Source organism: Chamaea fasciata, unplaced genomic scaffold (genome assembly GCF_029207755.1).
Source record: "Chamaea fasciata isolate MVZ Bird 193981 ecotype frontalis unplaced genomic scaffold, bChaFas1.0.hap1 SCAF_3, whole genome shotgun sequence".
Classification (NCBI taxonomy): Eukaryota; Metazoa; Chordata; class Aves; order Passeriformes; family Sylviidae; genus Chamaea; species Chamaea fasciata.
In genome coordinates, this window is record NW_027094088.1 from 17,547,853 (window position 1) to 17,692,031 (window position 144,179).

The 144,179-nt window shown below is 42.1% G+C and overlaps 2 protein-coding genes across 5 annotated transcripts; both read left to right on the top strand.

The window, feature by feature from the left end:
• Nucleotides 1-31,276: 31,276 nt before the first annotated feature.
• Nucleotides 31,277-103,319, top strand: SUSD4 (sushi domain containing 4). 4 transcript variants are annotated; one of them, XM_066178208.1, is made up of 10 exons: nucleotides 31,277-31,324; nucleotides 31,439-31,495; nucleotides 32,170-32,325; nucleotides 73,023-73,235; nucleotides 80,489-80,668; nucleotides 84,027-84,215; nucleotides 98,139-98,330; nucleotides 99,311-99,455; nucleotides 100,670-101,052; nucleotides 102,238-103,319. In XM_066178208.1, the coding sequence occupies exons 3-10, from the start codon at nucleotides 32,205-32,207 to the stop codon at nucleotides 102,435-102,437; spliced, it is 1,623 nt and encodes a 540-aa protein (XP_066034305.1). In that variant the 5' UTR covers nucleotides 31,277-31,324; nucleotides 31,439-31,495; nucleotides 32,170-32,204; the 3' UTR covers nucleotides 102,438-103,319. The 4 variants fall into 4 exon arrangements, with proteins under 4 accessions (XP_066034305.1, XP_066034307.1, XP_066034309.1 ...); XM_066178210.1 differs by having other exon boundaries at nucleotides 31,279-31,495; nucleotides 102,236-102,349; XM_066178209.1 differs by lacking the exons at nucleotides 31,277-31,324; nucleotides 31,439-31,495 and adding an exon at nucleotides 31,957-31,980.
• A 19,933-nt stretch (nucleotides 103,320-123,252) lies between these two features.
• Nucleotides 123,253-136,902, top strand: TLR5 (toll like receptor 5). The gene is made up of 3 exons (XM_066180383.1): nucleotides 123,253-123,332; nucleotides 127,531-127,638; nucleotides 132,110-136,902. Exon 3 carries the CDS (start codon nucleotides 132,114-132,116, stop codon nucleotides 134,697-134,699), a length of 2,586 nt encoding a protein of 861 aa, XP_066036480.1. The 5' UTR covers nucleotides 123,253-123,332; nucleotides 127,531-127,638; nucleotides 132,110-132,113; the 3' UTR covers nucleotides 134,700-136,902.
• The last annotated feature ends 7,277 nt before the right edge of the window (nucleotides 136,903-144,179 follow it).

The following is a 144,179-nucleotide window of genomic DNA, read 5'->3' on the forward strand; positions in this document are numbered from 1 at the left end:
GAGCCAGAGGAAGCCATTGGCAGTGCACATCCACAGTTTCCTTGGTCCTACAATATCCAGGAGCTACGCTATGTGTTCTTCAGTACCATCTAATTTGGGGAACAACTAGGTCTTTATCAGTAGATGGCATGCTCGTGAAATAAGGAGCCCAATCACCTCCAAATGACCTGACAGACAGAAGGAACCTCCACCTCCAGACACCTCCATTTATCCCACCCTTGTAACTGGAATCCACAGGGGTGTAGGCTGGCATGCAATAAAACCATGCAAGAGTAATTACAACCAGCAGTAAAAACCCAACACATCCCAGTGCTGCCAAATCCATCTGCCAGGTAGTGGTGCACTTGCCCTTTCACTCATACTGAAGTTAAATACCTGAAGTGTATTCAAGTGTATTCCACATCTTTCAGTGGCACCAGTGTGCTTTCACACAGCATGAGTGCATCTGGGTTTCCATCACTCCTGGCAAGTAGCTGGAGTCTGGATCCTTTTGGCGCTATCCCCATATTTTGCTGAATCCAGCCAAAATTTCATAGTAATGTTTGGTAGATTTTGTATCTCTTTTCTTCCTTTGTTTTCAAATTTTGTAGAACCTAACTTCTTAGCCAATGGGTTTGCCAGGAGCTCTCTCAAGAAAACATCTGCTGTACTCCAGGAGAAGAAAATGTTCAATTTAACATCAAAGTAACACACTTAGATCTAATCGAAGGAAATAGATTTTACAAATTCTAACTAAAATGCAAAACTTGTTGTAACTGGATGGTTTTGGTCTACAGTATTTGCCAAGATGAAAAAAGGGATCAGACATTTGTATGGACAAAAGGTTAATCAGTTGTTTTGTTTTAATCTTTATCGCTAAACCACCTTCTGAAAAATTACAAAACATAATTTCAGGCTTTGAGCTGACCACTAATATTAGAGATTGAGAGCAAACCTGCTGTGAAGTTCCAAATAACCCTCCATCTGTGTGGCTACACTGAAACACTTGATCTTGAACACTTTGAGACAGGTTGGTCCACTGGATTGACCAGAGATCCCTTCCAGGAGACCAGTGCTTGCACCCCACTGCCTCAAATAGACTTGTCCCCATCTGCTGTGCAGGAACCACCAGTGCTTTGAATTTCACTCCTCTGGGTTGCCAGGAGCCTCCTGTCAGCTTCTGCTTTGCTGAGCAGAGAGGAGCTGACATGCCACAGGGCAGAAGAAACTTGTGCCCTCTCAGAAGGATTTCACTTTTCCTCTTCCTCCTTCCTTTGCTGCTTTTATTGTGTCCTAAATAATTGCTGCAGAGTGATGTCATATGTTTATTCTTTATTTATAGATTTTTCAGGCAATGAAACTGTGAAAGGTATTTGCAAAGCCCAGTTCTGGCCATATTATTGAATTGGCTGAACTATTTTTGATTAGTAACAATTACTCTAAAGCAGAAGACAACCTAGAAAAGCATATTTTTTTTTAAATAAAAATAACTTATAATGTGTGGGCTTGGGGGCACTAAGACACGTATTAAAATTATTTCATATAATCCTGGTCTCTGCCAGTTGGGAAAAACCTCCCTGGGTCTCTAGGGCTCCCTCAGGGAACACAGCTTGGGGTCAACCCATGGCTCTGATTTTCAGATCTGATGATAATGGTGACTATAGACCCCAGATCACCTGAAAGCATCCCTTCCTAACCCCTGTTTTCTAACAGCTCTAGAAAATTACTTGTGGGATGGAATAAAAAACCCCAGTAGTATTTAGAAAGCTATCCAGACAGGGAACAGTCCCCAGAGGAGAAGCATCTGGGTGCCCAAAGGGACAAATTTATCTGTCTGCAAACAGGTTCTTAGTGATGATGATATCCAAGCTGTAATGCTTCCTTTTCATTTAGCCCTTTTAACTCACTCTCAGCAACACAAGGCTTTGGCCTGAGATTTTCCCTGCCATCCATTCCCACAACCAAGATCTGAGAGACAGATCTGCTTTCAAATTGGATCAGATGTGCACCAGGTGCCGCTTCCATGAACGCTGCACAAACAGTGAAATCCAAAAATTGCCTTTCTGCACAGCCTGATTAAAACCAGTATAAAACAGCAGCAAAGTCTGCCTGAGCCTCCAGACCCATCTTATTGCTTTGGGCTCTCTCTTGATATGTGACAGTCTGCTCTGCTAGAACTGCAACACCATGCATCTTGGTGTTGAGTTTTAGAAGAGAGTCCTCTTTCAAAAAGGAAAAGTTCTTCTGCATGCAGGCTGGCAGAGCCCTGTGTCTTCTGTCACCCGCAATATCCATTTAAATTTATATGCTCAGTTCTCAAGTGAAAAAGTTCTTAACTGTGTCAGTGCCACCCAGCAGCCTGGGCAGATGTCCCAGACCATTGTGTTGAATACAGGTTCCACCAAACAAAATAGGCCCTGATGCCTTTTTCCAGCCTGGACCCTGAGTGGTATCTTTGCTTCAAGTGAATTTGCAGTGTATAAATGTTTGGGAGCTCAGTACATGATTTGCCTGGTGATAAAGAAGGGAAATAAAATCTGGACCATGCTTTTCAGGGTTTATAGGAGTAACAGGAATAAAAGACAATAAAACATGAGTTATCACTGAAGTCACAAGCTTGACTCTAATACAAGCAAAGGTCAGATCAGATAATAAAACAGTTCATTCTTTCCAGTTCAGATTAGGAGGGTGCTCTAATCCTCAAAACAACCTTGTTGAATACACTCACATATGTCAGTGCCAGTGGCTAGCTCTAAAAATAATAAATATGATTAATTTTAGTTTTGGACATAAATTTTTGACTATGAGGATCATGACTCAATACACAGGGAAGAGTCAAGGGGATATCACCAGTTCCTACTCAGAGGAAGGAGTCAGTATCACTTGTTTTCAAAAGCATTTTCAAGTCTGGAACTGTTTAACTGCAGAGACCCAGTGAGTACTTGTGCGTGGCAGGTCTAGTGAAATGATAACATGCCAGTTCCTTTTGGCAGGGCCTGGGTATTTTTTAGCAGAGCTTTTCTGGAAGTTTTCTTTCCAGCTCAGTTGCTCCCAAGCAGAGGAAAGCTCCAGCTCCCCTCGGGCTCTGCCAGAATTGATCCTGTCTGGCTGGGGCGTGGTGCTGCTGGAGAGATGTGACTGTTCAGAACAAGCTCTATCAGAGGAAAATAGAGGGGGAAGATCCTCACAGGGATGTACATTCCATTTTAAAGGTCCTCTACTGAGAAACCTGGTTAAGAAACATGGCCAGAATGAGCCAGAGATGTATAAATGATGGAGAGGAGTTGGAAGCATCTCCTCTCCCAGAGAGGCTTGAGTGACACAGTCTGATCTATCCTTGCTGTAATGGTCTCACTTTGATTGCTGAAATTCCAGTTAACACATTTTTTTAAACGGGTAGAATTTGTTATGCCCATTTCTATCCTGTATGTAGCACCTTCTGTCTTTAAAGAAACATGGACAGATTGCAAAAACTCCTAGGTATTGATTTTGTTGACACTCAACTTTAAATTTGAGCTGATTTCTGAGCAGGTATAAAGAATGTTGTGAATTGGTTGTAAAAAGGACACTAAAATCGGTAGGAACCATTTAAAATGTAACATAAGCCTTATTTGGATTTTATAGAAATACATATCCTTTTCTCTTTAATAAAAATTGGAATGTGACAGAGGGCTCCATGATGCCTGAAAAGTCAAATAGAATAAAGCATTGGCCCTGGCTTTCCAGGTGGCTGCATCCTTTATTTCCAGCTAGGAAGGGATGCCCCTGACTTTATATTCAATACAGTCATGCTGCCAGTGACTTCCACCAGTGCTGGAGTTGCCTTACAGAGAAGAGTGCAGAATCAAACTGTCAGCACAGGATGGATCCCAAGCATGAGCCAAATCCCGACTCACAACAACTGCTTTGATGCAAACCTCTGCTCAGGAACAAGCTTTGGGTGAGCCCTGGCATGGGGGAGAGGAATCAAGGACTGATTTTTTGTGTCCTCTCATGTAATCACAGAATTTTTTTTCTTGTTTGTTAAACATTTTGTGAATGTGACCTGAACATTGTAAGATAAGGCTCAGTTGGGTAATTTTAATGAAATCTTGGAGTCTGGGAGAGAAAATTCAGGAGGTGTTTAAAGAAAGTGCTTCTATTTCACACTGTGTTGCAGCAGCTGAAATTAAATTCTGATTAATATTGTTCAAAAGCAGTAGTAAGTGACTGTACTGACCTTAGATTGTCAGTGTTTTTTAATACATGCTGGAGGTCAAGACCAAGGAGATATGGCCAGGGGGCATGAAGGGGAGAAAAAAGGGAAGGGGTACTAATGTAATATGTGTGGCATGTACATGCCTGCTATTTAACTACAATTCCTGCCTGCTTCATACCCTCAGGCAGCCTGAAGCTAACTAATAACCCTGTCATCTGGAGAGAAAACACAACACTGATCATCACAGTTTCACAAATAAGTAATTTTAAATTAATTATATCACATCCTAATAAGACCAGCTCTGATTGTCTCCTATCTTATCTTGGATTACTTTATCAGCCCTGAATATATTAATTTTGCAGATAAACCTGGGAGTGCTTGAGCAGCAGCTGACACTGTCTCTCTGTGTTACTGCCTGCGCCTCCTTGACCTCCTGAAGTCCTGATGAGCAAGGCTCACCATGCAGGGAAAGCCAGGGAGCTCTTCCCTTTTCATTTAGCATTGCCTGATGCCATCCCACAGCTGCACACCTCCCCCACTGAGGTTATTACAGTCACCTCAGCTATTCCAGATTATCTCCAGGTTCAACCCAAATGCAAAGCTGGAGTTTGTGACTCAGCTCTCCTATAAGCAGCTATGCTCCAAAGCAGCTCCCTCAACCATTTTGCAAAGCCCAGAGTCTGCTGGATGACAGAGCAGCCTCTTATTTTGATATTCCAATGATATGAATGGCACTGACAAGTTGGAGAGAGGAGAATTGTAGTAATGGTGAAGTACCAGAGTGGGCAGAGGGAGATCTTGGAAAGCTCTCAGCCTGCCTCTGTAACAGCTAACTGAGAAATGATCCTTCAAAATGCTCTTTTTGTCAGAAAGTGCCTCTGTGTTGAAACAAATCAGGCTTACTGCATTTTCAGACTCAGAAGAGAGCTGCAGCAGAATGGGAATATCAATGAATTGATGTAATTTCTTCTTCCTCAAAATTTTAATTTACAGGAAAGGTGTTTGAAATCAAAACATTGACACGATTTTAATATAATCTTCAAGCAAAAAAACACTCACGGTTTTAAGCAATAAGGAGAACTTTTAAACAATAAAGGAGAAGCAAGGATATTAAAAGTAGTGGTAACTCTCTTAGGCCAGCAAAATATTCCCCACCTGGCCTGGCATGCTACAAACTGCACACAAATTTCAATTTTGGAACAAATGGGAGCAAGTAACTGCTATCACAAACTGTGTAGGAGACACTACATTACAGCAATCCTTCAGGTCACTCTTTGAGCTCATGCAAGAAGGATTTTCTCCCTTCAAACCATTAATCACTCTGCTGATGAGCTCCAAGAGAAGCACAAGGTTAACTAATGTTCCCCCCTTTTGCAGATATTTTACTTTGAAGAGAGAGAGAGTGGCAAAGCTCAAGAGGCAGGAGTTCAGAAGGAGCTGAAAGAATCAGACCAATTGGTATCCTCCCAGCAGTCATATTTTCACCCTAGGAAAATGAAACATTGTCCAATTAGCAATATTTTATCACTTGTAATATAAGAGATCTCTTCCTTCAACAACTGTTTATGGTTTTTCCAGTAAAAGTTACCTCTATTAACGATCACTGGGCCTAATGACTTAATTGGCAAATGCTATTACGTGTTTTCAAAAAGTTTGATCTGAATTCAAGGTTGGTGGGGGCAGGAGAGAATTATAGATTCGAGGCTCTAGTCAAAGTAAATAGCTTCTAGTGAGTGCTCAGAAGGGCAGCTGCAGCAGGATGCTCTGGAGTGGGGGGAAAACAACTCCAACAACAGCCTGTTTGAAAAGCTATAAGCAGTGAAGGGAGAAGGGGACTGGAACGCTGCTTTTGGTGTTGAATGATGCTGAAAACAGCCTGACTCATCATTCCCAAAGATAAACATCCTGATAGTGACTTGAAGATGTGGCAGGCTTGATAAAGTACCTGATATAAAGGGACAAGCAAGTGATACTGCTGATAACTTATCTAAACATGCTGAGCTGACACAGCTAGCCTGGAGACATGTGATGGACAGAAAATCACTTTATATATAAAAACCCAGTCCCACTTTTTAACAGCAGGGTCATCATAGAATCATAGGATGGTTTGGGTAGAAGGGACCTTAAAGATCATCTAGTTCCAACCCTCCTGCCATGGGCAGGGACACCTTCCACTAGGCCAGGCTGTTCAGAGCCCCATCCAACCTGGCCTTGAACACTTCCAGAGATGGGGCATCCACAGCTTCTCTGGGCAACCTGTGCCAGGGCTCACACCTTCTAACATACTCCTCGGTGTGTGTTTGGAGATTCCTCCCCGGAGTGGGGACACCCCTCAAGGTTACTCCTTGTGAGTGAAAGATTTGCCTGCAGTTGTTGGCATGGGTGAGTAACATCAATCTCTGCTTAATAATGGGTTATGCTTGCTGCAATATAATTGCTTCAATATTGCTTCAAAATAGTGTACAATAGTAATTGTTATAGCTTCCTCTACTGTGTAGTAAATAATTTTGATTAAGATCTTTTGGTCTAGTCATTATAATTATGTATCTTTATACAAATGCATTTGGTTCACCATCCTTTACCTCGTGGGCCAAAGTTGCATAAAAGTTCAATTTCACCTATGTAATCCTTTAGCCATAAATCACTGACAAATCTGAGGCTAAGATTAGATTCAGCAGCACCTGGACTCCTCTCTAGGAAGGAGTTTAGAAAACAAGAGAGTTCTTTCTGTCCCTCATGACTCGACAGAAGGGATTCTCTAATAAACTTCAGCTGGAGTTTATTAGAGAATTCTGCCCATGACAGCAGTATAACCAAAGCCAAAATTATGTAGATCAATGAACTCTCCACACTGGTATCACATTGATTTTTTAGTTCATGGGAGGCCTGGACAGCCCAAACTGGGAGCCAAAATGGTGCTGGGAGCTGCACTAAATTGTGTTCCAACTCATGTGATCCTGCTGCCTTCCTGCATCAGGGATAGAACTGAAAGAGGGAGATGTTGTGACCCTCATCTCTCACTCCTCTCTAGCTGCTGTCACACGTTAGGGACAACTTGACAAATGGCACCTCTTCAGAGTGTGCTGAGGAACCACAGGGTCCAGGCAGATGCTTTAAGTCCTGTGCAGTAAGACTGAACAAGAGCCATACTTATGCCAGGGGACTAATTTAAAACGTATGCTTTTACTCATCCGCTCCACACAGGCACAGTGGTCTTGTCTGTAGCATCACAGAGGGTCTTTCTCATTATTCTCCTCCCTGGACCACATAGTTTTCATGTGCTTTAATCTTTTTTTTTCCAGCATAGGATTCTTGTCATATCATTTGTGGCTGAGACAGATCTACCCAAGGAAGCAGAGAGAGTTTTATTCTTGCAGCTTGAATCTGGACTCTCTATTCAAAACCCTGTGATCTTCTGAAGAGTCTGAGGGGAAGATGTGCACCACTGCTGCTCTGGACTGTCACTGGTGGCATAATATGGTGCTTCTCAGGAGGACTCTGAGCACATCACAGTTGATGCCTGTGTCTCTGGTTCTTTCCACCAAAATGGGTTTTCTTTCCCCACTGGGTTATCAGACTGCTCACTGCAACGGTGTTGGCTGGCCCCAGGTGCTCCTGGGGAAGTCATGTTCAGCTGGAGGGATCTGTGATGTGTCACCTTGTGTCTTGGAGGTTGACTGACTTCATCCTACCCCCAAGCCAAACAACAGGCAGCTCTCTTCTAATGGTTTTCTACAAAATGCTGCATGCAATCCCTTAGTTCATGAACTTCCCTGAAAATAGTGACTGTATTTGGATCTCCTTGTAATAGCAGGAGGCTTTTGTGGCGAGACTAAGGAAGAGGCCTGCACTTAAGCCTCGGTGGAAAATACTCTGGGAGGATTGCTCACAGGAGTTGTCCTGGCAGCTCAGACGTGGGTAGTGTCATAAACAAATGACAGTTGATTTGAGAAGGGAAAAGAAAAGATGAGAAAGTGTAAGGAATAATAATCAGAAGTTTAAAAATCCCTAAGGAAAATATCAAGTCAATGTTTAAGGTCGGATTAATTCTATATTTCAAGCCAAATCATTGCCTTTATTAAAAAAAAAAAAAGAAGTGATAATGTAAATGTCTTGATACTGTGTTTTTATTTCAGGCTTGGTGTAAACGTGTATAAATCACTGTCATTCAAGTCCTCCTGTATAAACCAGACCCATCTTTTCCACATTGTTTCTGGGCTTTTTCCATTTCTATCACATCAGCCCATTCTGACCTTGAGCAAGTCTCCCCCTGTACCTCTGTTCCTTTTCTGTAAAATATGGGTGATAGTACAGCAAACCTGCAAGGAAAAAATGCCCTGGAAGTACAATTTCATTGTGGGTGCTGTGAACACAGCTCAAGGAAATAAGCTCTCAAGTACAAGGTGAATTCAGGTTTCAAAACAGCTTTGATGACAAGTTGATCTAAAATTTCTGTTCCACTTGCCCTTGGCTTTTTGGGGTGTTTTAAAATCATATTCCAGTGAAGGACCCTGGGGCAATAGGCAATGCAATGTGGCTGAGGGCTCTCAGGTGCTGGTTCACGTGGGGCTGCCTGCCAGTAAAGGCTCCCCTCTTGCAAGCTCAAATTAACTTCATGTCGTTCAGCAATGCCTGCTCTGCATGCATCTGCTGCTTCACCTCTCATGTTTAGACTAATGAGGACAGAGCCCACACATCTTGTTAAATGTTTGCTGTAGTCTTCACTGTCACATTCTTGGAGGGACTTGAAAAAAAAAATAAACATAAAAAATTAAGGCCAAGATCACCAGGTACCCTGAACTTATTATTGTATTTGGTAAGAAAAGGGGATCCTATGTTTATGGAGATACTGGGAATACCACAGTACATCCTGGAGACGGGAAGGAGATGAAGGTTATTGGAACTAGGAGCCAGCATGAATACAGCAAAGGAAACTTATCCTGCTTGCCAATCCTGATGATCATCTGTGGTGAAATGACTGGACTGGGACATGAGGGGAGTACAGTGGCCATTGTCCACTTCAGGAGGACTGTCTGCCAGAATAGCCTCAAAACTGGGTTCTTCATGGAGAAGCTGAAGAGGTGTGGGCAGGCTGAGCAGAATGGGAGGTGGTTTGAAAACTGGATGAGTGGCTGGGCCCAAAGCCTGGTGGCCCAAAGTGGCACCAAGTTTATCAGAGATCAGGACCAGCAGTGAAGCACAAAGCAAGGGGAGGGGAAGACCAGCAGGTGGAGGGAGGTGATTCTTCCCCTCAGCTGTGTCCTGGTTCCTCCCTTGTGTGTCTGCCATCCGTAACATCTCTTGAGAAAGAGATGAGCTGTGTGTCCCTCTGGTCTGAGGTCTGCCCCGAGAACTCTGGGTGCTGAGTGGTGGAAAGAAAATAGTGGGGAGGAAGAAGAAGGGGAGGATAGCAGCAGCGAGGGTGCCTTTCAGCTGCCTCTGGCTGTGCAGAGGTGATGTGTGGCCCATGGGGTGAGCCAGGAAGGAGGGAGAGACAGTCCAGCTGTGCCCCTCAGGGAACATAGATGGAAAGCCATGAGGAACACCAGAACAGCCTTGGTGGTGGTGCTGGGAGGAAAGCTGACATGTGGGTCAGAGGGTCCCAGCTCTGCCATGCTCAGGCTGCTGGTGCTGCGGGGCAGCTCCCCAGAGACCCTTTCTGCTGTGGGGCTGCTCTGTGAGCACAACCTGCTTTCTGCAGTATGATTCCAAGCAAAGGGCACTGACTGCCCTGTCTGAAAATGTTGGGACTCTTCCTGCTCTTTGAATTTTAGAGAAAAAGGTAGGGTGGGTCTTTTCTCCTGAACCTACACATGTGCAGAACTGAGGTCGGTGCTGCTGCCCTTCACCCAGAGGAAGTCAGTGCCCATCATCCTGCAGCAGGAGAGAAATCCTTGAGATGTTTCAAAGACGTTGAGCGCTCCAGGTGCTGCCTGATTCAGCTCTGTCCTCAGAACTGGACAGATGGGTCCCTGCTCCCCAGCTGAACCTGGGAGGAGCTGTGTTCACTTGTCCACTGAGCGTTGTCATGCAAGGCTGGACACACGGAGAACATCTGGAAGAGTGAGAGCATCTGCAGGACATGGTTCTGTGGGGGCACACAGCTTGGAGGAGGGTAGGCAAGGGCTGGACCAGGCTGTCCTGGTCATGTGCCAGCTCTCAGGAGCCTCCAGGCCACATCCATGGTCCCAGCTGCTGGCTTCCCACCCATCCTGCTGCCTGGTGCAGCCCTGGGCAGGGCAGAGCTGGGAGCACTGCCTCCTTGTCCCCACTGACGGGATCTTGCTCTCCTTTCTTTTGCAGCGGGAGGGATCAGCAGCAGGAGGAGGAGGAAGGGGCTGCCCTGGCCCTTTGCTCTGTGGTGGAGTCCAGGCACTGCCCAGGCTGCCAGAGATAAACTTCCACATGGGATGGGTTAAAATATTCCCCTCAAATGATGCACCCGCTATTGATCACACAGAACTGCAACTGGAAAATTTCATTCAGTTTGCACAGAATGGCTCAACTAAATGGTCTGCTGTCTGCAGAAATATAATTTTAGAGAGGAGCTTAAAGCACCTGAGCTCTTGTGAACTGTGCTGGGTTCTTTGCCCTTGATGAGAATTGTAATGCTCCACACTTGAAATGAACCATTGTCAGGGTGCACTGACTTGTTAATATTCCCAGACACTGGCAATGAGAAGAGGAGCACTGTGAATATCACTTTTTCCTGCCTTTGTGACTCCAATTCAGACAGGCCAGAAGGGGATAAAGTCTTTAACAGAAGCAGAGATATGAGGGTGATGAGAGCTGGGGACCTCAAAACTCCAGGCTTGTGTTTTTGTGCAGTCACTCAAGCCAGGGCTGGAGGAATACAAAATGCAGATGCTCTGATTTTCTGTCATTTCTTACCCCTTGTGCATTTTATATGAGGGGCTTTGAAAACAAGAAGTGAGGGAGAGAGACTCTGGCATGAAGGTGGAGAATGGATGTGTGGATATGGCTTTCCCTTTAAAAAGGAAAAATGACTATTGCCCATGGCAGGGAATCAGGAAGATGCATCTGGTACAGTATTAGGAGACAGGAACACTGGATAAATTGAGGCAGGATATCTGTGAGACTTTAAATAAGGTGCAGAAGCCAATGATGGGTGGGGCAGTTGTAGAGGGAGACCTTCATAGGAGCATTTTGCACAAGATCACTTGTGGAGATGAGGGGAAAAGAGAAACAGGATTGTTTTTCTTTTAGATCCAAGGTTTCTGGGTTCCTTTTGGTCTTCCCATCTGGGGGCCTACTGAAACCTCTGTGTCTGAACATGGAGAGATTTTCACTGAAATGCTGCACCTTTTAAGCCGCCTTATACTTACAGGTCTGCTACAAAGTACAGACATAACAGACTTTGAGAATGGCCATAGAAACCACACAAGATACAAAGAGTTTTTAAATCCCAGTAGCCCAGTGGATAATAATGCTGGAGGCAGGTTCATGCTGTAATTTGTGTTCAAAGACTGAGCATTAAAGACAGATCATTTCTAGCACCTGAAATTCAGAACAGTTCCGCTATTCACAGCTGGAAGTTAACAAATAGGTGTGATCTCTTATCAGTTTAATATTTGAAATGAGACCCTTGGAGGTTTAATTTTCTCCAAATAATACAAAGCAATCTATGGGAGGAAGACCAAATTGCAAAAATGAGTAAGAAAAGATTATTCACTCTTTATTATAACTCAGGAATTAGTAACAAACACATGAAATTATTAATCACAATAAATGAAATGAACAACATCTGCACACAACATATAATTGAACTGTACACCTCCTTGCCACAGGATGTTTTTGGATAGAAGCAAGAATGGGCAGAAGTAATTAGACAGAATCAGTAAGAAAGGTCTCTCATGGGCCATTAAGCTCTGGGAAGCAGAAACAGCCTCCAGAAGACTGGACTAGTGACTGTCAGCGGATAGAGAGCACACCCGGGGAAAGAGCACGCTATCCTTATCCCATTTCTCATGCTTTTTTCCTACACACCTTTCAGTGTTCAGCCTCAGAGACAGGATGCTGAGCTGAATGAATCTTTGGTGTGACCCCGTGTGGCTATTCTCATGAATTATCCAAGGCACAGTTTATAAATGCTCGGGATGCCATTCACATTCACGCAGAGCACCAGCTCATGGCTCTGCAAATTCTGCTGGGTATTTACAGGGAGAATTTAAGCAGAACCTAAGTGGCTGAGTTCATGCATTCATGTGATCCCATTTCGCCCTATCTGAAACGGCACACTGCCTCTTCTGTGGCTGCTTTTTGGCTTGGGTGCAATTTTATATGCAATTAGTCAAACATCCTCTCCTGCCATATCTGCCCTGTTGTGAACAATTAGCGCTGCATAAGGGAATACATTCCAAAGCTCGGATCCCGGGGATTCCTGTCAATTTACATTGACAGTATGCTTGCAAGGAAGGAGCTGACAGTCCAGCTGGAATTAAGTGCTAGCAGCCACAGAGGCAGCCACACACCAGCCCACAGATGGTCCAATTCTTACTCACATTTCCAGCTTTGCTCGCCTTGAGCATCCTTTTGTTTTTATAGATGTTACACAAGATACTGAATAGGTTTGAATATACAGAAATGCATTTCTTCATGTTTCAGCCACAAACAGAGTTAGTGGATATTCTAATGGGCAACCCATGGGAAGAAAATAATCAGGTCATTAGTTACATACAGGACATTTTCTTCTTGCCAGAGAAGAGGGGACCAGCTGCTGGGAGGCTGACCTGATGCAGTTCCCAGGGTGGCCAAATTGTCTGAGTGCCAACTCCACTTAAAGAAGGGACAACTTGACTCAGCAAGAGAGATCAATTTGCTCTTAACAGTGGCCCTCCAAAAAAGCCATGCTTTGTGATGATGAGTTTTTATGCACATTAAAGCCTGCTCATGAGTAGCTGGGTATCTAACAAACCATTGTAGAAGTTACTTAGGAGGAAAAAAAAAAAAAAAAGGCAGCAAATTGTCTCCCAAGTCTGCTGTCATCCAGAACTAAATTTTCCGGAGGAGGGCAAGAAGAGGTCGGTTTTTTAGTGATCAGAGCTCATGTGTTGGAAAAGCTATCAGATGCTGTCTTTTTTTAGCTTTGTAAAGCCATTTAGCTCTGTTCTGGAAGTAATTGGCTTTTAGTACTCTGGCTAATCAGATCCCTTCTTAGTTTATCCTGGACTAATTAACTCTCATCTCTTCAAATTATTCCCAGTGCAGCTGATCACCTAAAGACCTCCCATCCCCATGCAGCAGCTGCTGTCCATCGCTGATAAGGTGAGACATTCTTCATCACGAGCTGTCTTCTCCAAGCAAAAATAGAACTAAATGCTAAGCAGTGCCAGAATAATGTACCAAATAGCAGCCTTTTCTCTAGCTGCAAATTTTTCCTCTCTGGGGAACGCTGCCTACAGTTCTGGATGCTGTTTTTCTATTATATGGATTGTAACATGTTACCAGGAAACAAGACTCTGTGCACAGGGGACCGCTCAGCTTGATCAAACGCTTTTGCCCTTATGTGGCTGATGATCTGTGTGTGGTAAAAGACTTCAGCCCTACATGGGTTATAGGGTGAGGTGTGCAACACCATTTTTCAAGCATGAACAGCATTCCTGGGTTACATATCACTGTGCTCCTCTGCACCTCTTAGACAAGGGCGTGGATGTAAAATGGGTAAATTAGTTGGGGCTGTAAGAGGAGGACAAAGCCACACACCAATATTAAAGTTCAGGATTTGTTGCTTTGGAGACTTTTACAAATGCCAGGCACAAGAAAACATCAGTTATTTAACACTAAAAGATAGAATGAAGTGGGATGCTCTTTGGAAAAGAGAGAGCTGAGACCGTTGAAAGAGTTTGGGTCAAACATGCTTAGGAATGCCATCCCAGGGGGTTTGTATTTCCAGTGCCATAGCTGTGAGTCTACCACCAGAAATTCCCCCAAACCACTCAAAAGTCACAGAGAAGCTATGAAAGTCCACTGTTCAGGACGCTTTTGCTAATCTTTCTCTCTCTGGTGCCAAAAGAGAAGATGTAACCTGTCTGTGTTATTAGTTGCCCCTGAATTCCAGCCCTGAGGCTTAGTGTCATGTAAGGGAAGGTGGCATCAAAACTGGCTGAAGCTGTTTGCTTGTCAAAGCAGTCCCAGGTGGTGGCTCAGTTGCTCTCTCCACACAGATAGCCACAGAGAATCCCTTGTTATCTTTTCACATGACCCTTTCTGATTATTTACATGCCCAACACTCGAGTAGTCAACATTGGCATCTCCAGCACTGGAATGGAACCCTGTGAAAGCCTCGACACTGAACCCAAACTTTCAGAAGGGCCCTTCCTATGCAAACCACCCAAAATGCAGTTCTGAACAGCTGCTGCAATCAGTGGTGTCTGAAATCCATCTTTGAATCCGAGCATTGCAGCACGGCCTGCAAATCTGTGCATCATCATTAACCTTGCAGATGGTGAGCTGAGGAGACATCCTTGAAAGATGGGTGTAACAGTGAAGCTTTAATTAATGATCAATGACCTTTAGGAGTGAGACATAGTGGTCTATGTGCTATGCAAGACATCATAGATATCCTAGGAAACTGCTGAAAGGATGAAAAAATACGTCGGTTTTGTTTGTTTGTTTGTGGTTTGTTTGGGGTTTGTTTTTTTTTTTTTTTTAAATTTTGTTTTGTTTTGGTTTGGGTTTTTTTTGAGGTGAGACATTTTTCTAACAAGATTTCAGCAGACTAATTCAGATTGGAAATTGTTATCTGCTTTTCTCTCAAGGATTTTAACACCTTCTCAGACCTTCAGCAGACCACAACAAGATGATTGGATGGTCCCCCAATGTAGATTTATCAGTATCCAAACCATATTCTAGCTTTAATTGTCCCAGGACACCCATGAGGAGTTAATCCACTGTGTGTGTGTTTCCTTGAGGTTCAGGAGGTGATTTGCTTCATTCTATTCCCTCCCGCTATTCAAACGTGCCTCTTATTCCATGTCCTCCATATGCATCAGCCACAGGATCTGAAGTTTCTCGAGGTCAGTGATCCTTTTTCTTAAGGTTTTGCCACAGAAGTGTTGAGACCACCAGGAAAGCACTGGGAGTGCGTCAGTGTTACTCCAAGTGCTGAGTTGCACGCCGGGTTTGGTGATCAAAATCGAAGGGGGAGGAGAGGATTTCTGCAGAGGAGCCTGAGCCCACCTGCTGGACAGCCACAAAGAGGCAGGAGCACTCTGAAGTGTTGGGTATGGAGGCAACTGCCCCACTGGTGCAACCTGCCTTGCCTCTTTGCTACACCTCCCTTGAAGGGTCAGCCACACGACATTGATAGTATCAGGTACGTGATTCCTCTTGGCTGCAGTTTTTCTGGATAAAGCAGACAGAATTTGCCATCTAAAAAGGATGCGGATTTATCTGTATGTTCAGATTACATCTAGCTACTTTGAAATTGCAGGAGGCAGTGTGAAAACTGGAGTTTGGGACTGTTACTTGATCCCTAGTGCAATAACTAGCTTGAAGAAGCTGAATGGATAAGATTTCCACTGTCATTTAGTCATACTCACCAACCTTTGCCCAGAGAGACTTGATCTGTGGTGAGGGTTGGGGGATAATTAGATTTATGTCTGCTCAACTTCTGAATTGTTATGACTCAGCATGACCAGTTCAGCTGAACAGTTCCCCTGATGTTAAGGGATTCAACTAAAGAAAACTCAAGCTCATTTTAGAAAGGCGAAGCAAAATACATTATCACTAGATTTTTCTACAATGAAAAGGAATTAATAACTTGCAAGCTCATACAGTTATCTTTCTATTGCAATGGTTGCAGCAAACAACATTCCTGTTATAAAAAGAAATTAATTTCATCATACCACTGTGGCATTCCCTGTTTGCTCTATTTAAATATAAAGGACTTGTTTTGTGTCATATAATTCAGCCATACAGATTTTGAAAGTCAATAAGTGGTCTGAGTACTGAGGTACCCGAATTCCTACAACACAGAAAACCATTTATGTTTACAGAGGGTATCCTCACATCAGTGGGAGCAGTGATACACTCTACAAGAAACTGGTTGTTTCACTTATCTCTCTATCCAGCAAATCTGCAGGGCATTGTTTGGAAGACCAAAATCTTGGCACTAGGGAATATGAGAACTTCACCATTTAATGCAAACAGAATACTAAGGATGAAGAGGGAAAATGTTAAAATTTTTCATAATGCCTAATGACCCTCTCTGGATTTAAAATTTGGATATCCTGTCCAAGATGCCTAGAAAACACCTTATTCCTTTCAAGCGCAACTAGATGAGATTGTTGAGATGTATATGAAGTAATCTTTTTACTCTTTGTTCTGTGATTAACAGTAGAATATGGGGCAGTGTTTTCAGAAGTTATTTAAATAAGGCTTGGTGAACTGCACATGGAGAGCAGCATCCTTTTGTACCTGGATGTGAGTTATGATTGCTTTTTAATGTGTTTTCTGCTTCAGGCTTTTTAGTGCTGCTGGATACAAAGGCTTGCAAGGTTTCAAACAAATGCTTATTTAAATCAAATGTAGAACTACATCTGTGTTTTGTTTAGTGCAGGGGCTTGGGTTGGGGTTTTTTGCTATTTTATGTTTTAGCCAGTGAGGAGAGAGTAAAGAGAGAAAACCAGCAGCTTGCTGGCTTCTCTCTCAAAATGACTACTTCGTAGAGGGTGATATATCCACTTTGCTGTCATAGATCAGATTCTTCAGTGACTCTACCCTAAACAAAACACAAACCCAAATATTACCACAAAAGGATGTTTTTTCCATAGCTTTTGAGATTTCAGTATGAAACTTATCATTTCACAACCAACTATGTTCATTTTTGTCTAATAGTCTAGAGAACTTTCAGATTCATCTCAAGACTTGGGTATTTGTAGAAGAAAACAAGTGTGACAACGTGACGTCAGAGCTGGTATCTTTCAAGCATATTTCTCTGTTGTTTTCTTCAGAAACTGGTGGATCATTTCTATGAAAATAAGCACATAATCATTCCTAACACAGCTTTCCTTCTCATCAGAGTCAAACTTTATAGAGAGCAAGAAATTTATGCAAGACATAAGCATAAACACTATAATGTGGTTTGGTTTTAACAGATTTCCTCCTTTTGCAGTTGGAATGGAATTGAAGATTGTTTTTCCTACAAAGACTGTAGGCTGGTCAAGTATTTCTTCTGTTGTGCATAAAAACCTTTTATTTTACTGGTGTCAGTGCACAGCCTTCAGCTTTCCAATCTGTAATTCTAGGCAATTGAGCATGGTGTGAAGCACTTTACATGGAAATGCTCACTCGGGGATTCTCTGAGCAGGCAGCAGACTCTCAGACTTCCTTGGTGCCTGCAATGGCAATTCCCACCATGGTTGTGCTTTTCACAGCTGGAGTCTTCTCTCAGATCCTTGAAAATGTTCATCCATCATCATAGGAAAGTAATAGGAAATTAATTATTGCAGTCTCTGATAAACAAAGCTGGCAGTAAACTTTTGTGGAGCTACCAGGGCCAGTCTAAACACCAAGAGAATTCAGCCAGAGGAGTCTCAGTTTCAGGGCATTAAGCAGTTTAGCTTCTCAGAGTGCAGGAACTCTTCTATTTTAGAATTATTGACAACAATTGCACCTGAACACCAAGTAATAAGAGCTTGAAATGACTCCAGAATGATTATCACAGACGGATATGTAATGTAACAGCCAGAGGTGATAAAGATATTGCAGAGGCTGAAAAGAAAGTGGCTCAGATCAGAAGTCCTAAGATGCTCATTTGCTCTGCTACTGGAGAGAGCAGAAGCCACTTTGTTTTCTCATTTCCCAAAGCCATCCAAGATGTTGCTTGACCAGAGCTGAAGTGAAGGTAGTGCTGATACGAGTTAGAATCACTTTGGACAAAGGTTAGGAAAAATGTTAGGGCAATGATCACCTTCTTTTCCCACAAGAATGGAAGCAGAAGCCCAATTCAGCAGCAACTAAAACCTCGTTGTGGTACAGTTGGAATTACAGATCTGTGGGCAATGTTAAATGAAGGTATCATTCCTCAATGGTTTTAACAGTGTAGTGCAAGCATGACAATGATGAGATAAGAGGCAGATATGGGTGACAGTCTAGGAACTAAATCTGCTCTAATCTACTTGAGTGTAAATCCACTTACTTCAGCTCCATAGCTCCTGGGAGTGATTCCAGGGTGAGAAAACAGAATTTCACCCCACTGTACTCTTTTGTTGTTGTGTCTTTTTCTTTGTCATTTTTACCCTTGTAGTCATAGTAGATAAGGTGAAACTGTAAATTGTATATTCTCAGAATTGTATATTCCCAAGGACTTTTCTGTTTGTAAAGCTGGAATGTGATCAAGCATAGGAGGTACAGTTGAGATAACCTGTGCTAGTGCAAACAGGAGCAAACAGAGTGCTGAAAGATTTCAATAATGATCCTCTAACTGCTGGGGACAAAGGCAAATCCCCATGAATTACAAAGGACTTGTGATCTCGGTTTCCAGCAGGTGCCTAAAGCTGTTGTGGCAATCCTGCCTTTGCTTGGGTAGCAGTGAGGATAAACAGACTTGTGAAGGGACCAGGAAAAGAAAGCCTCTTTCTACCAGGATTATTAAACAGTTCTTCCTTCTATTGTGCACGTTGGTTTTAGGTGTAGAATCAACACACTGCAGGTTTTGTCTGGCCCCAGAAGCAATGGCTGGGATGTTTGCAGCTCTGCCCCAGCCACAGCCAAGGGCTGCTGGAGGAAGCAGAGAGCTGGGATGCCTGGCATGGGAAGAGGACGAGGAGGCAACATCAGTCCCACTCCTCACAGAAGAATTTGTCAGATAATTGTAATCATGCTTCGGGATATATTCTGAATAGCCCGTAAATTCTTATGAATCAAATTGCCTTAGTCAGCGCTGCAGCTTGTTAGCATTAAATTACCATGGGTATATAATCCAGAAGGTAAAACCTCTAAATCTTTACAAAGGTTTGTTCTTCTGACTAGTAATTTAGCAATCTTGTAAGAAGCCGAGATATAAGAGCTTTCTGGCAGACAAATAGAGAAGAGGCAATGAAAAAAGTGTCATGTACTCATCTGAATCAATTGTAGTGTTCTAACTTACATTTCTAATGAATTATGAAAGGTGAGATGATTTCTTTCATTTTCCTTTAAACTAACCCGGGATCAGACATTGTGATTAAATCTGTATTGAGCCTTGCGCTTTTTTTTTTTTTTTTTCAGGATAAAATATATATAACATCGGGATTTTAACGTATTGCATGTGCTTTGTTGCATTTGTTTTCTGTGTCCTGTCCATGCTTATGGAGATGTCAGAATGATTATCAGTATTTGATGAATGTCTTTATTACATGCCTCTTGGGCTTCGCTCTGTTTGGGTTTCCCACTGTTTTTGCAAACCATAACCTAAAAGCTTGACACAAAGCCCAAAGAAATAAATAAGTGTATTTCTTTGGCCTTGAATGACTGAAGAAGTAGACAACATGCTAACTCAGTACAGGGGCTGGGTCAGGCAGCTTTTAGTTTTGCTTTTCCTATGCTGATATTTTTCCTCTGGGAATTCTGTAAATGTTGCCTAGAAACACCTGTGCCTCAGAAACATCTGAAGCACAGCAAAATAGCCATAGAATCAGGTATGTGGAAAAGCCCATCTGTTCCCACCAAACTAAATTTAAGGAGACAATTCCCATGTATTTGTACTAATCAAAACGCTGTTTGACCATTTTTTTCCTCAAAGGTGTTTAACTATGCCTTGCATCACCCCTAAATTTACCAGTCAACCTTAAAAATTTAATAAGTGCAGTGCATTAATATAATATTCTGCTCGCTCCTGAATAGGTATAAGTAAAGGTTTTAATTACCAAAATTATGCAGTTACAAAAATGATTTAATGAAACTATTCTTCCCATTTGCATTCAGGGACTGTCTGTATGATGAGGCGTGGTAAATAGCACTGAACTGTGGTGGAATAATTCCCGGTGCTGTAACTCTGCTTGAGGACTGAGCACCTCCATGGTTTCTGCTCCCAGCAAAATCAAGCCATGGGGAAGAGCTCTGAGTGCATTGTAAGAAGGGCTAAACATAATGTATGGCTTTTGAAATCACTCCCAGTTTTATTGTTGGCCTTAAGATCTTGGCATGGATAAAATGACTTCACGGTCATAATCTGAAGGGAAATGTTTCTGCTTTCAGTGAAGTCGTTTCTGTAACACCTTTAGCCATGACTGGTGCAGAACGCCTGCCTTGCAGGAGAAGGGTTCTGGATGATGCCTTAATTTAATGTGCATCCTCTCTAATCTGCAATGATGTCTGTTTATTTGAAAAGTAATTACTTCATTATGCTTTCCTCTGCTAAAAAGTCTTTGGTGCCTGAATGAGACTGCAAACTCTTTGGGGCAAAGACCACATATAATGAGATAACGTTATGTTTGCTAAATAATGTAAAAAGAAGGAGGCTTGTGAATAAAATATATGCTGAAGTTTTGTAACTCTGGTTATAGGTAAAATTTCACCATTTATCCTGCATTTGCAGTCATAAATAATCCTTTTCCTCAGATTTATAAATAAATCATCAACTGAAATACAACCTCCTACCCAAACAGTCTCAAATGTTAGAAAAATAATTTCTGACTTGACTATGATGGACTGAACAAGAACTCCTGGATTCAAATCAGTTACAAAAAAAATTCACAGTCCCCCTTTTCTTCATAATCTTTGTGTAAAAAAAGACCTGCAATACCCTTCAAGACTATTCCAAAGGCATTTTTTTCTTCTAAAAGTTACAAGTGTAACTTTCTAATCTTGAACACCCATCCCCAAAAAATCTGGTCTGGACCCTTCTGTTACAGGTAAAGCTAGGTGGCCAGCCATAGAATGGTAATCACTGCTTGCCAGTATTTACAGTGGGCAAAAAGAAAACAGACTTTGATTCATTTTTAGTGTTTCAGAAGGACTAGTTTCCCACAGATGAAGAGGGTGATAGTGAGAAAAAAACCTCAGAAGGAACAAATGTGATGGAGAACTGTGAGCTCTTTCAAGAAGAGCTCATTAAGCAGCCAAAAAGCTGTGATTCCAATGCCAAGAAAGATGACAGTATTGCCTGAAAACCAGATTCTGGAAAAAAATTAAAGCAGTAATTAGGGATAAACAGTGATATACAATCAATAAATAAGGGCAACATATAACAATCAATTATAGATGAGAATTTATGAAGTGTGGGGAATGGAGGGGGGACAAAAAGACATGACAGCAAAAACTTTCAGTTCCTTTCAGGCTGGGCACAAGGCAGTTTGGGCTTTTCTTTAGGGGCAGGACAGCCCAGTGCTGGGGCTGGTGGCTGCCCTCATTAGCATGGAGAAATCCCTTTGAAAAAGGGGCTACTATGAACTTCTCAACAGTGAAACCAAGCCTGAAGTTTGTAGCTCCAAAGAAGAGAAAGAATCACCTCTTAAGAGAGGAATGTCAGTTTCTTCCTGCCCTTTCCTGTCAGGACTGAGCAAAGAATTTTCCACCCCAGCACAGGCTTCTCCCTCCCTGCACAGGAGCTCAGCAGAGCCCAGATGCTGGTAGTGGCTGGCAAAGGTGGGGACTCAAAACCCACCTCTCCTTGCTGCTCACAATGCAGGAGCAAGCTCAGCCTAGGCCTGCTTTGCCCAGCAATGCTTTCCCTTTAGTGTCGCAGCAGTGGTGAGCACAGAGGTGGCTTGGACAGGTCCAGATCACATGGGCCACCAGCTCAGGCACACCCCTGTCACAGGATAGAACTGTAGAATGATCATCTAGACCATCGGGGGTCCTGCAGCTGCTCAGCCTTCTCCATATCAGGTGTCCCTGGAGCTGCTCAAACCAAGCTCCTTTTTAATGCTCTCAGTGTGAGAAATTTGAAGACCTCACTCTTACCTTGAAGAATCTTGTGAAGTTCTTCAAATGTGCTGTTGAAGTATTTTCATGCGGAAAAGTACAGTTATGAAGGGACTCCAGATGAGGGTAAGGGGAAATCCAAGGGGAAAAAAACCTCTGAGAAATCATTGTTTGTGAGCTGAAGTTGACAAATTCAATTTGGATAGTTGGAAATCTTATTTTCACATGGAAAGTAATCGAGTGTTTGAACAAACGAACACAAGTAAACTGGATGACCTGGAAACTTCAGTTTAACCAGACACTAATGAGCTTCAGCATACAAAATATATTGGGGCAGCTGAGAGAAATAGAGGTCAGGGACGCACAGAGGTTCTGAGCCGATGAAGATGTAATTAGCATTAGATTTTGAAAGCCTGTCATGTGAAGTTCTTGCCATCTCACCACCACACATTGTCCATCCATGTATTTAATACCTGATGCTTTATTGCACCAAAACTGTATTTGCATTGCTATACCAAAAAAAGCTAGTTTATGTTTCAGTTTGTGTTTTACACTTTAAACAAACCAATCACATATAATTAATATAGCCTTAACACCTAAGAACAAAGAAGGGCAAAGCTTTAAATGGCACTAAACTTCATAAAAAGGAGTAATTAATATTATGGCAATTAATCTATTGAGGAAGACTAAACCTGGCTGGATTTGCTTTTCATTAGGAAGCGTGAAGAATTAGATGACTCCCATAGGGATCTAAATATCTGAAAGTCATCTTATGCGTGACAAAAAAAGGCAGACTTTCTTTCTCTGTGCAGCCAGGCTGGGTTCCAGCCATTGCTCTGGGGAGCTGCTGTCCCTAGGGGATGCAGTAGACCTTGTGCAGAAAAAGCAGGGACGTGAAGAAAAGAGGAAAGCAGCACCATTTCAGAGATCTTTCCAATCCAGGCTGTTGCCACTTGCACCAAAGTGTCCCTGGCAGGCTGCTGCCCTCTCCTTCTCCAAACTGTGCAGGGTTTTCTCTCACTCCCATGTTTTCTGTTCCCAAACAGATTATCACAGGGTAACTCACCCCAATTCCAACAATTTCCTTTTTCCTCACCCTTTTCTCCCACCTTCTGTTGCTCTCCACCCACAGCTTCACCTCTATGGACCAGAGAGGGCAGGGACAGCCACCAAAGTCACAACCCAATCCATAACCTTCAGGGCTGGCTGGACTTTTCCTGACCTTCTTGCACCCCTCCTTTTAGGAACTGCTGAGATATATATATATATATATATATATATATATATATATATATATATTTGTTTGTTTGGGGTTTTGTTTTGTTTAGAGTTTCTTTTGCTAAAGAGAATAGCTAATCGAACCAAATCTTGTTTAGTTTTCAATTCAAACTAATCCTCTTGTTGCTATGAATTTCAGGGTGGCAACAGCAAGCAGGAATGGTGATCATGTATTTTCCAGACAGCTTTAGATTTGTTATTATCTCACCTGATAAGAGCTGACAGATATTAAACTACAAAAATGCATCAGCAAAAAGGAAGAAAAGGATCACATGCAGGGAGAAACCTGAACAAACCTGAACTGTTGCCTGTACTGAGAGCCAGGTGAACAGCTGATACAATTGGCACAACTCAGTGGTAATGTGGCTACAGCAGAAGAGAGTTATTTTTGTGTCTGTGTGAAAAAGGTAGAAAATAAACATGGAAATCAAAGATGAGAACAGCTCAAATCCATATCTCTGCATCTTCAGGGTCTGCTCATACTGAATTCTGTCTAGGACCTTTCTTTCTGATCCCTTTCTTCTGACTGCACTAATTCACACTGCATGGCTGTTGCCTCACATTGTGGACTTTTGGAACAGTTTTAGAGTCCGATACTGGTGGTTTTTAGTGTGTGCATCAGAACAGATGCCAAAGGAAGTTACAAAAATTCTAGTGTAACACTTACAGAATGATCCTCTTGCAGCTTTTCTGTGCTTTTGCTAGGAAATGAAGTTAATGCAAATTGCTGTATGCCTACCAAGGAACATAAAAAATGTGTAGACATGGAATACATAAGATGCATGTAAATTAATTCTTAATTCTCTGAATTCATATTTGACCATATGTTATGAAGCTATGATTTTGCATGGCATTTAGCTAGGACTCAATATAAAAAATCTCAACGTCTTAGGAAGTCATTATGCAGCGCTATAAAATTGTGACATTTTAACTTTTTCTGTTATTCTACCTTTAGGATTGTAAAGGTACAGATATTTGCACTGGAAGGGTTCTCAAGCAGCTGCTCTATTTTTGTCACAGCTTTTCAAAGAATATGTTTGAACACATCTGCTTCAGCCCTCTCATTCTCTTCTCTCATGGGGACTCTGCTGCAATTCCTTATTCTTCTTTCCTTGTGTCCTCAAGGAATACATAAAGCTGCTCTCCATGCAAGGGAAAAGGTAGTGCACAATTCTTTACTTTTCTACATGGCTTAGGTAAATGCTTCTGGGCAAACACATTCTGTCAGCCCCAACTCTGCAGAGACCTGAGAAGCAAGGGCCAGAATCCAAGGGCCGTGTGGAGGCCGATTTCTTCTGCACCTGAGTGGAAAGTTCAGCTTCTTTGTTTGAACAAAGGAAGGCACATCCCTTCTGGTTTGACATTTTGCTTATCAGAAGCATTGTGAAAGCTGCTGTGAATCCAGCACACAGAGGTACAACCCTACCAAACAAGGCAGAAGATCCCTGCTGCCAGGGCTGAGCCCACAGCCTGAAACACAGCCACAAACTCCTGAGGATTTTTTGCTAAGAGATAGTGAAGTACCTTGGACTTAAACTGCAGCTGAGCTGGGGTCTGGAGGCTGCAATTTTGAATGTAGGTGCCTTTTGGGGGAGCTGAAACTGAAGACCTAGCTTGTAGCTGTAAGTTCAGGCAGTGGTGGGAAAGAATTTGTGTCCTGCTGTCCCTGTGCAGTTGCCTGCACCAGAGACTGTGCTGCCCACCCCAAAGGCACCCTGGCACTCAGGTCTGCTTCTGCCAAACTGATGAAAAGGTCAGAAAGTGGGATTTGGGAATTTTCCAGAGGGTAAATGGATGGGGATGAGTACCTTAATTTAAACAGACCTGTGAGTAATGAACTTGTAAGCTGGAGGTGAAAGACACTGGGGTCCTCTTATGCAGAAGTTTGGGTATCATAATGCAAAGGAAATGAACTGTGCCAAGAGTGCTGTGGGCATAGGGAAATTAATCATGAGTTTATACTTAAGGGTGATGAATACCATTCAGGGCTTAGAATGGTGTTACAAATCAAATACTACATATTGCATTTTGTATTTTCGAGCCTCTTCTGGTTTGGGGGGATGAAATGAAAAGCACTCATAACCGATTTAAATTGTTTCAGCTCCTGGAATTGTTTCGTTTTATATTCTTCTGCTGGAAATTACTGTTTACTGGAAAGCAAGGGCCAAATGTAGTCACAGGACTAGTGGCAAGTTCAATTTGGCTGAAATCAGAAAAGTACAAAAGTCCCCATGTGTTCAGCTGAAGAATTGGCCCCCCAGTAAGTGTGATTTGGTCCAGTTCTTCAGTTAGCCAGGTATCATTTATTTTTGTGATGTCCTCTAAACTATGTTGATGGAAATAAAAATAAAGCGTGGTTTTCTGTTAAATAAAACTTTTCATTACTTATGTAGGTCAGTAGGAAACAAAAAAGTAGTTCAAACTCCATCCTCCCTACACTGCCAGTTTTTCTAATGAAATGTAATTAGCACTAATTGGTAAAACTACACTGATGGCTGGTTATTAATGTTTGTGTATTGGTCCCAGATGTGAGTTTATGGCTGTCCGTACTAAAGGCTCAGTGAAGGAAAAAGAATTCTCCTTTCATATTCCTGTCATCTTCTTCAGGGTGCCCCCTGCTCCCTTCAAACAAGAGTGATTATGTTTAGGGAAGAGAAAGGTTCTTCTTAAATCCTCACTTTGTGAGAAAATGAATGCCTACAGCTCTCCTTTGAATTTGCTAGGATTTTAAAGGAGCCAGCACTATTTAGCATCTGCAGAATCAGGACTCTACAATTTTAGGGCTGCTTTTCTCGAGCCATCGTAACTGTTAGTGGTTCAGAATTCATCAAAATAATTATCCTCCTAATGGCTTACCTGTTTTTGAGAGCACATTTATGAGGGAAAGCCTCTCTTATAAGCAATCACCTTAAAGTATCCTGTTTAGAATAATTGCTTTCCTGCAATGCCTGCAATTGCTGCGTGTCCAGCAATCACCCTCTTCAGGCTGAGGTAGGTGAGAGAGCTGGTCTTTTTAGACATGGATGGAGGGAAAGGATGAAATCAAGGTTTCCTGTGCAAGCCTACCCAGAGACATGTAGGGGGTCAGTCTCCTGCAGAATCAAGCAAAGACAATGTCATGGTGAAGAGGAGGGTCTCCAGGAGTACCCTTTTGGGGACCAGAGCACGCTTGGGAATAGATTGGAATGCACTCAGGGACTCGTTAATTCCTGAATATTGACAGTAAGACATCACCACTAACATCTAAGTAGATAAAACCTTTATTTGCAAAGCATCTATTTATTTTTACGTGGTTTAATACCGGGCACCTCCCCAGGTCACCCATGCACACCTTATTTTTGTGCAATATCAGCTCATTAATATTTCTAAGTTCAAAGGGAAATATTGTGTACTCCAGGTATGAAGGAAGTGGCTGAATGCCTTATCTGATATATAAGGGAGTTCAACAAATGAGTTTCTATTTGAAAATGCTTGAAAGCTTGAGCCTGTTAAGAATACAAGTAATACAGCATATCTCAGCCTATTATCTTTCATAAGGACACAACAACGTCATTATGAATCTTAGCCCTGAATAGTTTTGTGCCTTCCAAGGCATTCAGAACTCCCTTTAGCAACTCCCTGCATTTTGTTAGATGACGCTTGAGCTCTTTTTCTTAATTTTGTGTGCAGAATTGTGTTTACACCAATAAATACCTGTGAGCTCAAGGCAACAGCTCTTCCTTGTGGTCGATGAAATAGGAAGCTGGTCTGTGGCCGGGGGGTCTGGAGGATGTTTTGCAACAATATGTATTTACAGTCTGGATTGATGTTCTGCAGCCAAATCTCAATGCCAGTCATTGCCATTTTATATTTTAAAATAATTAATTGCAGACTTCTGTGTTAAGCAGTTCTTTTCCCCACAGACTGACCATCCCTTTATTCATTCAACTGCCACTAACATGCCCTGGAGACTTTTTTTTGCAGTTCCACGCTGCCACAGATAAATTCTCTCTTCACCCTCAGCTACAATCCTCACCACTCCCTTTTCACACTTTCTGGAGTCCAATTTAAGGATGAAACTTATCTACCCAACAGCCACATCACCAGGACAATTCCTTCTGGTCTTGTTTTTGAGCAGGTAAAACATGGAGAAGGAATATATTAATGTGATGATTAAAACCCCCAAACACTTAATCCAATACCCAGTATTTTGGGTTACATTTTGCTAGCAAATAAAAGATGTGCCTGACCACTCATGCATGCACTGAGACCAACCAGAGTGTTAGGTACCCAAGAATTTGGACCTCAAAGCCTCCTTTCCAGCTGACTCTTACCACAGTGTCCTGGTTTTGGCTGGGATAGAGCTGATTTTCTTCTTAGTGGGTGGTAAGTGCTGCGTTTTGGGTTCAGTATGAGAACAGTGTTGACAATACACTGATGTTTTAGTTGTTGCTGAGTAGTGTTTACTCTAAACCAAGACTTTTCTGTTTCCCATACTCTGCCAGCGAGGAGCTGCACAAGAGGCCATGAGGGAGCAGAGCCAGGACAGCTGACCTGGACTGGCCAGAGGGATACTGCACACCATAGAGTCATGCTCAGGACATCAACTGGGGGAAATCGGCCAGGAGGGACCAGTCATTGCTGGGCACCAGTCAGAGGGTGGTGAGCAACTGTGTTGTACATCACTTGTTTCTCTTGGGGCTTATTCCTCTCTCTCTCTCTCTCTCTCTGTGTCTCTCTGTCCACCTCTTTCATTCTAATTATTATTATCATTTGTATTCTTACTATATTTTACTTTGTTTCAATTATTAAACTGTTCTTATCTCAATTATTAAATTGTTCTGATCTCAACCCACGACTTTCTTCTCTTTTTCCCCAGTTTTCTTTCCCTTCCTGTCAGGATGGTGGAGGACTGGGTGAGCTCATTCATTCCCTAGCTTTTTTTTTTTTTTTTTTTTTTTTTTTTTTTTTTTTTTTTTTTTTTTGAGTGAATTAATTTGTTCCGTTTGAAACAAAACCTGTTGGCAGTTCTGGAAATAATTTAGTCCAGACATCTTCCCAATGAGCAGTGTGAATGAGCCTACAGCAGATTTGGCTGGTCCTGTCCCACTTTTGTCCTGGTTTTAGAGCATTCTTGAACACTTTCATGTGCCATGGCAGCCGCTGTGCAACACAGGTTCACCTTGCAAGGGCACCTCTTGGATTGGTGATTCCACAGACTCCTACACTGCCTTGGATGCTTTGAAAGAGAGTACCTCCTGCTTGACACAGAGAGAAAATTATTACATTGTATCCAGGACTCTGGGCCAAATGCTGCGTAGGGTGGGCACGGCCTTCATATTCCTAGTCCTGGGCAGAGCCAATGTTGCTGATCTTGTCACTTGGCTTGGAGTGAGGGGCCACTTCCTGGGTTGGATGCATTTAACTGAATTTTCCAATCTTGCCTTTTATCCAGTACAGACCTCAGAATAAGATAATCAACTAAAAGAGGGCACGTGAGAGGATAAAAATAAGAGAGTGAAGCAGATTAATGTGTATGGCAAGACAAAACCAAAATCCTGGAACTACAGGAGTTCTACACAATTGTTTATTCATGAAGGCGATTACAAAACCCCAGGAGAAGATGAGCTGTAAGCTCACAGCCAGCCAGAATCTGGCTGGGATGCCCACCCTGCACTTGCTAGAAGCAGCCAGGAGCTGACTGTGTGCACCAGCTGGAGCAGAGCTGAAGCCTCTCCCTCCAAGGAGAGCGAAGCTGGCCAGGAACGCCTCTCACCACATGGCAGCACCCACAATGAGCCACGAGGAAGACGTGCTCTCCCCCCACCACCACCTCGATGTTCTGGGCCCAAACAACAGGAACCTCAGTCTGGAGGGTGCAGATGAGCACTGGCACTTTTCACCCTCATTCCGAGGGGTGGCATTTTTAGCTGCAGAAGCAGTGCAGGGAGATGGAAGCAGCTTTGTGAGTACAAATGAACAAAAAAAAAAAAAGTCACATAATCTCTCAAATTTGTTTCCAGCCCGTCTGCACCAGCGCTAGGGAGAGTTTATCCCCACCAGAGGCAATTCAGAGTTAGTCCCCATAGGTTTGAGGCTCATCTGTAACTTGCTTTAAAAAAAATAGAGGAGGGGCAGGCAAGAGTAGGAAGGCACAGAAATCACAACATCTGTGTGGCATAACCAGGGGACAAATCCTCCTGTATTTTACAGTCTGTGCTATGTAACAGCAGTTCAGAGCTTCGGGTCCAGCCTGCTGATCACTGCTCTGGCCCCAGTGCAGCTCAGGAGGATGCACTAAAATTGATTACAGATGTCAGATTTGGTCACAGAGCAGTTGTAGCCCTTCAGGCAATCCATCCATCCCTTCCAGAAACAAAGTCCAACCCAAAGGGAAGCAGCTCCTTCCCCTCTGCCTCTCTGTGGTCGGGGTTGCCTCAGGCTTCATCCTCCTCCACCTTTTGCTGCTCCTCGCTCAGTCTGGGCTTTCCTGGGCTCCAGGAGCCCTTCCTTGCCCTTGGCTGACACAAATTCCTGATAAACTCCTTCAGCCGCTGGGGGGCCCAGCCCCCCCCCAGCCCCTTCAGCCACTGCCCCCACCTTGCACATACCTGCCCTGCTCAGCAAGATGTGAATTTTTACAGTTCATTAAGACTCCGAAGAAGAGATGCTGCACAAGAAAACCTTGATTTCCTTGTGCTGTTTGAAGCAGTGGTGCTTCACAGTCACGTGGGGTGACTGACAGGTGCCTGGAGCACTCAGTTGTCCTTCCTCAGGCTGAATGGTGTCAGAGGTGCAGATGAAGTCGTGGGGATAGGAGTAAATGGCAGAAACAAGGGTTAAGTCGTAGCTATCAACACCGACAGACATTAGTTCATCTGCCTCTTCCTCCTCAGAAGTATCTGGGTGCTCCAGCCACACTGAAGGGAGACATTGCATCCAGCACTTCACATTTTAATTGACGGAGAACACGAATAGCATCAGATTGCTCGGGACCTTATCTTTTGCTATTTTGATTTCAAAAATGAAAGCCACCAAACCAGTAACATAAAGAGCCTCTTACTGCAGGTAATAAGAATTGCTGCACTATTGCTCTGCCCTGCCACTTGTAGTAGTCAACAGCTTATTTCCTCTGAGGAACACCCGTATCATGTAACTGTGCCCGTGCTGTGTTTGCACGGCTTATAAGGGCTGCTACTGATCTGAACTCCCTCTTTGGGCCGGCTGGGGACATGAAAACCGACCTGATCAGGAAATGATGCTTGGTCAAAATGCTCTATAGTTTCCAAATTTTCCTGTTTAAAAGGAGAAGCAAAGGTATTTCAGAGATAATACATTCTCTTAGCTGAAAATTTGCCACATACTTCCCCGTTCTTAGCAGAATACCTGCATTTCACCGTGAGCTGCCCATTTTCTCCAGGGGAGATAAAGAACTATGCTTCATACGCTGGCCTTTGAACTGATACACGATTTGAACTAAAATCTCTCCTGAAGAGCCTTAAGTTTTAACTTGGAAGAGACAGCATCAGGTAGCTGAGACACTTGAAAAGGACTTCAACTTTACCAGTATTTACTATTAACTTTGAAGCATCAGGATGTGCTCTGTCCACATGCGTTAATATTATCCCACGTACCTTTAGGTTTGTATTTGTCATGAGCATAGGTATGTTTCATTATGAATGTGTCTTCCCTTGTCCCTGGTTTTCTTCCCCTTACAAACATCTCAATCTGCTTAGCAGAGCCCTCTTCAGCTGGAGGACACACTCCGCTCTGAGTAAGGGAAGAGATGCAATGCCCAGCTGTGGGCAAAGGGGCAATACCCCTAACAGCACACTGGAATGGCGCCAGGAAACACAGAGCTAGCACAGCTGCTGGGGCCACGAGACCGTGTCTCTGATTCAGTGATTCGTGGCTGTGAATTTCACAGATTCACTACATACAGCTGGATGCTGATTTCTAACAGCAAACTGCTCCAGCCGGCAGGCCCAGGCGTCCTGTCTTTTCCCCAATGGCAGCTGATGGGTGAGAGTGCTCGGGAATACACGTTCCCACTCCTCAAAACTGTGAAAGATGCAGCACTGCCATCAGCGCTGCTAAACCGTGCCTCGTATCTAACGTTCTGCCTACGTGACGAAGCACAGGGCATTCCAAAGATGCTCCGTCAGAGCTGCGCACCGCGAAACCCCGTTTGAGGTGAAAACGAGCGGAAACTACCGGGAGCGAAGCCTTAACTTCGCCTTCCCCTACCCTCGGCAGTGTGGGGGCGCCCCCCGGCGCGAGGCAGGGGGTGCCCCTCCGGGCCGGGCTGCCCCGGGGTGCCCGGGGGGGACAGCGCGGAGCGGCGGCGCGGCCGTGCCCGCGGCTGCCATGCGTGCTCGGCGCGCCGGGGCTGCCCGCGCTCCCGCCGCGCACGGCTCCCCGCGCCTCCGCTCCGCGCCGGCCGGGCGGGCGGGCCGGGCAGGTGCGCGCTGCGGCTGCCGCTGCCCCGCTCCCAGGTAGGGCCGGCCGGCGGCGGGGTGCGCGTCCCTGTGTGCGTGTGCGGCGTGTGAGCGAGTGTGTGTGTGCGAGTGTGTGCGTGTGCGCTCCGCCCGGCCCCGGCAGGCTGCCGAGCCGCAGCGGCGGAGGCGGCGGCAGCAGCCGCGGAGGTACCGCCGGCTCTGGCGGGGGGGCCCCCGCAGGTAGCGGCGGCGGGGGGGGCACGGCCGGGGGAGCCGCGGGGCCGGGAGGGCGGCGGGGCGGGCGGGAGCGCGTCCCGGGGCTGGCGGGGGGCGGCGCGGGGGCAGCGGCGCCACGGGCGGCGGGGGCGACCCGCGGAGCCGGCGCGGAGCCCCGGGCAGCGGCGAGGCGGAGCGGCTCTCTCGTTGCAGGTGGCGGCGAACCGGATGCCTTTGGCGGGCAGAAGATGTGTCATGGGAAGCAGGCGAGCGGCGGCGGTGCCCTCCCGGCGGCGCGGCGGCGGGCGCTGGCCGCGGCGCTGTGGCTGCAGCTGGCGCTGAGCCTCGGCCCGGGGCTGGCGGCGGGCGGTGAGTGAGTCAGGGGCCCCGGCCCCGTCCCCCGTCCCCTCCTCCGCCCGGTCCCGGCCCGCGCCACCCCGTCCCCGGCCGCCCCCTCAGCCCCGGCCCGGGGGGAGCGGGGAAAGTTTCCCCCCCTGCGCCCCCCACCCCCTCCCGCGCCCGCCGCGGGGGCGCGCAGCCTTTGACACCCTGCGGGGGGACCCCCGGCAGGAGGGAGCCTCGCCCCAGCCCCGGCTAGGGAGCACTGGCTCTCTGTAAGTACGGCTTCATTTGGAAACAGCGTAATTTTTTGAATTTAAAGAAAAAGAAGAAGAAAAGGAAAAAAAAAAAAAGCCTTGCCCCGCCGCGGTCCGCTCAGACATCTCTTGGATGACTCTTAGTGCGAAATCCCCGTGCAGCTGGGGGAAGCAGGAATTTGGGGAGGAAGCTGGCGATTCGGGTTTGCAAATGCGACGTCCTTCAGCACTCTCCTAGTGGAGGAGCGACCCAGCCTCATTTGGCCTTTTTAATTTTAATTACCTTTTTAACACTATCATTTAAATTATTGAGCCTGTGAGATATTTTCAGCAGGTACTTTTAATTACAAAATTGTTTTAAATTGATTCCATAATTAGACTTGGATTACTGGAAAAGTCTTAAAGTAAACTGCTTTGCTGTAAAATGAACTTAGCTGTGATAATGAGAGCAGCTTCACATTCCTACTCCGGCATGGTATTATATATTTGTGTTGGGGGAATAAGCCATTTTATGATTGAATCGCATCACTGATGGCAGACAGAGCCCAATATAAAAATTGCTTGGGCTTCTTCTTATGCCAAAGACTTATGCCAAAATTTTCTAACTTAAATGCCTAAGCCCCAACAGCTCCAGTCCAGATGTGTTTTCTGTCAATGAATATGGACTTACAGAAATATGGCTGAAGAGGATTTCAAAAGGTCATCTTGTCCATCCTCCTGATGTGATTCAGTCCTAGTTTTCTCTCTGGAGACGATAATGCCATTTTCCAATAGAAATCCCGTGACTGCAAATGTGATTCCAGCTAAAAAAGCTTTTAAACTGTTGCAGTGACTACATATCCCTCTTTAGAAATCAATGGCGCTTTTTTTTAAAAATTATTTTATCGCAACTAGGTAACCCTTGATTTCCTGGGCAGCTCATGTTTCAGTGTGGGGGTGCTCTTCAGCCTGTCCTGTGCCTTTCTCAGGACTGGAGTTGTGCATGCTCCTGTCCTTCTCTAACCTCTTTCTTATGGCTCCATTCATAAAAATGAAGCTGTTCCAAGGCCCCCTCCTCCCTGAGGCTCTGTATATCCCACAGTTTGATTGTCAGCACTTTAGTGGATTAGTGCAAGAGGTTCTTCAAAATATGGTTTATATCTCCCTGGAATAGAACAGTTTCCATCACAGCCTGCAATAAATTGCCGTGCGACGCTGATCGTTATTAACACTGCTGCCTTTCACCTCAGTAGTGTAACTAATTCTGTATTGAATTTCATTTGTAAATCATTTTAGCATCTTTCAATAATTTGGGGGATTTTTTTTGGTCCAAAGTCTAGGAAAAGGCAATGCACTGAACGATTGTGCATGGGCATAATCACCAGTGAAAAACATTCATTGCTGTTCTGATTACTGCTGTTATTTTCCAGTGTGGTTGTGCTCAGAAGGTAGGCACTGTGTAAATCCCAGCAAATGTACAGTCCTTTCGTGTGGTAATATACACGGTTGTTGGGTTTCTTTCACCCTGAGTCATTCGAGTGGTAAAAATAATGAGCTTTGTAATTAGAACAGAGGACTGTGAATTAGCATCTCTCCTATTTTAGGCTCTGTTGTATCTGTGAGCAAGCTCACTGTGCTTACGTAGCTTGCTGTGTTTGCTGTGAGGGCTCAGCTTTTGGCTCCCCAGCCTGTGACCCAGAGTTTGGGAACTTGTAAGCAGCTGTTGACCAAAGTTGTGGTTTCCTGGGACCCTTGAAAATTTTGTTTCTGTAGGTCTCTCATTTTGTGGATTTGTGTATTTCGACACAAGGCACGCGGCATTACTGACTGGTTTGGGAAATGTAGCTCCAGTCTCTTTCTATCTTCTCATTATCTGTTAAATAAGGATAATCATACTTCTCTCGGAGATTTGAAAAGAGCTTTGATGACATTTAATGAAAATACTATGGAGGTGGAAAGAATTTGTTTCAAAAGCTTTAGAAAAACAGCACTGACAATATGCTGAAATAAAAACTACCTCACATATTAAAACATTAAAATGAATAATTTAGGGTTATTTTTTTCTAGAAAACAATCTACAGCTTATATTTTGGATCCCATTTACAGCTTCTTCCCTTCCTTGGCTGATACCAGGATTTGTCTCCTGTAATAATCCTGTCATGGCTTGTGTGACTCCTTCTATTTTATATCCAACTAAGCTCTATTGATTGTCACGTTCTACCATTTCACCCCAAATCAATACTACTTATAACTCTTTTTTTTCTTGTCAATAACCCTACAGAGAATAACTTTGTTTATTACACTTTGACTTTCGCAAAAGTGAATCTAGCGAAAAAATTTGCTGTAGAAGTGAACTCAAGTGAGCAAACCTTTCAGCTATCAATATCCCTCATTCGTCCCTGATGTATTTAAAACTCTGCTGATGCTGAGGATAAAGTGTATCTCTCATACTTCAGCCTGTGGCTTTCATCTAATCATTTTTATTTACAGAATCACAGAATCGTTTAGGTTGGAAAAGACCTTTTAAGATCATCGAGCCCAAGTGTTAACCCAGCTCTGCCAAGCCCACCACTAAACCGTGGCCCCAAGTGCCACATCCACACATCTTTTAAATACACCAGGGGTGGCTGACTCAACCACCTCCCTGGGCAGCCTGTTCCAATGCTTGACCACCCTTTTGGTGAAGAAATTTTTTCTAATTTCCAATCTAAACATCTTTTGGTGCAACTTGAGGCCTTTTCCTCCTGTCCTGGTGCTCATTACCTGGGAGAGGAGGCCATCCCCCACCCAGCTACACCCTCCTTTCCTTAGGTGCTTGTAGAGAGTGATAAGGTCCCCCCTCAGCCTCCTTTTCTCTAGGCTGAGCCTCCCCAGCTCCCTCAGCTGCTCCTCATTAGGAGGGACAAAAAAAGGAGACAAAGCAGGAGCAGGCTGGGAAGGCTGGTATGAGGAGAAATGAAATGCATAGTGGATGGAACTGATGACAACTTCCTCTGGAGTTTTAAGGCATTGTACTGAGTTCACTGTGAAAACTGTAGTATGGGGATAACAGCTGTAACAATAGATTTTTAAATATATTTCAAATACCTGCAACTGTATTAAGGTAGTGAAGGATGACAAAATCTAAAAGGAGAGGGAGAAAAAAAGCTCAATAAGCTTCTGTTTTTGAGGTTTGTTATGTGGTCTTGTACCCAGATGTGACTTGGGCATGTGTCTGCTTTGTTGTCATGGATCAGTTGGGTGAACTCTGCTCTTCTGCAGTGTCTTTTGCAGGGCTCAGTGTGGATTCTCAGGGCTGCAGCTCACATCACCAGAGGCTTGGAGAGGGCCATGACCTTGTCTTGCCTCCTGGGCTTGAGCAGGGTCAACATTCTGGCTGTCTTTCATGGTCTGTTTCATCTCTTTGATGTTCTACTGCAGAAATGCACACTCCAGTTCCTCCAAAGGCTGATGGCTCCAGTTTCTCTGAACTTTTCTAAAGTTTTTGTCATACTTTCTGGGTTGCTGGTCATTCAGACCATGAGCTTGCTCTCATGGAACCACTTCCCTGTGGAATGTGCCTCACTGGCACTGAACAGAGCTGAGGAATGTCCTGTGCCTTGGAGCTCTGCTCCTGCTCTGACATCCCCAGGTTCCTTTGTTGTCATTATAGGATGATGCTGGGTTGTATTCAGCTTCTGGTTCCCCGTAGCTCCCAGGGCAAAAAAGGCTTTTTATTGGCATTATAATCAATTTGTGGTGTTTCCCTGGTTGCATGTTCTGCCAGTAACATCCCTGCACATCAGTAGTGCTTTGAAGCTGAGAAGTACATCATGCATGATGGCAAAAAAATCTGGCATGTTGTGGAACCATCAAATATACTGAATTTTAGTGATTCCATGAAGAATAGTGGTAAGTTTCTTTCTCTAGACCAAGGCTGAATTGTTACTGCTCTGCGATTGTATTGCATTTGGTTGAAATTTTGTTTTTGCTGTGGTTATGGTAACCAACCATTGACTTTGGATGTAGTGGTGGTCAAAAACACATCCCTCAGGTTTCTGAGGGTGGTGGACTTGTTTCCCTGGGGTAATACAAGTTTTTGATGTGTGCTGATGGTGCAGGCCTGTGATAAGGCTGACTTTTTGGTAACCTGCAGTTGTTTCTGGCAAGAAAAGCCAGCCAGAGATTTGCCCTAACTGCCTTGCATGTGATTTTGGGATTATAAAGAAGGTTTTCTGAAAACTTTGAGTCTTTTCTGATATCCTCTCACTGAGTCTGTAGTTAATGTATTTTACTGTCTCCCTCTCAGTGTGTCTGCTTTGCTTGACAAGCAAAATAGAAATTTCAGTCTTGAGTTCCCTGTACATTTGATGAAATCATCAGTTAATTTGCAGCGTTGTTTTTAACCTCTGGCTTATTGGAGAAGCTCAATGTTTTGGAAGGAAAAGATTTTTCCCGCCGTGACAGGATCTCAGTCCCAGATGTGCCTCATGCAACCTCTGTTCTCAGCAGTTAAGTACCATTCCAGTGCTGTTCTGATTGCAAGTGGCAAGGCCGGTGACATCAGAGGATGGCAGTTCATCATTTGTCTTAGTGGCACATCCATCTGCCTACAGCCTTGAGAGAGGTGGGCATATTTGATAGATTAATCTTAAATCAGTTCCTTAGCACTCTGCAAGAAGGAGCTTTATCACTGCTGTGCTGTGTCATTTGGAGGCTGAGGTTAACTTTTGCTTCTCTGCTTTGCCCTCTTACTCCCAGGATTGCAATAGATTATCTTTGATCTCTGTATCAGGGATGATTACTACTTTTGGAGAATTAATTAATTATGCTTTGCTTGATTTTCTCCTCTGTAAAGTAGATAAGCGATGTATTTTGTGGGCGTGTTATGAGGGAGTTCGAGAACCTCCCAAAGAAAATGTTACCGGAATACGAAATAGGAATTTTAGCTAAGTATAAACAGAGCTTTATCAAAGTAGAAGATTCTTTACTATTCATGATTTTTGTTGTTGGTATTTGTGGGGTTTAATAATTAAATATTCTTACCAGAATTAGGAAAATGCTATCTTTTTTAACTTTTACAGATTCTTATAGATTTTTTTCTACAGCATTGATCATGTACTCAACTTTTTATTTCAAATATTGTCTAACTCTGATTGCAATTCATTTATTTTTATAAAAAATACACATTATTAGAAGGAGGAAACCTTGCACTTGTGCTGTGCATTTTCATGGGGTTTTAGGCCGGAAAAGAGCAACAGCGTGGCCTGAATTAATGTTTGCTGTGTGCTGGTGCAAATGTGAATGAAGGCTGGGCTACACTTACTGGTGAGCGTTGCTTAGTCAGAAAATGAGCTCGAGGGATAAAGTGGTGTAGTGTGTACAATTTGATTCACTAAGTGGAAAAATTTGCTTTGCTAACATATTAAAGGACTGAACGTACAAGGATCCTACCAAATTCAGTAATTTAACTGTGAAACTGGCATCTCCTCACTTGGTTTTACATCTCCTCAGCTACTTCCTTGGAGGTGGCACAAGCAGAGCCCTATGAAACCAATTGTGGGCTGTACATCTATTAATTTTCAAAGTGGCGTGGTTTATAACAGCAGTTTTTGCTGTCCACACTCACCTTCTGCCTGACTGTGTTACCCCATGGCTTCTGTTGACACCAAATTTGGCCTCCTGCTTTTCAGAGGGGGCTCCCAATGGCTTTTCCTGAACAGCTGGGCTGCTGATGGGATTTATGTGAGTCGGGATGTTTCTTTCTCCTCGTACTGTAAACAGTGGGAGCGGTTGGTGGTGCCATCTGTTCTCACTGAGATCCTGTGGGGCAAATGTGTTTCCATGTTTGTGACCCTTGAATCTTGTAAATCGAGCAGTGTCCATCCTGGGTTCCTCCTCTGCTTGTTTTTAAGGGATTGTACCAAGCTTTTTTTAGCTAGAGAGATTCCAGAATTTATCAGGAACATTTCTGTGCTAATTGATTTTGTCAGTGTGACCAGCTTCAGAAAGGAGTATAGGGGCTTTTCTGCCAGCACCCCTACTTACTTTTGATAAACATACCTTATTAAACCCACAATTTGACAAATATTCTTGCTTGTGGTAGCTTAATAGTAACAACAGTAATAAAAATGTGACTTTTTTTTTCATATAGCTCTTCTCATCCATGGAGTTTAAACCACTTTATAAAGGAACATAAGTTTTATTATGCTCCTTTGTAGACGGAGAAATGACTACAGAAAGATATTATGTCTTGAAGACACATTTCACATAAGAAACTGATGTTGCCATATACAGGGAGGAGATCCTTTGGATCTTCATCCGGTTCTTTCTTCTGTAAAGAGAATTTCGGGAAATCCTTAATCCACATTTTTATAATATGGTCTCTATAATAGGATTTTTTGGCTGTGACTGTCTTCTAATTGAGATGAGCAGCAGATTTCCTATTCACTTAAATTGCTACTTCAGCAAATCAGAGAGTTTTTCCAGTGTGGTTTATTTTCTTGACTCTTTTATATCTGAGATAGCACATGGCATTTTTCCAGACACCAAAACCATCTTCAGAATAACAACCAAAAGAAGTGTCATGAGATAGGGTAGAACCCTGAAAAATGGTATTATGCAGGTTTCTCACGGTGTAAAGCCCATGTTAGCAGGAAGGGTATTTCTGCCTTGCTCAGTCATGTGGTTCATGATCACAGTCTACACGAAAGGGCAACATTAGAGGAGTACTGCATCTGTTTTAAATTAATTGTAACATACTTGAACAGTTGGAGAGGAGATGATCATTGCATGACAGGCAGCTCCATGCGGGCTGTGGCATGAGTGCCATTGCCTTGTACTGCCTGTCCCACTTTGGAAATCAGTGGATGTGTGATGTGCTCCCATAAAAATATGGGTTCAGCTTACTAAAGTTTGCTCATGCAAACACAAGATGTAATGCAGAGGACACAGGAGGATGAAACAGGTCTGGTCCCTTGATCCTTTCTGCACATGGTGAAGCACGGCTAAGGGTGCAGCAGTGTTTCTGTGTAAAGCCAAATTCTGCAACTAGAAAAATTTACAAAATCGGGAAAAAAAATCTGGAAACTGAAAAGAGGAAACAGCTTACAATAGCCTGAGGAAGAAAATAGGTTATGTTACCAAGGGTTAGATTATGTAGGAGTTGGGTTATCAAGTGTATCATGAGATAATATCCTAAAAATACACTCTCTTGTACACTGCTAAAGAAAAAAATGGGATATGGCATGCACATGAGTCAGAGGAATCATTGTATCACTGGACTCCCAATCTGGAGACCGAGAGAACACACTAAAAAGAAGAGGTTGTCTTTGAAAATGCAAAGCCTTCTGATCTTTTTTGGCACTGCAGAAAGGCAGCAGAACTCATAGATGTTTATCTGTTAGGAGGCTGGAGAACACCATACAGGTTCAAGAGAAAAGTTGCCATCCATGCTGGGAGGGAGGAGAAGATGCTCAGAAAAAGAAGCCTGTAAACATGGGGTCCTGTTCTCACTTCTGTCATTAGCACCAGCGAGTGTGTACAGTAAAAAAAACTATGGAACAGAAATTTCATTTTCATCTTTCAGGACATGGGACAACACACTTGAGAGCAGAGTCACAGAAATAGGACTGGAAAAGAGCTCAGAAATACCTGTAGTTTATCTTCCTGCCCAGAACACATTTACCTCAGGCATGTTACCATTTGAGACTTTAGGCCGGAAACTCTACCACCTATCCAAATTTACTTTTGTAAATGTTTTTGTCAAGTCTAACTCAAATTGTCAGTGCTGTAACATAGGACTCTCAGGATTTCCACCTCTAGTGTGAGATTCCCAAGTGTTACTTCCTCCACTGTGCTGCTTGTCAGTGCAAATCCATCAGTGCTGTGTCTTGGGCCATACTGACTGCTGCTGTCACTCTCCTGGGTCAGGCTGGAAGAATGCAGACTGTCCCAGCATAGAGTCTTTCAAAAGGTATGGATTTATTAACAGCCTGGGAGCTGAAGTTTAGCTGTAGCTGCCCAATGTTCATGTGTTGCTGCCAGTGCAGAAGGAGTTGCTGTGGTTCTCAATGGTGGAACTTCCATTTTTCTGGTTTTGTGAAGGTCACAGCTAAGTTTGTGCTTAACACAAGATCACATATTTTACCAGCAGCTATCAAAAAGGTCAGCTTTACCTTCCTCATTCTGAAGGGCTTGCTAGGATTTTCCAAAGTCACAATTGGAAAGCATCAGGAATAAATCTCAGAGCCCTCCCATAAAAGATGCTTATTTACACAGTCTGTTCTCCTTGGGGATATTAGACCAACTCTTTGTACTTGATCATGATGTAAACAGTATGGTTATTGCCACAGTAAATTGCACCCAAGTGAATTTGTATTTTACTTCTGCAGACTGAGTGAAGTTGTATATACGGAACAGCCCTGTGGTAATAGATTAGATCCACACAAAAGCCAGTCAATAGCTTAAGACTTCCATGTGTGTTTGCAAATAAACAATTTTAACTGGAATTTTGATATGCAGCTGCTTAACAGCTGTCACCCCCAGTGCCTGAGTTCCCCTTTCCAGTGAAATGGTTTCTAATTGTGGGTATCCAGAAAGACTGTGTCATTCAGGAATGGCAGGGGGAGAGGTGGGGGATGGTGGAGAGTGCGTGGGGAAGAGTTGCTTGGTTAGGCTAGAATGGAAGTTGGATTTAGAGCAGCACTAAGAGCTGAATTAGCAAGAGGAGACCTGCGATGGTGTGAGGACTGAAGTCAACAGCACTGCGTGCTTGGGTAAACCTTTTAGCTGTAAGAACTTCATAGCATACAGTGAGGTTTTTTAATGTGTTTCTAATACTCTGTGGAAGCCTGCCACGCTATTGCTGTGTTTGTGCAAGAATGATTTGTATTCTGAAAGCAATGGGTACTTATGAGACAGAGAGGCATTTTTCTGTATCTCTCCACTTAGTTGACATTTTTAGGGATATTTTGTACACATCATCTTACTCAGAGAAAACACAAATGATCCACTTAGAACTGAAAATAAATAATAAATAATTTGGTCTCCTGTAAATTGGACTTATAAAATAGCTTGATTGCAATTACCAGCTTTGCAGTAATCTTGAAGGAATTAAGATAAAATGGTGTTATCATGAGCAATAGTAAAAATGAAAATACACAGACATTTGTCTTGATCTTGTAAAAGTGCAGAACATTCTTCTCTCCTCTGAAGAGGGACCATGACCCCCAAAAGTACAGTCATAACCATTCTTGGGGAGCACCAAGCTGCTGCAACCAGAATCCTGGGTCCTGTTCTATCCCTCCTTGGGTTCAGAGATGATCATCATCCTGGGCAGTTCTTTCCATTGCTGACTCATAACATCACATGCTCATTTCTCTGCACTCCTTGTTCTCTTTTCAAAGCCTTGAGGTTCTTCTGTGGGGCCAGGGAAGAAGTATGGTGGATTCAGTCTCTTTTCTTTAGACATAACTCCGGGTTAATACCATATGGAATTACATGGGTGAGCTGAAGGGTGTGACATGGTTGTGACAGCACAGTATGCACATTTTAAAACTCCCCCTCACTCTGTGTGGTGGCATTCCTGTCCCAACAAGTGAGGCTGTAGTTTCAGGTCTTGCCCTCTTCTCTTTTGACACTCAGAAATGTTTGCCCAGATGGAAGAACCCACCTTTCAAGTCTAGCAGAATCCTTCCCTGCTGGTAGTCTGTTCGTCACCTGTCACTGCTGCCCTTACCCAGTGCGTCTGTCTTCGAGAACCAGCACAAAACCAGTCTAGGACTGGTTTTATCAAGACTAGGCTGGTCTGTAGAGGCTAGGATATTTTAGTTCAAAGAGAAAATCCCAGTGAAAATACTCACCAGATAAAATATATGAATGATTGCACAGTGTGTATAGATGAAGCCCAACTCCATTATGCCTATGGTCTCTCAGAAATTAGGTCATGATGGGGCACACCTCTGCACAGTGACTCTAAGGGATGCCAGTCGAAGAAATTGCAGGTTATGAAGGAGGGATACATATCTGCCTTTGTATGCAGCCATGCACTTAGCATGCCCCTTATTAATCTTACAGATAGGGGGATGGGTAGGGAGGAAGGTAAATAAAGAGATGTATGCATATATGCTGAATAAGAGTAAGAAAATTAAAAAAAAAACCAAAACCCACAACCCAGGAATGAAATGGGAAAAAATATGCTACTCTCATTGACAGTCTTTTCAAAGTTCTTATGCTGGTTCTTAGCATTTACAAGGTTGCTTTTTAAACTGAAATATGGATGAGCACTGCCTCTAATGCTTCTTTTTAAGCACAAGAGTGATACTGGATTCATGTGAGGGATGGAGAGCAGGATAGTGTTGGGTATATTTAGATTCTATTTCATTTTTATTTCATATTCAGTGACGTTACGGAGATGGACTTCATTCCTCATTTCAAAGAGAAATCCATCAGATAAATTGCGTTCGCTGCGGGGAGAGGAATTTTGTCAAAACTAAGATGAAAGATGCCTTTCTGCAGTAGTCTTGATGTACCAGGAGGTGTGATTCCTAACAGGTGTATTTTTTAACCCTGGGTTCTGCTTGTGGAAGAGTTTTCTCGCTTCTTCCAAAAGGCTGTCTGAGAAACCTAGTACTTGGAGCAGGTAGAGCTATGCTGCCCAGGAAGTCAGTATGTCAGCCAGGCCAAGGTTACAGGATTGAAAAAAAGAGTATTTTGAACTTTTTTTTAGAATGCCGACATTATTAGAATATTAATGAATGTAAGGGGGCACTCGTTTAGAGTAGCTCAGAATTATTTCGACTAGAGGTTTTGCTGCAGTGCATTAGTATCGCAGGTAAATGATTCATGACATTTGCCATCCTGGCCTGTTTAAAGCTGTGATTTAAAAATGCAGATTTTCAGGGAAAACAGTTGTAAATCTACCCTGGTTTTTTAATATGTTTTATAAATCTGATCTGATAATTATTTTTGTTTCCAAAGGAACAATGTAGCAGCTCCCAGCTGCAACTCAGTAGTCATCTTAGCAGTTGCTGTTTATGATCCCCTTTTGCCATACTTAACCTCAGTTTAATTCTTTGGTTGTTTTATTGGAGAGGGAAAAGTCCTTTGGTGGTGCAAACACACCTATAGTGTTAGAAAAAATATTTTCCATATGCTGATATTTTCTGTCCTTGCAGTCAAGTGATTCTGTTATCGTAAAATCTCCTCTGAAGTGCAAACCCAAGGCAGTGCAGGGAGCTGCAGCAGGGTTCCAGGAGCCAATGGGACTGGCAGCTCACTGTGAATGTTAACACGAGACTGCTGTTTGTTAGCTTGGAAATCCGTTTGCTGGTTTTTCCCTGATCTGAACGTGGTTGGAAATAGGATGATGTAGGGATTTTCCTGTTCATCAGCTTTCCATTTCTCCTGTGAATTTCCTATCTTGCTCCTAGGCAGTCACTCAGGCGGTGGGGACTCTGGGCACCAGCAACACAGCCAAATTTCCTACAAGGGCAAATCTGGATCCTCTCTGTTCCTTCCTACACTTGACCTTGGGAATGGAGGAAGTAGGGAAGGGATTTGACCTCATGAAACAGTTCTAAAGTGATGCCCCCCTCAATTTACCTGTGGAGATGAGGAAAATCTACTTTTCCTACAACACAAGATGATGCTGGTCCTTCTGGTGGGATGTACAGCCTCTCCTTTCAGCATCTGAAAACCATCCATTCTTTCTTTCTCCCTTACATCCTTGTCAGTCCTTATCTTATCTCAGTCATACTTATCTCTTCCTCTGACTTATTTTTAAAAGTACTTACCTGAAAATAAAATTAACAGGTGGACTAGTGTCTTTTCTGGGAGATTCTCTGGGAAGCTACAAGGCAATTAAAAAATGTTCAATATGTCTCTTTTTGTAATTTGGCTCCCATTCAGCCTTCTCCATATCATGTGGTCTCTCTGCTGTCTAGATCAACTAGCTTTTAAAAAATATCTTCATGCACACTTTTTAACCATTTGCCTTGATCATAAACACAAAAAAAAAGAGTCAGAAAAACAAGACAGGGATGTGCTAGATGAGGAAAAAGGTAGTCAAGGGATGTATTATTCAGAGCTTTATGTAAAGCTTCGTCTTTTTTCCTAGTTGTAGTGGTAGTTTCACTCTTGACTCCCTGATGAACTTGGCTGTAGTCATTTGGATTGTTCTGGGCTGTCTTAGTGAGTTTTGAAAGCAAGGGCTGGTCGGTGTCCTGTCCTGAGTGTTCCTTACTATCAGTTCATATGATCTGTGGTAGGAAGGGAATAATTCTGTACATCCAAGCCTAATGACCTGAATTTGTAAAGCTAAATAGCAAAACTGCTAGTGGCATGACTCACTATTATTTTTAGCTCTGAAGAGGAGACAGTGGAGCAAAGGTTCATCTTTCCATACCGGCTGTGCCTTTTGTTGAACAATCTGATATTGCTGTGAGGTTTAATGTTCATCTTTCTGTTTTTAACCAGGTTTCTGCAAGATGCCATGCATCTGTTTGGCTTCTGTTCATAATAGGCTCATTCCTTGAGAGAATGGCTCTCTGCTCTTCTGGTTCTGTACAGGGCCTTGCACAGGACAGAGACTTTGCAACTTGAATTGTTGCTGGAAACAGCCAAAGTAGAAAATGTGACAGACTTTATTGAAACAGCAACACAGAAGTCTGTGGATTTGGTTTGTCCTATTTAAAATATAAATGTTTTCTCCATTTTTCTTCAGAGTGCTAATTATTTTATGTTTAAAGAATGATTTTTGGAGGTGAGGCATTTAGTAGTACTGGTATAATAAAGGAAAAATCACGTTTTCCCATGAAATAACCGATCCAGATTCAGTTTGGAAAAGTGCACTGATTCCTGAAGGCTTTTGCTCCTAATCTCATGGAGTGCTGCAAAGCCTACCAGGCTGTATGGCCTCCTCTTCTGCCGGGATTACCTGGGGAGTACCTGGCCATTAAAATCCTCTGTGGCACCCAAGCAGTTCCAGTTTCTAACATTGAATTTCTAAGTGAAAGTGAGTGGTGATACTGTCAGATTTGAAGGAAAAAACATGTTTACACCTTAAAAAGGAGTGATTTTGGAGTTTAAGAACTGCTTTAGAATTAGCTTAAGCACTGAAATAAGCCTGAAGTGCCTAAACTTTCAGTGAAACAAAGGGCCTGAGCCACTGTGAAGGTACAGGGCAGACCAGACAGGTGCTACTGCCTTTGGGACACTTGCTAAGACTGTGACCAAAGCAAAAACCTCCATTCAGATTATTGAATAGTGGGGTTTAGGCCCTAGTCTGTGGCTCATAATGGTGATGCAGCATACTTGATAAAGAGATTACTGGTTTTATAGTGAATTGAAGAAAAAGAAATTAATCACCTTAAGAAACTGTACATACAGCAACTTTTTAATGGAAAACCCCCACCTTACTAGGATTTAAATCTAATTTGAATTACCTCTTAAGAAGAGCATATGATGGCGAATGTCAACTGAGTGATTCTTGTATGTTCTCCATAGTGAAGCCTTGGTCTGCTACACATGGAAGACTTATCTGAGCCAAAAAGGGAAGTAAGGGCACAGAATAAGGAGCACAGGGGAAGAATGTGCCTTGCATTATCAGGGGGCTGCAAATTCAGATGAAGTAAGACGCAGACATTTTGTCAAAGAAGTCGGGTATGTAAGTTTAAAGCTTGCTCTAGGCAGTTTAACTTAGCCAGCACTTCCAACAGCTGATAACCTAAAGTGGCACTGACCTTGGCAGACTTACAAGGGCAAGACTTGCACAGGGATAAATTATTTCTTGATCAGTTGCTCATGTATATGAGACACAGTCCAGCATTCCTTCAGTATTGATTATGGATGTTTGTTTTATCCCAGAACAAACGTACTGATTGCGGATAGTGAAAGTAAAACAGTCTCTCTGCATATTTGAGCTCTTCTCTATCCATTTTATTATATCCTGGGGCACAGTGATGCTACTGAGCTTGTGCTGTGCTGCTCTCTCCACTTGCCTTCTTGACTCATCCGTTTTTAAAGCTGTAATGCATGGAGTAGGGAGGAGGGGTTTTGTTCAGTAACTATCTGTACAACCAGGATTTTTGGCTAGATTGTCTTTTTCCTGGCCTTCTTGCCTTCATGCCCAAGGAGATGTTTCATGACCTTCGTGTGTGGACACACAATTCCAATAGCACAGATAGTTTTCAAGTGTTGTAAGTGGCTGCTTTGAGGCTGTCAGTGTTTAGAGACACAGTGGAGGCAACTTAGCCACAACGTCACTATTTTTAATCCACCCTCTGTGTACTGAATCACCGTACCTCTTGCTAAATCTGTCAGGGTCTGTGGGTGGTAAATGCTGCTAGGATGTAATTCCTTTTTCTTGTGAGGAGCTACCCAGACTCAGGAAATAAAATGCCATGGTGGGAGCAGAACTCAGCTGTACCCTCCCCATGCTCATTGTATTGATTTCTGTATAGCAGAATTGGGCAGTTCTGGAGACATAGCCCTTTCCTTAATGGTCATAATTTGTGGCCCAGTGGACAGAGCCTGTTGGTTTCTTGGGCTAACTGAATGCTGTCAATGCCAAAAGTCCCACTCATATATTCTCATTTTCAGCGTAATGTATTAAAATGCCTGTGATTAAAAAAACTAAACAAAAAACCCAAACAAACAAAAAAAACCCAAACCAAAAATACAAAAACCCAGCCCCAAAAATGTTATGTGATACCTCTGGGAAAGTGACAGCTGAAGGGTCCCTTCTAGATCTTCTGTTGAGTGACTTGCTGGGTTCAGAGATGCTTTTGCACATGCTACTTTGCCCATCTGTTCTCCCTGCTTCCTCAGATCCCCTGAGCAGAGAGAGAAGCACAACTCAGAAGACTTCTTTTCTCTCTGCTCCTCAGAGAGAAGAAATTGTGTCAACTGCAGTGCACTATTTGGAAGCAAAACCCCCTGAGCTGGCGGGTGAAAAAACCCCCAGATAGTATCTCTGATGTGTGTAAGGTGAGCTGCCCAAATAATCCCAGTCCCCCTGGTTTAGCAGTGGTCACTGAACTACAGACCTGACATTTTTGGACAGCCATGTTTTTTGTTTGCTTGCCCCTCTGTTAGACATTTAAATGAAAGTTATAATACTGTGGTGAGTATTAATTTACACTATTTTCTTTACCAATACGGCCTTTAAGTCAATACCATGTTGTAAGACTCAAGCTCTTTGTGAGCTAAATCTCTGCTGACAGCACATGATGGATTCAGTTTTGCAGATGGGACAGATTTCCGTGTTGTGTCTCAACCTGTCTTATGATTACTTGCACACAGACCTAGCCACTGACAACCCAAAAATGTTAATGTGGGTGAATGCTTGCACATATGCCTTACACATATGTGAACACCCACTCCTTTGTGCGTTGCTGGAGGAAAAAATATACTTGTACACAAGAATCCTGTTCTTTATACATGGGGAATGCAGGATGCAAAGTTATGCAGCCAGAAATAGGAGCAGGGGGTTGAAATGTCAGCTTGTAAAAAAAAGGAAGATTAATACTGAGTGGTTGTATATTCAAGAGGGCTGAGCACGACAGGGATTTGTACTTGATCATCGATCCTTCTTCCCTCAGTAGGTCAGCACTTGTTAGCTCCAAATCTGAAGCTCCTTTCACCTGGAGACCTTCTCTTACCATACTCTTGAGGGAGACCTGTCTGTCCCACAGCCCTAGGCCATTTGACACTAATCCCCAGTAATTGCTGTCAGTTTTGAAGGAAAAGCCGGTACTGAGTCAGCATTGTTCTTCCGTCCCTGGAAGTTTTACATTCAGCACCAGCTGTCCCACAAGGCTGCTGTGGCCTCCCCTGTGTATTTTCTGAGTGTTGCCTGGTTCAGTGAAGACCACAGGAGTTCTGCATCAGAAGTGAAATGTCACAATTAAGGAGAGAAATTCAGTTGCCAAATTTCCATGGAAAAATTGCTTATTGTAGAGTATTCTGGGTTGGAAGGGGCCCACAAAGATCATGGAAGTTCAACTCCTGGCTCTGCACAGATTGTCCCACGGATAATCCATTTAGGATCATACTTTAAGAGATACACTGAAAGCATTTGAAAATAGAAAATTTAGCTCACTTTTCAATTTTCTTTAACTTAGTGCCAATTTAGAAATTGATATTTCTGTACAATAGACTTCGGTTGTAGCAGGCTAGTGCCTACACAGCAGAACTTTTCTGCCCTACTTGATCCTGTAACTTATAAAACTGGCCAGGGGAGACCCTGGGTCTCTCTGAAGGCTAGATTATGACTCCAGTTTATTTGCACTGATGACTTGAATTTCTTTTAGGTTCCAGTGTTTGTCCTCTAAGCATTTATTTTCCCATTTAATGAAAAATCTTTGCCTGGGGCTGAGCCCTGACACATAAGGTGGCATTTCAAAATCAAATGTTATTAATATTAAAAAAAAGCACCGGGGACCACTGATGTAATTGAAGGACTTCATTCTCAGAGGCGATTTATCCCAAATTTCTAGTAAAAGTCTATGGAAATTGTGATTTTGTGCCATTTTTTGAAACTGGATCCTGACCTAAGACACCTCAATCATATGGCACCATCAGTGAGGAAGGACTTCTGGCCACTGTACTGAAATCTCTGTAAAATGTGACCATCTGCCTAGTGTTCTGCAAGAGCAGGAAATACTAATTACAGAATATTCTGTCATCTCTGGATTTGTGTCACAGCTGAATCTGACCCAGTATATTCACAAAATTGAAGTTGATCTATATTGAGAACTGCACAGCTCAGTAACACTTTTCTGAACTGCTTTACCTTTGTGTAAGTATATTAGACAAAAGGAGTATATTTTTAAGAGGCATTCAGTTCAAATTTGCATGAAAATGATACTGTTGCTACAGGATTTATTATGAACAGTTACATAAATAATCTGCTTTTAAACAGCCTCTAAATACCTATTTATGCAATGTAGCAGTTGAAAAGTTAGTATGTGTTTTAAGACTGACAGTAGCTTACTGTGTTCAGCATCTTTGGCTTGTACAGCAGAACATTTTTAACTTAACAACATATTTGAAAAACCAAAGCAAATACCAAGAGAAACACTGTGCACACACACACTGGATTTAAATATAAAGTTCAGGTCACATAATGAGTCAGTTGCAAGCAGGAAAATATTAAATCTGACGGTTTTTTGGTAGATGTGCTCCTGTGCTTAAATGTTATAAAGGTTATTTGTCAATAGATGATGCTGTACATGCTATGAGTAGAATGACCTAAGCCGAAAGGGTTTCTAAATGGATAAATGTTAAGAACTGTAAGTACACAGTCTGATCCCCTTAGCCAAGCCCATGAGAGGGCTGCTCTTCAGCCACGCTGCTCAGTTCTGCTTTACTCTGTCTGCAAAACTGCTCACAGACCTGCTCCTGCTTAACAAGGGCAGTGCCTGCATCATCCTGCCCTTTCAACAGCAGTGGCTCTTAGAGATGTCTCCCTGCTCTTGAATCCAGCTATGACTCTGAATTGAGGACCTCTCCCATGGCCTCTGGGGGAGGTCATGTGTCCCTTGCTACCAAAACCGACTGTGTTCTGTGAGTAGTTTCACCTCTTGTTAGACCATTAATGAATCTTGCTCCAAGCATCAAGCATAACAGCAAAATTGCAGGTTTTAAGTAGGCAGCGAAATAATCTTGACATTGCTCCAGGCTTATATTTGTGGGATTTTTATGCAATGTGCTTCTGGAATGGAGTGGAATATTGTATTCTGCCTACTCATTCTTCTGTTCTTCGTGTAAATATATATTCAAGTGTTTGCTGGAGGCAGTGATTTTTTAAATCAAACAGGTTATATTTATTTAAGCGTGGATCTTCTATCCACTCCACTCGAGCAGGTGACAGTTTCTAAGATTGATTATTCAGGATGAACGCCTCACTATTCATGAATGTGTCTTCTGCATGTGCAGGAGGGCCCTTGTCCCATTCTGAAGTGGTCACCCCTTCTGCTCACAGATGCTGTCCCTGCTCTGACCTTGCCACGTGAATTCTCCAGGGGCTGCTTGTGCCCTCCAGGTACCCTTGGAATCAGTTGCTGTAGTGTTGGATTTGTCTTGTTCTCAGGTTTGTATGGCCACAGCAAACAGCTGCTGTGTGAAATGAAGGCAATGCCTGTCCCTAGTCTGCCCCAAATGGGCTGATCCACTAATTCCACTGCCTGTGGGAATTGTCATGCAGGAGCAGCTGAGATGTCCCTGTGCACCTTGGTTCACTGGGACACAGTGGTGGGATTCCAACCCATATCCTGCCTGCAGGGTGAGTTTGTTTCAGGGGTGCAAAGCTGTGGCCTCATATTTGAAATCTGGAGGAATAAGTAGCTGAAGTAATAGTCAGTAAATTGTGTTTCTATTCAATTTTGAAATGAATATGTGATTTTTCCAGGGACATATTAGCGGTGCCAAGTTGGAAAACTCCTTGGGGAAAAGATCTGACTGCTTAGAAATTAAAATGGTGCAGAATAGATGTAATATCCAGAAGATGATCATTTTATCCTTTGGGCATATGTCTGTGTAGGCTGAAGAAATTAGTGGAGCTGGTCTCCCACCTCAGTTTCCTTTATACCCTCTATGTGTTTTATACAACATTTTGGTTTTATAAGCAATCATGCACACGTGGTTTCTGATTGCTCTGTTTCGGACTCTGGAAAGTTCTGACTTGTATGACAGATCTGGAGTTATAAAGTTTTAAATTGTGAAATATGTTAAATAAGTTATATATTTCTTTAGAATCATCCTCAAAACTGAACACTCAAGATACTCTTTGTTTTGAATGCCTTTTGAAGACTAGCACTTTCTAAATCACTGTCTTCTTAGTTTCCTGGAAGGGGGGTGTGATCACCTGTAGCTTACAGTCTGTCCTTGTAGTAGGTACAGTCCTTTGAGATGCAGAGGTCACAGGTAATCAGTCCTGCACTCATTTTTCAACAAAAGAATTAATCTGACTCATATTCAGTAGAATTTTGCATTGAGAGAGAACTGCAGAAATATTGTGAACCATGCACTTAGACTTGTACATTTTTAACCTGTTTGCCCTTGGGCATCTGTCTAATGTGTGCAGATGTCTTAAGACTAGAACTTTCTGTGAAAAAAAAAAAAAAAAAAAAGATCAGGAAAGGAAACACTGACCATACATATTCCCCATTTCCTCTGCAGTGCGTTAAGCAGGAGTGCAACGTGGCAAAATTTTTATTGATGCTTTTTCCATTTATTCTCATTGAGAAAATTCCTATAGAATCATGAGCTATTGTGACTTGAGCCTTTTGCTTCATTCTGGTAATAGTAAGTTTTGAGATCACAATCATATTCCATAGGTGAGATCTCTGCAGAAGAGGTGGAATTCTGCCACCCTTTGTCACTGCATCTGTTGTATTGCAGGTCTTGTCTTTGGAGTCTTGATCCTAAGAACACTGCCGTGGCCATGAAGGCGCAATTTCATGAGAGGGTGCAACCTTCTCACTACATGATTTGGAAGATGAATTTGATTTTGGCTCCTGGCATACTGGGTCATCGGCAATGTGTTCTTCCTTCCCTTAGTTCTGAACTCTGTAGCTTCAGTCTGCTGCCATGTACAGTGGGACAGGGTAGTAGATCCAGAAGATCCAGAGTGAATCCAGAGAAAGATGTAGTGTGCTTTCGCTATGTCTTCAAGTCATGGAAGAAGCCTTTAACTGTGGAAGGAGGTTTTATAGTTACAGAAGCCATATGGATATTGAATTAAGAATCCAGACTTCAGACTGCAACAGGCTGCTTATCACTGACCTTTGATTTTAGAAGCAATCTTCACAATGTAGCAAATTGTGTAGAATATTTTCCTTTTCAAGGATTCACTTTTTCCTTGGCCAGACATGAGAATCAAGATAGCCCTGTGGAAGTTTCATCTCTGTGTTTGAAATGACGGGTGTAGAAGGTTGAGGATGAGTTGTGTTTCACAGGAGGCATAAAACTGGTGTTCATATGTATTTATCTTCTTTTGTTGTACAGGAGAGAGTGGAGTCTTATCAAACTACACCAGAGAGATGTTTTCAAAGCAGAAGACTATAGCTGTCTGTTCTGGTCCTATGTGAATGTCTGAGAGGAATGTTTTAAGTCAGGGTAGCTGCAAGCTGAGCACTTCAAGTCTCATGTTTGACTCATCAACACTTCACAGTTGGCTGTAACAAATTCCACTGCCTGCTCTAGTCTAAAGGATCTCTTTTTTTCTTTGCCATTTGTGCATCTACATCCAAGTCTGGTGTTTTGCAGAAACACATTTTAAAAGGGAATTCATTTTCAGACACTTCCAAGTCCTATTAGTCAGTCTGGGGCTGAGCAGATAGAAAGCAGCTTGGCAGAGAGGGAGTGTGGGGTCCTGGTGGACAAGAGGGTGACCATGAGCCACCAGTGTGCCCTTGCAGCAAAGGCAGCCAACAGCATCCTGGGCTGCACTGGGGAAGAGAGGCACTGGAGCTTATTTCCTGTGAGAAGAGGCCAGGAGAGCTGCGGCTGTTCAGCCTGGAGGAGAGAAAGCTCAGGGAAGCTGTTGCTGATGTGCAAAAATAACCTGAATGGGAGGGACAAAGGAGACAGGGCCAGACTTTCAGTGGTGCCCAGTGCCAGCACAGGAGATAAAAGGCACAAACTGAAACACAGGAGGTTTGTTCTGAACATCTGGAAGCAGTTTTTCATTGTGGGGCTGACCAAGCAGTGATTTCTCAGAGAGGTGGTGGAGTCTCCATCTGAGGAGATACTCAAGTACTGGACACAGTCCTGGGCAGCCTGCTCCAGCTGTCCCTGGCTGAGCTGGGGCTGTGGGCTGGATGATCAGAAGGTCTCTTCCAGCCTCAGCAGTTCTGCTGTTCTGTGAGATATCAAATATCAACACACATCAGAGGAAGCCTCCCTGTCAGACTTGTCCATCAGTCCTGTCAGGGAAATGAGAAGTGTGGGAGACACTCTGTTATGCAGACATTGTATAATTACGGAATGACTGAATGTGATGTGCAGGTCATGTCCAAAGTACATGGACTTAGAGCAAGCTGGGTGCCAGGCTGTGATGTACTCATAACATAAAGAAGCAGATGAAGATCTCAGACGTGCTATTTGAAATTTCAAGTGTATCCAGCAAGACTTGTATACACACATGGGAACATTTTTGCTCATGTTTCAGAAACTAGATAATTCCAGCCTGGAAATATGGCCTAAGAAATACTTAATTTTGGCCACATGTAAGTAATCTTCCTCCCTTTCATATCTCTTCTAACTTTAGTCCAGATAAATGGAGCACTTGGTCAGGGTGAAACAATTTAGCAACCCTTTCAATACAGAGTTAAATATCTGCATTCCAATGTGAGTGAAGGGAAAGGCAGAAAATTAAAACTATAAAGACATTAGGCAGGGCAGTGCTGTTCTGGTTTGCTGTTGCTGTTACTCTTACCACCCTTGTTATTGCTGTTATGAGTGCCACAGTTGTTTTTAGCTAGCCTGGCTACCATCCTCAGCTGAAATTAGGAAGTTCTTTGCACTGGTGTCTTGGTGAACACACAACATGACCGTATGCTGCCTTGGCTCAAGTAGGACCAGACTGCTCAGGCACAGCTCGTCTTCTTCAGTGTCCTTGTGTTGCTGCTTCCGTGGTAGGAACAGATGGCTTAGCAGGAGTGTTCCTGGCTTGGTTGAAACAAGATGCAGAAGGTCAAATGAACTGGCTTTCATTGGAATATGCTGGCTATTACAGTTAGGTGCTGTCTAGCAGTCAGTCCTAGATGTAATTCTCCATTGCACAGATTATACCAAACATCTCTCAAATATGGCAAGGACATACCACACAGAAATAAAAATTTTCAGAAGTTGCAAAGTGACTGATTTCACAGACATGCATTTTGAGACATTTCTTCGCATATCTGATTCTGAACGTACGTTTCCCTTGTGTAGCAATGAAATGACTGCTCCGTTGGCGACATCTCGTAGTTTGTTACATAAAAGCCATGATGGCCTTGAAACCTTGAATCTGGACAGGGGGATGAAGAAGACTGTATTTTAAGCTCATGATTCAATGACCTTAGTTCAACAGTGACAAGAGATTCCTGCCATCTAAGTAGATAATTAAATGAACTCACACGTGTAAAATGGATTTTCCGGTTGCTCAGGTGTCTGTATCCCACATGGTCTCCTCATGACCTTTCACAGTTGCATCAGAGGTGCCAGTTTTAGATGAGATTGTGGAAGTTGAACTGTGCTTGATTGTAGAATTTAACTCCTTGGGATCAGAGAGCACTGCTGGGGCAATGGGAGAAGTTTGCAATCAGCATCTACTCAGGGTTCTGGTATTTTACTGCATAGCATTTTACATCTTTGCCAAAAGGAAAATAATTTTTACGCTTTTTAGACTATGTTCAGTGATGTTTGCTCACTGGTTTTCGGCCTTGTGTGTATGCTATTGGAGGTGGGCTAATTTATTGTGGCATGTGATTGCTTGTTTTACTCGTTCCTGAAACTGGGGAGGGAAAATGCTGGAACAGATCTGCAAAGTGATTTTACCTCATTTTCTCCTTGATTGCTTTAGCATCAGATAGATCTACATTCTCTTCTTTGTTCTGGCATGCATTTCTTGGCCTCTTAATTTTCAGCATGTAAAATGTAAATAGTTACTCACTGATCCACGTATATATGAAAAGGTTAAGGAGGTCAGTGGAGAGTCTAATGATGAGAGAGAGAGAAAAACTGCTTTTGAAAATATGTTTCTAGTTTGATTAGATTTTGCCCCGGCTCGAAATATAAAATCTCTGCAAACTTATAACTCCTGTAATGAGGTTAGGTTATATTCCCAATCACTTCAATCTTCTGGCCAGCACACTATTAAGCAGGCATTTTCTAGTTCATAACTGCAGGAGAGACAATACAGCAGATTTTGTGAGGAAGGCCTTGTGCGGCTGTGAGATGGTCTGTTTTTTATAATTATCTTAATTGGTCTAGTAAAATATATTTCTTTTCCTGACAAATGTTGCCTTGATGTATCCTGGAGGCAATCGCAGCTACAACAGTATTACTGCTGCTCTGAAGTCACAGCTGAATATGTCAGTGGGAGTCAAAGTAAAAGGTGCAATAGAAATGTTATGAATTATTATTAAGATACATGAGAAAGCTCTGCAGGGAAGAACTGGAACATCTTGGGAAATGGTCTGCAGTCAGCCAGCTGGGAAGGCTGAAGACAGAATGTTAATAGAAATGTTGTTTTTAAAAATCACCATGACATCAACATTTATATCAAGTGCCTTGTGCTGGAGCTGCTTATATAACTGTGATTATATTAGGTGTGATGAACAGATGTGTAGTCGAGAGGGGTTGTGCTGTGTTGGGGAAGGTGGAGTTGGCAAGGAGGCTTGTAGCTGAACCTGCTTCAGTAGGAATCCTTATTTTCAGTGCCCTGTCACTTTGTAGTGAAGCATTTAAATGAAATTTTCTGTTCTTGTTTTATCTCTGGCTTAATAGCTTCGGATTTTGGGAAATATTAGGACAAGGTTTTTTAAATACCTAATTGAGCCCATTGTGTTACTCCTTGGGTTGCCTGTGCAGAGTTATTTTGGATGTGAGAATGAAAGATAGCTTCAACTGAGAAGTGTTACTGATGTAGGTTCCAGTAGCATATTTATGCCAGTTATGGGAAAGAAAAGCCCAGAACTGAGTCCCCTAGCATGCATGACAAGCATCTTGAGGAAGGATGGTAAGTACCATATATCCAAGAAATCAGTCTGGTACTTCCCTGGCAGTATTTTCCTCCATTAGAAGGAAGAGAAAGGGAAGTTTCACAGTTCCAGACCAAGTAAACTAAAACGTAAGTTTTTGTAATTGTGAAGTAAAGCCCCTGTGGCAAAATTTCTTGGTTAGAAGGATGATAGTTAAGAAATACCAACATAAAAGGTCTTTATATGGTGAGTATCTTCTAAAAAATGACATAAGCAATTCAGAAATAGTTCAGAGACTAGAACAAGTGATGAATATTTCACTAAATATACTGTTGAAGATACTAGTTGCAAACATACTATATCCTTTTTTTATCCTCTAAGCAAAATATGCTTTAAGGCAGATTTCGTCTGAAGAGCCATGGCAGGAATAGGATATAAAGCACAGATGCTACTCTCTAGAAGTGTACTTTTAATATTGCCTATTTTTATGACATTTTGAAGGTCAGCTGTCTAGGGAACATGACAAGGTTATGCAAGATGTTGGGAGTTCTGAGAAAGCTCTTCTGTGTTTTCTGGAGAGCTCTGGTTTCATCCCCTTCTTGCCAAGGCAGTCGTGACATGTACAAAACCTGTGTTCACACAGGCTTCACACAGAGGAAAGAAGCTGCATGTTTTCTTTTGTGAAATCCATAAAAAAGTTTATGTCTAGATAATGAAAATTTGGTACTACTCTACTACCCTCCTTTTGTTTATATATTAATATCTGCTTGCAAAGGGCTGGCTCTCTTGAGTAGCCTGAATTGCTTCTGCTACTCACTGTGGCTGAAGAGTTGCTGCATTTTTCGATTAAGCAACTGTTAATCAAAGTTCTTCTCATCCCAGTCAGATTTTTGTCCTTCCGCTGAATATTTTGCATATTGAAAGGAGGTAGTTACACTATAAATTACATCTTTTCACAAAACCTTACACTGAAATAGAATTTGGTCTTAAGGCAAAGTCACTGCTTCTTGGAATTCAATTTCTCAACTATAATTATTTTCATTAATTTCTCTGTCACTGTCAATAGCTTTTTCTTCTCTACAAAGACATCAGAGGCTCCCTCTCGTGGCTGCGTTAATTTCATTTGGATCTTGTTTTTTTTTAAAAAAAAGCTGAAAAACCGAGAGCACCTCCTAAGATTGAAAGCTCAAACCAAAAGAAATAGTAATAATAATAGCAATAGCAATAATAATAATAATAATAATAGCAATAATAATAATAATAGCAATAATAATAATAGCTGTTGTACAGAAGCAGCAATGTAAATTCATAGTGAAGAGGGAAAAGGGAATTTCTTGCAGGCAAAGCTGAAGCATATTTGCAGGACAATATGAGCTTTAACATATTTGTACACCATTGCTAATGAACAGGTGTTCAGGTAGGAACAGGATTCATATTTCTACTGAGTGAAAATTAGACCTGTTATCTCACTTGGAGTGCAAAACTACTTTGATTTTTGACTTTTCTTAAATGGAGTTGTAATGCACAGAGGATTTTTGAAATAATGATGGGGTCTGTTGCGCTCAAAAATGCATCACTCAATTCCCATTAGTAATTTATTTTGTGTTTATTTTCCTCCCAGGCTTTCCAAGCATATGTAAAATAATTCAGCAGTTGGGTCCTGCTGTTTGTTAGGAATCCATCTGGTAAATAGTGTGGCTGCAGGAAGTGGAAGCTAATGCATTTCATCTCATGGGCAAAGAGAGTGCACAGCCTGCTGCTGCAGCACACGCTACCTGTGCAAGGCGGATGGGACAGACACCAGCTCCAGGCAGCCTCTGCCAGCCCTAGAAGTGGGAGGGTCAGTGCCACTGGGGCCAGCAAGGACTGGTTTTAAGTAGTGCCCTTCCCATTTGTACACTGGGAGTTTGTGCTTCCCAGTTCGTTCATTTTCTGTAGGTCATGAACAAGCTGCGCTCCCTCCTCATCAGGTTCTGCCTCTCCCCTTTCACTCCAAAAGCTGCCCACAAACACAGCAGCCATAATATACAGCTAAAGCCCTTTCAATGGCCCACCCAATGAGTTATAAAACTGGGAAATTTTCCATGGAAGTTTAATGGAGCCTAGAATCTACAACAAAAAAAACACAACCAAAGTGCAGAGAAGCTTGTGGGTTATAACTGGATTTTTATACAGTCGTGATTCTCGTGAGGATTCCACAATTTTGCTGGAGTCTGTAGCGGTAGATGAGACAGCTTAGAGCACTTCAGAGCCTTTCTCCCCAAAGAGAAAATGTATCACACAATGTCATTACCAAAAAGAGTACAACTCTTCATTGCCATTGTAAATCACACTAAAGCAATTTCCTCCCTCGTTTGGGTATGCTAGGTTTCAAAAGTAGGTATAACCATGTGGGGTTTTGGCACCAGATAAGGTTTACCTGATTACTGATTAAATGAACTGTAAAAAAATGCTGAACTCATCCCAATTTGGAGTATCTGCTCTTGTATTTTTTTCCATACCATGTAGAACAGCTGATAATGCTGAGAGAGCATCCCTTGCCTCCTGAGAGAAAATGGAGATGTTTCAGCCAGGATTGCTACAGAGACTTTGAGAAGTGGCAGTTTTCTCACTTTTTCCTCAGCCTACACTCAGTTTCCAGTTAGACTTGTGTATGTGGTGTACTGTGTGTATAATTGTATCTATGATAAAGGAAATATGCTGAGTTTTAAAATGCACAAGGACATATATCTATACTTAGTTTTTTTTTTCTATTAAGACAGTGGAAAATAAAAACAATACAGTTATCGTTCCCATATCTCTGCCTAGTTTCATCAGGTTGCTGATCAGGCACAAGATGCTGCGTTTTAGAAGAGCAGAAGGTCTGAATGCTTGGAGGACAGGCCTACTTTGTGAGTGGGAAATAACTTTGGGTGAAACCATGTGTGATATCTTAGTGAGGGAACTTCTGACTACCTGTGGAGGTCACTCCTGCCTGATGTGTGATGATTGATATGTCTTTGGTGAGGAGCATGTGGGCTACCAAGTGGCTTGAGTCAGCAATCATGAGCAGAGAGACTCCTTTTCATCCCAGGAACAAGTATTTCTTAACAACAAGCCAGGCCAGATCAATCAGTCTCTCTGTTTATAGTTACAGCAACATATTCACAGAAAATTAATGATATGTGAAGAAAGGTGGCTTTTCCCAGGAACAAATAGTTAAAAGATTAAGATTTTCAGTCCAAGGTTAGGGCAGACTGTGTCTGAGACCACCAAGTGTGGTAAGATGCTTTCTTGTCTGTGAATTTTATTGGCTAAACTCAAAGACCTCATGGAGGACAATCCTCAAAGGGGAAAGCAGCTTGAATAAATGAGTTAAATGGAGTTTTGAGGTAGGGTTTAAAAGACAAGTGGACTTGAAAAGGGAAAAATGGGGGAATAGGAAGGTGTCATAAAAAGATAAATTCAAGCTTGAGAAAAACAAAGCAGCCAAAATGATATCCTGGGGAGAATGTATAAGAAAATCAGGACACAGAAAAAATGGAGCATAGAGACATATGTTGAGGAAGAACAGGCTGAGGAGCTTGAACTTCACCAGGAAAAGAAAGGAAGACAGTGAAGGGAACTGGGGCTGTGCTCTCACTGACCAGGGCAGAGTCCCACAGGGCCTCAGCAGAGCTGGGGGCTGGTGATGGGGTCCAGGAGCAGCCCCAGAAGCAGCCTGGGGATGAATCCAGTCAGAGCAGCAGAATGTGCTGATGGGTCCAACATTGGTCCAAGGTTCACCCAGAAGATGGGACTGGAGACAGGCACAGCCCAGGCAAGGTCTGAGAGCCCAAAGCTGAGCTATCTGGAGCTCCTGACCGTGGGCAGACGGTGTGAGTGGGGGTTCCAGTGGGGCCAGTCAGTGCCCTCTGGGTCCTGGCAGAGATTGACACGATGGCAGAGACATTACTGGGAAAAACAGAGACATGGGATTTAAGGCAATTCTAGAAAGGCACTTTTGGTGCCGGACACTGGATGTCAAATTATGTTGGGTGACTTCCATCCATGGGAAGGAAGAAAGGAAAATATTTTAAGGGAGGTGTTTGGAAGGTGGCACCCAGCAGAGCCACAGAAGAAAGTTAAGTAAGGATAGAGGAGATATGGAAACAAAGGGGCATTACTGTTCTCAGGAGGACAGTGAGACTGGCAATGGTGAAGAGAAAAGGGTCAACATAATGCGGTGGCCAGGGAACTAGTGCATATCAACATTCTTTTTCCACCAGCATTATCAACAGCCTTGCTTGGAGTTTTATTGTGAAGCTGGTTTTGAGTTATTGGAGGCAACAAATACCCATGCATTTCATGTAACAAAGACAAACAGTCTTGCCTAATCCAGCAAGGCCTCCAAGAATTTTGCAAGAATTGGGTGGTGAGGCACAGGTTGCCCAGAGAAGCTGTGGATGCCCTATCTCTGGACGTGTTCAAGGCCTGGTTGGAGAGGGCTCTAAACAACCTGCTCTAGTGGAAGGGTGTCCCTGCCCATAGGACAGGGGCTCGAACTAGATTGTTTTCAAAATTCTTTCCAACCCAAACCTTTTTATGATTCTATAACTTCCTAAAGCAGTTACCTCTGGTCTCAAATAGAGTTCAAGACAGTGTCAGATCATGTAAGAAAGAAGTCCTTCAAGGTGGTCAGAAACTGAAAATGGGGGTATATTTAGGCATGTTCAGCTCACTCTTAGCCGTTATGTTGTGTGACACTTTGGACTCTAGGTACTGACTGACTGGGGTTTGGCTTTCTGCTCACCACTGTCCCATTAGCCCGTGCTACCTATGGCCTCTGTCTCAACGCCCCTCATGGATAGTGGCAATCTATAAGGGAACTGTATAGATTGTATAAATCTGTCTTCATTACAAGGTAATCTGCAGCATAGTTATAGTAATTAAAAAATCATGTGCAATCATTAGATTAGGACTGGCATGCTGTAGTCTCAATAGCTGCTGAAAGGCCATGCCTACTTAATAAGCTGCTCAACTCACTCAGTTATTCAGGGTATGTTTGTGGAAAGAGGTTGTAAATGTAAAGTGTAGATATAATAATTAGGAAGAACACGATTGTCTAAATAACCCAACTGCTCTTGCAAGTCAGGAAGCTTGATGTGCTGCTCCTATCAGGGAGACTGCAATTCACCAAATGCTGGAAGGCGGGCTTGGAAAGCTGTGCACGGAAAGAAATGGCTGAGCAGAATATTTTGTAAAAACAAAATAAGATTTGAAGAGAGAGACTCTGAATTAAATCAGGCAACCTATTATGTGTGTGGCTGGAGTCTGGTGTAAGGAAGGAGCCAGACTCCTGCATTTATTTAAGTCTGCTTACTATATAATTCAGGGTAGTGAGGTGAACTAAGGATGAAGCATTAGCTTCAGCATAGAATTTTTATTCTGATCACTGGAGCCTAAAGTTATTAAAAGAACAAACACAATTATGATATCCTAGGGGAGTGGCACACATATAAATCTGGATATGCTGCCTGTTTCTCGCAAAGCATATATATGGATCTGTGTGCTGCTTGCTTTTTATTTTAACTAGGTTTGCTGCAGCTGTTGCTCTGATAAGAACCATCTAACATCCTGGGGAAAGAGAGGCTGCAGAAATCCTCAAATGAGTATCTATTAAGAAAAATAAGTTTCAAATGAGTTGCTTGTGTATATGGTTAAAACTCCTGTCCCTTGAATAAGAACAAAGAACTATCACTTTATTAGCTCTAGACTTTTCCTAGTTCCCAGTTAATCAACTTAACAGTACCATAACAATTTAATAACAGCTTATTCTTCCTCTATTTCTTCAAAACGATGAGAACCTATTTTCATGAAAAGTAGGGATGTGAATGGTTTCTGAAGAACAAAAGCCCATAATCTTTAAATTTAACTAGCATAAGTGATTTTCAGATTGGCTTTTATGAAAATATTTTGAGCATCAGGTAGCTCAGCAATACATATAATCTGTGCACAAGAATACCCTAACTCTCAATCTTTCAGCTGACTAATAGTGATGTGTATATGTTATATAAATTGTATCAGAATTATCTGACAGTCTCCACTTCAGTGTTGTCAATGCCAAGTATATTACGGAGTCTGTAGTTTCTGGAGGTGTCGTCAGAAGAAAAAAGAATCATGCTTTTCTGATCCAAAAGGGTAGGCCATTAACCTTTGAGAAGGCTCTCACAGCATCTTACCAGCCTCCAAAGTTGTCCTGTGAGGCACTGCCTGTCTCTGTTGCCCATGACTGAATGTCTCTTCCTCTCTTCCCCCTTGTCCCTCTCCAGTTCCATGTTTTAGCCCCCTAGGAACCCTATTGGGCTGCTTCTCATGTTCCCATCTCCTCCTCTCTGACCTGCTAGTGGCATCACCATCCAAACAGCTGTCAGTCACCTTCCAGGCCAACATATTTTTGTATGTCCCTACATCCCAGTTCTGTACCTTTGCCAAGTCTCTCCTGCTGTTCCTGCTCCAGTTCCTTTGGTTTCTCTTCCATCCTCAGCTTCCTCCTCTTCTGCCTAAGTTCACTGCCCCTGAAATAGAGCAACTTCCAGTATTTCCCTAATACACTATCTGTAATATTCACAGATTAAAGGAGAAAAAAAAAAAAAGAAAAAAAAAAGAAAAAAAGAAAACCACAGGATCTGGCAATCAGGGACTTGGCTCTCTTAATTCAAAAATTTGAGATTTTAGAATTGTTTTAAGGTAGTAAGGCTAAAAATATTGGAGGTATGACATAAAATAAAACCTATTAAAAAATAAAACCTGTATTAAAAGAAAGGTTGTGTCAGAATAATCTGTTAATCTCCTGAGAAAACAGCTGGTTTCCCAAGGATGAAAATATAGCAGATACTGTCCACCTTGACTTTTGTAAACTGCCACTAGGGAAAGTATTTGTGAAGATTTGGGGTCATGGAAGAATTGGAGAATTGATAGAAAACTGACTAGAGGGTAAACAGACTGCACTGAAAGGGGAAATACTGGACCAGAGGGGACTTTGTACACCAAAGATTTTTTGGTGATGGCAGAGAGATTGAGTATGCCAGTGGAATTTGTCATTGACATTTTTCTCGATTTTTTTAGGGGGTTAAACATGGTGGCTGTGTAACTGCACAGCATTTTAATTATAAATGTTTCCATCTTGCTCCCTGGCTCTTCTGAGACTTTGCTCTGAGTTGCTTGTTCCGATGCTGTGAGCAGCCTCCCATCACTTTCTATCTGTTGGGAGTTCCTTGGAAGGACTTTATGAGGAAAATGGGCACACGAGGATTAAGTGTAACACAATTATGAATCAAAATGAAAGAGAAGAAAAATGTTCCTGCATCATCTTAACCTCCCACTGATTTTTCCAGTTTTCTCAGTATGGACAGAATAACTCACAGGATAGAGTACTTTAAATGAGTAATTTAAGTTAAAAGTGTTTGGATATGATGACAATACTCCATTATTAGTGCCCAGCCAGATTCCTGCTGCCTTTCTGTATAAATTTGGGGTTTATCACATACTTGGAAAAGAGCAGGATGATTATGTTCCATTTTTCTTCAGAAAATGCATTCTCATGAAGATAAACAGAGTAAAATCTGTGTTTTATGCTAACAGTACTAGCAGAGCACAGAAGCATACAGGAACTTTTCAATATAGAAGAAAAGCAGTTCTCCTTGGGTCCAGATTAGAACCAAAATAAGAATATTATTCTTTTTTCCCAGTGGATATTATATGCTTGCTTTCTAAAAGCTTTACTTGAGTAGAAATACTTTGCAGGTTGATCTGAAGCAAATGTGGAAGGTGCAGTGCCAGTCCTCGTGTGGGAAATACCCACAAGGCCACCTCGTCTTCCTTTACATCTTCTAGACCTGTACCTAAATAATGTCCCAACTTTGCAAGGCTAAGTAAATAAGTACCTGCAAGTAAAACGTACGCAGAGGAAAAGATGAATTGAAAATGGATGGCTTTGATGAGGTCTCCATTTAAGAGGAAAGGCCATGGTTTCATGGGTAGGTGCAAATAGGGAAAAATCACTGTAGGGCATGAGAGCTGCCAGAGTACCCATCAGAGGATTTGTGATAAGGAACCCTTGCAAAAGCTGGAAACAGTGTCTGTCTGCTCTCCTGTTTTAGTCTGTACCAGTGTTTTAAATCCCCTGTCTCTCAGTCTTCTCTAGTGTGCACTTCATTTAAAAGTTTAATATTACGATATTCACACATTAATCCTGATTGTCCCCATATCCAGTCCTTCCTGGTCTTGGGGAAGTATAAAATCGATTTATACAGCACAGCTGAAAAGCAAAAAAATTGTTGGATTACCATACTGTGGTATACAATAAAAATATAGTGTTATCCAGGGAAGCCTGTGGCTGATGAGAGCATAAATATCAACCCCCCAACTCATACCCCTGAGTATTTGATTCCTGCATCTTATAGAAACAAGGATCTCTGTTGAACAGTGTGACATTTCATCACTTTGGATTTGCTGTGATGAATAATATTACATGCTATTGGTCTAGAAGAGGTATTACTATAGTAACTAGCTCATGATTCATTTCTTATGTTTTGGGGGTTTTTTTGCTATATTTCTTAAGGGTTGCCTGTCTCGACTAAGATTGTTTAAACTAACTCATGGTAATTAAATTTTTTCAGAGTGCTAAAAATATGGGACAGATAAACAACAATACTTAGATACTGCTTTTTGAAAAACACAGCAGGTCCATAACATTCTTGAAATTATGGGAATATTGTTTTATTTGTCACATTTTTATTAGTGGCTTTCTATGTTGTTATTAATCCAGTTTAGTGACCTAAGGCTGGATTTCTACACTGACAGTATTGCAACTCTAATGAAACCCTTAGACAGCTAATATATAAAATGTTACATCTGAGGATGAAAACAGAAATGGGGTTTGGTTGGTTTAAATCCAAGTAATGAGCTCACTTATTCATTTAAATCAGTAAAAAGAAAATCTTGGCATAAGCGATGTATTAATATTTTATATTCTGGATTTGTACATATTTAATTCCTTATGATGATGCTTATGGGTCACCAGTCTACAAGCACACATTGGCAAATATCATCTTTATTACAGTGCCTTATCAGCAAAATGAATAGAGGTTGTGTTAGGTATTTGCCCTTTTACTGAGGCATATAGAGAGCTTAGTGTGCATTTTTGTTTTTATTACAGTGAAAGGTGGTGCTTGATTATTTTTTAAAACTGAATTGTTCCAAAAATTATTCATCCTTGTCAAACCATGTTTAGAATTTTTTAATAGATAGAAATTAGAATAAGTAAATTAAATAGAAGCTAGATTAAATAAAATAGACAGAAATTAGAATTCATAGATGTTCAAGGTTCCGATAAAAAATGTGGAACTACCATTTCCAAGAAGAACCATTTTAAACTAGTTTAAATTACCTTAAGGATAATAAATATACACAGAGATAAGCTTATTTAAGCACATTTTGTATTTTAAATTAACTTAGAAACATGAACTGTTATTGGAAAATGAAGAAGTCATTTATTCTCACATGCTTTTTTTTTTACTGAATAGGAAAAAATCTCTCTTTTTTAAATTTTTGGTGGAGTGTGCAGCTTGAATAGAACTAGTCATTAAATTGAACTAGCTGAATAAATGGAGATTCAGAAAATATTCACCCTATATTTGCAGAAAGCTGACCAAACTTTGTCTTCAGGTCTTTAATTATTTCAGCCTAATACTTGATTTGACTGGGTAAGCCTCAGTCAAGGCCTCAGAGTACCAATTTTTTCATTTTCAATGGCTTTGTTGGAAAAATAAATATCCAGTTTAAAAGTTTAGGAGCTGGGAGGAGATTGTGGGATTTATTATTTGGTAAATTGGCTTTTATTCACCCTGAATCATATCCCAGGATAGCCATGGTAACTTTCTGTAACAAAAACACAGAAGTGAGCTCTGTCAGCAGAACCAGCAGCAAATTTGCTTTCCGCCTTTTGTTTTTCATTTAAGTGATGGCAAGTTCAGAGGATCACAGAGCAGCATATGACATTTCATAAGGGTTCATAAATTATGCAGTCAGACTTGTTGGATTACAAAAGCCTGGGAGTAACAAGTGCTTCTTGCATTATAAATGAAATGGCTTATTTACAAAGATGACATAGCTATATTAATTGTGAGAAGTTGTGATTAAAGGGATAAAGGGATAGGCCTGTGCTGTTTAAGATGTTAATTAGAAGAAACTCCTTTTCCAGAAGAAACAAATGCATCTTTTTAGTTTGCTGTGGATTTACTGAAGTGCTTTGCTGATTGTATTCTGAACCACCTTCCTTTTCCAGCAATTTTAAGTGGTTTTTCCTTGCGTATTAGCCTAGCGTCAAGGCAATAAAAGAATTCTGCATCAAGGTTCACATTCAAAATTAAAACTGGTGATGGTTTCCATGGGTAGGAAATTCAACTTGTTGCCTGCTGTATGACACTGGTCAGGCACCAGCTGGGGTGTGCTGTCAGCCGTGAGTGTTGAATGGTAATTGGAGTAACTAATTGGAGGCGTGACCCCTGAAATAAAGATGCTGTTATTACATCTGCAGTCATCTATGCAGGGCTCAGAAACCTGCCCTGCTGACACTGCGGCTTGTACTCCTTTCTCCCTGGTGGTATTCCCAGGCAGAAGCAGTTTCTGGGTGGTTCCTAGAAGACCCATTTTGTCCTCTGAGGACACTGTATCCTGCTTACGGCTACTCACATTCCTTCCTCTGGTACCTGCTCTGGAGGGAGCAGCAATTCTTGGGCTTTGTAGGGAGATGCCAGCTTGTTTTAGCACAAAAATGCCCAGGGACTTGTCATACCTGTGTGAGGATTTTAAGGTTGAGCTGATTGTTCCCCTTGGAGCATCTCTGAGTGACTGCTCCTTTACAAGGGCCCATTGAGAGGAGGAGAAAGGGAGGTGGTGAACGTGGTGGTGGGCAAGATCTGGAAGCACAAGAGTCTTGGAGGAGAGTGCAAGAGCAGGTGGTAGGTTGGCTTAGGGTGGGGTTGGTAGAGATTTCTATATATAGATATATTCTCTGTCTTAGGATAGAAAATACAGGTGGGAGGCCAGGGTTGCAGGAGAAGAAGAAAGATCAGGAAAACAAGGAATTGCAAACGAGTCAACCTTTCAGCCTTTTGAATGACCAATTGCCTCTCTTGGAGTCTTTTGCCCTTCATGCAAGGCTTGCATGTTCATTTTTTACTGCAGATGGGTCAGTTTGGTGCTCATGAGCTGCATTACACACTGATTTTCTTTGTTTCTGCTGTGATTCTCTTGTGTTATAGGAAGGATAAAGAAGCTTAATGGTGTTCTTGATTTGATAGATCAGCTTGTGACTTAAGCAAAATACCTGCCCTTGGAGGTCTTTTTTGCTGTTCTGTTTCTTCCACAGAATAATTTGAACTTCTTCCTTTCTTCCAGTGTCTTGTCAGGCTGCCCTGGGTAAGGCTTAGCCAAGTGAGGACGGATATCCAGCCGTGCTGGGAGTTGTGAGTGTGTTCTGCAAGGATAGCAAGGGAGGCTGTGATTCACATCTTAAACAGGGCAGGGTTTTACAGAGCTGCTGAAGTCTCCGGGAAGCTTAAGTGTTAGTGACCCTTCAGGGATTAAGGGGAGTTTAGATTTTAGCCGGCATTTCACTAATGAAATCATAGCTTTATAATTAAATTTCGCTTCCAAGTCTAGATGCTAATCGAAGCACATCCTTCCTTTTCTTGTTCCTGGGGTACGTGGATAGTTCAATTAACATCATCCACAGCAAGGAAGCATAAACAGCCAGAGGCACACAGCGCTCTGCCTGCGTGGCTTTCACAGAAACGGGGCAGAAACTCCTAAAGGGATGGAAACGACTTCTCCTTTGTACAAGACAAGCAAGCCCTTGGCATGTTTGCACTCGTGGCCCTTCTGTTTTAGTCCCAGAATGGCTTTTTACTGAGAGATGGCCTAAGATAACCTGCTCCTGCAGTGTTTACAGACTCCTTCTAAAATGTGCGTGCACGCAGTCTGGTCCTGCCACAGTCTGTGAAGCCGCTGCCTCCCTCTGCTTCTGGCTGAGACAGATTTAGTGAACCCAAAAGCAGATCTTGATGTACAAGAAGCCCCTTCTCCATCCTACTGAAGACAAACACTGAAAATACTCTCTATCTTGAATATTATTGCACATTATATGTCACTTCTCATTCACTGGGTGTATGTTACAAACTGAAATGATAGTGATGCCTCTGTTTAAGAATGAGTGCAGCCAGTTCTGAGCTCACATGCATCATCAGTGTGTCAGTGAAATGTTTTATAGAAGCTTTAGAGGCAAAGAAGTCCATCAAATCTAGATTAGAAATCACCTTGCCAGCACCATGAATTTACAAGAAGCTTCAGGATATGGAGGTGAGGGAAGAGGGAAACAAGGAAAACAAAATATGAAACAAAAAAGAAATAGAGAAAAAGAGATTTATGGGATGAACTGAGGGATTCTTCCTCCTGCCTTTTTTTAGGCACATCTGAAGCTCACTTGTGGGTCCCATGATTTCTTGTTATCACCCATACGAAGTTTTCCCCGGATTCCAACATTTCAGGCTTTTCATTGGGGATGAGATGAATCATTTTAGGTTGGAGAACGTACAGTGCAGAATTCTAGGAGCAATCCGATCAAGTTATTTGCAGTGGTTCATTTTATACCCCAAGGAGGGAATTGCTTATTTTTCAATCTTCTCATTAATTTTACACTATTTTACCTGACTGACAATACCAAGTAATTTCGGTAAAGTAAGCACCCATATAATCTGCTTGAGGATTATCCAGAATAAGAACATTGCTATTTTCTGTTTGGCCCAACTGTAGAAATGTGGTAAATTGGTAAATACTAAACCCAAAATTTATTCTGTATCAACTGCATGCTTTGCTGGTTATGGTGACCTTATGTGCTCATTAACCTTGCCAAGAAGACATTATTGTCCATGGTATTTTATTCAGTATCCCTTAAAGGTGCTGTGATACAGAAAATCTGCAACTTTGACCCAACATTAACCTATTCTGATAACTGAAATAGTCAGTTCCAGCAGTAATTGTGTGGTCTTTACTTTTGGAATTTAAAGCCATGCAATAGCATCCCATAAAGTTGCTGCTAATGATGTATTATTGATTATGATGGCTGCTGGCCTTACTAAATTTTTACTATATAGGCAACATGAAAGTTGACTACTTTATTTAACAAGTGTGTTGTATAATTTTTACTGGTAGGTGGTGATGGTGATTTCCCCTTCCCTCCTTTTTTACCATGAGAAAAAGACCAGTAATTTTCTTTTCCCCAAAGACTCACTGGAGGGTTTGTCAATAAAGAGAATCCATTGTAGTTCGAAGTTACTTTTTATGTTATTTGAGATACATTTTTCCTGAAGGATTGTAGCTTTTTATTGTAGCCAAAAGATAGGCTTTCTCTTCCAAAGACTTATATTGTGGCTCTGGCTGAGAAGTGTTTTGGCTTTTTTCATCAGGTTCTAAAGAGATTGGAGCACCTCATCTATGATATAGGATTACTCCTACCATCAGAAAGTTACTGTATCACAGCTTGGAGCAGCTGCTCTTAAATGCATAGTTTTGAAAAAGAAAAGAAAACAAAGATTGTGAGGAAAAAAAGTTACCAAGCTGTATCTCATTAAAGACATGTATTTAAAAATTTTTGATAGGGTGGAGCTTAACTAGATGAGATTATATGGAAAGGATTGTTATGTAAACGGTCCAAGTCAGCTATCATTAAGAACTGGAAGATGGCAATTCTCAGGGATGTTTGAGCACTATTGTTCTTAAATATTGTACCAGAAATTTTATACTTAAATTGGAAAAGACTGATAGACTTAGCTGTCAGCTAAATAAGCTGTTGAAATTTCAGCACAGCTCTTGTGCAAGAGAGGAGCAGCCCTGGTGAAAATCAGAGCAGTTCCTGGCTCCTCTGGATGATGGCAATTGCCCCTTTGGAACACCTGCAGTACCTGTTGTGCACTGGAGATCCTCAGCACAGGGGCAGCCTCCCCACACTTTCCTCATACTTGTCCTTCCTCCTTCCCAGCCCAAGCACAGCCCTGGCTTCACTGCTTTGTGCCTGGATCATCTACACCTTCATAAGGAAGCCTGACATACAGGTGCCTTCCACTGATTCCAGTAGGACTTCGATTTGGACCAAGTCTACTGTTGCTATCTGTGGAGCAAAGTTGGGGTTAGGGTTTTGTTTGCTTTGCCTTTATGGCTTTACCATGAGGTGTTACTGCATTGCATGTACCATCTGCCCAACTGGCTCTTCCCTGAGGCTTTTCCCTTCTTCCTTGCTTCAGGAACAAGCAAGTAAGCCATGATCCTGTGCTGAGTCCATGTGTCATCTCTTATGCAGTAGCTAAGTAACAGCTGGCTGCTGGCTCTGTAGAAACTAGAAGGTGCATAATTCAATTTTCCCATTCGTGTTCCAGTTTTTACTTGGGAATTCCTCTTGGGAAGATCTGTCTGCTCGTTAACTGCACTTGAGAAAAAGAACCTGAGAGACCAACTCACTGCAAAAGGATCCCTAGGAGGAATGGAAATCTTTGCTTGTGAAGGGTCACCAGAAAAGTGGCAGTAGGGTCACAGAATTAGCCTGCACCAGGGGAGAAAACATTCTTGCCTTCCATGTTGGGTTTTGTGCTGACAGGCACAAAATCTCTAACTTTGCATATTAGACTTAATGAAAACTGCGAATTGCGCTTGGCGCTTCTTTTTTTTTTTTTTTTTTTTTTTTTTTTTTTAACCAAGCAAATTGTGTGTGACCTCAGCACCTTTTCTTTTTCTATGTTGCTGCAGAGGCAAAGTGGTAGGCAGTAGTGTACTTTTCCCTGATGCAGCTAGTGAGAAAGGACACATATCTCAAGGTGGGTTACAATATTCCTCGCCTGACTGCAAATTCCGAGATTACTGAAGTAACAAAATTGATCTAAATGTCATGTTATCCCTTGGTTTAATGGGAAATAATTAAGATCTTTGCTGACATTATTAAAGGATGTGGGTTTGCTGTCTGAAGCATAAGGAGCTTCTTTTTAATCTCCAGTAAAAATGGACAGCCTTTCTCTGTTAATAAGTATTGCCTACAGCGTGTAATCCCATGATCATAATGACTGTGCTTCTTCTCGTTCATCCCACTGGCAAATGGCAGAGTCTAGGGAGATTTGCACTGGAGGACTTGAGCTGTGTGGCAGATGAGCAGGCATGGGTAGAATTCAGGGACGTGTTTGATTTGGTCACTGCACTGACCCTTCAGGTCCCAGGACAAACTGCACTGGCTGGAGGAGTGCAGCTGCACAGGAGCAGCTGCCCTGCTGCTCTTGTGCTGCTTCAGCCAGCAGAGGGTATGCTGGTGGAGAGGGAGGTCCATGGGTGCTGGAGCACTGCAGGGGGGCACAAGCTGACTGTTGGTCATGGAATTTGGGCTGGGTTCTGTCCATCAAGTCACCTCCTGGGAATTGTAGCCTGGTTGGAGAGTTCAGTGCAGGACCTGGAAATCAGGAATGTGCAATCCACCCTGGAGACCCCATGGTTTGTCCTGCCTCTGCTCACAGGAGCAGGTAATGGGACATAGGGCACAGTGGCTTGGTGTGGGCCTCCTGCTTCTCCACTAGCAGCTGTCAGCCAGGGGACTGAGCAGAGACATTCAGTGCTTGAATGCAAGAGCCCTTCATCACCTTCAGTGCTCTCCATTTGGCTGCCACAGCGTCACAACGAGCCCTTGGCAGAGGGAATGATTTAGCCTCGGGAAACGGAGATTTATTTCCAAAAGTCCTTTACTGTAATATCTTCCTTCTCTCTGACTGCACTGTGGAGGCATCTCATTCCTATCATGCAGGAAGTGGCTGAGGCTCTCTGATACTATTCTTTTTAAATCAAAACATGAAAACTACCATGCAATGATTTTCACATTTTCCAGCCATCCCTCCTGCCAGCATTAATTGCCCCCCTGCTGTTCCTGTTCCAAAGCTATTTGCTCTTTCTGTATGCAGCCCTTGTTCAGTGCTGCACTAAACCTTTGCTGCTTTGCAGCAAAAAAAGCTTCCACTTATGCAAATGGCATTGAAATGAGGTTGATAAAGTGATAAACAGGCACATTTAATGATTGCAACTGTTGGGGTTTAGTTTGTTATTTTACAGTTAATTTTGTAGACGTAAAGGACTTTACAAACTGTCTTCTGGTGTCAGTGAAGTAATACAGCACTCCCATACCAGTGTTTGGAAAGTGTGGTGGGGCCACCAAGCCAAAGTGGTAAGGGGGTCCCATTCACCCAATGTCACAGTGTCCGTTTGCCCTGTGGCAGATCTCCCTCCCATCTTGAAATCTCCCTGTACTTAGCAGCTCTCCTATTTCAATTACTGTGTCTTTGGATGGCAATTAAGTTTCATGCCCCTTTATTTCCTCTTCCGCTCTGCTTCTGACACATTATTATTCTTACCAGTGACTGCACGAGACCTCCAAAATCCCACAGTCCCCAAAAGTAATTACAGATACATTACTGAGCAATCCCCACTGGTAGCCTGGGTCAAATGCTTTATTTTTATCCAGGGCAGCTACTGAGGAGCATGGTTGACTTCTGCTTCCCCAGTAGCTGTGTGAAAAGACAGGAGTGCTTCTGTCACCTGAGCATTTCAGCTGTAGCTGGGGGAGGGTCCTCTCCCAACTCTGGAGTTCCTGGCACCCAAGCAGGGCTGCTAGCAGTCGACATGGAAGATACAAGGTCCTCATGAAGGTAATGGATAGAGATAGAAAAAGCATGAGGGGTAAACGAGCACAGTTTGATTGTATCTTTGTCTGACACAGGGTTTGATGACCTGCAGGCATGTGCTGATCCTGGAGCTCCTGAGCACGGCTACAAGACGCCCAGCGCCGGCGTTTTCTTTGAAAGCGTGGTGGTCCGGTTCCATTGCCAAGAGGGATACAGGCTCAATGGTACTTCCAAAAAACTTTGTGTGAGACACTTTAATGGCTCCCTGAGCTGGAAACCCAGTGATAAACCTGTGTGCCTACAAGAAGGTAAGTCAGTTTTCTTCAAGCTGTTCACAATGTCAGTTCTTCTAACTTGTCCATGTACCATGTCTGTGTGTCTCTGGAGAAAACACAACAGGCTGGAGTCCATTTCACTGTGTCTTATTGGATGCATACTTTAATTTTCCATCCACAATCCTCGTTTGTCAGTTAAATTTGTACCATGAGAGGCTGTGTGTGTTGAAAGGGACATAAAGATATGTGAAAACAGAATTTAACCTCCCCTTTTAACTAGTTACAAATTGATGCAGAGAGGAAAAACAACCTCCATTGTAAGGTAACTGTAAATATTTATTAAAGCTGCCCACTTAATATTCCTTTCTGCAATATTTTACTAGGAAAATACAATCAGTTTCCAGTGCTACTGCTCCTGCTAATCAGGAATTTTACACAATAGTGTTTTATGATGTATGCATGAGTCAAGTAGAAAAATCAAATACACATAGACTGCAAAAGTTTAAAGCCAGGGTGGAAGTTTACTCTGAGATAATTCAGACTATTATGGCATAAACCAATTTATTTTTATTGTATATTTGAAATTGTATTTGGTTTAAAATACTTAGGATGTTACACTGCTTTCTTCTTCTATGTCTTAGAGACAGGATTAATTTGAATTTCATAACTGTAAATTTTGGCCAAAGTACACCCAAGCAGCACAAATTATTTATTTTACCAAGTATATTAAAGATATAACCTGTCCTTGTTGTTGATTTATTTTTGGTCAACAGAGCTATTAAAGTCAACAGACATGAAAAGTGTTAGTTAAATTAAGTGTTTACATTTTAGAGTTGTGACTTCTCCACTGAAGACATTAACCATTGCCTCATTGTCTTCATGGTGGAGTGAGATAAATTCTACTTCAGGTTATACCTTTCACCATTTAAGATCAAATAAATACATGGACTTTATTCAGAGGTAGTTGAACAGTTATGTGGCTCACAGAAGCACTTACTGCATAGGATCATGCATCACTTAGCCTTTATAAAAACTGCAGGTACTTGTTTGTGATCCTGGGGGTGTGGGTGTGAGCATCCTGTGCCAGGGCAGGGATGTGCCACAACAGGGACAAGCAGGGCCTGGGAAGACCACACTCAGGAGGGGCATGTGAAGGGAACAATCCTAAATAGTGGCCAGTGTGAAAGTTATGCATGAGGTATTGGAGAGAGTAGCCAGAGGCAGCTGATAAGGAGTGTGTGGGCTTTCGGGCAGCTGGCCTGTTGGCAGCAGAAATTTTGGTAAAATATGTTCTCCTGGACATGTGTGAGGCTATGGGCTACAGAGCCATGAGGGGCACAGTCATGAGCTGTCCCATGAGGTGACAGCTGATGTCTAGAGATAAAGGCAAAGGGGTGCCAAGAGCACCTCATCGTATGGTCACATGGATCAGCTTCAAAGAAACAACCTGATGATTTTAAAAATAACTATGTATGAAAATCGTGCCCTCTTCTGTGACAGCCACTTTTCCTAAATGACCTTGTCTCTCATTTCATGTTTATTTAAGGAAAAATACATATAGAGTGACAGCAGCCCGTGTCTAAACTGGCTCATGGATCTACCAGAAAAAGCTTTAATGCTTGGAAATTCTGTTTCCTTAAGCACAGCAGGGAGCTAGGAATGCTGATGTGCATCTTTGAAATGTTGCCTGTATCATCCACTGCAGTTGTCAAAATAAGCATTAATGTGTTTTATTGAATATTCAAACCTCTTCCCAGGCCCTCCAGCCCAGTGGAAATCTGTGAAGGAAGTTTCTTATCACAATGCCACCAGCAACAAAACTGCCACTAATGTCAGTGTGATCAACACTCGAGCCAGGTGTTTTCAAAAAAGAAAGAAATTGGAAGATGAGAATGTGATGGATGATGTGACAACAGTTGCTTTAGAGATAATAATTACTTTCCAGCACAGAACGCTTAAAAAGGATTGCTAGCCAATGCTCTGATCAAGCAAAGCACTTAAGCTGGAGCATAACTGTAATTATGTGATTAGTCTTGTTAAAGTTCTGTGCTCAAAATTAGGCAGATGCAAAAATGCTTCTTAGTATTTGGACCAAAGAGTAGGACCCTGATTTAGGATTTAGTGAAGCAAGTGCTTAAGTCCTTCCCTGATTAACATTATAATAATACCTCAGGTATTAGATTACAGCATTAATTCTTCTTTCCAATGCACAATAGCACCACTGATTCAGAAGAAATACTAAGCAAAGGCTCAGTGGAAGTCCATGAGGCCTAAGCATTGGCTTAAGTGATTTTTAGACTGATCCTTTTGCACACTGGGAGCAGAATATTGAGAGAGGGCCATGGTAGGGAGGTGGACAGTGTAGGAACGTGGCACATCCGGAGACAAGTTAAGAGAGAATTACACCAGGGTTTGTGATTCTCAGCTGTCTAATGACACACATAAAAGTCTTCATTGCAGAAGTTCTGTAATGATATATAGAAAGAAATTTGAAGTTTCTAGCAACTGCTGGAGAAGGGAGAAGTTAATGTTTTCCCATTCATCATTACCTATCACAAGGTGAAATAAACTTTATGCTGCATTTACCATTTATGGCGGGGGCTGGCTGCTCCATGGGCTATGGTATGCTCTACACGCCTCTCATCCCAGCATATATAAATGTCAGGCAGTGCCAGCTGAGCTTGAACAGTAAAAACACTCCCTACTTTGGAGTTCATTTATTCTCAGGAGTTTGGGTTCGGTGAAGGATAATTTTATGTCTATATGTTATGTACGTTTAATTGTCGTTATGTGTTTACTAGCACAATCTCTAATCACAAATGGATGCTATTTACCAAAGGAAGCAAAGCAACCTGTTTCAGAATGTAATTGATTTTGGAACTAATACGTTTGCCTGGAGCTCTTCACCCAATCAATTTGATTTTATAGGTCTGTCATTTCTCGTTAAGAGGCAGGAGATTTTAAGTGTCAGGACGAGAATGAAGTTGCATGACTTGGTGCCCAATAAATGCCCTGTCAAAAATCTGTGTGCTTAGAGTTATGTTCATATGTTGATCTACAGCATGTTGTGACTGTACCTTTCATCAGCTCTAATACAGTTGTGCACATAAATACCAAACCTCTGAGGTAGGAATTTTGTATTTACTGTTTAAGAGCAGTATGTCATGTTGTTCACACTTTAATCTAATCTTCTCCCACTGTGATAATGTGGCGGCTGAGGCTGTTGCCCTACTTGGAACAAATGCTAGCTCTTTCCTATGAGATTGAATCTAAATTTACAGTCTGCATGGAGATGGCAACAAAGCGAAGAGCGGTGCCCTCTTCCCCCTGTGCTTCTGCAGGCAGACACCTTGGAGATGTTCTCAGTGCCTCATTCTCCCACTGACAGGGATGATAAACCTGCAGTGAAAGTAGTGGATTAGTACATGGTTTGTCTACAGCTTTCCTGTAGGACATTTAGCCCTCCATTTGCTTTGCCTTTGTCTCTGAGTCTGTGAGATGACTGAAATATTTTTTATTTCCCCATCTCTTACCTGTCTTGCCCAGTGTTTGCTGATTCTTAAGCCTGGTTATGAGCACTCTGATATGTGTAACCAGCCCACAGCTCAATGGCCACAGATCTTAGGCAAAGTCTCTCTGCACTGTTGCAATACAAGCAAAGACAATGAAGAGAAAGTTTTATTTCATATGCACTAAAATATCACTTGCCATCCACAGAACAATCCTAATAACAGAGTACTGTAGATTTAACACTAGTAAAAAAGAAAAAAAAAAAACAAACCAAGAGACAATATTGCTCTTAAATGTTTACTTTTAAGAGCACAGGGTGTCGATGAGCTGACGCTGCATCAAACCAATTCTTCATGATACTCCTTTCATCCTTCCTCCCTGTTTCTCTCTGTTCCAGCCTGCCAGTGGTGTGACTGGATGCAGTCAAGGCTAATTCAGAGACTTGTCCACAGTGAGATACACAGGAGCATCTGACCTCTGCATGCAGATAGGAGACAAACATACAGATAGTAAACAAAACAGTGCCAGAGAAGGGATTGGGACACTGTTCTTCATTTGTACACACTCTTGCAGTGTGTACACTGTTGTTGGAAAGGTCCTTGGCATGGTTTTGGCCAACATTCAGCAGTAGTCCAAGTAAATCCTACAAGCACCTTCTTGGATTAGCATGGAGCAGACATAATTTTTGGATGGTAAGGGCTCACCTGCAATAGATGCAAGCCATCCGAGGCCAGCTGGTACCCATGGATGGTGTGGCTATCTCCATGGTGTCCAGGTCATGCCTTCCTTCTGAGTTGCTCTTGTGGTCCATGTGCTCTTGGGAGGAGGTAAGGATCTTCCTTCCCCATAGGCTGGAAGGAGCAGCTCTGGTTTGCACAGAGCAAAACACTCTAACTATCCTGTTTAACAAATTGCGTTCTTCAGACCAGTCTTCTGTGATGATGGATGTATTTGGTTTGCTAAAGCCAAGAGCTCCTATTGTACAAATCTTCATGAAAGTAAGGGCAAGGTGAGCCCTCATACCTGTCAGGCTGTTGAGCCTGCTGGCTCTACCCCACCTCTTCCTGCCCCTGCAAGATAAGGAATGTGTCCTTTTGCTGGCCCATTTTAATACTCACACAGTAGATATAAGCAGATCATGTAAAACTGCCAGAAAGGAATGTAAGTCACAGCCTTTGCTGTTCAGTGCTGGTTAAAGACCATATATTCCCTTAAATGGTTTAGCAGCTTCCACGGATTTGCTGAGAAGGACTTAGAATAAAGTAATTTATTTTCTAGGACAGGACATTTTAAAATTCAGTCACTTCCTTCTAGCTTTTACACTCAGAATTGGTGCCAGCTAATCCAGTTGTTTGTGGAGAGGTGGCTACTGCAGTTTATGCCTGACTAAGTGCTAAACAATATGAATTCAGCCACTGGGAAAGCATTTGCTTGCAAGGCATCAGGAAAAAGAGCTGTAATATTGTGGTCCATTGGTCTGGCATTTAGCTGGGGCTTGTAATAAGCCTGTTATCAAAGTCAGCCAGGATGTGGCAGGCAGAGGATGGCGCAGTGAGCAACTTATCGCTGTTCTCTGCCAACAACTACCCGATTGAAATGATCCCATCTACAGCTGTTCCTTGGAATAATGGGGATGGAGTTACTGTGATAGATCATTGTTACAGAATCAATTTCCCCCACTTTGAAAGTGAAATCTCATGTTTTACTGTGCTGTGTGTACACACACCTCCTTTATTTGTATAGCAACAGAAAGAGGTTGTTGCAAGAGAGGGAGCTGTTCACTAACTTTATCTTCTGGCATCCATCTCCAGCTTCCTGCTGTGTGGCTGCCAAGCAGGTCCTCCATCTATCTCATCCCATCCTCCTGGGGTGCCCAGGACAGCCTCTTCATGACAGCATTTATGGCTTAGTGTAAGGCATTTCTTCTGGGGCATCCTCTGCTGTCTTCTCTGCAGATTAGCTTTATAGAGAGAGAGAAGACTCTTCCATCTTTGAAAGCAATGTCTGCACCCTCGCCAGTGTATTTTACAGCCTCCAGTTAGGGCATGGATCCTCCCAGACTTGTGCATTTATAAATGAATAAATTCTAAGAAAACTTCTTGCTGCAGTTTCTCAGCCCTCCTGGCAGGCTGCCAGCCCTTCCTGCTACCAGCAGCAGGAGGCACCTGAAGCGGCTGCCAAGAAGCTAAAAAGTAACAAGAGAAATGGAAGAATTTTTAACTAATAATGTGCTCAGGCCCCATACCAAAAAGTTAGCTAAATACAATGTATTTTTAAAACATCCCTGCCATGGGAAGGTACCAAGTATGTTTTAACTGGGGGAGCAACACTGTCCCCCTTCAGGTTAGTAAAATATAGTGATGGAGTCTCAGAGTAATAGACACCCCCTCCCAGGTAAAGAAAAATATTATGAAATACATTTGCTCTTAGTAATTTGTGAGTGCTAAATGACAATTTATCTTCCTTCTACTTGTGCTTCTAAACAAACAAGCTGTCACTATCACTTTGCTTAGTGCGTACTAACAATTAATTGCTAAATACAAATTTAGCTTTGCCTCTTCCTCTTTAGCAAGAACTACCCATGGAAATGGCAGAAACTTTCTCTTCTATGCAAGTCTCAAGGGATTTCTTTTTTTATTTTCATAATAAATACAGTATTCCTAAATGAATATAATTGTCTCTCATGGTAGAAGTGTTGGGGGAATAAAACAGCATAACACAGGCTTTTAATATTTTTTTTATCTTTCTTGGGTTTTGATGCCTGGAAACTTTTATTACCATCTTTGTCATGGATTGACTGCTGGCAGACAAACAAATTTTTTTTCCCAATATTTAATCCTTCCCTGTCTTCTGTTTCATCTCACTTTGCCTTTGTGATGAGGATGAATTTTGAGTCAACCTGACTATTCCCTCATACCCTCTTGGCTTGTTTCTCAGTTATTCAGTATTATTAGGGGATTTTTCCCCTGCTTCCCCTTTCCACTTTCCACATCTTTCAGTGTTCTGAGTTTCATTCTGTATTTTGGTGTCTTTGGCACTGGTACCTAGAGTGAGATATGTGACTGTCTGATGCATGTGTCACAGACATGTACTAGAGCCCATACCTGTATATCACTTCAGGTTTCCAGTCCCTTCTTGAAAGTCTTCTACAAGCACTCAAGATGCTGCTCAGGACCCTAAAAATCATGCCCTCTAAAGGCATATGAATACAGGCACACAAAACTATCTGGTTTAAAACATAATCAAGGAGATTAAAGTGAAGGCATTCTCATAATTAACTCTGTGGGATGGAGCTGGATAAACCCTTGTGAATGTACCTGATTTTCATCTGTCTCTCTGCTAAAACTGCAGCTTTTCTGTGTTCCTCGTGCCATATCTGTATTTTATCTTTTCTTTCGTCCTGTCCTTAGTGCTGTCAGAGTCTGCCTTTGCATGGAACCTTGGGATAGTCAGACTTAGGGGTGTAATTTGCACACATCATGAATGGAGGGCAAAATTTAAGCACAGTCTTCCTAAAGGTTCCTAATTTTGTTGGTTTTAAAAAGGCTGGGGGAATGATCCATTACTGTATCCCTTCAGCTTCTCCTACAGTGCTATAGACTTCATAAAATGGTGGTTTCCTAGGGAAAGGGTGCTTTTACTGAAATGCATGTATTTTCCAAACAGTTTAAGCAGAGCACTTGTATTGAATGTTAACTTCTGTATAAGAGCTTGATTACTGAATAGCTAGCCATGTTTTTCTTTTAATTAAGTCACTATTTCTTTTTCTCATGAAGTCACAGATTGCCTTGTTCCACATGTTGAAGATGCAGAGGTTCATAACAAGACATACAGGACTGGCGATAAGTTAATAATCAGCTGTCATGAAGGATTCCAGATCCGTTACCCTGATTTAGACAACATGGTTTCCATATGTCAAGACGATGGAACATGGGATAATCTACCCATATGTCAAGGTTTAGTACTCCAGCACGTCCTGTTTTATAGCTCATGCATCTTGTGATAGTTTGCCAATATTTTTTCCTACGGTTGTAAGAATGTCAGTGATCTGATAAGCTCCATAGTACAGTGTTTGAGTAGTGCTGCTGCTAAGATTTTTTTGATTTCTCTTCCCCTTTGCTCACTACAGGAAAGGTGTCGCTTCCTGAATATTCCCATGCTTATAATACTACTTTAAATACTGCTCTTTTGTTTGCAAAGCTCAAATTTGGCACAGATATGCTGCATCAAAAAGTAAAAAAAACCCAACGTAATCAATCGGAAGTTCTGATGGGCATCTTGCATTTTTTCACCAATTAATTTGTGGAAAAATTCAAGCTTCTAACTGTACTTTTTTTTCCTTTACCTTGTGCAGAAGGCAGGGAAAGAGGAGAGAAACTGGAACCTGTTCTTCTGTCAGGGTTTTCGGCAGAGCTGTTGATTAGATTTACAGTCCATTAAACCTTTACGTATTGACTGAAAATTCAGAGTGTGCACAGGGATGATTTTGGCCAGAAAAGCCATTAGCCGTAGAACTAGAAATATCAACAGCATGAGATCCCAGCTCAACTTAGACTGTGAGAAATGGCTGGGGGTAAGCCAGATTTAGTGAATGGAAATTCAATAATCCTGGCCTCCCTTTCCCTTTACATTTCTAATAAGCAAGTCTGAGTACCACTGACTCCACTTTAACTAAGTCACGTCTTGGTAACAAGCTTGGCCCACTGAACAGCAGCCAGAGATTCTTACTGAGGAGCAGACTGGGTTAGTCCCAACTTTCCTCAAACCCATCTGTCACCTCGCAGAGCTAACACTTCTCTGTAGGCACCTAATTACACTGTCATAGCAATTTGCAGAGTCAGGGCAGGCAGGCAGGGGAGCTGAGACACTTCTCAGGAGCAATAGCACATCAGACGGTCCCCCAAGATCTTGCCTTCAACTGTGGCAGAACCTTAGACATATTACCAGGCTAGCTCAGCATTTTAGATGCACACAGTTGTATCTGGACAGGCCTAAGAGCAAAGGGGAGGTTTTTCAAAACCATAGCAAAGCAGATGCCAGTTTTGGGGTATCTTATCAGCCATGGCATCACGTGTGGCAGTAGGAAGTGTACAGCCCCTCTCTGTGGGGTGCACCTCACATCTAATTCAGGTAGATTAAAAGACTCTTGCAGTAGGGGGAGATGAATGCTTAAAAGATTGATTTGCAGATGCTGTATTTGCCAAAGATCCAGGCAAACTTTGTGACAGGGATTACTTACTGAGTAAGCAGAAGTATCCCAAAAACCCCTTGGCCTGTTACTTCTGTTGCTGTGTTTATACTGTGAAACACAATCAATTGCTCCTGCTCAATAGTCAATATTAATTGCTTTTCAAAATGAAAGCAGTGCTAATAAAAGTTAAGAAATCAATTGCACTAGACCCAAGTGCTGTGATTACCATGCAGGCAGAGAATAGGCAATCCAGATTCAAGGCCCTGCCATATTTTGCCAAATTCCGTAAAGTTACTGCAGAATTGCAGAACTTCCTTTTTGCCACGTCAGGCACTGGTAAGATCAAAGCCACTTGTCTACTTGCTCCAGGTCGGCTGTCAGTTACATTTCTACAGCCCGTTCATTACAAAAGGCAGGGGAGTCTGATGACACTAAGATGCCTTTTTTTCCCTGCCAGAGCAGTGGGGAAGGATTATAGAGTGTTTAAGAATCTAACCTCTATTTTTGCTGTGAGATAATAATATTAATTACCGGTCTGGAACGATGTTATTTAGCAAAAAAATGTCAAAATGAACTTTTTCAAGCAGCTTGACTAGTTTGGAGATGTAGGAATTTTCACTAACACTTGGCTGTCATTCAAATTCAAATAAATCTCTGTCCTGCATGACCAGAAACATAATGAGCATTAAAATTCTGAGCCAGCAGGACCAAATTTTTCAGGATACAGTTCAGAGAAGAGTAAGCTTGGTCTTGCTTGGGCAGTCTGTGCTCTTTTTGTCCCACTGGGGGCTGCTAATGTCGTCCTGCTTGATGGGCTGCTCAGTTTGCAGGAATTAGTGTGTTGTGTGTGGGGCATTCTTGATCAGGGTAGAAGCAGCAGCCTGCAGATAGGATGCTTGAAGCTTTATTTGAGCAGGGACATAACCAGCTGCTTAAACAGCTACGAAATCATTGCTCTGATGGTACAGCATGCTGCAAAAAGCTTTCAGGCTTTTTCTTTTGTTTTCTTTTGGGTTTGTTCCTCTCCCTCAAAAGACCATTGCAGGGAAATGGCTGCATGAAATGCTGCTGAGGCTTTTTGTTTTAAATGCCAGTACCTTACAAGTTCTCAGACTGATTTTTGTTTCTTCCTCTAGCTTAAAATTATGGGAGTCCAATGAACATCCTTCACAAATTCCTAGTAGTGGCAAGAGACCTATTTATGGACTGCCATAATGCAGCTTCCATTAGTCTCATAATTTTAAAATATTATTTTTCATGCCATGATTACTAGTCATCTTTTCTCCACATTATTGCAAATTAAAAAATTAAACAGTATCAAGTATTACCCAGAGGGTCATTTCTAGGGCCACGAGGAATGACATGTTACAAAGACACGCCATCTGTTAGATTCACTGCTCTTTGTTGCCCCAAATTTGGTTGGTGACCATTTAACTGTCACTGCTCAGTACCAGCCATGATACAGATCCCTCAGGAGTAATTCCAGAAGTAGGACTGGAACGTAGTCTCTGATTCTGACTGCATTTACAATTTCTGATGATAACAGAGACCTTAACTTTTTGATAACCTAGTCTGAGACCTCCCTCAATGTTTATCATGGGACTGCTCCTAGGAAGTCATGTCCCTTTAGACTTTCTCAGACTAGAATTTCGAAGTCATTAATTCTGGTGCAAATCTTTTACAGTTGCGTGCACTTCATCACAGGAGCGGTTTTAATATTTAAGAGGGTTTACATGCCTGTCACTTCTAGGAGGAGGAATAAAACTCACCATTTATATAAATAACAATCTTCATTTATTAAAGATTCTACCTCAGAAAGAAATTGCCATCTGCTGAAATGGTGCGTGTTTGTTAAACAAAATACTGTCAGTTTCCGAAAACCTTTCCTGGATTTGTTGGGAGTGAAGCCCACGCTAGCAAAGCGTGTGGGCTAAACAACAAAAGGGTTTGAAACAGGATAATGAGGCAGATCTATCTGAGGGAGATCATGCAGACATGCCATTCATAGTGGAGAGGATGAAAAATATCACACTCCTCAATTTAGAAGCTGTAACTGAGATGCGTGAAGATGACTGAGATAAGCACTTGATAATAAAAGAAACCTCCCTCTTCTTAATTTGCAGGTTGCCTGAGGCCGTTGGTTCTTCCTCATAGTTACATTAACGTATCTGAGTTCGGGGGCTCCTTCCCCGTAGGAACAGTGGTGTATTATCAATGCTTCCCTGGATATAAACTAGAAGGGGCAGAGATCCTTGAGTGCATGTATAACCTTATCTGGTCAAATAGCCCACCTAGGTGCCTTGATGTGGAAGGTAAATGTCTTACTGTTTGCTTATCTTTCCAGTTTGCAAGATCTGCATGCTCTCTGTGATTTTACCTCAGGGCTGCAGCCACGATCCCACTCCTGACGATGCTTCCCCTGGCTGTGCAGAGCCTGTGTGGGTTCTGCTGTATGCAGCCTGCTGTGCTTGGCTGCACCCTCAGCTCCTGGTGCTCCCTGAATAGCGTTTGTGTCCCAAGTGCAGGAGGGAAAGCTCCTAATGATTGCTTTGCCTTTAAAATGCGAACTCTTTGCTGAAGAGGTTACATAACTCGCCTTCCTGTACAGATGGTCAGAGCTCCTACACACATGGATAGATTTCCATGATCAGCTAAAGAATACCCCACAGAAGCTCTCAGTTTGGGCTCTGCCAGCTGCAGTCATTACTCAGTGCCACACGGTGCTGCACGCTAGAGTATTCACTGTCTCTCGTAGTAGTCAACCTTAAAGAAGGACTGACAACTAAACCAACTGAGCTAATTTATTGATGAGGAACATAAAAACCGTTCAGTGTGAAACAGGTAGATCCTACTGAGCCAAAAGGAATAATTTGTGACTAGAGCTGGGATGGAGGGTGTTGTAGTGCATTTCTATTTGCATCCCAGACATTTAGCAACACAGTGATACTGGATGGATTGCTCCATACATTGCCAAAACTGCATAAACTACCCTCCCCCATCTTCACATCTTGAATGAAACATCCTCGGGAGTCATGAGAATCCAAATACACCCTCGGCATTTCATTCTCCTAAAAGAACTAAATTTTTGTTCCATTTCAAGCCTGTAAGGAAGCTTTCTATATGTAGAATTTAGCTAAAAGCAATTAGAGTAATTCATGTGTGATGCTTATGTCACTGAACTAAATGCTAAGCATTCTGGAAATGCAAAAATTTGCCAAAAAACCGACAAAGTGATAAACTGCACAAAAATAATTAAATGATCCTTATTTTTAGCTGACAATTCAAGTTCCAAAATTCAAAAATGCCTCTGCAATTTTGGAATGACAAAACAAGATGATTTTTTTGTTTGTTTGTTTATTTAGCTCACTACGAAAGATTAATCCTCAATCAGCTTTATGTAAGCCATTTTTGGAAGGCTTGTTTTTTGTTGTTTATAGCATGGAAAACACATTAAAAAATCAGAAGGGCCCTGTTAGGCTTAATCCAAACAATATAACTGATTTGATAAAAATTACAATTCTTCAGTTAGAAAAGAGCATGAAACTCAAGCGTATGAAGGAGAAAAAGTTGTGTCTTACTGTCACTTAACACAGGTGAGCATCCCAGCTGCTATCAAAATATCTGAGAAAACTCATGTGCTCATTGTTTCTTGCTTGTATTATAAAGTCATAGAGAGGCTCTTTTTCTTGATAATTTAAAACATGAGGCAAGAACTGCTGCCCTGACAGTTCTACATTTTAAATTACATGTCAAAAGTTATCATCCCCGCTCAACCATGATGATCTGTGATGGGGGCATCAGTGTGTGCCAGACTCTGGGCCAAGGCCACCGGGGAGGCTTCCTCAGTTCTGATTTCAATTCAGCCTCCCTTTGAATCACTTTCTTAGTGTTCTCTTTAAATGCCAAACTTTCCATGGTGGTTTCATGTGGGCATCCCATCAGTGCATTCGTTAAGTGAACCACAGGAGACCAAATCTGGAGCACAACACTTGCAAGAGCTGGTTCAGCTCAGCTTTGGGGGAGAAGAGAGAGCTTCCAGCAGCACTGAAAGGTCACTCCTGACAGCTCCCCTTGTGAACTCTGCTGTAGGGCTGCTTCAGCAGGTTTGCAGTGATCTTCAGAATGAATCCAGATAGGGTAAATCAACTCGAGATGCCCTTGTTTGAAAGCGCTTGTTCAAGTGATTTATGCAAGGAGTGCCAGTTTCCGGGAATCTTGTTTCAATCCACTACTCTTAATTAGTGGACAAAATTCCTTCCCTGCATATTTTTTTAATTCTCCACCTTGCATTCCAAAGTCAAGCTCATTTTTCAGCGTTCCTTTTATGTGTGCGGTGTAATCTCGCCAAGCAGTATTTTTCACAGAGGAAATCTGCAAATAACAAATTAATTCCATTTATTTCTTTCCATGTTCAATTAAATATGTATTGTAATGATATTTCCTGCTCAGTATTTTAATATGGTAATGATTAAAAGCAAATGACTGCTAGGAAGCTATAGCAAACCATTTGAGAGCTTTTATTCTCCTATAAACAATGTGCTTACAGCTTCCCCATTTAGATGTATGTTCTTGTTGAAGCCTCCACAGAAGGGATTTCCTAAATTTGCGTGTAGTCACAAAAACACTTTACATCAATCTGGTGAATTTTTTCCTCTTAGTTAGGGCAAATAAATTCTGAATGAAGGGTTTCTAGCTCTATTTAAATAGAAGGTCACAGCAGGGACCACGCAGCTCCTATTGCACATCAGCTTTCTAAGTCTTCCCAGACTCACCCTCAATATCAGAGAGCATGTAGCTTCCACCAGCTCGGGTGAGAGACTAATTTTTGCTGTTGGGGAAGGACGCTTTTTTTCTGATGAGTGAAATCAGTGCTGCTTTAGTCAGAGCAGAGCATAGAAACTGTGTCACCTGGCACTGAAGTGCAGCCAGCAGTGCAGTGCAGAGCTGAGCAGCGACTGCTCAGAAACAGCTGCTTCTGGCCCGGGCAATGCTTATGGCTTGGGCAAAAAAGGATGCCTCTAGCTCAGATTGCCAAGTGTTCGCTGGTACGAGATCCTCTTCTTAAATGCTTGTACCTTTGCCAGGTTTAAAACATTTGGATTGATTTTTGAGTGTCTGCCTCAAGCTGAATCATTTGAGTGGCTTCAGTTGAAATGGCTGAGTGATATCAGAGGACAGTAAAGGAAACAGTGTTGTTTTACCAGTTCTAGAAAATTTTACAGCCATTAAGAGGATAAGATGAAGCATCTTCACACTGAATTTTCTTCTTCTTTAACTTTCTTGATTTCCTTTCTTTCTAGTGAACTTCCACAATTATGCAGAAACTTTTTGAACTTTCTTTTGTACTGAAACTCAATAGATACTTCCAAGAAAATGGAAGGAAAATGGGCCTTGGATTTTTTAATATGATTTTCAAATTACCAATTTGGGGTTAATTATCCATCTGTAGAAACTGATGTAAGTTAGTGATTGCCTTCTGTAAAATCTGGTATGCAAAACATGGGTGCAGAATTAATGAGATTGAAGAATACCACAGGGGGTATAAATATTAATTGTAAAATTAATCAAACGGCTTCCAAAAACATCAGAGGGGAACAAACACTTGAAAACATACCTGTATAGAACTCTGTGAAATGAAACATTTAAAACTAGGAAATGTTTGTGACATGGTACTTTAAAGTGAATTAAGATATTATGCAGGATTTTGAGGGGGGGAAAAAAAAAACAACCAAAAAACCCAACAAAAAACCCCCAAAAACTCTGAACCCAAGAAATCCCAAACCAAACTGAAAAAAGAAACCTTGGCCATGAGTACTTTGGGAACATGATCTGCATATGATTACATCCCTTGCCATCTGGAGTCTGTATTTTAATTTTTCATGCCCTCTGGAAATCTTCCAAGGAGATGTAAGAAATAGTTCTTATAAAGAACTGGGTGGGGAGTGGCAAGGGAAGCAGATAAAGAGAGGAAGGGCTGGGAGAATTTGATTATAGTGCCAGAAGATAAAGCAGTTGTATGGATAGTGTCATTGGGAATTCCTGGCTTTGTATTTAAGAGTAAAAGGGAAAACAGGTTGATGCAATTTGCAAACAGTAGACATGATCCTGTTATCCAGAATGTCTTGTTTCAGCATCATCCCAGCTGAACAGAAAAGCTGGTCTTGCAAGAAATCAAATATATTGGAATATCAAAACTTCATTCTGCTTCCTGGGACCAGCAGATTCTCTATCTGAGGTTAAACTAGAAAGAAGGTAAAATAGAAAATTTCAAATTTTTGTAGGTAGATTTGAAATTAAAATGATACAAACATGAGGAATATACTTCAAAGGGCAGATTCAACAAACGGAAGAGAGTAAAAACCCAGAAAAAACCTGAAGGTATTTCTGAACTCTGGAATATAAAAGCATCTCATTGTGAGGGTAGATGAAAAGATACAAAGCTAAGCAACCATAAAGGTACTGACAGGATTCTGAAAATTATAGAAAGTGGGGAAGAAAGGTAGGAGAAGGAAGGAATTAAGAAATTTTACAACAAAACCAGAAGTGCAAGGGAACCCAACCCCCCTTACCTGGGCACCAGGAGATTGCTGGAGAATAAAAAGGGGTTAACCAGATGAAAATCAAAATCAGCAAAGTATGCTGCAGAGAAAAAAAATACTCTGGAAAGACAGGTCAGGATACAGAAGAGAGCTTTAATTTTTTTTCTTCTCATAGGCCTGGGGATAGACACTCATAGAGAGGGGCTGATAATTCTGACTTAGACCCTAGAAAGTAAAGGGTATGACAGAAGAGGGTGATATTACTGAGGAACTGCCATAGCCTTGTAATAGTTCTAAACAAAATAGCTTAAACTTCGTAACCAGCTACATGCAGGACACTTTGAAGAAAAACTTCACAGATTTACATTCTTCCGTAACAATTCCTAATGTCAGGAACAGTGATTGACACCGAGCTGTCTATCTGATAAACTAGGCTCTTAAAATCTTTTAAATTCTTGAAGGAACATAGAGCAACACCCTGAGAAAAAAGGATAGAAGTTAGCCTGTAATCAGTTATGTTCAGGAGACGGGATGAAGTAAGCAATCCTGAGCCTGAGATGTTATACAGTGGTACAAATGGATTTCTCTCTGTGCTTCTCTGCTGACTTTGAGAAGGCTTTAGATAAATTCCAACATGACAGACTGATGTGTATCCTCAGCGATGATAATGTTGATGCAGCACATCTCCAACAAATACAAGTCCCGTAGAGGGAGCAGAGGGCAGCAATACGAGCAAGTTATGAAACACTGTGGTATTGAGAAATTAAGTGAGGTAGATACCAGGATTCTGTTTTAGGCTTGCACCTACTCAGCTTGCAGGCAGGAGGGAGAATAAATTAAATATTGCTCAACTGCCAAAGAGGTCATCCAGGTTAACTGAGTTAGTGTTAACATAGGACATATTGGTAGCCTGGTTCTTAATAGCTCTGACTACAGCGCTGTTTCACTGCCTACGGCAAAATGTGTGACTCAGAAACTACAACCAGCAGTAAATGCTCAAATAGCAGCAGGCAACCATATATCTAAGGACCTTTACTAGGGCAACATCTTTATGTCAGTGACACCTTCAGGCTGATCCCCGAAGGATGAAATAGGCTGACAGTGTCTCACCCTGGGGGTGCTTGTTGTGGAAAGCAAGTGTGATGAAGAAGATTAAGAGTATATTTTTCTTTAGAAAAAGTCGCTCAATAAATCTGCTTCTTTCTGCATGTAGACAGTTGATTCATTCATCACCCAGGAGTGCAGAAATTATATGCATCCATGTGTGAGTGTGGAAGATGAATACTTTAACTTGGAGTATCTGGATTTTTTGTGCTGTTGGAAAATGCTGAACTTTTGATCTGTTATCCACAGCTGAAGAGGTGTGGAAAAAATTGAATTCAAAAGGAGCACAGAGACATGAAACGCTAGACAGAGAAGTCAAGTTATGCTGCTAAATAGTCATCCAGTCTCTTAACTCCAGCAGCTGTATTGCTAAGTGAAACATGAAGGAAAATAGTCCAAATCCAAGACAGAATGGATACACAACAAAGTGGGCTTTTTGCAGCTCTTGTTGTGAGGGATGGAGGGTTTAGAGAACAGGCTCCAAGTCAAAGACATTGAAGAACATAAATAGCATTATATTTCTAAGTGACTGCTCCTTTTTTGCATTAGAGAAATCTTCTTTGGTTTTGGCTGGGTTTGAAATAGATGCCCTCTCCACTGTTCATACTTCTTCAAGAAAGCAACAGAATAACATCTTGTAATCTGTTTCTTTCATGTCTTTGATATTGCTTGTTGCACAGGACTGCCACAGTGAATCATTGTTTTACACCTGCTCTATCACCTCTGTACCTTTCAGGTGCTCCTTAGCATTTCCAGAATGAACCAGACATCCCAACTTGTTCATGGAGCCATAATTTCTGCCCTGAAGTTCCATATTAGCTGCCAGATGCATGTAGTGTTTTACCTGTAGTGCTTTAAATATACTGTGATTTAGGTGAGGGAAAGCAAGCAAAAATTCTTCCTGAGGGCTATTTTTTGATATTAATCTTAAATGTATCTGACAAGGCTGCTTGGAAGGGAAAATAACACACTGCCTACCTTGAAATCAAACATCTCTGTGCCTTATGGACATGTTAACTAAATTTGGCCACACAGTGCACTCACAGAACATCTTCCACAAATGGAGGGAACTGTAGCTATGGACTCTGTGCATCAGGAAGTCCACTCACTTGTTCGTTTCCAGAGATAAAACCCAATATTTAAAGGGTGTCGCTTTCACCAATCCGTGTAGGCAGGCACTTGGGAACTGAACATAAATACCAGAAACCAGCACTCCTCCATGCCTTCCTGGTCTTGTAAGATGGTTTGTGAAATTACAGTGCTAAGATCATGTGCTGTTTTTCTTCCTCCCCATTTTGCTGTTTTTTTCCTTGTAGCTCTCCGTTGGGAATGGGACCTTGTGCTTTTTCCTTCCTTATGTTGTCTAGCTTGATTTCCTCAGCCTTCAGCTAAGCCCTGGATTACAGCTTGTCTATTCCAGCATTCCTTGTCTCCATCAGTCCCTGATGACAGGTGTTGGTAACCCCACAAAAGCTCAAGGGATTCTTGCTTATGACAAAGAAGAAAAAGCTATTCAAAAAAGAGGGATTAAAGTAACATAAAAACCCACTGATACATCCAGCTTTCAGTGAGCACTGGGTTTTTCAGACATTCCTGACAGAAGCCTTTGGCTCTCTGGTTTTCTTAGCCAGCTTCCTGACTGCTCTCTTTCTCCCCTCCATTATACTTCTAAGCACTTTGACCTTTTCCAGTCCTCAAGTTATCCTGGGATGCCTGTCAAATACCCAAACCTTGACTGATTTTTGAGTTTTCTAATTCCTCCCTGCAAAGTGTCTGTGTAGTTCCCAGCATCTGTTTCTCAAAGTCCTAAAAAGACCTTTGCTGATAGTGAAGCCATCCACTCATGAGGGAAGGGAGAAACAAAACTGGAAGCAAGTGATGAAGAAAGCCAGATTTGTCTGCTGTAAATGAGGCCACAGTGCTCCAAGCACTCACATGTTAATAATGAATATAAATATTTCCTTAAATATAATTGTGGGCCATATCCTAAAAGAAGTCCTAGCTCTCTAGCTGCAAACTTGTCATCAATTTTTTGTAGTTCAAATGAAACTTTCATTGTTTATTATATAATTTATAGGAAGATCGCTTGGGGTGTGCTTCATCCTGTATTTGTTGTGAAATGCATTTGAAACTAAAGACTTCAGCATTGATATCAATGTTTCACAGGATACTGTGCTGGGAAGGGCAGAGTTGTTGAGGTTGAGTGAGAATTTGGCATGATGCTCCTGTTAGGAACTCAACTGACTGGAACTGCAAAACCTGCTGGGTAATTTGCAGTTCCAAGAAGGAAGTGTGTACCATAAGTGATTGTAAAACACTGTCTGTTTCCTTTTTGGAATCAGCTAATATTAAATTATTATTAAAACATGTTTGAAACTAGTTTTATACTGTTTCGTGCAATTCTCAGTGAGATGGTGCTTGTCAAAGCTAGACCAGAGAAGCAGCTTTTCTTAAAAAACTTAATTATCCAATTCATTTCACACTCTGTAGAATGGGAGTTGTTCTCACTGAGTGCACATTGAAAGGCTTCTCTCAGTGTCAAAGCTGGGTCAGAATTACCCTGGGGTGATTTTCTAGGGGTGCAGACAGCAGTCTGCAGCCAGGAGACCTGGGGTGTGTTCCTGGCTGCTTGAACATTGAATTGCTGAGTGGTTGAGAAGAAATCACTTACCTGTTAGGTATTTTTTCAGTAGAAAACATTTAAGTGGCATTGTGAAGGTTAAGTAATCAAGAAAGATTAAGATTGAAAAGAGTTTGGACACTATTGGCTAAGAATACAATATTGTTAATAATTCTTGTTCTAGGCTTTCAAGAAATAAATTCTCTGGCAACTTGAGAGTTCAAAGTAAGCGTCTTGTATCTTCATTACTTTACATCTTCAGTCAGGCTTAAATAGGATTTACTTTATATATGAGTGCTCAGTTGTTTCCACCAAATTTTCTATTCTGTTATTACTGTTGGTGCTGTTGTTTTGCTGTGGGAATGAGTAATCAGAAAAGTTCCTGAAAGCATGGCATCACTTTCAGAAAACAAATTCAATGGCCTCCAAGTTTGTTCCAGTACAGCTGTAATAGGCACCAAGTCTCCCTTCACAGTGCCAGCAGCATTTCTTGTAGGAATGTTTCATTAGGATATTGTTAAGCTGATGTTCACAATAAATGAAGATTTACTCCAGTAATGCTTCCTGTTCTGCTTACGTTCCTGAAGAATATCATTTAAAAAAAGTCTCATTAAGCAGCTGCTCTTAGAATGAGATGTTTTGACAGGGCTTATTTTAAAGCAAGTGGATTTGCTATTTTCTTCCTTTTACAAACCTCTAAATTTCTCCTTCAAGCTTTTGATTAGATATCAGCAGTTAAGTCCAGTAGTTTTTTTATCCATCCTACTTAAAATACTGGACATTGTAATGGGAATTTTTATTTTGCTATTTTAGAACTAAAATGCATTGGGTTTTGTACATTTCTGTAAACTGAAATCTTGGTATAGAATAGAAAAATCCCTTTTTTAGTATTCAAAGTGCAGAATTAATTTCCTCAGGCTCTGTACTGTGCAGTGCAGGTGTGATTCATTTGCTGGTAATACCTGTGGAAATGGACAGGTCTGTCAGGTGAACTGGACAGGAATTCTTACGAATATGAAAGAAAAACCTCTTGGTTAATGATTTGTTTTGTTCTGAAGGTATGAAGGGTGATGACACTGAGGGAACCAAGAAACCAAGTTTATTAGCACTTAGTGTTCATAAAGAAGAAGGAAAAGAAACAAACATAATCTTCATCTTCTATATTCCTGTAAAAAATACCATTTTCCAATCTTGCAACCCTAAGCTGTGCTTGTACAGAGGCAGTATATGGAAAAGGATCCCTCCTTGGGCCCCAGGAGCCAGCCAGTAAAGCTCCATGGGGGGCCCTGGCCACCCTCGATGGGAAGGGTCAGATCTGCTGGGACATACACAGCTGTGGTCTCATGGAGTAAGTGACAGCTTGAATTAAACATTGGTTGGGATGCAGTAGCCAGGTGACAGGTGTCCAGATTGCTGGTGATAATTAGTGTCCTGATGTGTACAAAAATGACTAGTGAGGGTCAGGAGGAACTCTTGTTCTCTTCCAGTTTGTGAGCAAAGCATACAGCATCTCCCCCTCTCAGATGATTCTCTGTATGAGACACACCAGCATTTTCCTGCACAGTGGAACTGGCAGGTTTTTATCTGTGTCTTTCTCATCTGGAAGTTTCATCTTAATCTGTTCTCACTCTTTGCTAACGAGCAGCCATTCACGATGTGCTTGGAAGAGGTGTTATTCTTTATAAGGTGCAAATGTCCGTTATCCTCTCCATCCCTGTGTCAAACAGGAATGGCTGGCCTCACACTGGGGTTTTCTGCTAACCCGGGTGGCCAAAAAGTTAATGTCCTACACAAAAGGTAAACTAGTAGTTTGTTCAAAAAATCACAGGTGGAAAATAAGCTTGCTTGTTCCTACCCACCCCCCCCCATTTATTTTTTTTTTAATAATCAAGTGTCCTGTACTTCAAGACATTTTTGCTTTTAGTTTTTGGCTCACATAAAAAACGCTGGGCAAAACCTGAATGATTTACCACCCGTCTACTTTGACCACAGACTAAAACCACTAGCCTTTGAACATTGTCTAAAAAATGGGGTTTGAGCTGTGTAAATATCTGTAACTCCACTGTTATCTCTCTACCAATGGCTTTTAACAGTCATGCAATGTCTTTATTCTGTGCCATCGATGTTAATTGAGAATATGCTAATGCCAAAAAATCTTTCCTCCCTCCTCCAGTTCCTGTGTCAACATTGCAGAATTCCTGCAGCATCCTCCGGGCAGAGTTTAAAAAGCTTCTTGACCATAATGGGTAGGAAAAATCACTGGCTGAACCTCACTAATTCCTCCAGTGCCCTCAGCCTGTGCCACCCTCGCCTGGCCCTGCTCCAGGCCACAGTGTCACACTGCTGGTAACACAAGGCTCAGCTCCCCGGGTTTTAAGCTCTTCTTGATAGTGTTAGTCCCTCATTAAAATCAGCCTGAGTGGAAAGCTGATCTCAGAGGAGAGCTCCAGCAGCTCCTAGGAGCAGGCAGGAAAGTCCACCAAATCGAATCAGGAATTTTTCCCTTCAACTTCCTTGAGTAACAGGACTCTTGAGCATCCAGCAAGGGATTTGTTTGCCATATAAACACAATTGCTCTTTCTTTTTGATGAATGATTCAACTTTTCAGCTGAGAATGCTGAGCTGTAAAGTTCCTGTAAATCCCCTTACAGTCTGTGGCCAATTGCTGTACAAAGACAGATCCAGAGACCCGGGATCACCTGCTGCAGAACCACCAGCAGACACTGTTTGAATTATGTCCGTCCCTCTGCCAAGCTCCAAAGTTAGGGACACAGGCATGTGGTCTTTTAATGCTGGTCGTCAGAAAATACTACTGGATTATCCATGCTGGATGTTGTAATTAGAGTATTAAAGTCTCCAAAGCCTTATAAAGTGAAGATGCTGAAAGCTATTGGTAGTAAAGATTTAGTATAACATTTAAGAACAGCACTTAGGGCTTTTTTCGATCTCTGGGAACTTTCTGAAGTAGAATTCCCTTGTTTCTACGATTATTGTGCATACTGCTATTGGCTTTGGCAGTGAAAATGTACTTGTCAGATATGCTTTTGTTGTAATCTGTTTATGGCTATTTTCATTCTGTGAGTTTGATGCATTTGCGTGAAGTCCATGGCCTGTAATTTCCAAACACAATTAGGGTTCATCACTGGGAATGCTAGAATTTTAATTTTTCTAAAAGACTTCAGTGGCCTTAGGTTTGTCACCTGAGTTTCCCTCCATGTTTGATCTGACACGTTCCTTTAACCCATGTAACCAGTATCATACACTGGCATCTGGCATAAATAAGGATTCAAACTCTATAGAGTGACTGGCTCTGCACTGAAAATTTTCTGTCCAAGAGAGCCAAGAGAGTTCAGCAGCCCTCCAGACTTCCATCGTCTTTCTTTTCTGTTATCAAAACCAAGGCCACTTGCTGGCTGTCCTTCCACTGGCTTTAAAAGATCTTGGATCAGGATGACCATGGGAATGAAGTGAGTTGAGAAAAGGACTGAGTGTACAACTAATTCCCCAGAGCTCCAAGTGAGTTCATTTAGGGTTGTTTGTGATGTATCTTTGACTTGATTTGTGAAAAGAGGCCTTGGACCTGAGTTCTACAGACTGTACCTGGGGCCAGTTTGCCCATGGAAGTGTTAAAGGGATCCTGAAACTGGCTGAATGTAAAGTTCACAGGAGGTGGTGAGTGATATTCCATGTGAGTTAGAATCCCCGACTCTTGCAGTCCGGTTGACATAAGAATGAAGCCCTGTTTCAGCTGAGCTAAAAGCCCTCAGTCCCAAACCTGTTCCATTGCATCTGTTGGTTCCCAGTGTTTCATGCAGGAGCTGTTGGCAGGTATGACCCCATAAACCTTGACTAATTCATGACTAATACTTGACAGAGCAATAAAAAATTGTTTCCAGGAGTTTCCAGGCAGCAACAATACACAATAATTTCCCTTGAAATATGGATGTGTCCTTAGAAGGGGCGGCACTCTTTTTTGTACTGGGGACGTATTCTACACAAAGAGTGATACTCTCATTTTTGAGTGTTATAAAATACACCTCAGTTTGTAAACAGACTGACAGCTCCATATCTGGGTTGTTCTTACAGCGTAAAGCTTTAAATCTGCCTGGAAATGTGTCATTCCTGAGCTGACCCACATTGCTGGGATGCCAGCTTTGAGGGATTTTTCTATTCAGCAGGGTGCTTTGGCTCTCAATGACATTAAGAGGTTAGGGATGATGTAGCAGCTACATTCCTGGAGGGGAAAATTAGCTTCTCTGAGTGTTGCTCTTTGTGATAAGGTGTGCCCTACTTGCTCATTGCTAGAAAGGTTGTGAGCATCTACACATCTCTTGTGCACTGCCAGAGCTTGGCAAAATTCAGTTGCAGAGGAGCTTAAATTGTTCTCTTCCTTTGTTCTCACGCTCTAAACATAGGTCATAAAAATATATCAGGTTTCCTTATGGTAGACCAGGATCATGGCTTTCACTGATCATTTTCTTTTTAATACAAGAATTATTAATAGCTGCTTTCCTACTATTTCAGTCTGACAACCTCGCCCTAATCTTAAGAAAATTGTTTTCAATCTCGAGTTGACTTCCCAGTAAAGTATTCCTCTTCCTTGTGGGCCCAGAGACTTTGGAAAGTGTGCAGAGCATTGAGGATGTGAATTTTTATGTGAATTACTTACTCTGATTTCAAGTTATTATTAAGCCTTGCCAGTGAAAATGCAAACAAAACCGTGTCTCCAGAGGATGGGGAATAGACATTGCTGCACATTGTAATCAGCCTCTCTTGAAGATTCATTTAATATCTTGTGTATTTTTTTATGAAATGCATTATTCATGTAACAAGATTCACAGGGAGAAGCAGCTGAATTGTAATTTCTGGGAAGATTCTTCTTCCAGGAGATGTCATTTTCATTATTTAAATCAGTGCAGTAGGTCTTGCCTTCATGAGAGAGGCATGAAGAGAAGGGAAGGGCCTGTGGATGGGGCATTGAGCCAGATGAGAACTGCCTCTGAAGGGAAATAAAAGCAGCCATCCAGTAACTGAAGCCCCTTTTGGGTCAGTATGCAGTCATTTGAAACATCATTACACCTTGTAAGGTTTTTTTTGCCCCGTACTAGAAGCACTTAAGAAAGCAGTAATCAACCAAAACTTACACAGTGGAAAAGTTTCCTCTCTTTAAAAATACTGCTTGTGAGCTGCTTTCCCCACTGCTGTTTTCCAGAGTGCTCCCTCAGTTCTCCATGGAGTTCATCTGCCTGGGCTGTCATTTCAGGGCGTACAGGAAAAGTCCCACATGTTTATATTGCAATTCTCTCCTATTTACCTAACCCTAAGTAAACCACTCCACTTAATTAACACAGGCTCAGCCTCTGCTATATTTAAGACCTCGCTCCACCAGTGGTCCCACTGAGATCAGTCGGGCTGTTCAGAAATAACAAAACACAAATACCACCAGTAGACTTTAAGCTCAACTTAATAAAATTACAGTAATACAGACTCCACATGCTTAAGCAGCACTAGGTGCTTTGCATCTCTTGCAGCACTGCTGATGGCAAACTTATTTTTAAAAGGAATTTAATTAATGCATATAACCATTTAATTATGTTAATGAAACAAAAAATAGCGTGTTACAGCTGAATTATAAATGCTTCATGAAAAGCATGATTCTCCTTTTGACTGCCCTGGTCCATCCCCATGCAGCCACCTGATGGGCATGTGTCCCCTTTTGTCTTCCTCTTACCCTCCTCTTCTCACAAGAATTGGAAGCTTCCCAGATCCCACCTCAGTGACCCCCTGGCATGTGCATCCCTCCACTGGTGTGCCTGGGCAGTGCCCTGGTGCCACAGAGACGTACCCAGAACCGCAGGGAGCTGAGAGGGAGCCTGAGGTGTGCCTGCTGCATTTTGACACTCTGAAGCTGCCTAGTGATGGGTTGCTGGCATTAATGTCTTCCTCCTTTTCTCTTTGTTTGTTTGCCCAAGTTTGCCCACTACCTCCAATGGTGAGTCACGGGGACTACATCTGCCACCCGCGGCCTTGCGAGCGCTACAACCACGGGACGGTGGTGGAGTTCTACTGTGACCCTGGCTACACCCTCACCAACGACTACAAGTACATCACCTGCCAGTACGGAGAGTGGTTCCCCTCCTACCAAGTGTACTGTGTCAAAACAGGTAAAGGATAGCCCTGTCCTAACGATCCTGTCTTCTGACAGTCCCTCATTTTGGAATAATTTGTGGGTTGGTAATGCCTGGTGAACTTCATCTATTTCATGGTTAAGTGATGAGCATTGATTTTAAGATGCTACTACTTTCAAGAGTCTCAGGTTTTGAAAAAGGCTAAATGTAATGTATTCCTGAGATCCTGAATGATTCTAAACCATTTTTGTCAGATTATACCCTTTTATGACCCCGAGATGGGGCAACTGAGAGGCATTTTAAAACCTTTTATTCTATTTTCAGTCTTATGTGAAGGGTGAGACATTACCGATGTTATAATTCACGCCATCAAAATCAGAAGCCAACTATTTCCTAATTACAATACATTATAAGCGTTTCTTGGCCTATCAGCTTCTGCCACACAATGCTGTTAATGCCTTAAAGCCAGTCACCTAAAATTATCCCTTGTGGGTCCTACTACAATGCACCTTTCATAGTTCTCTTTCTTCAAAGTATCTGTTTTATTTGCAAGGCCATCATTTGAAACTTGTTTCTAGTTCCATTTCTCTCTCAACAGTGTCTGTCCTATTCCATGGCATTTCTAAGTCAGCATTTTCTGTCTCGATGTTTGCATACAGATACATACTATGTGAGCCTTCTGTCAGGCTTTGAGAATTCTCAACAAATCCCTTTCCCACACATTTTGATTGTTGCTCTTCAAATGTATTTTTTAACATCTGGGTATTTTTATATGTGTGCAAGCTAAGGTCATGATTGCATGTATAAAAGACCAGTCAAGGGGAAAAAGCAAGATCCAGCCTCTGTGACAGCTTAATGTTAACACTGCTTTTGGTATGTGGCAAAGGGTTTATGTGTGTTTTTACAAGTTACATATAAAAAATGTCTGGTCCTAACTGGCACTTCTGAGTAGCGTTGAATATAAAATAACAATGGGAATATACAAGCACAACTCTTGTGTTGTCTTTCTGTTACAGAACAAACCTGGCCAAATACACAGGAGACCCTCCTGACTACATGGAAAATAGTGGCATTTACTGCTACCAGTGTTTTATTAGTACTGCTACTGGTTATTTTAGCCAGGATGTTCCAGACCAAATTTAAGACACATTTCCTTCCACGGTTTGTACTGGTTTCTTTCTTATTCTGAAGGTTGAGGGCCTTGATTCAGTTTTCACACTCAGCACTCCTTGCTGGAGAGATGGAGCAGCTCATAAGCCTTGCAGATACTTTGTTCTGCTCTGAGAAGAAGTCCCTGAACCAGTGGTGTGGAAGGGCACCCCCAAAAACCTGCAGTAGTCCTTCAGGCAGCTAAGATAAAAGGCAAAGTTTGCCAGATTCACTCTGGGAGTAATTACCACTCTTCTTTTGAGAGCAGCTGCTTCTGCCTGTAAAAATAGCTGACAATATTTTTAAATATTCGTTTTCAGGTGCTGGGGGAATTAATTTTTAACTACTGTAGACTTAGTAATTTAAGTTTTAAGAAAGAATTTCTTTTTTCTCTATGGACAATTTTATATTAAAGGTTTGCTTTACCTTCATTAGTGTTATTTTCATTACAATTCATAAACATCTCCTGCCTCTTCCTTTATTTCCATAAAATATCATGGAGCTGGGAACATTTGTCATTGATTGACATAGTGCTCTTCATGAGGAAAGCCTATAGCCTGGACTCATCTAGCTTACTAAAATGGCTTTCAGCCCTCTCCTTTTCAGATATTTTCATGTTTTAAAGGCACCTGGGACCAATTTCCTCCTGTCTGGACTATAATGTGTTTAATAAGCTACTAAACAGATACTTTAGGGTTCAACAGACTTTCCCAATTAATAGAAATGTTTTGCTTAAAAAAGAAACCAGCTTGATACTGGTTAAGGAAGCCCCCATCCTTTGAAATCAAGGCCTGAGGGAGACAACAAATCTTGCCATCAAGCCCTTGTCATCCACCAGTAGTGATCTCAGTGCCTGTTTACTTGGGTTGTAAATACTTTTGTGCTCTAGCATACATTTTGCCAGGGGTTCAGACACTTTTGCCTGGTGAATTACATCTGTGATCTTATATCCATGATACCTACTGTGCACAGCACAGCAAACGGTGCTCCTTATCTCTTCCACATACCTGTTTACCTTCCCTTCTTGTAACTGTTCTTCCCATTACTGGTTTCAGTTTTTCCAGTTGTAACAGATTCTCCCTGTCAACCCAAGCATAGTTTGGCAAGCATTTCTCTGACTGTTAATGACCCTGTAGCTTCATTTGGCGTGACTCGAACATGCTGTGTTTACTGAAGTTCAGCAGTTGCTCCTCTTCTCTGCGATAACCTTTCTATGTTTGACGTAGAGGCAACCAGGAGGGCTCCATGGGTGACCCTGACTTCGTGGTGGTGGATGGTGTTCCTGTCATGCTGCCTTCCTACGACGAAGCTGTCAGCAGCGGCTTGAATGCCCTGGCACCTGGATACTCAGTTGCCGCAGGGCAGGGGCACATTTTGCAGACAGAAGATCAGAATCCGCCTGCTTACCCTGGTCCCAGGATTCCAGACACGCAGCCCAGTGAATTTGAGACCTGTGACAGTGGGTCGGGTTCCTCTGAACTGCTCCAAAGTTTGTACCCATCCCTGACATGCCAAGGGGCAGCACTTCCCAGCCCAGATCGAACTGACGTTTCCCATAGTACTGATGGGGACGCTGCATCCACAAGTCCCCGGATCGATATCACAGATGGTGAGTCTTGCATAGGTGCAATAGGTGAGTCCATGAACAGGGCACATCATTTTTCGGTACTGGCAGAGCAGTTCACCCAGCTGACTCATACTATCTCTGTGGTTTTGTCTACACCTTAATTTGAAACTTTTTTTAAATCATAAAACTCCATGGTTATAGAATTTCATGTCTGTGATATGTCCTTGCTAGCTGTGGTGCATGTGATTTGAATGCCAGGCCAGAAGGCTCCTGTTCAGACCCCAGCCTCATCAGCAGGGATGTCAGCAAACACCTGTGCACAGCAGCAAAGCCAACCCTCATCTTGTCTGTGCTGGTCTGTTCATCTGCTCCTCAACTCCTTTGTTCACAGCTCCCTCACATTTCCTGGCTTTCACAGCAAATAATAGGATTTTCTCCTTGAAAGAGAAAATAAATCATGTTTTCATACTGGACCAAAATTAGCAGCCTTTATTAACAAACTCATCATGTCTGTGCATCCAGCAAAACGTTCCTTCCATCTGAGGCATGTGAACCTTAAGCCATGGACATGGAAGTCACAGCACAAGGAGAACGTGCCCAGAGGTCCATGTGCCAGGAGGGAGCTTGCCATGTATTATTGCCTTCCTTTAAATCCAACATGACCATGTACTGACACCATTTCATGGGGTTCTGATCAGTGCTGCTCACTGTGTTAAGGAAACTAGATGGCTTTTCTTGGAGACATTTAGAGGGAAAGGCTCATATCCCACTCTCCATTGTCACTGAGCTGAAGATCAGCGTCCTAAATTCAGCATGGGTGAAGGTCTGGGTGGAGGAATCTTCTGCTTCAGAGCGGTTTGGGTAGTTTTACTGGTATCACAAGGGGAACAGGACACCCAGGAGGAGAGGAAGAAATTATGGGGCTGCCAGTGAAAGTCCCTGTCACCTCTGAATGCTGCTTCAGTGATTAATGTAGTAGCAAGGATGTTTGCACTTAGGTTTTGGTGGTCCTAACTTGTTGGAGAAAAACTCTGTACTTTTAGTTATCTAATTTTTATAGAGGTGTTAGAGTCCGAGTGGGTCTAGAATTGGCAATATCCCATGTCTTGTTCAGATATCTGCAACGTCCATTTCTGGTTTTGTAGAACTGGAAACAGTAATACTCTGCAAAAGCAAAAAGAGAAATTGCAATCAGCAGTCAATGGTATTTCTTTGTTTCTCCTAGAGATTCCTTTGATGGAAGAAGACCCTTAGCCTGCACTGAGTCGTGTCTTCGTCACATTGCACTGTTGGGTGACATGAATCATGAGGATTCCGAGCTAGAAAAGACTCTCTGTGGATTTGGGGAGGGTGTTTTCCTACTTATCAATCTTCCAAGCAATGATGTCACCAGGTTGGGTGTATGTCTTAATCCACAGTGGGGATAACAGTGTCAGCGTTTGGAACAGCAGCAGTTTTATGAATGAATCCTGGGGATTTGATGAGAGCAGATGTAGAAAAAGAACTGTGGCTTTTTAGAAATGAAATGTATATCTGCATCGCAGAAAGTCATATGGCTCTGTAAGAAATGCTATTGGATTTTGATACTAACTGCCTCACAAAAGCATGTCAAAATATGTAAATTTGCTTATAAAGACTGCTTTAAATGATCTATGGACCTCTAGTTTATGAAGAATCCTTTCAAGTTTAAAAAATATCAGTACTGAAACACAAAAAAAAGAGGAAAGATCTTCTTTGGCTTTCCTATGATAACCAGGAAGTTTTTGATTTAGTTGTTGGTGATTTTGCTTCAGACCATGTCTGCAGAAAATATAACAGAAATGAAGGGATTCATATATACTTTGATGTACAATAGCAAATACATATAAATATATATATATATATATATATATATTTAAAAACTCTTAAAGAGAAAGAAAAGGAAAGACTCCCAGGTCACATAATGATCTGGAGATTTTTTTAAAGGTAAGGCAGAATTTATATCATAAACAATATTCAAAGTACAGTATCAATATTTGTATTTATGCAAGACTTCTGTGACTACATTGCATTTGATAAATCCTGCTGTAATATGAGAGATCTAGAAGATGTTAAAATTATGAAATATATGCTTAAGAAATGTCGAACTGTCATGCTTCAACTTTTCTTAAGCTCTTAAATATATATATATATATGAGAGTAATCTACAGTCATAGCCCAGAGCACTGCCTTGTCCCTGCACATGGTGGTAGTATTCTGAGCCATTATTGTAGAATACTTTTTAAAAGAAAAATAATAAAGCTGAGTTTCAGTTCTTTTGACTTATCTGACTATTGTGTACTTGGTCTTTTTTTCCCTTCCTCACTTCTTTCACCAGCTCCTACCAGAAGGTGGGAGGTAGCAGAACACCTGTCCTGTGACGTTTTCGGCTTCATGTCCATTATCCAGCTGGAAATGGAGAGTGGTTTTGGTTGAGCAGAGCACACAGAATGGGTGCAGCAGGGACACAGCTTCTGCAGATGCAATGTGGGTTTTGTTAAGGGTTTTCTCCGCTCTGCAGACTGTGCCAGAGCATTGTGCTAAAGCCTGTATGAGGGGTACACTCCATGGTATTACAGGCTATTTCTCCTTTGTCAGGAAAATTCCTGGCTGTTTCATGTACTTACTGAAATCCAAGTAGATTTGGTATTGTGCAGAGGAAACATCCTAAACTGGCAGTGTTTGAAGGAATAACTCACTGTGTGTTAATAACAGAGATTGCCATCATGTGGGCTAATCCAAACCAAAGGGGAGTTCTGATTTTATGTACAAAGTAAATTAACAATATCTCTATTGCTGTAAATAGAGGATCACTACAAGCTGCTCTGTTATTTTGTTATTTTTTCATGATTGTTTAATGATTTCTTTGTATTGTGGTAGCATTTAGTGGTCCCACTCATGAGTGGAATAATAGATATGCTGCAACCATCCAAGAAAAGTGGTTATTAGCATCCTGTCAGCAACTGTACATGTCAGCAAGAACTGAAAGCAGACCAAAAACTGTGGTGAGCAGAAGTAATTATGTCAATTTTCCTATGGTAAGATTGATGAAAACACAGCGATTGGTACTGAAAAACGAGACATTTTCCGTATTATCCTCCAATCTTGCTTACACAATATTTGCATTTTTTTTTCTCCTGAATTGTCTCAGTTGCAGCTGTATGTTCATGTTTATCCCAGAGATGTATCTATCAGGTGTTTGTACTTTCTTGGCTACCCCTTCCTTTTTAGATCTCAAGCTTTTCAGAGGTGTGTGCACGACTAACTGATGCTTGGAATTATCACTCCAGCAGACAAGACAGGAGTGCTGTAAAACCAGCCCTGAACTAAAGCACGCCCCAAGCCTCCAGTCAGTTATGTGATTTCAGTTTCATAATGCCATTGAAAAGTATTGAATTTACTTTAAATGCCTTATAAAATAATATGAAATCCATCTTTGCTGGTCTTTTAGTGGCTCGTGAAATTTCATTCCTTATTAAATTTTTTTGCTTCCATTTATTAATTTCTGTTATGAAAGCTTCTTGATTAATATTTGGAACTCTGAGGTTTTACAGATTTACACTACTGTGTGTATTGTATTGCAGTCATTTCATTAAGGGAGTCAGACAGGGTAACTTAAGAAATGTAAATTTATGACTTATTAGACTATTTTTATTTTAAGAAGTGCAGAACTGCAAATACAGCAGAAAAATTAATGTATTAATTTTTCTTGATAGCTTTTTGATAGCACTGTGCTAAATACAGCTTGTAAAGGGAAGAGAGATTTACCATTTTTTGCTTATGTTGGATAAGACTTCTTGAAAGGCTATTTTAGGGGGGTTATTTGCGTGGTTGAGTTTGGGGGTTTTGCATACTTGAATATTTGGGGGGAAAGAGGATTTTTTCTCATGCTACTTTTTTTTCACATAGGGCTTGAATTCTCATGAGAGGAGTGCCTGCCTCTGGATCCACACCTGTGTCCCAACTCACAAGGTGACACTCGGGCCTGGGGGCTGCCCCCAGGTGTCCCCAGCCTGCCCAGCAACCTGGACACCCTGGAGAACTCCACAGCTCCCTGGCCTGAGACCTCAGGATGTTTTGAGGGCCTCAAGAGACGAGAGGGCTGCTCTGATTGTGGCAGGATGTTCACTGTGTAAATGAGCCCAGATGGGAGGATGAGCACATCTAATGCAGATCAAGGGCTGTTTTCCCTTGAGCTACCTGGATGAGAATTAAAACAGGTCCAGGAAAATCCTTGTTGGTGAGGGGAGAAGCAGCATGTTAGTGAAGATCGATGACCCATGTGCCTTCAGCAGAAAGAAAAAGGGTGTGTACTGAGAACTCCAGGAAAGAAAAACAAGAACTGGCTTCACCCTGCCAATATTTCTAATAGGAAAAGAGAGGAGCAAAAGTGAGCAATGTGTCAGCCTTCAACACTGACTTACCAACAGGGGCTTGACCTGCAGAGTGCTGGGTGAAGGGTGGGGATCCAAGGTCTCACAGGAGCTCTGCAGGGAGTGAATCACAACTGAGCATGAGTCAACAGAACCTGATTGTTGTGAAAATGTTAAATGTCAACACAGGAGTGTTTACAGAACCGTAACTTACCAAATGCATGAAATAATCCTTCAGCTGCACTCAGCACTAGTAAGGCCTCAGCTAGAGCAGTGTGTCAAATTTGAGCATTTTTTTTTCCTCTTCAAGGGAAACGTGGTGTAGCTGGATGGCAGCCAAGCAGAGAGAATCAAGCAGAGAGAATTGGAAGAACCTGTCCTGTCCTCACAGGTCACAGATTATGTAACATTCAGTGTGAAGAACAGAAGATCAAAGAGAACATAAGAATATTTTGCAAAGAAGGAATTTATCCAATAAGCAGGACAAGAATAATAGACTTAATCGAAGTTTGAGAGAATTAGATTAGAAATTAGGAAAAACATTCTAGTCACAGGGGTGGTTACTAGGAGAGAGAGATGGTCTGAAGAAGCTGTAAAAACCTCTCAGAGATTTTTAAAGACTGTTTTAAATAAATAGAGGCCAGAAAAACATTGGAGGAGATGCACAATGGGAGCTTTGGGGCCCCTTCTCATTCTGTCTCTGCATGATTCCCAGCTTGTGAGAACTAAACTTGGCGAATGCCCAGTTTTGCCCGTAGACTGATGGTACTGAGCACACTGGTCATCGCTCATCAAAACACAGCCAGAAATACTCTCTATTCCACCAAAAGAAACTTTCACGTAGTGTGGGCTGAACTGCAATAAAATCTTGTGCATTGAACCCTGTTGCATTGAAGTGACATTGATTTCAGAATTTTGTTCTGTGACAAATCCAAACTTGGGATTTTCTGGTCTTCATGTCTATCTCAGGCAGCTAAATGAATGCAGCCCTTCTAATACTGCCTGCGCATTAGGTGAAGTAAATCCTCTCTTGGCAATTATCTGAAGACACCTATTGAGTTCAATGAGAAACAGCAGCTCAGGCAACTGAAGCACAGAGCCCATTGTCACGTTTATGCAAAACTTGCTTCCCATGCCCAAAAGCAGTTTGTTCCTCCCTGCTCTGTGCTGTGGATGGTAGCACGGCTTAGCATGTCAGCTGTCAGAGGGGGAGTAGCACAGATGAGAAAAGCACGTCTCAAGCTCCTGTTCTTGATCTCCTGTGCATGCCCAGGCATGACTTAAGGGCAGAAAGAATTACAGAGCAAGTAAACATCTGCCCCAAACACAGGGAGATCTCCCATAGTCACGGACACATCCAGTCCCTTCGACACAGTTCCCAAAGGAATTGTACTATACTGGAGGGGAAGCCCTGTAGCGGAGGGGAGACAGGCCCTGCTTTGCCTGTCACTCTCCCAGGCCAAGGTGTGCAGCCAGAATAGACAGACAAATCCTCCTCTCCCCATATAATGTATATAACTTACTTAATGCATTCAGATTTCTCTCCTCACTACTATTCTGTAGTGGCACACAGCCCATTCTTCCAGCCCTACATTTTCCAGGACAGGAAGATAGGTTATTTAACAGCAACAGAAAGGGCTGAGATTGAATTATCTTCTGTCCTAGTGTCAGAGCAGACTTTTAATAATTCACAAAAACCCCATAAAGAAACTGGATGGATGAGGTGACTGGGATTCGAGGCACCTTTCCTCAGCACGGCAAAGGGACTGCCCTGCAGGCCAGGGGCAGCTGCTATGTGAGAACATTTTATAACCCAGGAAAATTGCATTCACGTGCTAAAATATATTAAGCAGAAACTTGGAGAAGGAAGAAAAGACATTTAAATTTTAATAAAGTCCAGGGCACATGGATGAATTCCCCATGTTCTCCAGTAAGAAGAGAGGGAGCTGTTTGTTTCATACAACTGGTTCAAAAGAAAGTCAAGAGGCAGGCACAAGCTTCCAAGTTTTGGGGCTCCAGCAGCTCTTTTCCTTCACCTCTGCATTTCTGTCTTCAGACTGGTTCTGCTTAAAATAACGGCCTTGGTTTTGGTTTGGATTCACTTTTTTCCATTTTACTGTGTTTGCCTTCATTTCTCCTCTGCTTATCCTTCTATTCACTCAGGCTTTTTTGGTAACTAGTACTGTTGTTCCAGTTTCATTCTGCCACCCCAGTCATGCTGGGAAGCAAAACAAGTTGCTTAATTGCAGTGCAGTACCCAGCAGGACACTTTCCCTCCCATGTAAGAGGTTGCTCTTATTTGCCTTGCTCATTTAAGTTCTCAGCAGAGAGGACAAAAAGGGACATGGAGCTCCTCACTCTGCTGGCAAATGGTCCATGAAGACGGTTAGAGAGGGGCACTGAGGGGAGCCCACATTGCTTTGTGAGTGCTGTGTCTGTGCCTCGGTCCTAGCACTGTCAGCTCACCAGCTTTCATCGGCCCAATATTCACAGGTGCATGTGAATGCTCCTATAAAAACACACTAGCCAAGGGTTTTAAGCATCTGCTAATGTTTTAGGGTGTTGTTGAGGTAAGACTTTTTTAAAGACGCCCTCCTTTCTGAAATTCGTGAGCTCACATCTTCAGAAAATTGGCACTGATACGGTCCAGTTAGGGAGCACAGGGTGCACAGCAGGTCACTTCATCTGCCTGCTTCCTGGTGCTCCAGTACGCATTTCTTGTCCCCTGGATAACTGCTTGAACTAAAGAGTTGCCAGTTGCTGAGCTGTCAGGTTCACATATTTTCTTTTTTTTCTCTCTCTCTCTTTTTTTTTTTTTTAACCTAATGAGGCTGGATTTATTTTTAACGTTCCTTATTACCATCCGCTTCTGACTTCCATCCATCTACTGCTGAGTACACGCTGCTCTTGCCAAAGCAAGTGTCTTTGAGCAGCTCTGAGAGCCCCTGGAACTGCACTGCCCTGCAGGGGATCACATTTGCCACCCTTGTCCCTTCTATTAATTCCATGGCAGCACATGCTGCTCGCCTGCCTTGTTCAGTGCTCTCATGCTAATAACTGTGCAACCAGTTGTTATTTCTTTCATAACCATTACCATAGCTGCCTGTTGTTAATAATTCAGGGTTAATTACTTACTAAAAAGTTTAGCAGAACGATTTAGCTTCACTTAGCCTGTTCATTGATGAAGACTATAAATGTCTGCAGTCTATCACTGATAGAGCCATTACTGGAGTTGGGTATAATTGGCTTTTACTGAACTGCTGCAGCAAAAATGAGGGTTAATCCAACTGGCAAAGGGAGCTGTCTGCTTGTACACCTCCTGCTTGGTTTTCCATTGGATTTTGAGCAACCACTTGGGAAAAGAAGTGCCACAATAACTTGGCAAGTTTTCTTATGTATCCATTCACATTGCAACAGTGTGCAGTGTAGACAGAGCCACAGAAATGTTGAAGCCTGGCATTAAAAAAGACATGATGACAGCTGTAAAGTGTCCAGCTTCTCAATTAGGCATAGGGTGCTGGGCTGATCTATCACAAATATATCTGACTGGGGAGAGGCATACCTACAACAAGGCTTAGATGATAGTGTTCTCTTTGGTTTATGGAAAAAGTGGAAGGAAAAATTGCCAAGAAGAAGCATCATTAAAGATAATGATGCCTTTTCAGTCAGTTTTCTCTGGTCTCGGAGGCTCCTGTTCCCTGAATTTCTGATCTAGGAGCTGTTACAGACAGAAGGCTCTGAATATACACACTGCTCTGTTTCCAGTGAGATGAATGAGAACTGGGACCCCTTTCAGCAACAAGCTCTTTCTGACCTTGCAGTCAGGAGTCCCCATCTGATTCCCAGAAGCAGAAGAAAGGCCATGTTCTGTATTCCAAGGGAAGGTGGGGTTTACCATTACACTTTTTAGAGCAGAACTGTGTCACAATGGGACACGAAATAAAGATGCTTGACTCCAGTCAGAAGGCAGTAGAAATCAGAAGGCTTTATTTACAATTCATTCAGCCCTTTTATAACATGCTTCGCTAAGAAGACATGTTATTGGTCCATAGGACTGTGACCTGTCCCATTGGCTAAGTAACAGAAAAAGCAAAAAACACCTGTTGTTATGGGAAAGGAATATTGTTTACACAAGGTTGTTTTGGGAAAAACTGTTGAAAATTTTCCCTTGAGAAGCTCAAGCTCAGAAAATATCAAGTCCACAGAACTGGACTCTGGAAAATCTACACATACTTCTGATTTTATTTGCATTACAGCATTTAGATGTGACTCGAGGCTGACTGGGTGCATTGTGGTACTGTGGATTCATTTGTGTCTTCAGAACATAGGGCTGTGCAACAGATCAACAGCTTTTGGCTGCTCTAGGCAAAGACAAGCAATTGAAACTAAGAGAGTTTCCCTCTTAGACACTTAAAAATCCAGAATAGCACTGTCTTCACCTTTGGATGCCTAAGTGTCCTAAATATGCCTGCATATTTTCATATTGAATTATGGGCAAGAATGTGATGAATTGTCTCCTGCCCTTCAGTTTCTTCATTGAGGCCATGTCATCAAACTGTATTTTTATGTCACTAGTAGTCAGCAGATATAAATCAATTGTCTGCCTCCTCTAGAATATATAAAAAGAGAGGAAATGAAATGAGAATTCAAAGAATGACATTAAATGAAAAGACAGGAAAGGAAAAAGAATGAAATTAATTTAGAAAACAAATTGTGAAATGAAGTAAAAACAAAGGAATGGAATGGAATGGAATGGAACGGAACGGAACGGAATGGAATGGAATAGAATGGAGCGGAGTGGAGGAGAGGGGAGGGGAGGGGAGGGGAGGGGAGGGGAGGGGAGGGGAATCGAACGGAACAGAACAAAGTGCAGTGAAATGAACCAAATCTTACTGAAACAAGACCCATTGAAATTTTGAGATTTCATTTCCTTGCATGAAATACAGAATTTTCATTTCACTTAAGGGAATGAAATGAGAAATCAACAAATGAACCACAATGGATGGAAAGAGAAAGAAATAGAAAAAAAGGAATTTAAATTTAGTTGATAAAATATAAAATCTTGAAAGAAATTGAAAAGAATGGCATGGCATGGCATGGCATGGCATGGCATGGCATGGCATGGCATGGCATGGCATGGCATGGCATGGCATGGCATGGCATGGCATGGCATGGCATGGCATGGCATGGCATGGCATGGCATGGAATGGAATGGAATGGAGTGAAGTGGAATGGAATGGAATGGAATGGAATGGAATGGAATGGAATGGAATGGAATGGAATGGAATGGAATGGAATGGAATGAACCTTTCTGAAATGATTCTCATTGAAATCTTGAGATTTCACTTCATGAAAGGAAATGAAGTGAGAAATCAAGGAATGAAGTGAAATGAAAAGACAGGAAAGGAAAAAAAATGAAACGTAATGAAATGCAAAAAAATGAGAAAATTTTGAAATTACACGAAAACAATGAAGTCAAGTGGAGAGGAATGGAATGGAATGGAATGGAATGGAATGGAATGGAATGGAATGGAATGGAATGGAATGGAATGGAATGGAATGGAATGGAATGGAACAAAGTGAAATTGAATTGGTTTAGCATTGTCTGGTTTTTGTAGCTAGTATGACTATAGTAATGGCTTTTGTGCGAAGTTGCTTGAAACTTGTTTCATGTTTATCAGATCCCATTCCTGGTGACTCCAAAGATGGACATTTCACTGGTTGGGGCTGGGCCAATTAGAAATGTTGTAAGTCCTCCTAGGTTTTTGCCTTGCAGCATTCAGCACTGTCAGATCTTTGTTTCAGGATATCCGTCAGGCCTGGCTCTGTGAGGCAGTGAATATTTTCAACTTCCATCACCTCCAATGTGAATGCCATTGAAAACTAAACAAATGTTTTTTTAAAAACATAAATTAATAAATAAATCAAGATTAGGAGTAGCCTCATTGTCATGTTGTCCCCATGCATTCATTTTTCTCTTCAGATTAGTCATGCACTTTAAGAACAGAAAGTTCACAGTAGGGAAGCCAAATCTCATGTTCATAATTTAGACCCTGGAAAGAAATCCAGCCTGTAAACCAGAAAAATATTATCCCATAAATACACTGAAATCTCAACACTTATTGCAAGATGTGTTCATAAGTGCTTTTCTTAGGAAGGAACAGCCTCTGCCCTGCAATTACATATTTAAGCTCTGTGGAAAAGATTTGTTTACCTAGTGAGAAAGGCACAAATCCCAGGCTGCTGGTCAGAAAGAGTTCTATGTAATCATCAGGATTACACCAATACAACAGTTCAAAGACCTTTGACATTTGATGAGTATTTTTTTCTTTTACAGAGTGAAGAGAGTTTGGACCTTAAAAGGAAAGTGAGCTGAGGCTTTGATTAGCAGAGCCAAAGAAAAAGAAATGAAGAATGCCTGTGGAAAGCCATAAATATATGCTGAAAGTTTACAGAGAAACTGCTGCCAAGCAGGTTGTGATGCATTTTAAATTTCAAATGTAGATGGACTCGCATGTGCAGATGCCAAACACAATTGTTTCTATATAACTTGAAGAAGGTAGGAAATGCAAGAAACCCTCAAAAGCACAAATTTGTGATAACATGCAAATGTTCCATTTGATCAATGGCTTTACCCCTTGGCATGGTCATAGAGAATTGATTCTGCTCTCATAAAAACAGCTGTTACTGCTGAAGGCTAGTTTTTGATTTGCACCATCTACATTAGGGCAAAAAGGCACAGGTTTATATCGTTTAGCCCATCTCTACTGGGCCTTGACGCACACAGCTCCATCAGTACTGGTGCACTGGCCACAAAAGCCATGAGCAAAGGTGATCAGGCACCAAATTCTCTCAAACGTACAAAGAAAATATCAGCAATGGGTAGGGATACTGAAAATGGCAAGCATGCTCTCTTCAGGCAAATATGATTTGTGAGGTGATGGTTGCTTCACAGGCAGTGAATCACAGAAGCTTCTTGGCATCTGCAGCATCTCTCTTTTCTTTAGGCAGTGATGGTCCGTGGCAGGAACAGGTGTAGATAAGAGCAGTGTTTTAGGGCTTGTGCTGATAGCACAAAAGGAGCAGAAACTGCTGTCACATCAAAACAGGCAGGAATAATACAGGACGAGGCCATACAAAAGTGAAACACATTTCATGCCTGAAAGGTTGGACTTTCAGGTATGGATGAAGCCAGAAGTGATGTGGCATCCTGCTCCAAGCACTTTCTCCAGTTACTCCTGGCTAGCAAGTGCTGTCAGCATAAGATCAGGAATGCAAAGCACCACTTAGTGGAGTTTGGCTAAACTGAGCAGTGGGTGAGGTGGAAGGAACTGCAGAACAACTGCTGTATTTTTCTATTCTTTATTCACCCCATCAATGTGATTCCCTGCTGTGGGGCAGGAGCTGGAGTGGAAGGGCATCTCTCCAGAGAGGGCTATGGTGGCCTCTGGAAAGCACAGCCTCTGGTAGAGCTCTCAGGTGGAGAGGTCCTGTTTGTCTGCACCCCTCTGGGACCCCTCCTGTCCTGGACATAGGAGCCAGAGGCAGCAGCAGCAGAGAGGCTGTCACCCAACTTGGGAATTCATGTGGTGACCCAGCAGTCCCCCCTCTTGAAAAGATTACTTCCACCTGCTTCTTGGTAAAAATGTGATCTAGTATTGAGACTTCAGGTCATTATTTTAATGCCTTCAGGAATCTTTCCATGTGAAAAAAAATTTAAGGACTTTTTCTTTAGGATGTCACCTGCTTTGCTACTAAACCACTCTGGAGATTCTTAAAAGAATAATGTTCTGGGAGTGCAAGAAGTGATATGCTGGTTCTACACTCTCCTCATCCATTTTGTTTTTGAGCGGCACAACATGAGGTGTCACAATTCATGTGTCATTTTTACATTTGGAGAAGTGGCCAGGATGGACCAAGCCAGCCATCCTGGCTGAGTATGCTGTTGTTAACTGACACGTCTCGAGTGCCACAGGATTCACAAGGATACCAGACTGTCGTGGAGGTGCTGGCTTTTAAATCCCAGCTACATGCACAGCCCTGGCATATTGTCAGCATGTACAGTTTTCAGTTTCGTGGGACATTTCTTCTGGGGTTACCAGCTGATTTTGTTTTACCTTCATCTCCTCTTTTTGTTAACACTGCAGAAGATTATGTCTTGAGGCTCTGTCCTGTCATTCCCACTCCCACGAGCACTGTATGATTCCCAGGGGGTTTCCATGGCAGAACCTGAGCTTGCACAAGTGCTCCATGTGGACACTCACATCCCGATGCCAGACAACTGAGTAACACGAAAGCTGTCACAGATCGTTCTGCTACAGCCCCAACGTTTGAAAGGTATTTTGGTTAGAGTAAATCCAGATTTCAGCTCCAGTCAGCCTTTTTTTATTTTGCTGGATACAGGGAATAGCTGGCTGGTGGATGCTGCCCAAACAAAAGTCTCCTACTCTGAGTGGCCTCGAGGGGCAGCTGCTGCTGCTGCTGCTGCTGCTGCTGTGTCTGGCTGGCCTGACAACAGGGCCCAAACCAGGGATTTATCCTGCACAGCTGTGGAGGTCAGACAATCCAGGGCTGTATTTTATCCATAATAAACTGTGGGAGTACATTTTTCTCCTACAACCTACTCAGATCCGGGAGAGAAGCAGAGCGAGCTGAACCAGTTCCTCCATCACTTCTTTATATCCTTTTGCTTATTTTTACCTTGTGTTTAAGAATCTAAAGCAGGGTAATAAGCACAGCCCTGAGGGTTTCTTTATGCCAAGATCTGACCACGTTAATTTCAACAGAGAAACTTCGGTTTCAATGTGTGCTAAAATGAAAATATCATCATTTTCAAGCTAAAATGTAATATTTTGAATTATTCTTACGTTGAGATGGACAGAGCACTTTATTAAATTGATCAAGGTTTGCTCAGTTAGCCTTTACTGAGCTTGCTTTTCTCTTCTTTGCTCAAATTAACACAGTCATATTTGTAACTGGAGTCAGTGGTAGCCAAGGCTCTAAAGGCAGATAAATGCAAAAACCTGCCTCTCCAAAGTCTTTAGTCTCACTAAGAAAAAAGCTCATAGAAGGAGTCTGAGATCAAAATCAATGCAACCTAACCCAGGAAAAAATTATTTTGCAGGAGTTCATTTGGGATTCTTGTATGAACATAAAGAGAGAATAATTAAGTTTGTACATGTAGAATTTTATCTTTTTTTATTCTCTTCATTATGTGGACAAACTGTTGAGTTCACTGCTTTGATAAAAATCTTTCTAGAACACTTTAATTATTCCCAAAATACTGGTTTTTTCCCCGATCTTTTTTTTTTTTTGTTTTTAAGTTAGAGGTTTGTTAAAGAGATCATAGATTTTCATATGTTAGTTGGGAAATCCATATGGGAAAAAACCAAATCATTCTTGGCATTTATTATGATAATTTTAACTGGAACTCATAAGGTAAAGGAACTTAATGGCATTACCTCCTATGCAAGATATGAGAATGTGCATCTCCAGAAATAATGACCTTATTACAGCATTGATCTTGTGTGGGTAGAAGCCTGGCTTAGAAGGAGCCTGGGGGAAATGCTCATGTATTTCACCTGCCTATTGTACGTTATAGGTGAGCTCAGAGGTACAATAAGATACACATTTGGTGAGTGTCTTACATGTAAGAAATTGGTAATTTAATGCATTAATCACTGGAGTGCAATTACAGGCCTTAATTTAGAAGGTATTAGTCACTTGCCATAGATAACCTTCTGTGGCTATTAGAATTTCATAGGCTGAGTACATTACAACTGGCAAATGTCATTTGCACAACCAGTACACACAAGGGGCTGGTTTTGGCTGGAAGCACATTTTTTTCTCTATTAAATCCACTCCATTAAATACAAGAGAAAGCACCTGTTTGGGTCTTATTTCAATAAAGACTACATCCTGGCTGCATTTTAACAGGGCTTATAAAGATTGCATGTTATTCACGTATTTTATTAACATCTTTAAAATGGGGTGGGATACACTGGAAATGTTATGAGCACATCAGTAGAAGACATCATAGCTGGTGATAAACCCTGGCAATAAACAGCCTATTAACCTGTTGCAGTCTTTATCAAAATATGAGACAAATAACTATAAAACCTGTTACGGATTTACTGATCTTTTATAAATGAACCTTCATATATGATATTTTCTTGAAATTAGCAACATGCTTAAAATTAGGCCCCTCAGTGTTTAATTTCAAGAAGCTGCATAAATCTAGGAGACAGTAAAATTCTGTAAGTAATTCTTCCAAATTTTTGGTGTTTTCCCATGCATATTGGAAAGGAAATCTTTACACCCTCCATCCTAATCCCTTTTGGTGCCTGACAGGTGACTAGCTCACTGTGTGTATGTGAATTGCATAAGGCAAGGGAAGAGCAAGAAACATGTCTGTGCTTAACAGAGGCACCTTAGCAGGACGACAACTTCTGGTTTTGTTTCCGTCATTTCTTTCAAGTGACAGAACAGCACGAGAGGGCTGTGTAGGTGTGCCTTTTGTTGTCAAAATATAACATGCAGGACATGCTCATCTGCATCATTTGGAATTGCATTACTTCCTGTGTGCTAGAAGGCACTGAAAGGTGTCAGCACATTGCTAAAGGAAATACAACTGCATTAACAAACAACTCGGCTGTTCCTTTTCTCTCTGAGAGAGAGAACAACTACAGTAGCTGAATATTTTGGCATCTTTATTACAGAGTCCTGTGATTTATGCACATGAAGCCTGGAGGTTTTTAATAACTGGATCAAAAAAATTTAATCCAGAAGCAAGTATTCAGTCGTAATAATGGTGTGCAAGCATTGTTCAGTGACAAATCGGCCAATGCACCAACCCCAAAAAAGTTCCAGGTTGGATTTTCAACCATAACTTAGTAAGAACTTTTGCAAAGAAACACTTGTGTAAATTCATGACTGTTTGTTAGCAGCAGGTGACTGTACAACAAGCAGCAGTGAATACATTGCTTCCATGCTGAAATATACAATATGTATGAAACAAAAAGGTTCTCAAAAACTATAGCCATGAAAGGATAGCAGTCCTGCTTACCTGCTGCTTCAGCCACTTCTGAAGTTTTCACAAACTGAAGCTGGCTTAGCTGGCACCTAAACTGTCACAGCATTTCAGACCTTGTTTTAGTAATAGTCAATATAAAATATCTCAGCCTTTTCGGCATTTGGACAAACAGCTGGAGGCCCAAGCTGACAGGACCTACAAAGACCGAGGTGCTTCCCACCTGCAATAACAGGATTATAAGTGAAGTATCTACGTCAGACAGATGTTTGTGGCCTGTTGTAGCTCTGATTCTTTAGCCTTCTGATGACTGTTTACATATTTCTAGTGGAGTCTCTCACAAATGTAACATAAACAAGTAGATTGTTTCCATTCCAGTCTGTGATGGACTGGTGAAATGACCACTAGGGTCAGAAAGGTGTTTCTCTCATCTACCAATCCTTAACCAAACTCCAAATCCTATTTAAATCGCAAATGATAATAAACTTTCTCTTTCTCTGCTCACCTCTGAACCTGAGTGAGTGTAGTTCTTTCGTGTCCCTACTGGTGACAGCCTGTGAACTGGGGGCAAGCATGGTTAAATCATGATGCTGGGTCTTACTGTCACCACGTAAGAGGTGCTGTGGTGGTAGACTCAGTAGAAGAGAGACTTACTACAGGCTTACTGTCTTTTCCTATTATTTACAGCTAAGAGTAATCCTGAAAATATTCAGAACCTAAAGCATCCAGTTTCCTCTCTTCAACTATAAAAGGGAGAAGCAGGACCAAAAAGAAAATATGTTTTTGAGCATAACTCTCACAACCATTTCCTCACACTGTAAATTTGCACAAAACAATTTGCTTCCAGATACTTCTCTAATATCCCATGTGTCCTCAAAGAATTGTATAGGGTTTTTCCTGTATTTGGCTTTCTTCAATTCCCTGTGTTTTGTTTAAACACACTATTCCAAATGTAGCAAAATTACTTGTCTTCAAGGTCCCATTCTCTGTGGCCTTAGGACTGTTTCAGTGCCAGATCTGTCACCTGATTTAATATATGATATATCCCAGGCAACCACAGAGGTGCATCAAAACAATTTCATTTCATCAATTACTCCTCCCATCTCCTCAATTCACTTCGTTCCCTGATTTCAAGACTTCAAAGACCACAATTTTTGCAAGGTTCTACCCTTGTCTCTGCACCATGTTTCATCCCAATCCATGCCATTGGAGTTGCTTTCAAAAGGGACTTGACCAGATGGTTCCCTTTCCCTCTCATTAGCCACTCAGGCTCAGGAAGGGGCTTCCTCTGCTAATAGGAAATGCTTTAAGGAAGGCTCAAGGGAGAGCGGTGACCAGGAGTGGGCAAACAGGGGTGGGGTGTGGCGTTTGCATGGCGGCTCACACAGGCAAGGTAAGTAGGCTGGGTTGCAGTCACCCGCCTGGTTGCTGCAAGTTTTTTATTTTGTTTGCTTGGGTATTTTTGTGGGTGGGCTGGGGTTTTTTTGTTTGGTTGGTTTTGGTTTTTTGGGGTTTTTTTTTTGGTTGGGTTTGTTTGTTTGTTTGTTTTGGGGTTTTTTTTTTATGTTGTGTTTTGGTTTGGTTTTTTTCCCAGCAATGGTCTCCAAAATGATTAAAAGCTCTAGCTAGTAAAAGTGTACCAACCCAAACAGAGCCCCGCCCCCCCCAAGAAGGATGTGTCTGTCCAGACCCCTTCCTGTAAGGATTGTTTGAGGCTGTCAGTAGTACCAGGGGACAGTGCAAAAGACACCTGTGTGTGGTGGGAACAGCTGAATTATGTCCTCTGGTGGCAGGCTCAAGGAAAAAGTAGAAAGACTTGGGTGTATTAGGGGAAGTGAACGGGAAATAGACAGGTGGAGTTTTGCCCTTCTATCCCTTTCTTTCTTCTTAAAGAAGCCCCCCCAGCAGTCAGAGGACTCCCATGTCTCCTACCATCATGCAGAAGGAGGAAACCTAGCAAACAAAGGGAAGGGGAAATGGGTCCCTACTTGAGGAGTTAATTAAAACTCCTCCCAACCCCCATCACCTACCCAGGTACCACTTCAGAATAGGTATGAGGCCCTGGACCTGGAGAGTCAGCCAGGTGCCATTGAAGAAAATAATCTGCCCAGAGAGCCTCCCAATTATACTTTGTCAGACAGATCACTGCCTCTAGCATTAAAAAGAAAAGAAGGGTAGTCATAGTAGGTGACTCCCTTCTGAGGGGAATAGAGGGCCCTGTGTGTTGACTGGACCCATCCCACAGGGAAGTCTGCTGCCTCCCTGGGCCCTAGTTATGGGAGATCAGCAGGAGACTTCCTAAGCTGATTCAGCCCTCTGATTATCACCTACTGCTGATACTCTAGGCTGGCAGTGATGACGTTGAAAAGAAGAGTACTAGAGCAATTAAAAGCGTCTTCAAGGCTCTAGGTTGATTGGTTAACGGGGCAGGAGCACAGGTGATGTTCTGCTCAGTCCCTTCAGTAGCAGGGACAAATGATGAAAGGAACAGGTGAACCCACATTATCAACAAGTGGTTCAAGGGCTGGTGCCATGGGCAGAACTTCGGGTTCTTTGATCATGGGGCAACCTTTATGACACCTGGCCTGCTAGAGCCAAATGGGCTCCATCTAACTAACAAGGGCAAAAGGATCCTAGCCCATGTGGGGGATGACTGAGAGGGCTTTAAACTAGGTTTGAAGGGGAAAGGGGATGCAACTGGGCTCTCCAGAAACAAGCCCAAGGAGGGTAAGCCAGAGTCAGGGGTAAAATCAGCAGCCCAGTTGAAGTGGATGTACACTAATGCAAGTTGCATGGGTAACAAACAAGAGGATCTGTACAACAGGAAAGCTATGACATAGTCACCATCAGGGAAATGTTGGTGGGCTGAGTCACATAACTGGAGTGCTGCAATGGATGGCTACAAGCTCTTCAGAAGAGACAGGCAAGGGAGAAAAGACGGAGGGGTGGCTCTGTGTACTGGGGAGGCTCTTGATGCCATGGACATTGTAATTAATAATGGTAAGGTTGAGTGTTTATGGGTAAGATTTAGGGGGAAGGCTGACATCCTGGTGGGAATCTGTTAGAGATTCATAGGTGACTTTAACCTGCCAGACATCTGTGGGAAGCTCCATACAGCAGAAAAGAGGCAGTCTGGGAGATTCTTAGAGTGTGTGGAGGACAACTTATCACAGCTGGTGAGCGAGCCTACCAGGGAGGAACTATGCTCAACCTGCTGTTTGCAAACAGAGATGGGCTGGTGGAAGATGTGGTGGCTGGAGGCCGTCTGGGGCACAGTGAACATGAAATTGTAGAGCTTTCAATATTTGGTGAAACAAGAGGCAGCATCAAGAAAACATCCACGCTGGATTCCCAGAGGGCAGAATTTGGCCTATTCAAGAGAATTATTTGGAGAGTACCTTGGGAAGCAACCCTTAAAAACAAAGGATTTGAGGAAGGATAGGCTTGCTTCAATACAATTCTTCATTTCATGAAAGGAAAGAAAATCTTTTGAGTTCAATCGGGATAAATCTGGCAACGTTTGGTCCACTTGCCTACACTTGATGTCCTCCTATTCCATTTTATTGTTTTCACTTTGATTTACAATTTTCTCCTTTTTTTTTTTTTTTTTTTTTTTTTTTTTTTAAGAATTTAATTTCATCAATTTCTTCTCCTGTCTTTTTGTTTGACTTCTTTCCGTGATTTTGGATTACATAAAGTATATTTGGAAAAGTTTTGGTCATTTTCACTGCAGGTCATTTCATCCCAATACATTAGGTTGTAGTCATTCCATTTACAAATTTTATTTTTCTTTCTGTCAACTGAATTTTGTTGCAGTTGAATATATGCCTCTTTTGAACAGAGTTTGATACACTTTCTTTTCTGAATTCAAAATTTTATTACATTTAATTGGAAGATATTCTTCATTTAATGAGAGGAAAAGAATACTTGAGAATTAAATGAGAATTAATTTGGCAAGGTTCAGTACATCTCCCTAGATTTCCAATGCCTGGATGAGAACCAGTCCCTTTTCGAAGGAAAACAATGCTCAGCCCCCGGTGTCTCAGGCTCAGCTCAGAGATGGCATCTGGGGCTCCAAGGACAGCCAGAGTTCTAGAACCTGGCAGCTTTCTTCTGGGAGAAATCCTGCCTTGTTTGCGAATTAAGGAGGCAGCACCTCACTGTTGGCCAGTGCGACTGGACGTGAACGGGGGCCATTTTCCATGGGAAAAGCAACTCATTCCCCCAGTGTCTTGGGGTCAGCTCAGAGGTGGCATTTGGTGCTTCTGTGGCAGCCAGAAATTTAGGTATTGGCAGCTTTGGTCTGGGAGAAGTCCTACCATGTTCACTATTTTAGAAGGCAGCAGCACACTTTCAGCCACTGTTTGCTGCTCATATAGTTATATTGGCTTTTACTGTTTTCACTCAATTGCAAAATTTTCCTTTTTTCCTTTTTAAGCATTTTATTTCATTAATTTCATCTCTTGTTTTTTTGTTTCATTTCATTTCCTAATTTTGGGATTTCAGTAATAATAATTTTTCTGCCAAATTTTGGTCCTTTTCACTGCACCTCATTTCGCAGCAATCCATTTGGTTTTAGTCACTCCATTTCCGAATTTTCTTTTTTTTAAATTGCATTTTATTTCATCATATCTCCTTTCCCGAGTGTTTATTACACTTTCTTCTCTGATTTCAATATTTCAAGTGCAGGGAAATGGACCAAATGTTGCTGGATGGATCCTCATGGAAATCACAACATTTCATTTCCTTTCATGAAATGAAGGACTTCCTTACATGAAAGGAAATAAAATCTCAAAGTCAGAGAACAAAGTGAAACAAACTGACTGGGGTGAACTTAGAATGAAGTCATATTCAGTTTAAGGAAATAAAAGAAAATTCTGAAATGAAGTGATTGTAAACCAGTGTAATGGGATAACATGAAGTGCACCCTTTGCATGCCTTTTGTTGCTGCAATGTCCCTGGAAGTCTAGGCTTTATGGTATCCAATCATTTGTAAGTACTGAATACAGGGGTGACATAAGTATAAGTAATTAAAGGTACATAACACAGATTAGTATGAAAATAGGCACTTTGGTGTCATCTCAGGTCCACCTGATTCCATAGAAAGCAGAACAGCTTAATAAGAATTTCCTGTCTAGATATTCTCATTGTCTGGTGGGATACCAGGGGACATCACGGACAGAAGCAGAGTTCATCCTATTACAAAGAGCAGGGGTCCAGAAGAAGGGATCTGAACAGGAGAAGGGTCCACAACTTGATGTGACTTGCAAGCCAGAGCTGCACTTAATTCCAAAAGAGGTTGAGATTTATGCAACCCCAAGAGACTCGAGATTCACTTTTTAAAATAATCTTAAAACATGGCCCTCAGTGCTGCATTTCGGTGAGGCTTTGGTTAATAAGATGTGTATTCTAGATGCAGTGTTTTAGGCTCCCCTGTCTCCCATGCAATGTTACTGAATCCCCAGCTCTCTCCTGTGGTTATGGACATGCAAAAGTGAGCTCAAGAGCTAGCTCAGAGATTGTCACTTTTTCAAACAGCTTCAATTTCTAGAAATTTTATCTAAATGTAACATGAAAACCCAAATTACTATAATTTTTTTTTCTTAAATAAAAGTTACCCTCTCCTCTCTTTTACCTCCCCTTTTATTCCTGGATTGCTCTCTAAGAATTACAGTAACAGGCAAATAAATCACTTCAGTTACAGATCTACCATTCAATCCTAACTTCTTTAGGAAGCCTAAGTATTCCACTTAGTATAAGGTAATGTAGGAAATGGAACATAATGGCCATTAAAAATAGGATGATAATAATGTGAGTGGGGGATCACCTGCTTACAGTTATCTTGGGTCAGATTAGGTGCAGATCAGAGAGTCAGCTGTACTGGAGGTAAGAGACAGAGATGTGATAGTTCTTTCCACCTGAAAAAAAGACTAGAAGAAACAGCTCAAGCACCAAGCAGCTAGCAATCACAAACGTTCATGCTTCTTAGATGAGTCAGTCTATAGATTAAAATGCAGCAAAGCCCATAAAAGCTGTCTCCTGTGCTCTGGCTGCACCCCTCAGTCTGGTTTTCCCTGGCCTGACCCTCCCCCATGGAATAGTTTGGGTTGCAAGGGACCCAAAGACCATCCAGTTCCAACCCCTGCCATGGGCAGAGACACCTTCCAAAAGACCAGGTTGCTCAAAGCCCCATCCAACCTGACCATGAACACTTCCAGGGATGGGCCATCCACAACTTCTCTGGGAAACCTGTGCCAGTGCCTCACCACACTCACAGGGAAGAATTTCTTCCCAACATCTAATCCAAATCTAATCTAAATTCTGTCAGTTTAAAGCCATTGTCCTTGTCCTGTCACTACCTGCCTTTGTAAAAAGTCCTTCTCCTGCCCTCTTGTGGGCACCCTTTAAGTACTGGAAGGTGCTATAAGGACTCCCTGCAGCCTTCTCTTCTCCAGGCTGAACAACTCCACCTGTCTCACCCTGTCTTCACAGAAGAAATGCTCCAGCCCTCTAAGAATCTTTGTGACCGTCCTCTGGACCTGCTCCAGCTCTTCACTTCCTTCTTTTATTGGGGCCCTAGAGTTCGGTATCCAGCAGCCGATCTTGGAAAGCCAGGGAGAATTTCCATTCTGCTGGGGAATTTACCTTCCAGTGCTTCTTCACTGATGATTCTACCTTTTAAAATTTTCTTTCCCCGTTTCATATCCACATAATCACCACTTCCCACTACCCTGCGGCACGCCAGCTCTCTGCCTCTGCCCAGTGTTTACTCCCGCCTTGCGTGATGAGCGGCTCGGCTGCACAGCTTCTTCCCGGTCTCCCTGGGGCGGTGCTTCCCCCGCCGTACCCGCGCCCCGGCCATTCCCGGCAGGTGGAGGAGGCTGTCCCGCTCCAGCCGGCCGGTCTGTATGCGGGAACAAGGCAGGGAACGGGGAACGGGGCAGGGAACAAAGCGGCTTTTCCCGGCCGGGTTCCCGTGCGAGGCCGCTCCGCCCCGGAGCGCTGGCGGTGGCGCCGGGACACGGGGCCGGGAGGCGGGCGGGAGCCGCGGGAGAGGGGAGCGACAGCGACAGCCCTACACAGCCGGGTCCGTCACAGCCCCCGGCACTCCAAGGCACTCCAGGGATCAGTCTTCACCCTCTCTGCCCCCCCCTTTCCACTGTCCCTTTAAGCCGCCAAGAAATAAGGTTCTCCACCCCCAGGAGAATGTTCTGGCAGCAAGGTTTCGCTTGGCATTTTTCAAAGCGCTGTGTAACTTAGCGCTCATTCACTTTTACCCGCCCGTGGCGGACAAGGATTACTACACTCTTTTTATGGGGGAAGAAAATAGGACTGTGGGGTACAAAGTTCCTATGGGGCACAAAGGCGTTGGAGTTGGGGCTTGGTAAGACAGGGCCGCATCTGCACCTGGCCTTTGAAGAGTCCAGTTTGTGGGGTCAGCAGTGCCACCCTGGACTGCAGTACTTGAGAACTCGAGCTCGACGTGTTTTGCTTTTGCAGACACCCAGTCTGGCAGGGCTGACTGGCCAGCATCTAGTCTGGCTACATGGCATAGGTGTTGTCAGGTAGGCAGGCTTCTAGCTCAGACCTAGCGTAAAACACAGCGCTGTTGTAAAGTGGAGCAGTGAACTGTTGCTGTATCTCTTTAATTCCGTGACTTACAGCTGGGAGCATTCACTCAGGTCATGGGAGAGTTCAGTCCATCAGATCTCTGCCCGAGGGTGAAGGAGACATGTGTCTTCCTCTTAATTTGCAACAGGCTAATTTTGGCCTCCTCCGGCTTCCTTGTGAAGCTCTGTCATTATGCAAGAACTTTCAGAAGCTGAATAAGGTGGTGAAAGACAGGAACTAGAGGGCAGGGCAAGAAGGACCTCCACAGTGTTCTCTAAGGATGGTTTCTGGGTTGAACACATGCATAATCAGATTATGGAAGCAGCCCAGAGCAGATCTTCTCCCTTCCCTCCCCTGGCCCCATACAAAGCATACCCCAACCCCTCATTAGGCTGAAGTGTGTATTTGATTTAGAGAATCTTGAGCATTATTCACCCAGTTGGAAGAGCTATGGTGGAAGAGGAGAGTGCCTCTTGTACAAAATAACCAATGCTTCCACAGTTAGTGGGTATGAGTGTGAAAAAAGGGTTTGGTGTTGCATTGTGAAGAAAATAGAACTGACTGTAGCTGTTTTACTTGACAGATTAATGTGCTAAATAAAGACATAGCTGGCTTTCTCTCTGGCAAGAGCTGGGTAGGGAGAGAATTTAAAATATAACCTGCATGGGGATTTCTGTCTTGGCAACCCCTTGGTGTCTGACTGCAGGTCTTCATGGATTCAGAAATTTGTTTCCCATTCTTCTAGATGCACTGCATGGGGTGAGTCGTTCAGTCTCCTGCTTCCACTCTAAATGCCTTTCATGCAGCTCAGTATGTGTGATAGCTGTTCTTCCTGGTTGGGTTGGGATTACCTTGTGGAAGGATAATCAGTAGATAAGCAGTTCATCTGGGATATATATGCAGGTGAGCCCTAGGATGCTTCTGCTATGCTGGGAGGCAATGGAACAGCTCCCTCACCAAGAGCCTCCCACAGGAACAGTTTCAGGAAGGCTACCAGCCACTTTGCTACCTCCTTCACTTGGTAGGTTTTCATTGCACCACAGGTTCAACAGTACAGAGTTTTGTCAGCCATACTGGTGCGTGAAATTTTCACATTTTTCTCCTCCACCACCAAGAGCAAACTCAAATTCATTCAGATATAAAGCCTATTTCAATAGGCTTCAATAAATTCAAACATCTCGATTCCAGGAAAGTCTGGAGCAGGTTTCTGATTTCACCTAAAAGCTGAGCAGATTTTATCTCTCTTTGTATTATGTTTATGGTCCTTTTGTCACTATACATTTGCAGCTTGTTTTCTTTTGATTGCTTTTTTAAAATGCATGTGCAAAAAAAAATTTGTAAAAGCAAACATCTCTTTTATAATTTGTTCCATTTGGCTCTGCATATTCAGGAATCTGTTTCCATATTTTTAAATAGTTCTTTAATAAATACTGTGCCCAGATTTAGTCCCAGAAGTGCAGGGGTGGTAACCATGCCATTCCCCCTGTGGCTGGTCACCGTTACTCATCTTTGTTGACTTCAGGCTACCAAACCATTACCATTGTTTTGTGCCTGACAGCTGTTTCACAGGTATGACAGCACTGATGAGCTTTATGAAAAGGTGAAACCTTTAAAAAGAACTGTACAGAGTTCTGCTTGTGACCCCAGGAATTACAGTTTGAATGCTGCGTCTCTACTTTGTCAAGAATTCATTGCTTCCTGAAGAATTTCTGTCTCATCTGTGAAAGGTGGTTTCCTGTAACTTAAAAACTTGACTGTCATTCCTAAGACTCCTTTCCTATTATCAGTTTGATCTTTTCCAGGTGAGAGCTTAAAGTCTGGCTGCTTCTAATTATCCTGCAAGCACAAAAAAAAGAACATTGTGTCCTTGGGCTAAATCCAGTTTCTGAAAAACACAGTCCAAAGTTACAGCAAAGAGGGAAGGGAAACTAACAGAAAGGAGACTATTTTTCCCCCAGGGTGCCTTCTAGTGTAGACCAGGCAGTTCTCACATGGCAGCTTTCAAAGAGTAAGGAAAACATGGCCTCAAGATGTAGGAATACCTGAGTGGTGACTGTGATTGCCCACAGGTGGTTTGTGCAGCTGCGAAGCAGTGTTGCTGCTCGAAAACAGCAGCAGCAAAAATTTTGGAAAAACAAACAACAAAACCCCACCAAATGAAAAACCTCCATATGAATCTTCACTGTCCTTACTGAAGCCCTGTTTCCTTAGGACCTGGAAGACTGTTTGTTGGTCCTCTGCTGAGGCCCAGCTGAGGCTCTTTCTGCCTTCATTATGTCCTGTGACACACAGGGCAGAGCTGGGCTGCCCAGAGCCGGGCTGGCTCATGGAGCAGTGCCCAGTGCTGGGGACCTTACTGGAACAAACAACCCAGCTGGTCCTGCCCTGCAGGGATGTACTCAAAACAGTGTTACAGGCTAAAAACAGCTGAGGTAGGGCCAAAAGCTGAGGTCTGGGGCTAGGGTGCTCTCTCTGTGCCGATCCAATTTACTCCTGTCTTCCACAGAATAGACCAGAGTATGTTTTAGTCTTTATTTTCAAGTTTATTTTCCTCCCCTTCTGGGGACTGCTCTCTTGTAAAGAACTGTTACACTGTAATTAGTGGAATCACATCTGTCTTTGTGTGTTTGCATCTCATCATATGATCTGATGGGATATCAAAACAAACAAATAAATATAAACAGGAAGTAGATCATTACACCCAAACCAGTACTGGCTTTTATGGTCCTTCTGCTCTGTCAGGTCATTAAATGCCTTATTGCCTTATGGTTTTCTCCATCAATGATAGGAACTGCCACAGTGCTCAACTACCTTGTAAGATGCTTCCTGATTTGAAGAGGAAATATGCTATATTTGATTTAAGCATCCTGGCAACTTAAGGGAGAGGCTGACGGGGTGGGATGGGGCACATTCATTAGTCATCTGATGAATGAAATAGTTTCTTTTTTAGATCTTAATTGGCTAGAGGGGCCCCATGACAAAAAGTGTGTTTACACTGCACAACGTTTATGAGCACAAATGCATATATTATGATGGCCTAAAGCCCAGGCAAAAGCTTGGGACTTTATTTTGTTTCAGTAAGTAGATTTGATCTACTCAGATAACAGCAGAAATACAAATTTTCACAATAGCAGTTGGCCTTTATCTGACCATTCTAAGAACAAAGGCTTACTGTTTCGCAATATATCTTTCAAGATCTTTTTTATGGCCTAAATAAATATTACAAATGCCTTGTCAGCAGGCTTTCTGTTAGATTAAAAGGAAAAGGATGCTCTTTGAAGGTCTTTGGGGTTTTTTTTTCTGAGAAATTTTACCATGCACCAAATACGAATAGTCCTTCACACTCAATGAATATCACCAGCCTCTGCAAAAGATAATCATAACTTTTGCCACAAGTGAGGAAAACATGAACGATACTCGGGCATCATCAAATGATATTTTATTCTGCACTTTCTCCAAGAAGTAGGAATGATTCTCATTTCCCTACAGAATTGTGACCTGGGAATATAAAGAGAAGACTGCACAAGGGAGACTCCTTTGGATGGCTGGAAGGTGCCCAAGATCTGAAGAAGGAGATTGAGACATTTGTCTATTCAGGTGAATTTTCATGGGGTTTAGGCAGCAATTGCTCAGCAAATTTTCCAGTGCATTTTTGTTGGGGGTGTGAAAAGGGGAGCAGCAAGTGCTTTCTAAATCTCCATGAGACAGTTGCTAGTCTGGCATGAATAACAAAAAGAGACAGTCTGAGCCTTCCTTTTCAGCTTTCCTCCAGGCCCTGCTAACTGACAGTCTCTCTGGGTGTCCTCAGGCAAACACAGCAGTGCTGAGATAGACAGGCACTGCTGCAACATCCACGCTCAGGTACTGCCAATTCCCATCCTCTTTTGCTGTGGTTTGAAACCAGGTTAGCAAAATCAGGTTTTAAAACAGTGAGTACAATAAGGAAGGTCAGTTCCAGATGACTCAAAGCCTTTCCACTTTCCCCCTTCCCTTTACTACTTACTATTCTAATATCAGTGCAGTAGAAGGAAACAAAATCTCACGTGTTGGGCTCTGGTTCTCTGAACTTCAGTGCTCCAGCTTTCAATAGTGAAAATTTTCCATAATTGACAGGATGAGAGGATATAGACTCAAGCTCCACCAGGGCGGTTCAGGTTGGACATCAGGAAGAATTTTTTCACTGAAAGGGTATTTAAACATTGGAAGAGGCAACCCAGGGAGGTAGTGGAGTCACCATCCCTGGAAGTGTTCAAGAAACAATTGGACTTGGTAATTAGTGCTACGGTTTAGTTGGCATGGTGGTGTTTGGTCAAAGGTTGGACTCATTGATCTTGGTTGTCTTTTCCAACCTTAAAGATTCTGTGACTCTGTGTTTCTATGAATTAAGCATTTACACATCCTTTCATCTCCATTGAATGCAATTGAATGTAATTTGTAATTACATTGAATGTAATTACAATGAGTGTAATTGAATGGGGTGATCCTCATTTTGTGGGAAGAATGTTCTTCCCAAAAGGTTTTACATGCTAATGTACAGTAGCGAAGCCCTGCATAAACTGCTACATGATGGGATTCTGATAAATGACAAATCTTTGCTGTCTTCATGAGAGCAGTAAGAGGCATTTCTTACTGCCAGCATGCCTCTGCTGCTCCTGGATTCAGGGGAGAAGGTAATAACTTAGGGAGAAAGGGAGCAAAGAGTTTACAAGTGAAATCTTGCTTGTCACTAGACCAGGGCAAAGTTGGAGTGTAACAACTGCTAAAGATTGTTAGATGGATTTTTAGCTTACAAGAATGTGGAAAATCAGGTCAATGTAAAAGAAAAGATCTCTAAAAATATCTCCCCGTTTTCTTATATTCTCATAATAAAAATAAAACTGCATTTTAAAATTTAAAAACAACATTTTCTAATTTTTGTACTCTAAACATTCTGAGCTTTTTCTAGCTGTCTATTGTACACATATCTGTTAAATATTGACTTTCAAAGTATTTTCTCTTTGTCACTGCTTTTGATGATGCTGTGATTTTGCCCAAACTTTAAAAGCAGCCATCTCATCTGGGATGAAAATGTAAATGTCTGAAAGATAAATGTAATTTAAAACTATTTGTGCTAAACACATTATATCAAGGTGTCAAGAAGAAGCAATATAATAGTTATCAAAAAGGGTAATTTGGTGTTTTGTTTCCATGGTTCAAGCAAAGAGAAAAGTAAAAAAGTAAACAAGATCTTGAATGACTTTCTGTTTGTTTAGCTGTGTCTTTTTTAATAACCTACAATATTTTGTAGTCACAGCAAACATTGAATAGTTTACTGCTTATAAAGCCTTCTTTAAAAGTGCATGTTATGTCAAAAAAGAGGTTAATAAATACAATTATTTTTTAGTACTTGGAATTATTCCCCATAGAAGAAGCTAAAATTTCTTCATGGTTGTCTTGGTTTAGACAGACAGGTATCTGCCAGAGAAGACTGGAGTCTCCCTTGGAATGTAAGCCCCCTTCTCTCCCTTTCCAAATTATTATAAATTTGCAATTAAAAGGCTGTCAGGCAAAGATTTTGGGAATAGGTATAGCAGTTCTTTACTAGGGATATAAAAATACAAATGTTGTAATAAGCAAGCAAGCAAACAAACAAACAAGAAATCCTAGAAAACCCTGACAGAGTCAGAAATACAATGTGACACTCTGTTGGTCAGGGTGTTGGAAACAGTCCGAAAGTAAGCCCTCCTGGAGTGGCAGATGTGATCCTGTTGGAAGCAGAGATGGTGCTGTGGAGCCAAGGGTCCAGAGGTGGGTCCAGTCTTCCTTTGAGAGTCCCGTGGGAACACTGGATGTCTGCTGACACTTGTGGCTCCTTTTTATCTAGGTCGAAATGGTTTGACTCCTCCTCCCTGGGTAGAGCATCTCACAATGGGATGATGTAATGTGTCATGTCACTGATGAGCTTTAATGGCTCACAAAAGATATCCCCATGGAGGGAATGGGAGGGTGAGCAGAGATAAGAAACAATGCCCCACTTGGTTTCAACAGCTGGCTTGTTGTCAGAGGGGCGGTTGCACCCTCCCTCCTGGAGTTACAACAGATAAAGAAAAAAACCTCCCACCTCCCCAGGTGGATTTCAACAGATGGAATAGAATAATTTTTTTTTTCTTTTTGATTACAAAAGCCAAGACAATGGTTTTCTTAAAATACAGTACACAGACAACCCCTTTAGGGCTAATAAATTGCTCTGTTCTTTACTATGCTCAATAAAAGAGGGTTTTGATACTCACTGCCTGCAATTTGATTTCCTTTGCAGCACATCCTAAATTCCTTAGTGAGACAAAACATGAATGGAGTTTGAATGCCAGGACTTCAGAAATCAACTCTGATCCTATATCCCTAATGTCTTTTACTCTCAAGGATCAGAGATTGTCTCAAGCACATGAGATTGTCTCAAAAATGGCAAGATCACTATTTTAAGTTGTGAGCTATGTGGCTTTCCCACTTAGTGTTTGAGCCTCTAGGGTGCAAATTTGAAGGCTTACTCCAGCAGTCCAAGCTGCTACAAGTTAAGGTTTTAATATAATCAGATGACCTGGATAACATCACCAAAAATGTTTGATACAGTGGGATCGTATCAGTTATGAGACTGGATTGTATTCTAGTATCCTTGTACTTTCTATGGAGCAAATAGTCTCTAAAAATTTGACGAGGAACTTTCCTTTGGTATTTGCAGTGGGAATGTCATAGTGGCTTCTACTGACATACTTTCTGATTTCCCAGGAATCCCATTGTATGGTAGCAATAAGCATAATTTAAATTTAACTTATTTTAATAGTGCAATATTCTGCGTAGAGGTTTGTACTTGTCTTTGAAAGAGGGAGGTGTGCTCAAATCAGACCAGAAGTCGTTCAAAGCCCCACTTTTTCCTCTCTGAAGCAGCTTTACTTTGCAGACATTAGATGGCAACTGAGGGTTTGGTTCTACAAGAATTCACACTTGCCAATCTTTAAGGAGATTGTGCTGGAGTACACAAAAATTCATCCATTGGGTCATCATTTCATTTCAATAAATGCTTGGCTAAAAGCAGAAGCAGATGGTTGCAATCTTAGTTAGAAGGTTGGGAGTTTTTTTAAACTGCTCTACACAAACAACCACTTTAGGGCTAGTAATTTGCTCTGGTCTTAACCATGCTCAAGAAAAAAGACCTTCCTTGCTCTGAAGAGGTTTATGTCTCAGATAAAAAGGGCAACAGACCGACAGATGGCATAATGCAAGGAAAATATAGACTGGGAATAAATGGATTCATCAGCAAGCTGCATAAATTGTGCTATGCACCTTTTTGTCTAATTTAGGAATTTACAGTTTGGGAAATGTAGTTTTCATAAAACATGTAATCTTGCAGCACAGTTTCAGGCTACTGCTTTCCTTTTGTTTGTTCTATCACTGTTAGACTTGTTCCTGCCTATGCTTTCAAAACTATTTTACAGCCATTTCCAGAACAATTTCACATTGTCAGGTTAATCTGAGGCTCGAGGAGCCCCAGAAGAGGTTCCCCTTCTTAAAAACTCATGGCTGTTAGGCACCTCTATGTGACAACAATTTGAATTCCAAACAGGTGACAGTCCTGACCAGGAGAGCACTCAAGGAAAGAGTGGCATTTGCCTGCTCTGTAGAGATAACTGGGTGGCTGCGCTTTACTCGGGCAGTCCAAACTGGTTTAGCCTTTTTGGAAAAACTAATTAGGGAGTTAAGCTAATACACCAACATTACCAGTTCCGTGGTGCAGTTTAAATAGCTAGGCCAAGATTTTTGCTCTTACCTGGTAGGGTTTTAAGGAACATAAAGGAGAGTTACTTTTTAGGTCATAGGAGGTCCTCACACCTTTTTGGGATGCGTGTTCTGACCAAATAGCCTATCAGGTGATGCCTGTTAGACTTCAGAGAAAGGATAAATCCCAAATCACAAGTTGTTTTTAATGCGACATTAGCCCTCTATTCTACAGCTGTTAAAAATGTGGTCTGAAACTCACTACAAAGACAGCCAACTACAGAACGAATTCTCACTGTTGTCACATTTTTTCACATAGGCTCATGATGTTGTGTCATCAGCTCTTACTTGTCTTTGGCCTGTCACTGGCTACTGGGGTGTGTGCATCAAGAAGCTGCTACTCAGAAGCCCAAGTCTCCATATACTTTTCCTGCAACCTCACAGATGTTCCACCTGTGCCAAAGGATACAGTGAAGCTTTTCCTGACTTACAACTATATCAGACAAGTGACTGTGACTTCGTTTCCACTGTTGGAGCACTTGTTGCTGTTGGAAATCGGAACCCAGTTTGTTAGTCCTGTTACCCTAGGAAAAGGAGCGTTCAGGAACCTGCCAAACCTTCGGATCTTAGACTTGGGACACAATAAGATTCTTCAACTGGATCTTGATGCTTTTGTGGGCTTGCCAAGCCTGACTGTCCTCCGTCTGTTTCACAACTCCCTTGATGACTCCATCCTGGAAGAACGTTACTTTCAAGATTTAAGGTCATTGGAAGAATTGGATCTTTCAGGAAATAAAATCACAAAACTTCATCCTCATCCCTTATTTTATAATCTAACAGCCTTGAAAAGTGTGAACCTGGAATCCAACATGATATCCAACTTCTGTCAAACCAATCTTACCAGCTTCCAAGGAAAACACTTTTTATTTTTTAACCTTCGTTCTAATCATTTGTACAAGACAGAAGATGTGGACTGGGCCAAGTGCTCCAATCCTTTCAAAAATATTACATTTAGCTCACTAGACCTTAGTATCAATGGCTGGAGCACAGAGGGAGTCCAGTATTTCTGTGCAACCATTAAAGGCACTCAAATAAATTCTTTAATATTTAGCCATCATATAATGGGTTCAGGATTTGGCTTTCATAACTTAAAAAATCCAGATTATTCTACTTTTGCAGGACTAGGAAGAAGTAATCTTAGGATCTTTGATATTTCACAGGGTTTCATATTCTCTCTCAATTCTTTCATTTTTCAAAGTCTTGGTAATCTGGAATCACTGAACCTTTTCAAAAACAAGATAAATCAAATCCAAAGTCAAGCATTTTTTGGCTTAGGCAACCTAAAAACTCTCAATCTCTCAAGTAACCTTTTGGGTGAATTGTATGATTATACTTTTGAGGGTCTACATAGTGTAACGTATATTGATTTACAGCAAAATCATATTGGGATGATTGGTGACAAATCATTCAGGCAATTGGTAAATCTGAAAATAATTGATCTCCGAGACAATGCCATTAAAAAACTCCCTTCCTTTCCACATCTGACTGTTGCCTTTTTAGGTGACAATAAGCTAATGTCTGTAGCTGACACTGCAATAACTGCAACATACCTCGAATTAGAGAGAAATTGGTTGGCAGACTTAGGTTACCTGTATATTCTTTTCCAAATTCCAGATCTGCAGTACATCTTCTTAAAACAGAACCGGCTCTCTTACTGTGTGAAACGTGCTAATGTTATAGAAAACAATCAGTTAGTATATATGGATCTAGGTGAAAATATGTTACAGCTGGTGTGGGAGAGAGATTTGTGTTTGGATGTGTTTGGGGCATTGCCCAAACTTCAGGTTCTACATCTGAATAACAACTACCTTAGTGCTCTTCCACAGGAGATTTTTAGAGGTCTAATATCTCTTAAAAGACTTAACCTGGCTTCCAACCTGTTGTCTCATCTTTCTCCCGGGCTTTTCCCACAAAGCCTAACAAACCTAAACTTATCTGGAAACCAGCTGCTTTCCCCTGAGCCTGAAGTCTTTATGACTTTGAGTATTCTGGATATAACACATAATAATTATGTCTGTGATTGTTCTTTAAAGAGCCTGCTGGTGTGGCTGAATGTAACCAATGTGACCCTGGCTGGCTCCCCATCTGACAGGTACTGTGTGTACCCCCCTGCCTTTGAAGGGGTGCCCCTGTCACACTTGGAATACGATGGCTGTGATGAAGATGAACTCCAGCAGACACTCAGATTCTCACTGTTCATCATTTTCTCAGTCATTCTTCTTGTGCTTCAGGTGGCAGTCATCATTTTTACTCGCTGCCGGGGGATTTGTTTTGTCTGGTATAAAACCATCACAAAAAGACTGATAGACAACCAACCACGAGTAGCAGATAAAAGTGAATACAAATATGATGCATATCTATGCTTCAGCAAAAATGACTTTGAATGGGTCCAGAATTCTTTGCTAAAGCACCTGGATTCGCAGTATTTTGATAAAAACAGATTTACCTTGTGTTTTGAGGAAAGAGATTTCTTGCCTGGAGAAGAACATATCAACAATATTCGTGATGCCATTTGGAACAGCAGGAAAACCATTTGCATTGTGACCAGGCAGTTTCTCAAAGATGGGTGGTGTCTGGAAGCCTTTAATTTCGCCCAGAGCAGGTACTTCTGTGACCTGAAGGATGTCCTCATTATGGTAGTGGTTGGGTCACTTTCTCAGTATCAGCTGAAGAAACACAAACCCATTCGAAACTTCTTACAAAGGAGTCAATGTTTGTGGTGGCCTGAAGATTATCAAGATGTAGATTGGTTTTTAGATAACCTTTCTTGCCAAATTCTGAGGGAAAAAAAAGTGCAAAGGAAAACCAGTGGTATAGAGCTGCAGCATATAGCAACTGTCTCACACTGACTGTGTGAGTTCCTGGCAAATATCCCATTTCCAACTGTGCCATGGCAGGAATAAACAGAAGTTGGCTTCATCTTTCCTTGAAAAGACATGCAGAATGATAACTGTTTCAGTATAAGTCCTTCAGAACACAGAAACAAAGCAACCAACAGATTTATGAAAGTGCAACGGTTTTATGGACCACAAGATGCAGTTTCAGAAGAATTGAATGAATCACACATGCTTCACATTTTGGATGCATCCTCAGGCACTTTAGTCCTGATTTTTGGTGTACTGCTTAAGGGTCTGTGTCAGCTAGAGAAGGATGCTCATGGTTGTTTTTTCAAAGAGAGCCCATGGTACTGTCCAGGAGTGACCATAAGTGCTCTCAGGCACTGGCAAGCCTGATCATTGTGGTTTCTGGACTATTTAATTCTGTGCTTGCTGCACTGGTAACTTTTCATGCTCTGTTTCACAGTACAATCATTGTTTCACACTGTTATGCTTTATATTGGTGTAACACAGATGTAATTTGTTTATTTTCTTCTCAATTTACCTCAGCTCGGCTGGAACATACAAACGTTGGACTCCATTCATGCCCTTCCCCTCCACCAACTTCTTTGCTTGGTGATCAGACTAAAGTCGTTGGTCTACCACATTTGCTGCTTTTTCACTTGACCTGCCTCCTGTCCTGCAGGGAGGAACTGGTATTCCCTTTGGATCTGAAGCCGGCCTGAGCTTGGAATGGAAACAAGAAAATACCTCAGCAGCTGTTCAGGCTGTACCCTGGTGACAGAGCTTTTGCATTCTGGGAGTGGGAAATGCATCTGTACTTTGTAATTGTCCTGTGTAATTTCGGTTGTCCTCAACACACCCTGTGTGCTGATCAATTCTAAGATGTGTTCTTGCTTCTATTGAAATGTTTTTCTAGAGACATTAATGCCTGGCTCTCTCTTCTCTAATTATTTTACCACTGTCTGCTCAGGTATGTGTCTTCAAGGGGTTGTTTAGGGTCATTCTAATAAAAGTCTGACTCAGTGTTCACTGTTACAGAGCCTGCACCAATATTTGATGCTGACATACTCCTTGAGTGTGCTGTTCACCTCTGTGCATTTATTCAGCAAAAGCTTACCAAAATAATTTCAGTGTGGTCTCAGTGAGATTTTTTGCAGTAGTGAGGAAGCAGGAATGGGAGGTTTTATAAGTTGTCTGCCTCGACCTTAGCTGCAAATAAATAACATCATCCTAACTGTTTTGATAGAGATGAAGGAGTGTAATCTGCTTTGTGTGAATGCAGTCGTTGGAATATAGATGTGCCTGTGGCTGATCTGATTTACTCTCAGCACAGTATACATGATTTCTATTGATAAAATTACCACAGCAAAATATCTCTTCCTTCTCAATAAGTGTAGTCATCCAGGAAGGCAGGAAGGGCTAAACCTTGGAATATTTTCCAGGCAGTGTGGGATTGCAGACGAAAGAAGGGATTGACTGTGCTGGTGGAGCCCTGGGTGTCGCTGTTGGCTCAGGTAACAGCCCGGCTTTCCTGAGCCCCTCCTGTCTCCTGCCACTGCAGCTGCTGGCAGGAGGGGAAAAATCCTGCTGCAAGGAGAGGGCTGGGAAAGCACCAGCTGCCCTGGCTTCCCAGAGCCCCCCGTGAGCCGTCAGAAAAGCCACCACGGGCATTGCAGCTCTCTGCACTTCTTATATTTCTCTAAAAATGTCCGACTCTTTCTCCTTTTGTCCCGTCAACCTGTGCAGATATTTATAGGCATCCTTTAAATGCAGAGGCTATCCCAGGGAGTGTTTCACATAAAAGCCACTGGCAGACAGCCAAAGAAGGAATGAATCTGTACAGTGAGGATCATCTACAGGTCCAGGTGCTCAGCCCATGGATCTGTTCATGGTGTAAAAGTTGGGGGTTTAAAAGCAACCTTAAGAAATTATATTGAATGAGTATCACAAAATATTTTTGGTCAAGTGTTAATTTAGAGCCTTCTCCACTTAGGACCTTACTGTATATCTACAAAATACTCCTGTCACTTAAAACTTTCTCCTGCTAACCTGTGTATGCAGGAATGACAAGTAGATACAGGCGATGGTTTAAACCAAGGGTTTTCCATTTCATCTGAAATCTTCTGTCTATTTCATGCTTATGCCACTGGTGGGAGGTGGCTACATAAGGTTTGCATTTACTTCAGACTTTGGAAAGGTCTGGGTTTTTACGTGGAGGTTTTAATAAAATCCTTGGATGAAATTTCATTGTCTGCCTCTGTCTTTAAAAAACTATTTCAAAACTTAAAGAGATCACACCTGTGCTGGAAGCAGATGAGAAAACTTCTTCCACAGAGGTAGCTTAGAAATATAGAATTAGGCCAGCCTCCATCTTGAAAATTCTACTGCAAGGGGTCTACAAAAAGCAGTTAAAGGGTTCTTGGAGGATGTGCTACTGAACCATTCCTGGCTGTGAAGTGGTTTGCAGGCAAATGAATAACTACAGTGTCAAATTTTAAAGAGATCCAAAATGACTTTATTTTTTACTCTTTGTGAAACCATTCCAAGCCTGAGACTCTCAGAACACATACAGTTGGTACAGTCTGTCCTATATGATGAAAAATTACCTTCAGATAGATCACAGGACCCTGATCACCACCTCTGTAGAGTCAGCTATCTTAAATGACAAAGCCTGGGGAATTGTTGAGAAAGGACTTGTGCTGACTTTATACTCCTCCTCTCAGCAGGAACCACAAAAGCATCCTGTACAAAAATGGAGAATGACTATGCTTGATGAATTCAGGCCATAAATTGAGCCTCAACTTCATAACTATTGATCGGATTTCCTTCAGGCTCACTGGGAACATTACTGCTCTATCAGATTTTTATGGCTCCTTAGTTAAGGATACTCTCATCATTTTTACTCACCTTCCTCAGTGAAAAACATTAACTTGTTGGAGAGGGTCCAGAATAGGCTTTGAAGTGTGGCACTTGCTCTGAAGCAAGCTGTTAAGGAGAAAGCTGGTGAATTTATTCACAGTAGCAGCACAGGGGAGGACAGTGACTCAGTGCCCCAATGGTATCAGCTCACATATTCAATAGCAAAGCCCAGTCCTACCATTGCAGTATATATTATACTAACTGGTCAAATGGGCAGTGTTGTTCAACAGTGACATCTAGCCAACCTCTCAGAGTCCAAGGATTGCACGGGCTCCTCCTTGAAATCCAGGCACTCCGGTCTGGAATCCAGATTCTGCAAACATACCCCTATGGAGACTAAAAGAAGCAAACAATTGTGTGGCCACATATTATTTTGCACTTTACATTGTTGTTACTATTTCCCACACAGTGAGATCAGGCATCCCCTCCCATCTGACATGCACAGTATTCTCAGTGAAGTCCAATTGTACTTGTTAATCCCAATCAGAGAGACTGTTCCACATGCTGGTAGAGTATCATGTTGTTAATTAACAAGGTGATGGATCTAACTAGTGACAGTCAATATCCAGCACTGCTTCCACCCCAATACCTGCGTGGAGAACACGAGCATGCATAGGACTACAGAGAGCTCAGTCTCAGGAGGAACACTCTTACATACATTGCCCAGAAACACTGTGCCTTTAATTTTCTTCTGTCACATCATTAACTCAGCTCATTTGCTGACTTCTGGGTCTTTTTCCAGCATGACAACTCTCCTTCTCCCTGCCAGTGACCATCTGCATTTCAGATCATTGGACCCCACCTTCTCGATTTTGTGTGGTGCCCATTATTTTACAATGGCTTTAACATGTTCTCTTCTTGGTGGAGCTGCAGTCCAGTAAATCACAAAGCAAGGCCCATACCTGGGAAAATACAGCTGAAGAGTAGGACATAACTGGGTGGCAGGAGTGAGTGGTTGCAAATGGAGCTGAAGCTTCACATGCAAATCTCTGGAAAGGCACAAAGTTGGGAAGGGTCCACACTTGGGTTCCATGAGAAGTGCAAGCATGGAGCAAGCAAAGACAGACAAGGAACAAGATATGTCTTCAGGGTCTGACTCTACCAACATGAGCAAGCATAATGCCCTGATGTAGTAAGAAGATCCACCTGGAAATAGCCTGGGAAAATATTGGCATGGTCTCTTTACACGTACACAGTGCTGCCAACAGTAAGCAGGCAGTTCTGTAAAATAAGGCTTCCAAAATCAGAGACCGATGTAAAAAAAACCCCAAGGAATAGAAAACAATTATAAATGTCTGGTATTTCACCCTGTAAGACCACATTTTCACACTTTCTACATGATCAAAAGGTGATAGCTATTCATATAGTCTGTAAATACAAGAGCCAAGAAATTGCCCAAGTATTTCAGAACTTCTGCTTAACTGTGAAGAATATCTAAATTAGTCAGGCCTGGAATAAAGAACTTTAGGAAGATGATGGAGAAAAGACAGGCCTTTTCAGCTTCCCAGCCCTCTGTGGGCAGTGATCTCATATCATATATATCCTCTTCCATTCATGCAAGATGTTTCAGTAGTTGCTGTTAAATAGGTTCACCAAGACTACAGCCTTGACTGCAAGGAAATAACATGAGGGAGAAGTGACAATATGAACACTTCCCATACTGACAAATTGACATCAGCAGTCCTCACAAAGCCTCTCCTGGTGGTTATTCCATTAGGCTGCCTGTCAGACTCTGGGATGGTATGAAACACTTTTGGAATGCCAAACAGCTCGTTCTGCCTTTGGTATGAACACTTTTTATACTCAGCTTTCAGTTATCTGTTTTCTGATTTCTGCCTCCCAAAGATGAGCTGAGCGTCTCAGTGTTCAGTCTCAGTAAGCTGCTCCTGGCAGCCATCAAAAATTCCACACACACCTGGAAGAGATGCTGCTCCAGCAGTATTTCCTTTAACTAAACTAAAAACTGCAAAAGCAAAGTTTAGGAAGTGAGATTTACCCAAAAGGCCATGTCAGCACTGACTTGAACCAGAGAACACTGTATGCCAAGCAGGTATCTGGAGTTTTAAATTCAGCCTTGCAACATATCTAGAAATTACTGTTGGGCCAGGCCAGCTGCCTACATGATTCCTCCTCTCTGTAGAGATTGACAGGAGGCTTCTCTTCCCTCTCTAAGCTTAACTTTGTTTTCTGTATTGTGTACATACAGTGCAGTGAGTGCCAAAAATAAGTCTACATTTCCTTTCCTAATATGCAGAAGTCAAAATGTAGGTATGACATGAGTTATTTCATAGTGCAAAGATTATCTATTCATAGCAGACTCTGTTTGTTTCAGACATGTGGTTTTCCTTCCTTTTAGATAGTCTATTGTTTGTCTTTTTCATTTGTATTAAAAATAAAATCTTGGAGAATTGCAAGCAAGAGAGGAAAAAAATATATTTCTTCTGAAACTAACAATTCTCCAAACAGGAAGGTTAGCTTTTTCCTGTTTAGACATTATGTTCAAAGAGAGGAAGTTGGGATTTTCAATGATAATAATAATTACATGGTATGTAAACATCAGTAAGTATCAAAGAAGGCTTCACTCTTTATTTAGTATGTTCCAAATGTTGTTTATAGTATTTTTTACCAGTTCACCAGTCTCTTGCAAAACTGGATTTATGAACAGTCATTGCACTGGGTTGATCACCATATACAAGATTCCACAGTAAAAAAAATCAGGCTGCCTCAAGCCTGCATGGAGGGCAGTGATGGACAGGAGTGGAGCAGATGGAGAATCCTCATGCAAAAGTTTGAGATATCAGATTTGCAGATTTGGGGGAGAATGTTGAATCAGGATTATACCTACCAGGCTGTTCATGCTGCTACCTAAAGTTAAGTGCTTCAAGTCGTGAGGTCTGTTGAAGCTGTTCCTAAAAATTGGATTGGCAATGTAATTTCAGCATTGAGATCAGGTGCAGTATCAAAACACATATTTGGCACATGTGGGACTTTGTAGCAGTAAACCTACGAGTGTTTTATAAAGATGAGTGCATGTTATTATCTCCTCTCTAAAGATGAAGGAATTGAGGCAGAGAAAATGAAGTTACGTACCTTTGGGCACCAGCAGCCCTGGGAAGAGAGCTCAGGTTTGTCAAAGCTCTTAGGACTGTTTGCTTGGTTTAGTAGGAGTTTCACAATGGGCATCTTTATTACCTTCTAACTGAAGTCTTCCATTTATCAGCAGAACTAATTAACAGTGTAAGGCCTCCACTTAATAACTACCCATCTGCCCATGTGGGTCAGAACTGGTTTTACAGGGAGATGGTGGCTGAAGAGTCATTGAGTGTCACCAACTTGATCTGAGCCTATTTAGGATGGGAGCAAGAATCCACTGGGCATTTCACTGGGAGGTGCTAACACTTTCCAGGTGCCCACGTGGTCTGGTATTCCTGATGAGGGCTTGCAAATTAAGAATCATAGGAAAAACCACAAAAAACATATGACCCCATAAGAACATTGTCCTCATGAAGATGGACCTATGGGAAAGAGAGCAACGGAATAGGTAGGATATGGAAATGGCAAGATAATTTGAAATCTTTGAACTCTATTTTTAGAACTCTCAGATACTAAATTTCATCAGTGATCATGAAAAAACCCTTTGGAAGGGGCCATTTGGTTGCTTCAAAATAATGACACCTAAGAATTTAATGTCAAGGAAAAAAAAGGTGAAACAATAAATTGTACAGAGTATGAGAAATGAACAAAACTATCCTAACTATAACCTCCTTTTATCCAAACATCTGGTGTTCTGGAATTTATTCACTTTAACTCATCAGAAAGGAAAACCCAGGCCCATACACGCAGTTTTTCCTTTAGGATAGTGAGAAATGCCAGGGTGAGTCACTTACTATGTATAAGAGCACTAGCACCTGCAGCCCCCCTGACATAAACATTCAACACTCCCAAAAAGCAGGCCTTGAATTTCTCACTCTTTTCCTAGGGAGAACAGCTCCAAGTTGCATTCCAATTGCCTGTTGGAAGCAATCTTGCAACTTTCAGTATCAGCTTCCTTAATTTCAAATTTAACTGCTTTGCAACTCCTTTTTGTAGCCTCTCTTATTCTGCACCATCAAACATCCCCGCACCATTTTTTGTTATAAATAGATTTGCAGACACCCAGGATAAGCCCATCTTGTGCTGCAAGGGAGAGCAGCTAACAAGTACCATGAACGTCTGTGTGATTAAATACAAGTTAGGAAAGATCCGCAAACCATTTACTCACGTATGTCCACCATACTCACTGCCCAGGCTTCAGAGAAAAGCCATGGATTAATCGCAGCCCTTCCTCATGTCTCTGAAGTCTGGGCTGCACTTTTCCTGCCAGAGGCAAGACCTTTTATGAAGATGCCAGTTCAGTCTTCAGCTGTAGCAGTGTCATGGCATGAGGGAAAATATGGGCTGGTGTGGAAAAAAGCGAAATCCAGAACACTTCACCTTTGCCAAATCCCTTGATACCCTTCAGGGACACATCCAGGAAGAGGAAAAATGTAGGCTGTTGGTTAGTACAAAGCCAGTGGTATTTCACCAGTTTTGTCTTTACAATTCTTTATCAAGAGCAATTTTGGGATGTGACTTGATGGAGGACAGACCCGAGCTGGGAATGACAGAGCTTGATTGGTTTAAATAAAGGGGGAAATTCTTCTTTTTTGTTCCTAAACTTGATACATGCTTTAGAAAAGCCCATGCAGTTTTCTGCCCTGTTTTCCATTTTTGTGCAGTTCTCTTCACTGAAGATGGAAACAAATCACTCAAAGACAGTGGTTAGGAAAGATCTTTAGTCTGAGCTGAAAGAGCTGAAGAGCCCAGAGAAGCAGAACTACCAACAACAGCTGCAGGAAAGTTTTATCTGAAGCCAACAGAGGTTTTCAGTGTGAAGAAAGTGGAGCTGCACTACTAGAGAGGGCAATGTCCCTGTCAGCTCACTTTCTGTTCATATTGCAGATGACCAAATGGAAGATAAAGAATGGTATGAGAGGCAAATATCCTGAAAAAATGGAGACAAATTCAACTTTTAAAGAATCTTGTGTGAATCACCCTCTTCATGCCTCACTTTTTCATCTTTTTTGTGAGAAGATAGCACAAACCCTGTATCATGAGGGTGCTGTAATTGAAAAGATATTAAAACTGAGAGACAATTAAACAACATGCTGATGAAGCAATGTAAACACAGAAGACAGATAAGAGCTTAGCCTTTTTAAACTCATTTCCTCTTAAGAGACGAATCCATAGGCTTATCCTATGGCCATGGAAGTACACTGGGACTTGTCTTCACACCCAGGAGAACTTACACTAAGGACAGACGTTATTTCAGTTTTTTTCCTAAAACTGGAAAATCTTTCCTATTTAGCATGACTTCTGAAAAGAAAATAATGTAGTTCACTAGAAAGTGGGAACCCACTCCCCCTGGGTGTTCTTCCTTTGGAGTATTTGCTCATACTTCTGTGGTCGTTTTTGCTAACAGTGTCCTTTTCATCAGTGTTCTTCTCTGAAGAGACTCATTCATAATATTCTCATTTGGGTACACACACGTTCGCCCCCTTGACACTCCAGAAATCCGCAGTTCCATTCCTGCCCCAGCACATCAGAAGGCTGTTTAAAAAGCCCCAGGAAGTTTGCTCAGACATGCTATTTTAGGAGACCTGGACTGGGTCTTGGAATTTTACAATATTTAAAGGATTTGGCACCGTGACTGTTTCCACACCAGGCCACGTGTGCCGTCAGAACGCGGAGCGTACTCCTCATGAGGGAGGAATAAGCTACCTGCAAGCTGAGCAATAAAGAGGAAGGCCTATAAAATGCTTAAGAGTGGCTGCAGTAAATGATTTGGGGAAGACTGACCCAGTCAGCCAAGAGCCTGACCCTGAAGAGAGAGGCAGGCCAGGCTGCAGGTGGCCAACCACAGTGCACACGCAGGGGACACATCTGTGCCCTGTGAGGAGGAAAGGCACACAGGAAAGTTTGTCTTGCCTGAGGATGGGTTATAACACAGTTTGGAGTTAGCTGAAGGGACAGAACTAAACTATCTTGTTCACGTTACAGCACTATAGTGCACACAGCTGGAAGCCTGACTCCTCCTCTGCACAACTCCACTAGGCTGACATGTGTTACACTCCTAAAATCACTGGGAGATAAAAGGGCTGCCCAGTTGTATCAAGCCTGAGGAATTAAATCAATAACTGCAGTTTTCTACAGAGCTCCAATGTACTTGGGAGCTGCCAGAGACGCCAGAGATGCACCTTTTTAGTCCATCGTGCTGATACTGTGGGGAGGAAGCAGCAGTAGCACTCTACAAGCTTCATCTTTCTCAACCAACACGCAGCCTGGGACATCTGCACAGACACCACTGACTGCCCTCAGAGAGCTGCACCCGGGACACTCTTATTAGTAAACAATCATTTCTGCCACTCAAGTTACTCCCCATGGGCTCCTTGCTGGGTCCAAGATTTAGGAAGGATCCATGACTCACCTCAGGTTTGCATGTACTCAGTATTTGCAAGCCCTTAGGAAAGAGGCCTGACATTATAAATTAGG

What these genes read in the sequence shown, in the direction of transcription:
- TLR5 (XM_066180383.1), top strand. Translation starts at nt 132,114, where the DNA reads ATGATGTTGTGTCATCAGCTCTTACTTGTCTTTGGCCTGTCACTGGCT.
- SUSD4 (XM_066178208.1), top strand. Translation starts at nt 32,205, where the DNA reads ATGTGTCATGGGAAGCAGGCGAGCGGCGGCGGTGCCCTCCCGGCGGCG. An exon ending in ACCTGTGTGCCTACAAGAAG is followed by an intron (nt 73,236 to 80,488) that starts GTAAGTCAGTTT and finishes TTTCTCATGAAG; the next exon opens with TCACAGATTGCCTTGTTCCA. An exon ending in CCGGATCGATATCACAGATG is followed by an intron (nt 101,053 to 102,237) that starts GTGAGTCTTGCA and finishes TTTCTCCTAGAG; the next exon opens with ATTCCTTTGATGGAAGAAGA.